The 131,986-nt window shown below is 46.7% G+C and overlaps 2 protein-coding genes and 1 long non-coding RNA gene across 4 annotated transcripts; 2 read left to right on the top strand and 1 right to left on the bottom strand.

The window, feature by feature from the left end:
- Positions 1-27,503: 27,503 nt before the first annotated feature.
- Positions 27,504-81,087, bottom strand: LOC119384083 (uncharacterized). Of its 2 annotated transcripts, none has more exons than XM_037652367.2 (5): positions 80,818-81,087; positions 80,412-80,643; positions 64,928-65,055; positions 58,284-58,363; positions 27,504-29,135 (listed from the first exon to the last, which is right to left on the bottom strand). In XM_037652367.2, exons 1-5 carry the CDS (start codon positions 80,998-81,000, stop codon positions 28,949-28,951), a joined length of 810 nt encoding a protein of 269 aa, XP_037508295.1. In that variant the 5' UTR covers positions 81,001-81,087; the 3' UTR covers positions 27,504-28,948. The 2 variants fall into 2 exon arrangements, with proteins under 2 accessions (XP_037508295.1, XP_037508296.1); XM_037652368.2 differs by having other exon boundaries at positions 27,504-29,132.
- Positions 81,088-93,679: 12,592 nt separating this feature from the next.
- Positions 93,680-99,560, top strand: LOC119384084 (uncharacterized). The gene is made up of 3 exons (XR_005181848.2): positions 93,680-93,703; positions 96,734-96,914; positions 98,870-99,560. It is a non-coding gene; the product is annotated as an uncharacterized LOC119384084 (long non-coding RNA).
- Positions 99,561-111,033: 11,473 nt separating this feature from the next.
- On the top strand, positions 111,034-129,496 carry LOC119384082 (60S ribosomal protein L27a). Its single transcript, XM_037652366.2, has 5 exons — positions 111,034-111,129; positions 111,394-111,457; positions 111,518-111,593; positions 124,296-124,470; positions 129,337-129,496. The coding sequence occupies exons 1-5, from the start codon at positions 111,127-111,129 to the stop codon at positions 129,463-129,465; spliced, it is 447 nt and encodes a 148-aa protein (XP_037508294.1). The 5' UTR covers positions 111,034-111,126; the 3' UTR covers positions 129,466-129,496.
- Positions 129,497-131,986: the final 2,490 nt, after the last annotated feature.

The raw sequence follows: 131,986 nt of genomic DNA, 5'->3' as shown, positions 1-131,986 counted from the left end.
CACTACCCTGAAAGCACTACGCAGCTTTATTGGCCTATGCTCGTATTTTCGACGCTTCGTTCGCAATTTCGCTAATGTCATCGCACCCCTGAATGCACTTCTCCACGGCGACAATGAACTGTCTACCTGGTCGGAAGCCTGTGATCACGCGTTTACGACTCTCCCCCGCCTGCTTACATCTCCGCCAATCTTGCGCCACTTCGATCCCAGCGCACGGACAGAAATTCACAATTCATGATGCCAGTGGTGTTGGCCTTGGTGCTGTGCTCGCACAACGCAAGGACGCCAACACCGAATACATGGTCGCCTATGCTAGTCGTGCGCTCACGAAACCTGAGACCAATTACTCCGTCACTGAAAAAGAGTGCTTGGCTATCATATGGGCTCTTCAGAAATTTCGCCCTAGAAATTACGGTCGTCCCTTTGACGTCGTTACGGACCACCACGCTCTTTGCTGGTTGTCGAACGTGAAGGACCCGTCAGGCCGCCTCGCTCGTTGGGCTCTCCGAATCCAGGACTACGACATCCGCGTCGTCTATCGCTCTGGCCGCCGACACTCTGATGCTGACGCCCTTTCTCGTTTTTCCCTCATCTCAGACGACAGCATTTCTACACGCGATCAAGATATGTCGCCGCTTGACATCCTGGACATGGCCTCAGAACAACGAAACGACCCGTGGATCGCCACCATTTTGAACTTTTTGTCAAGCCCTCCGACAGCGTCGGCACCTCGCGCACTGCGACGCCATGCAGGCACAGCATTTCGCTATCCGCGACGGACTTTTATACCGCCGCAACTACCACAACGACGGCCGCATATATGGTTACTAGTCGTACCCCGTAATCTTCGTCAAGAATTGTGCTCCGCTTTTCAAAATGACCCAAGTGTGTGTGTGGTCACGGTGGAGTGTCTACGACGTACATGCGGCTCAGTCGACGATATTATTGGCGGGTCATGTACAACTCCGTCTGCAAGTACGTCCGCTCTTGCATCCCCTGCCAACGATGCAAACCAGCCTCGCACCTCTCCGCAGCACAGCCACTTGCATGCCCCACCCTCCCGTTTGACCGCGTCGGCAGGGGCGTAGCCAAGGGGGGGTTGGGGGGGTTCAAACCCTCTCCCCCGAAATTTTTAAATGCGAAGCATTTCTTAGCGAACCCCTGGCACTTTGAGCGTTTCTATCTACGTATCTATCTATCTATCTATCTATCTATCTATCTAGCCGCCTACGTCTGGGTGCTCTCATGATCGCCTCCTTAACTTGGTGTAGACCAAAATTTGCACAGGAAGGTAAGAGGATTTGACGAATATGATTGCCGGGTCATGATATGAATAACGTTAAAAAATTGTCGCGTACGTCGTCAAACTCTTTCCACTAGACACGTGTGGCACATACCCGTTTACCACGGGCTGCGGTGTACGGGTATGCGCCACGGGTGATTGACAGTTTATATCTACCCAGCAACGGCGAGAACAGACAGTGCTAACTTAAATGTTAGAGCGTTAACGAAAACCAACATCGGCAGCATTGACTCAACGAATGGAAAGAATGAAAATTAGGATCCCAGCAGGAATCGAACCCAAGCATTCTGCGTGGCAATCAGGTATTCTACCACTGAGCCACGCCAGGTCTGTAAACTGGTTTGAAAAAGCAGCCTACGCAGGCGTAATATCAGTGCAACGCCAATTGTGGTTGTGGTGCTGGCTATGTAATTTTGCAAGAAAGCAATAAACGCTACATGACACTCCTACGATGTGTACTCCTACGATGCAGGTGTCATATCAGATTAGTGTCTGTAGTTCCAGTGTTGGCTCCGCTTTTATAGCAGTCTAATAAACATTACGTTTGTATTCCTATGATTCAGCAAGCTATATTGAAGCATTGCTCGACACCGGAGAAATACATTAACGAAGGTTACATATGATATCCACATCACCGCACCGTAAAGTGCACTTCGTCCACCAGAACGACGCTGTGTCCTCTTCATTTCTTACGAGGCTGGGGCGATGGCCTCATGCTGACCGAGGATGATGCCAGATTGATTGACAACCGCTTTGTAGACTAGGCTACTTAGGCCATATGCGCCCAGGTAGTCTACGAATACAACAAACACCATCCACTGATGTTGGTCTACGTAGCACTATCCAGGCCTACCAGCCTCGACGGCCTATACCTCACCAACGCGAAGGGTGGCTTCAGGTTCCGACATGTCGCCGGTTCTGTCGACAGACAATTTGTCGACAAAATGACCGAGGCATCCACGAATTCCAACAGCTTTACTATACCACATACTTCACTACACATGGACTCCTCGTCATCACGATTACGACCGAATCCTATAACAACTCATTACCAGCTGCTGGTGCTCACTGATCACGGTGATGATGCCCTTGTTCAAGAACTGTCAAGAACTTCCTGCACACATGTACACGGGTTCGTGAAACGTGTGTGCGTTCTCGGGACACGTATAAGCACTACCACGGCCGGTCTAGAGGCGCGCGCTCGCTCCTTCCCTTACGGCCTGTGCAGCTGCCGGGAGTACAATGGAACTTTTTCTATACAGTCACGACGGCGCGCTCCGCGTGAGGGCGTCGCGAGCCAACCGCCCAAAGCGCGTTTCGCCGCATGCGCTTCGTGTTGTAAACCAGCTGTGCCCGGCCAATTTCTCGTGCTAATTACTTCTATCGGTTGTAGCAAGCGGTGAAGGAAGTACAGGTGCGTGTGGGGACAGTCTGCCTTTCTCGGCACTTGGCAATAGAAGACGCACACGCAGCGCTACTAGCAACAACAATATTTTTTAAGACCCGACCACCTTATATTCGATGGAGGCGAAAATGCCTGAGGCCCGTGTGCTATAGATTGCTGTGGCTGGAAAATGAATTTTCAGGCTAAATTAAGCGCATCCGGGATTCTTCTGTCGCCGCTGGCGTTGGAAACTTTACAGACGAGACGTACACTGCCCTGCTTTTCACCACAAAGTCCACGGTGGAGACAGTCCGATTTCTTCTGAGAAAAGGAGTAAACTATATATATATATATATATATATATATATATATATATATATATATATATATATATATATATATATATATATATATATACCTGCTCACGAAGAAATTTAACAGTGATCCTATAGAGGCATTGTTTGGAAAATTGAGGGCAATGTGCGGGGGCAATGACGTGCTACACGCAAGAGCCGCCACAGCTGCTTTGACCCACATTGTCAAGGAAAAGGCGCTACCTTCAAAAGACATGGGCATTCGCGACGAAAACATTGAAGAAGCGGCGGTGTCTATTCCGGAAGTTGTTATTGAGGAACTTGAAGCTCTGCGAGAACCTCCTCGCAAACCACCAAACTCTGTTGCCTATTCAGGCTTGGTGTATGTAGGTGGTTACATTGCCAAACTCATCACTGATGTCGGTTGCAAAACATGCGCCATGCTAGTGACGACAAACAAAACGAGCAGTCCTTTGTATCATCTTCTCCGTCAGCAAGAAGCCTATGATCTACACTACCCAAAGCCGGAATTACTATCAATGCTGGACACAATTGTGACGTTCTTCGAGAAAGCAGTCAAATATCTTCCTCGAACGAAAATCCTCGAGACTTTGCAATTGACTGTTGAGCCATACCTTGAAGATTCGCCACTTCTGGACTGTCCTGAAGGTGTGGACAAGAGTCACGCGAGAGTGCTGGCTCATATTATTTCTGAAAAGTTTCTCCGGATTCTTCTTATTGAACTACACAAAAAGTTAACAGATCAGAATGACAGGCCTTCCGGTTTTATTCACAAGCCCTCGCGGAAGCATATCAGGCTGTGACAGACTTGACTCCTTTAAACTGTGATCGTCACTACAGTGTTTTACCAGCAGTGATTTTTTTTTTCAGTTCTCCATGCGCATATTGTTGTAGTACCAAGGAAAACATTCTTTTTCCCATTGAAAGGATTCTCTGAAAGTTTTTTTATGTTTCCTCTTCGTCTGCAGCGTGGCCGTCCCCACTGTGCAGTGACTTTCACTTTTTTGAAGTATTTGTTTCAATATTAAAGCACGAATTAAGATGCCTCCAACAAAAAATGTGCAATTTTGTTATTTTCAAGTACAGCGACGGCCGGCACGTACATTTGAAATAAACATTTCCCAAACCATGATTAAACCGTTTCCTCAACCAAATGCAATGTTCATCTTCTTACTTATTCTCGAAGTTACAGAAACCTAAAAAAACAAGGCTGTGTTATAACCGCGTCGATGCTTTGCCGAGCAACAGAAGCGGGCTTATGAGCGGCCTGCGCCACCACTTCTGTAAAGCGGAATTTACCAGAGTCATCACATGTACTTGCTACCATGTTTCTATCGCATTGGTACCATGAATACCATATAGAGTAACTTCAGAAAGCGCCATGCTAAGTCGGAAGCCGAGCACTCCCTGCGCGCAGTAGCCTCTGCAACGGCCGGGAGTGACAGTTGGCTCGGAGCGCCCCCACGAAATTGCGGCCATAGGTAGCAACAGCCCCCCGTGCGCAGGCCGTAAAGGAAGGAGCGAGCGCGCGCCTCCAGACCGGCCGTGGCACTACATATCAGCTATCAGCTTACTGCTTCTGGTGTAGGTAATACCCACGTTGCCATTCGCAGCGTTACCCAACCGTAAACAACTGCTTATATAAGACATATGCGGCTCTTCAACATATATATGTGTGCGTATAAAATTTATACAAATCTCTAGCGCCATTTTGTAACTTGTCGTTCAGTAAAAAAAGTTACGCCACAGTCACCTACCCGCCGCATGCTTCGCATAACATCGACTCCCACGGGGATCTGCCGAATTTTCAATTTTGCTTGCGTATATATATACACACACATCAAACGCGCGCACGAACATACATAAAGTATGGTTGAACCCCCCCCCCCCCCCCGAAAAAAATTTCTGGCTACGCCCCTGCGCGTCGGCATCGATTTATACGGGCCTCTTCCATGCACTGGTGCTGGAAACCGATGGATTGTCGTTGCCATAGATCATTTGACAAGGTATGCTGAAACCGCCGCCTTGCCTGCTTCAACAGCAAAAGACGTCGCCTCGTTATTCTACACAGCTTCATTCTTCTGACCTCTTCATCCTCTGACCTCTATCTAGATCGCCAAGATGGCTACCTCTCCATGCCGGGGTTGATTGTGAGGAAGAAGATCGGCAAGCACGGAGGCCCATCGCCATCGGCTGGCGTGCACACACCGACAATTCGCACTCTGGCTACGCCCTGCGTGCTGCTACGATCGTCGCTCGCGTAGAATCCTGAATAAATCCCCCGTAACAAAATAAATAAATATAAAGAGATGACCAGATGGGTCAAGTAAGCCTGTTTTATCCCGCAGACGTGTGTCAGCTGCTGTCAGCTGAAAATCACGTTTGTTTTCGGGCGTTCGCTCGTAACATATGAAACGAGGCATACACGATGTTGCACCATTTCCTTTGGTTTGTCCTGTTTTTTTATATGCGAAGTATTTCTTGCTCGGGGGCATAGGCGTGCGCAGGGTTCCGCATCAGGGGGCGGGGGGGCGAAGGTTCATCGCAGCGTCCCCCCCACCCTACTAAGTCAATGTATGGTGCTGATTTTGCGCCCCCCCCCCCCCCCTCTTAGGTGGTAGGGCGCTGAGCGCCCCCCTCTTAGGTTATTAGGGGGGGCGGCCGCCCCCCCCCCCCCCCCTGTGCGCACGCCTATGCTCGGGGGTATGTAAGGCGGCGTGGTAATCCGCACGCCGCTTCGTGGTCCGCACTCACACTACGCATGCGCGACTCTCCTCCTTCCCTCTCTCCAACAGCTGCGCGTTACTCTCTCCACTTCTCTACCAGCACCTGCTTGCGCTTCTCCTGCGTTCTCGCTTCTGCTCTCACGGCGCATACGCTACTCTCCTCCTCTATAGTCTCCTCTCCTTCATGTGGTAGGGCGCTGAGCGCGTTCAGTTCAGCGCATGCCTCGGTTGGCTCCTCTGAAATGCGGGTTCGACATGCCGAAATTCTCTCCTGCGCAGCGCCGCGATGAGGGCCAGCGCATGCGCGTCCCCTCCCCCTCTCTCCTCTCCTACGCTGCCTCTCTCTCGCGCGCCTGTCGACGTTCCCCGCACGCCCTGTGAGAATTAACGGCCAGGCTAGAGGGAAGACACGACGCGCGTAGTGTTCCTCTTCACGTTCCACGACGCGAGGTCGGTAGCATGCCCAGCGAACGCCAACGGAACGCGATCGTGCAAATGCTCCGGCTTCGCATCGCCTCATGGTCCCCTTTAGCGGGAGATGGTGTAATTTTTTTTAAAGGCTAAAGGCTTAGATACGCCTTCAAACACGAAAATTGACCATCGGCGTCGCTGCCTTCGGCGTCCCGCGTCAACGGCGTCAACACGAGTGGCGCAAAAAATCATCACGTGATGATGACAGCACCATATGACATCACAGATCGGCTAAATTTCTTACGTCGTCATCATGTCACTATGGCGTCATACAACGTGACGTCACATGATGACATCATGTGACGTCACGTTATTGTATGAAACATGTTAATGCATGAAACAGAGTTTCATACAATAACCTAGAGAGGAAACTGGCGCTGCGATCGTTCAATCCCCATGGAATGATGGAAAGTACGGGCTTCGGATTAGATTGCGTTAGCTAGCGAACTGTCTACGAATATTTTTCTACGGTTTCAGTTTCGTTCTTCGCGAGGCGTGGGTAGTGGGGTGCGTTGCAAAGCACTCAAGCAGTGCCTTTGTTGTTCGAAGAGGCTGAAGACCGCTAGATCTCTTGGTTTCCTGCGACGTTTCAGCTTTACGGGTTGTATTTGACAGTTTTAGCAAAGCGCCGTGCATTCACCGCTGCGCATAGATGTAGCGTCCCATGCCAGTGCAGGAAATTGCATAGAGTTAACGTTTTTTGATAAGCGCTCCTTGTCAAAACTTTTCAAATCGACAGCAAAACGACGGCAAAGCTAAGTAGACGCACCGCCACGCTCCTCTGACTCGACTTCACAACAAAACGAGAGATGCGTTGGGGACAGACCACTTGGACAGACGCACCTGGCATCGCAACAGACGATACGTTAAGTGTTTCTCACTGTTATTTCCATAAATAGATAATGCATACTTTCGAGGGAAAAAAGCGTGTTTGTTTTAAGTGTTGTAAAAAAATAATTCAATATATCGTGATGCCAAATCTGGAACACACTTGTAGAGCAATGCATACCCGGCCTGGTGGTTGAATTGGTCCAGCTTTCACTTTCATCTCACGGTCACGCAAACCTTTTGCATTAAGTTTTACGTACAAAAGAATGAAGCAAGTTTTAATTGCAAAAATTGGGCACATCCCACGTACCGTGGGAATCGGATGTTATGCGAAGCATGCGCGTGATAGTGACTGGCGTAATTTTTCACGTTGAGCGAAACGTTACGGAATGACGCTAGACAAATGGTATACGCACACTCATTTGTTGAAGAGTACATGTATTATATAAGCAGTTGTTTACTGTTGCGTAACGATGCCAACATGGGTGTTACCAACCCCAGACGCGGTAAGCTGACAAAGAAGGAACAGAGGTGCACAGGACAGCCATTACTCGCAACTAAGCTTCATTCAGGAAAGCTTCCCTAGATATACACACAGCCGAGCGGCACGCGCAGGCGCACTGCAGGTACGTTACAGACACAGTTCCAGTTGTTATGATTATACTTATTAATTGTCCGTTATGACGGACACGCAGGCACGTTTCACGAACCCGTGTGTATGTGTAGAAGGGGTCCTGGACAGTTCTTGAACAAGCTCATCATCACCGTGATGTGAGCACCAGCAGCTGGACCAGACTTGTTAATCGGATCCGTTTGGGATCGCGGCTACGATGGGTCTAAGTGTAGTGAAGTGCGAGGTATATATAGCACAGCTGGTGGAAATCCTGGATGCCTCTTACGACGAAATGATCTATGATGCCTCCTGTCCTGGACGTGGCAGCGAGGTTTCTTGATGCCCTGTCCACATTCAAGCCGTCTTTCACGCACTATAAAGACCAGGCGTTCTTGGGTCTTGATAAATCAATGTTGAAGTCACTGGTAGTGATGAGCGGCCTGGTTATCTCAGCACATGTATTGTAGCAAGCATTGGCCCCAGTTTTTGCGTAATCAACGTGGTCCACGTTGCGGACCACGTGAACAAGTGCATGGTAGTTGAGCATCTTCCAGGGGTGTTATGTCTTCAGCTTCCTCACTTTGCTTGCGTCCGCCGCGGTGGTGTAGCGGTTACGGTTCTCAGCTGCTGACACGAAGGTCGTGGGTTCGATCCCAGCCGTGGCGGTCACATTTCTATGGAGGCAGAATGCTAGATGCCCGTGTACTGTGCGATCTCGGTGCACGTTAAAGAATACCAGGTGGCCAAATTTCTGGAGCCCTTTCGTGGTTTTGGGACACAAAACCTAACAATTATTATCACTTTCCTTGCGTATCAATGTGTGCGTTCGCGGTTACGGTGTTGGCAGAGACTTTGTATCACCTGTGGCACATACCCGCATAACATGAAATCTGGTATGCGGGTATGTACCACACGTGACTGAGAGAAAGGGTTTCATGTGGTACGCCACAGGTATTTGGCGCTATTCATGTCATGACCAGTGAATGGGGTTCGTCATACACTGATCCCCTGCTGTGCCAATTTTGGTACATTAGAAGTTATGGAGACGACCAGGGGAGCGCCCAGACGTAGGCGGCTAGATAGATAGATAGACAGATAGATACATAGATAGAAACGCCCAAAGTGCCTGAGGTTCGCTAAGAAATGCTTCGCATTTAATAACTTCATATCACTTTGTTTTACACCCGGCAAACAAGCGGAAGCATGATACACGCACCAAGATTCACGTATTCTCGCTAAATAATTTATTATTGACGTTTTATGTGGACAACTTTCGGTTTCGGTTTCAGGGCGCAGTGTCGTAGAAGTGTAGGGGGCTTCGTCACGTAACCACACAAGGCTTTGACGCACTTAGCCAGGGCGCGATCGAAACTCGGCGAGTGATGCAGCAACCGATGTTTTGCCGGTACTACGGTCCCTAGAATACACTATATTCTGGGGACCGTACCGGTAGGTACGTTGCAGCGGTGGCGGAGGTCCGGAGGTCACTCGTCACTACAGCAGATCTGGTATTACAGCAGTACAGCAGACCGTACTATCATGCTTCCTATTAGAGCACTGCACGGGCCCGGGCCCGACCCGGCTCGCGGGCCGGGCCGGGCCGGGTAAGGGATTGTTGGATCGGGCCCAGGCCGGGCTCGGGCCCGTGATCTTCGGGCTCGGGTCGGGCTCGGGCCTGAGCCAGGCCCGTATTAGGCCCGGGTCTCATACGTATGTATAATTGCGTGTGTACGTTGTTTGGCTTTGTTTTTGTTGTTTTGTGGGGTTTAACTCTCCGAAGTGACCCAGGCTATATGAGATGCTGTCGTTGAGGGCTCCGGGTAATTTAAACCACCTGGAGTGCATTGGCGTGCACAGAAATTGCACAGTACAAGACGTCTACAATTTTGCTTCATCGGTATGCTACACGTAATTTCAAGAAACGCCTAATATAAGTTTCCTCCATTATAGTGAGTGAAAGGCGTTCTTGGGTACCGTGTAAGGAAACGATAAAGTGCCTAGATTAGTGTATATAAGATGTGTTCACTTCGGCGCTCTAATAAACAGTTGTTTTGGAAGCCCTTAGTCCGGTCTTGCTTTAAGGCATGGCGGTCACAGGAAGACGACGAGACAGCCACCTTCAGGGAACAGCGAGGACGGTGGCTCGCTTGCTAACGGGTGTGCCTCGCTTTGACAGATCTATGGCACTGCAGTCGCGGTGACTCGAGGAAGAAGGGCGGGACAAAGAACCTTCTTGCTTTGAACACGAAAACGTAGTGTACGTTGGGTGCAATTTCCTGTCGAGGAGTCAACACGACAGCTTTAATTTATGTAACGCTGCCCAGCCTGGTGTATTCCTCCCAGAAGCAGCTAGAGCACTTTTTTTTTTTCATTGCATTGTGCAATAGATGAAGTTCACAGGACACTTGCTACTTTTACTCAACAGCCCTAGCTCGTATGCGGTTGATGTAGACTAAAAATGTCTGCCATGTTTATTTTTCCCATTTTATGGAGGTATTTTGTAGTCGTTCTTTGAAATGTAAAAATAAGATTGCGTGGTTAGCACTGCGTGCGTACATAGAACAGCCAGCCATGACTCCAATTATATTTTATATTGCCCTGCAATTATTTCGCAAGAGCGTTACGGGCGTAATTAACCGAAAGTATACACAGTACCAGTGAAAGTCGTGACACTGAAAGAAGTTCCTTAAGCAATCTCTAGATAATATCTGGTGTGCGGCAGGTATCTTCACAATCACCGAAGGTTGGACAGTGTCTCCTTTATGCTCAAGGCATAAGTAGCTGAAACGGGCCGGGCCGGGCCGGGCCCAAACCTTTCGGGCCCGGGCCGGGTACGGGCCACATTTAAGAACACCGGGCCGGGCTCGGGCGGGCCGGAGCAGGGAGTTTTCGGGCCGGGCCGGGCCCGGGCCGGAAAAATCGGCCCGTGCAGTGCTCTACTTCCTATAGAGCTACGTCATAGCGATGGGTGTCGATCAGGAGAATATATAGGCATTTAGGTACACTTTGGAAGTGAATTAAAATATATTCTAAACGTTTGCGGTGTCCGACCCTTCGTGTGGAGTGTCCTTGCCACGACCTCCTCTAAGGAGGTCGTGGTCCTTGCATACAGAGGAAACCCACAACAGGCTTGTTATAGCCTCGAAATTTGACGGCACCACCCCTTTAAGGGCTCGTTTTTGTTTGTTAAACACAATACATCATTCCCATGGTGGCTCAAGTCCACTTGTCGAAACGTCGGCTCGAGCACCCACCCCCTGTTTACGAATTTTCTCATCGCAAGCTTCCATCTTCTACTTCCTGCCGTTTTTCTAGGTACTATAGTAAGATGAAACTATGACATCACATTACATGGTCGCTTTGCATTGCCTCCGTGATCGGCCCACAAATCACGAAGGCAGTGCAAAACCAGGTGAGGTGAAGAAAGCTTGCAATGCCTTCGATCCTGGGTGCAGTGCAAAACCAGTCACGCGAGCTATTTTTTTATTTTTGGTACCGCAGCCACGCCGACGGACACATTTCGCATGAAAAAGCTTAAAACGGCACAGCGCGGTGGTGGTGGTAGAAAACATTTTTATTAGTGAAAATTAACCAAAGAGCTGCAGTGTGAGACACTGCATTCTTGAGTGGCCAGACCCTATTCCGGGACGCCAATGGAGCTGGCCGCTGCCCGAGCGCGCGTCACCAAGGAGCGTTGAGCACCGAAGCTGGAGCAGCCGAGCAGGTACTCCTCCCAAGCCTCTCTAGTTGGGATGGGGAAGGGGGATGAGAAGGCGAGTGGGTTGAAGGGGCACGAAGCTACGACGTCATAGGTGTCGGCGAGGACCTGACAGGTCGAGAAGGTGCCATTGATTTCCGGCAAAAAAGTGCCTGGCGACCGCCGGACTGAGATAGGTGTTCGTCTGGAGGCGGCATAGGAGGCAGCCTTGTAAAACAAATCGAACTCGCGAAATAAAAGAAAGGATATGAAGGGAGCAAACGCGTTAGCATGAGCTAGCCATTTTCGTTTACGAGAACATTGATCACTCGTTCAAAATTACAGTCGACGGTGTCATAAATAAAATCCACCGCGAAAAACCATGGCTCACATTTGGTACCGTTTCGACTATTTTTGAAGTTTAAACCAATCAAAGGAGGTTTGTACATTGCATCGCAAAAGAAACTACTCCAATGTAGTCCGCATGCACGTTGGTACCCCAGCTTAATTGTTTCGCCCATGAAAAAGGTATGATGAAACAGATCATTAGTAAACTTATGGTAATCACCTACAAATTGGTGTCAGTTTAGCATTTGTAGATGTGTCGCATATTTTTTTTTTTCATTCACACGTTTCATAGTTTTCTTACAGAAAACCAAAGGGGTGAGGGCTAAAGGCGCGAGCATGCGCCTGACTGAGGCCCATGACCCCTGTACAATCAGTGCTCGGCGAAGCAACATATTAAAAAAAGCTATGTAGACAGTAAACACATGGTCGAGTAACATAAACAACATGATCAACATGATTAACATTAGTACAATAAATAACATAGGTGACAGAACTAGCATAAGGAACAATACAACATATTATTCCACCTGCAGTCATTGGCACTGACAACACAACAATGTGCACCACAATTAACGATATTTGCAGATTTTTCTTTATACACTGCTAAAAAGGACGATTCTTTTATTATATCTAACAGTTCTTTGTTTGAATTTAAGAGCCTAGGAATTTTGTATCTCAAGCATTGCGTCCCGTAATTTGTTCTGGTCTTAATAGTTTATCGTTTATCACACGTAGGTTGCGGTCTGTGGTCGTTTGAAGATAGCTGGACTCAAAATTTGTCCAGTTTTCTTTAATTTGCATGAACATATAAAGTGAGAGCTTTTCTGTGTAAGAAGACTTGGTGGAACTAGTTTATACTTAATTTTATATGGAGATGTGGTATCATTGAAAGGGGTGCGTTCAAGAGCACGAACGGCTCTCTTTTGCAAAACTTCTAGTTTACTTAAATTCGTTTTCGTAGTAGATCCCCAGATCAATAAGCAATATTGCAGATGTGACTGAGCTAGAGCATGATATATAATTGGCTTCAGTCTGTTTGGAATTAAAGATCCTACTTTCCACAGTGCACCTATTGTTCGAGATAGTTTCTTTTGAAGGTGAGATATGTGGTGATTCCACGATAAATGTTCTTGAAAAAATACTCCCAAAAATTTAATACTGCTCGTCTTTTCAAGCAATGAGTCTTGAAAATGTAGTTTGAAAGTAGTATTTATACGCGAGTTTCGAGCTCTGAAAATGACATATTTAGTTTTTTTCGTGTTCAGCTGTAACTCATTTGCATCTAACCACAGGGAAAGCTCTCTCAGCCATATATTTGCTTTTATTCCGGCATCTTCCAAACTTCTACTGCAAAAAAAAATACGTTTGTATCATCAGCGAAAAGTATCATTTCCTCAGTGTGGGGTATATTGCAGATATCATTCACATACAAAAGAAATAAAAGGGTACCCGGCCAGTATCGAGCCCTGTGGAACTCCCGTAGTAATTAGATTGTGGTCTGAAGAGTAGCTGTTTACTGTTACATACTGTTTGCGATTTTCTAGATAGCTCTTTAATAACAGATGAGCCTGGCCCCTCAACCCATAATAAGGTAACTTAGCTAGTAATATGCTGTGACTGACAGAGTCAAACGCCTTCTTTAAATTGTAATTGTTTACTTTGAAAAAAAGTTATACTTCTTCCTCGGAAATCAGATATTTTTTTCATTGGTATTTTTTTGAAGAAACACCCACCATCGTGTAGCGTACGAATGATAACCATGCGTACGATCGTTTGTAAGTGGAGCGAAATCAACGTTCCGCGGCGCGAATGGCTAGAGACGCCGCTCGGTATCCACCTCGTGCGCTTTGACCTATACAGGTGGCGCCACCAACGGCGAACGGTGGCGAAAACTGGATGCACGCGGCTCATAGAAGCCTGGACAAAGCGCCCGTTACTCGCCATTTTTCCATTAATATTTCATTCTGGCTTGATATTTGCACCGCCGACGCTGCTCCACTAGACAACCATATGCCGTTTGTTACCTCGATTGTTCTATATTATTTGTTTTATAATGAGAGGCCCGTTTTCTTGTTTTTTTCATGAGTGCGCGCGATGCACTGCGAACGTTTCTTCGTTCATTCAGCGATCGGTCTCGAAGAGTGGTAAGTTGGGCTAGTTGGTAACGGAAACACGAAGGGCGAGAAAAGGACAAACAAGCGCAGACTATCAACTGAAGTTTTATTGCAAGAACGAGGCAATATAAAGGGCAGGAAAAAGCGAGAGAGGGCAAAAAAAGGAGACAAAAGGCACGAGGGACCAAATCAACAAAAACATTGGCCACATCAGGCAAGGCACGCCCGTCATACAAAACCAAGATAACTTAACTCTTTATCATGTATGGTGACAGATGGAACACTGACGCAGGACTCAGAATTCTTTTGAATATGCGCAGCCTCAATTAGTTCCCGCGCTCTTTGGTTCTTATGCCGGAACAACACAGAGGTATCACCAAAGAGCGGAGTGCAGCCGCATTTCTTACAGTGATAGTCTGCGCTTGTTTGTCCTTTTCTCGCCCTTCCTGTTTCCGTCCGTTTTTTGCGCAGTTACATTAAGTATGGATCGGTCTCGTGCGGAACGCGGCTTGGTTCCACGGCGATCGACTTTTCGGTGCACGGTGCTGGTTGGGTGGTTGAGTACCGGATAGTTATTTTAAATGCGAAGCATTTCTTAGCGAACCTCAGGCACTTTGGCCGTTTCTATCTATCTATCTATCTATCTATCTATCTATCTATCTATCTATCTATCTATCTATCTATCTATCTATCTATCTATCTATCTATCTATCTATCTATCTATCTATCTATCTATCTATCTATCTATCTATCTATCTATCTATCTATCTATCTATCTATCTATCTATCTATCTATCTATCTATCTATCTATCTATCCGCCTACGTTCCCATTCCCCCATGGGTGGAAACTAAGCCGGATGAGCATGATCTATAAAGGAAAGGGGGACAAAGCTGGTATAAACAACTACCGCCCTATAACAGTGACATCAGTAGTTTACAGGCTGGTGATGCAGATCGTAAAGGAAAGACTACAGACATGGGTGGAGAATGAGGGGGTGCTGGGGGAACTACAAAATGGGTTCTGTAAACGAAGGAGGTTGGAAGATAATCTGTTCTCATTGACGCAGTGTATTGAAATAGCGGAAAAAGAACACAGGCCCTGTGGCTGGCATTTCTAGATATCAAGGGAGCTTACGATAGTGTGATTCAAGAAGACTTGTGGGGAATACTGGACACACTAGATGTGGAAGATGGAATAACTAATCTTTTAAAGGACATCTATAAAAGTAACAGGGTAGTTATAAAATGGGAAAAACAGGTATCCGAACCTATAGAGATACAACGCGGGCTTCGACAGGGGTGTCCCTTGTCACCTCTGTTATTTATGCTGTATCTACAAGGATTAGAAGCTAAATTAGAGGGGAGTAGACTCGGCTTCAGCCTCTCTTTTGCCAAGCAAGGAAAACACGTTGAACAGTCATTACCGGCATTGATATATGCAGATGATATAGTATTATTGGCCGACAACAAGGAAGATCTGCAGGGATTGATAGACATCTGCGGTAATGAAGGAGATAGGTTCAATTTGAAGTTCAGCAGGGAAAAATCGGCAATCATGATTCTTAATGATAATAAAGGCAGTGAGCATAAGATACAGGAAGTCACGCTGAAGATAGTGGATAAATACAAATATCTGGGCGTATGGATAAACAACGGGGCTGAGTACCTAAGGGAGCACGAAAGATACGTAATGACTAAGGGCAACAGGAATGCAGCTGTAATGAAAAATAGGGCACTGTGGAACTCATAGGCGGAGAGTTTTCATTTTACCGGAGGGGGGGGGGGGGCGACTTGCTCTTCCACATGTCTCTCTCACTCTCCCCAAATATATATATATATATATATATATATATATATATATATATATATATATATATATATATATATAGGGAGAGTGAGGGAAAGAGAGTGAGAGAGGAGTCCAACTTCCAAATTAAAGAATTTAATTAACTTTATAGTCTCTTAGGTGCCCGCGATATCATAATGAAGATATGTAAGTGGAAGACCCTAGATTTATTTTTCAGTTTACACAAAGACATCGATCCACCTCGTAACTCTTGGCTCGAAGCGAAAAAGGTCGCGTAGGTGACCTTTTTCGTTGACTGCGTCGCGTAAAATCGATTCACGCAATGCGTGGGGTTAGGCTTTACTTTGTTAAAACATGCGCCACACAGGAGATAGTAGGCTAACGCTATCACGGGAAGCTTTAATTATATGCCAGTGAGTTCAATTCAAGATGGCCGAAAGTAATTCTGAGATGGTAGCAAATACCATTTGCTACCACTACACCTTGTGCGAAGCTGCGGTTATGAATCTGGACGAGTAATGGAGTTGCTCACTGGTGGCCGAACTTTTAGTAAAACCCTTTACTGATAAATCAAAACTGCGTACTATCTTTTCTCGGCACTTTTATAAGCAGGCATGTCGAAGGGTACCAATATGTAGGCAACCAAGAAATTACCCGTTTTTTTATTGGCGAGTAAGTTTGTGCGAAAGCGTTCACTGACTGACTGTGTCGGGATTGCTTTGTATTCTCAGTATCATTTTTGTGTTCTCAAAACCATTCACTACGGGGTTCAAGACAATTAGAGCGCAGCTCTTAGGCGTCCGTTCCTGCGTTGAGCGGCATATCGCCGTTGGCGTCGGCAGCGTAACCCATAGCGCAAACGAGGACGAAAGAGAGCGAACGCGGAGTCTGTCGATATCACGAGATACTGGCCTCTAACCTCGCTTTCTTCATCTGTCGCTCGTGCGCATGCAGGGCTCACGTGCACTGCGGCTGGCCTCGCTTGTCGTAACGGGGCTGTGGGCGTTTCACTTGGTTCGCGACAGCTGCAGTGCACAGAGTATATAGTGTGCGTAGCACTCGAGCGCTGGCAGTTTCTGTGGCAATATGTAACGAATGTTACATTGCTATAACTGCGGATAGTCAAAACTTCAAACACAGCTGGCGTTGCCCGAACACGAGTTTGCACTCAGCGAATTAGGCAGTATCGTAATCGCCGGTGAATTTTTTTAATTTGTTATAGCTTAGGTCGTCCCTTCAGTTGTTCATCAGCACAACATTTTCTGCACGTAAAAATCCGTCTGAGGGGCATTTCTCCATTGAATGTTTGACTTGTCACTGGCCCATGTGCCGAACTTTAAATGGCTGAAATGAAAAAAAAAAAAAACAGCCTCCTGTGAAATAGCTGCCAGACAGGACGACCCGGGGAGCCAAGCCAAGCTCTTACAAAATACCCTGTGCCGGCGCCAGTGGGGGCTCTGCCCCCCTATGAGGCAGTCCGGGGGTGGGGGGGGGGGGCAAGCCCCCAGCCCCCCCCGTACTCTCCGCCTATGGAACTACAATAGGTATGACGTTGTGAGAGGGATTTGGAAAGGGGTAATGGTCCCAGGTTTGACGTTCGGCAATGCGGTCTTGTGCATGAGATCAGAGGTTCAAGCAAGATTGGAAATTAAACAACGTGGCATAGGTAGGCTTGCTTTGGGAGCACACGGGAATACCCCAAATCAGGGGGTACAGGGTGACATGGGATGGACATCGTTCGAGGGCAGGGAAACTAGCAGCAAGATAGAATTTGAGGAGCGATTGAGAAAAATGGGAGAGGAGCGTTGGGCTAGCAAAGTTTTCAGCTACTTTTACATGAAGAATGTTGATACTAAATGGAGGAAGCGAACTCGAAAATTGTCAAGCAAGTATTTAGACAACAGCAGAATACCAAGCCAAAAGGAAACATCGGTTAAGAAGAAGGTGAAGGAAACAGAGAGGGACATGTGGACAATGGGGATGCTTACGAAATCATCACTGGAGACCTACCGAACTATCAAGCAGGAAATTGCAAAAGAAAAGGTCTACGATAATTCTCGGGGTAGTTCTCTGCTGTTTGAGGCCAGGACGAGAGTATTGCGGACCAAGACGTACCGAGCCAAATACGAAGGCACAAACACGTTATGTAGTGCGTGTGGAGAGGAGGAGGAAACGGCTGAACATTTGATAGTGTTCTGTAAAGGGCTTCACCCTACAGTCCAAGATAATGGCGCGGAATTTTTCAAAGCATTGGGGTTTAGGGACAGTGAAGGCAAAATAGACTTTAAACGAGTAGAAATAACCAGGAGGAGGCTAACCGATTGGTGGATACAATCAAGGCACGAGTGAAATGCAATCCTTCAATACATCATGATAGTGCTTAACTTTATGGCTAGGTGGCGCGAGCCGCCGCCCGATCTAAAGGGCACAGCCGTATACATCCATCCATCCATCCATCCATCCATCCGTGGGCTTTCCGCGCTCGGGAAGCGCGCGGAAAGCGAGGGGCGTCTGCTACGCGCTGTAGTTTTTTGCGCCGCGGTTCCACACAGGGCACTTGAAGTCTACTTAACTTTTATAATGCAGTGCGGAATGGAGCTTATCCATCTTTAAGCGTTGTGTTAGTGCTGGGGCAGCAACAGAATGCAAAAAATCATGTGTCAAGCGGCATCAGCGTGGCCTAGTTCCGGTCACAGAGTTCGAGAACGTTGGTGCGTGTGTAAAAACGCGCAAAACGGACACGCACAAGCAAAGAACGAAAAAAAAAAACCTTATTCGCACGAGTAATCGGGCAATAGCCTCACGCATGCACGAATTAAGAGTAATAAAAAAAGTAGATTGCACGCGCAGTCAGCTGAAATACTTGCGCGCAGTGACCATGGGCGTCCGGAGGGGGGTGCAAGGGGGGGCAGCTGCCCCCCCTTGGAATTTTGGATATTAATTTTCTATGCAGTAGCAGTAAGCTACACAGCTTGATTAGCACACTCCAGTCCCGCATATCCGCGTGAAACATCATTCAGGATTACCAGCCAACTTTGCACGTTGCATACTGCTATGGACTAATCTTGCTGGTCATGTCATGGCAATGAAACAAAAGCTACCTATGCTGTATGCCCCCCCTCCCCCTCCCTCTGCTGATGCACCCCCCTGGAAAAAGTTCTGCGGACGCCCTTGGCAGTGACCGCTTCACACTACGAGCTTTTTACTCATGGTTGACATTGGAGCGAAGGCTACGGAGGCGGGGCTTCCGCACATTCGTGTTGCTCCGCAAGTAGTACGGCAGCTTGCGGCTGATTTCGGTTTTGCTCGCTCGCATCGTTAACGCGTTTAGAAAACATATTCACGAAAAATGTGAAGGGAATGTGAACGGGAGAGACATTTCGATTGTTCAGAGTACATTTTGGTGTCATATTACGAGTACATTTTTTTTGGAGAACTAAACGGTGCGTTTGCGGCCGCACACTGACCCACTACGTCACGGACGCCATGTTTACTTTGGAAAACGGGCATGCTGAAAAGGTGGTGCTGTCTAAGAAATGGAAAGAAAAGGAAGGCATTCTTGCGAGGTGAACAATAACTGTATTTTACCTACGACTTCCCGCAACTGTTTCAGTCTCATAATAAATAAAGCAACATTTATTTCAGCAAGAAAAACGAGAAAATTATCAGTAAACGTAAGTACTATTTCTTGGTGCGGTAGCAGGCATGCACTTCGGTTCTGTAGCTTCCACAGTGCTGTCAAGGAAAGTTGTCGCCGAGTATAGCCGTATGCACACCGCTTTGTTTGACAATTCATTAGCCTCCACTAGCTCTTTATTATGGACGGAGCACACCGGAAAGACGCAAGGGAAGCAAAAAAAAAAAAAAAAAAAGAGTAGAGACGGCCATACGACCGCAATGCTGTTGGCTTATCTTTGCTTCTGAGGTAGCGTACAACAAGGCTCACCGTACGCAAACATTTGAAAGAAAAGCAATGCCAGGTAGACTAACCTTATTCCACAAGTTTTTGCATAACAGGCGTAATATAGAAAATGCTTTACAAATATCCAGGTATCATGAAACAAAGTTACAAATGCGCCTATTCTTGCTGTATACAAGCTGCCTGAACCGAAAATACGGTAAGAAATTGACAAATAGAAGTGTAATATCTCAATCACTTCAGAAAATTTTTCATATGCAGAGATCCCTTATGTGCCTAGCCTGAAAAAATGCAACATGCGATAATATACATATATGCACTGGATCGCTGAACGTTAGTATGGAACGGTCGCGCGAGATGCATGCATTGCTTCAAGCCTTCACCATACGAAATGAAAACAGTTTCGAACAACTCATTCTCAACTTCAGATGTTTTCACGGTTCTCGGAGGTTAGCGTTCGCCCGGTTCAGAGACTTTACAAAAAGATGTGGACGAGTAAAATACAATTGTTTCCGCGGCAGTTGAGTGCGCGCCAACAGGGCACCCGACCGCAATTTCCCGCTTTTTCCTGATGACCTCAATATAGGTCCGAAGTATTGCTGTGTCGTGGCCTGCCACAACAGTGCAGACAACACCAAGGCACGCGATTCACGTGTGAAACTGTATCGGTTCTCGGGCATGTCGCACGAGAAATAAAGGCGGCAAGCGTGGATCACCGCAGTAAGGAGAATCAAGTATATCCTAGCTGACAGCGCTGTCTCAGTTCGTCGCTTCCGTTCGTTTCGACTACCTGAATCGGTACGTAAGCGGCGCATGTACGCAACGACTACAGTAATGATTACTCGCTGTCTTCTCGCATTGCGAAAGTCCAATTACGGTTGCAGGTGAAACAACTTTTTGTTTTGATTCCCCGTGTTAGTGAGACTTACCCGTCGTTATTGAACGTTCACACTCGCGTTATACTGCGGTTAGCGTTGCGCGGTTGGTTGAATTCAACTGAACTCGGCATATTGTCAAAAATTCGGCCCCTCCAATTTACGCGTCGGAACGGACGTCAGTGCATTTTCAGCGAACTTTGACATCACTCTGCTGGTTTGCTTTGTTTTTGTGACTTTATTATGGTGTTATATATTTAAGCCGCTAAATATAACTGGTACTTAATTCATACTTTGCAATTGCCACCTTGCAGTAGCCATCTTCTGACTTTGTGCGATTTTCTAGCCGCGTTCGCGCAGCTGGTTTTATACGCCTGTACAGTCGATATCATTATAAAAAGAAAGTGCAAGCATAAAACGAGAGCCGAAAAAACGAGGCGAACAGTTCAACTTGCTTCACAGTGGTTAAAGGCCAACTCCGGCGATTTTTCGAGGTCCATGGACCTCAATAAAATTCGCTGGGTACGTTCCTTTTCACGTTCCCGTTATATATGCCAAATTACAAGCTGGAGAGATGCGCAGATTCATTGCAAATGAATTTTATTGATTGCCCCGACTCTCCCCGCCTCTCTTCCCAAAATTATTGGCAACATTGGGTGCGTGATGTCATTTTTGTTAAGCGGAAGTGACGGAACCGAGGGGCCCCTAGAGCGTCTGCTATCCGCAAGGCAACAATCGCGAGTGTTTGGCGAGCGCTTCGTTGGCTGGGCGTGTGAATTTCACTTCCTTGTGGTAATGCTTGCGACGAGTGGCAAGTGGTGTCGCGTTGTGGGTGTTGTGGGCTGCACGCGATTCCCCGTTGGCAGTCACGAAACACTCGCTCCTAACGATTACCCTGCGTCTCTATATTAGTGTTTTAGCTAGCAATGCCGCTTACCGCGCGGAAAGTACGGTAATACCGTACCGGCTAAAGAATGCACGTGCGTGAACACCACGGAAACACTTCCCGTAGCATAACAACGTAACCTAATGGTGCGAAAGGTGGCTCATACTTGGCTTATATTACATTCCTTCGGCCGTACCAACGCGATGTTGAACGCCGCTATTGCCAAACTTATGCACTCTTCCCATAGCAATATTAAGAAGCTTTAGTTAGTCCGCGAACTTCTCAGCGATAGCATTTTACCCGATCACGGCCCCACAAACTTGAGCTCCCTGGACAGGTGGTGCCATCTGGCGGTGGAATGTGCAACCAGGCAAGCAAAGAGCTAAACAGGTGAGTTCCACTTCATCGAAGAGGAATGGCCATTACAGTTGGCCTCCAAATGCGTCGGAATCGCAGCTGTCATTTTCCGACAGCTCAGCTTGTGCACGTGACACGGTCAGTCACACAAGATTTCCGACGGAGTCACCTTTCAAATGAGCGTCTGCTCTTCGCCGCTTTCGCAGCTTTCATACTACGCGTTGGCGGGACCGGCATGCTTTGCATGATTTCCGATTTTGTAACCACTTATACGTCACGCGAAGACAGTATGCTCGGTTGGGTTTCGGTGTTGCGTTTTTTTGCTTATTTAAAATTATTCTCCAATTTGCCGAGTGTTTCTGCTATCGGACCCGTGACAGGAGCGTCTCAGGAATATAAAAGCACCATTACTTTGACATGGCCAAAAATTTTTTTTTTTCGCACGCCGCAAACGTTTGTTCACGAAGGTATACGGCTGCTACTGCAAGCAGGCCATATCAAAACAACAACATATGATTCATAGTCCACAACGCAGAACATCGATAGCGTGCACGACTTCAGAGTGCATATGGATCATTACGTATCTAACATGACAGAATGAGACTTACCTCGAGGTACACGTCCTATACGGTGTTATCGCGACTTGGGAAATGCATTTCTCGTTGAGTCGGGCGTCGTTGTCGTCTGCTCTACACCGTAAACGTGATTGACGAGCCTTTCTCCTTTTATCAAGTTCGCTTTTCGGAAGTGCCTGTCCAGCTGGAAGCTCTTTTCGAAGCCGCACTGCAGGCGGTACATTGTGAGGCCCGCAAGTGCACCGCGAGAGCCCTGCACGTGCACGTAAGCGAGCGGAAGCGCATTGGAGACAAAGTAAAACGCGCGTTGTTTGCCCCCAGTTTCTATTTTAGATGCGAAGTATCTCTTGCTCGGGGGTATGTAAGGCGGCGTGGTAATCCGCACGTAGCGTCGTGGTCCGCACTCACACTATGCATGCGCGACTCTCCTCCTTCCCTCTCTCCAACAGCTGCGCGTTACTCTCTCTACTTCTCTACCAGCACCTGCTTGCGCTTCTCCTGCGTTCTCGCTCCTGCTCTCACGGCGCATACGCTACTCTCCTCCTCTCCTTCATGTGGTAGAGCGCGGCGCGCGTTCAGTCCAGCGCTTGCCTAGGTTGGCTCCTCTGAAATGCGGGCTCGACATGCCGAAATTCTCTCCTGCGCAGCGCCGCGATGAGGGCCAGCGCATGCGCGTCCCCCCCCCCCCTCTCTCCCCTCTCCTACGCTGTCTCTCTCTCTCGCGCCTGTCGACGTTCCCCGCACGCCCTGTGAGAATTAACGGCCAGGCTAGAGGGAAGACACGACGCGCGTAGTGTTCCTCTTCGCGTTCCACGACGCGAGGTCGGTAGCAAGCCCAGCGAACGGCAACGGAACGCGATCGTGCAAGTGCTCCGACTTCGCATCGCCTCATGGTCCCCTTTAGCGGGAAATGGTGTAATTTTTTTTCGGCCAGAGATGGCGCTGCCTGTCAAGAGTAGCAGCGCTACTAAGCGATGCTTGGGGAGCCTACAGCGCGTTATAATCAAAACGCTTACTACTTATCAGATGACGCGCGAGTGCCGCTTACCGGCTTTACTTAGGGACGATCTGCCGACGCTTGCTCTCGCGCCGCTCCACAAAGACCCGAGCTTCGTGCGCGCGCGTTCCTGGTCCCGTTTCGATAAAACGGGCGTCTAATGTCCCCACTAGCGGAAGAGCGTTCTCGTTTCACTTAGAAAAGTTAATAATGTGAGAAAATGCGTCTGCGGTATAGTTCGGTGCGAAGTCGCCGTCACCTTCGGACTGCCGAGAAAGCGTCGGCTCTGCGGCGCGGGTGCCGTTTATCGTAATAGAAAATGAATCTTTAGGCGTTAGTAGTTGACAGTGGTGTTCGCAAAGCTTCATCAAGCTAACACACCACTATTAAGGCCGCCTGACCAGACGTTCAGCGGCCGCAAAAGTAGCGATACAGCCCAACATGCCCAATGTTTACATGCAGCCTGGTGCACTTGCGTTCCAGGGAGCTGCACAAAAGCGTCTACGGTAAATGATAGAGGGCAATAAACTTCCTAAATCAGGCCCAAATTAAGAAGTCGAGGCCCAAAGATTGCCTCCTGCCAAGGACACTAATTATTACTGTCCTGGCACATTGACAGCATAATGTCACGTGGTCGTGACGTCGACGAAGGCAGCAGTCAGCATGTCAGAGATGGAACTCTTTATTTGGCCGGGAAACTGAAAGTCAAACTACAGCAATACACTGATAGCAGCGAACAGAGCGTCGACCGTCGGTCAACTGAGAAGCGGTGAAGCGCGTCGGCATTTATACATGTGACGTCGAATATTCCAGCGGTATCGCTGGTTGTCGCGCAAGGTCTGGAATAAGCTCGAGTGTTCGTGTCTTGCGCGAAATCTTAACAAAACGATCTACAATAATCGCGAAGCTTCTCGAACAATGATGTGCGGTTTGCGCTGAGCGGTGCTGAGTCTTTGCTGGTCAAACCCGAATACATCAAAATAAAACATGAGGCGGGCCTGGCAATAAGGTCAACTGCAACCAAAACTTTGTTGTCCATTTTCTCAAAAGTGTTTTGTGCCTGCCACTTCGCTTGTGGAAAGCATAGCACGACTATGGCTAGGCCGATTTTTATGCTGTTTGTTTTGTTATAATCTATAGACTGTGTGGTACTTCAACACAGCCTTGGAAATTTTGTTTAGGCTTTGATTCTTTTCTTATTTCGTAATTACTGCGTGGCACGATTAGCTGAGACACAGGCATTTGCACGTAATGTTCAGCTGTGAAATTATTATCGCTGTGAAAAAAAAAAAATCTAAAAGTGTCTATAAGTACAAACGGTATGTAAGCAAAGATACAAAGTAGTTCCAGCCTCCTAGCGTGTTTCATCATTATGCCAGGCTTTCCACGAGCAAGGAACATGTGATTTTTTATAAAATAAAAACTAGTAAAGATATCTTTATGAAAATTGCAATTTGCCTTTTTAAGTAGGGTTGCCACCTGCCCGGTTTTGGACCGGCCGGGCCGGTTAAAGGCCAACTCCGGCGATTTTTCGAGGTCCATGGACCTCAATAAAATTCGCTGGGTACGTTCCTTTTCACGTTCCCGTTATATATGCCAAATTACAAGCTGGAGAGATGCGCAGATTCATTGCAAATGAATTTTATTGATTGCCCCGACTCTCCCCGCCTCTCTTCCCAAAATTATTGGCAACATTGGGTGCGTGATGTCATTTTTGTTAAGCGGAAGTGACGGAACCGAGGGGCCCCTAGAGCGTCTGCTATCCGCAAGGCAACAATCGCGAGTCCGATTTTCCATGCGATCCGGCGGCCGACGCGGCGGTGGGGGAGAGGGAATGGTGGCTGTACGATGCTATGAAAGGTCACCATACCGGTTTCCCCTCCGCCGTGTCGGACGTCGAATCGCATGAAAAATCGTACCGTCTGTCTCGCCCTTAAGACCGGCCGTCATTGGCCGGTTTTTTGCTCATCGTATCCCGAGTATTTTTTTTTACTCTTCTCCGTGTTGACCGCACGTGTTGACTGAGGAATTCCACCTGCGCGGTCGGGGACTGACCGCGCAGGTGGAAAGAATAGACGGGGGAAGAGAAAAGACGGGGGAATCGTGACACCTGCGTCGCCGCAACGACACCGCGTGTCGATCCCCTACATCGCCGGTGCCAGAGCACGGCCACCTGGATCGCACGGCCACCTGGACCTGGACCGCCGCGCGCCCCGATCCAGGTGGCCGTGGCCAGAGAAAGGCAGGGTCGACGTCGCCCACAAGCCGTCCACCACCATCGGCAGCTTCATACCTCGGCCCAAAGATCGCACACCTACGGAAAAAGCTCAGGGCGTCGTGTACCGGATCGCGTGAGCCGACTGCCCCGCTTCCATATTGGGGAAACCAAGAACTTCCACGAAAGAATGCGGCAGCACAAGAATAACCTCCGTCAACTGAACCGAGAACGGAGCGCAGTAGCAGAACACTGCGAGCGGTTTGACCAATATCCGTACCGACGACGTGGTGATTTTGGCAAAAGAAAGGAACCCTCGCCGGCGGCTCCTCCTCGAATCCTGGCACATTCAGCAGACAATAGGAAACACCAACCGCTCTACGGGGACATTGCCCTCCCTCTCCTGCCCCCGATCGTTGGAACATGGCGAAAATCAGTATCAGTATAGTTAGTTACGTGCTTCCTTTGCTTGCATCATGAGCACAGATTTTCCGCCTTTGAAAAAGCGAAAAATACGTCAATGCACGTTCCGGAAAGAGTGGAGATCTCAACCAGAGTACAAGAGCTGGCTCCTGCCCACTGTGTGCTGCTTTTGTTTGTGCATTGGGTTTATTTGGCGCAATGAAAGCAATGTTACAATAAATGTCACTGCATGCCGAAGAATTGACATAGCGTCTATTGTTCAACATTATTTTTGATCTCCTGTTAACCCTCACCCCCCCCCCCCCCCCCCCCGTCGAAGGGCCGGTTTTTTTTCCGGTAAAAGGTGGCAACCCTATTTTTAAGATAATTTGTGGTGTGTGTGCCAAATTTCATCAACCTAAGCTAAGAAACTAAAAAGTTACAAACGATTCCCACGTCCCCCCTTAAAGTCCCTAGATTTTTCCAAGAGAAAAAAAAAAAAATCTAGGGACTAGCCTTCCTGCCTGGGAGGTGATAAGAGGCCGACGAATAAACTTTTATTTTTCTGAAATGAGGGGTGTGAATTAAAACGATGACAAAAAAACTAAGGAGACGTTTTCTGAAATGAGGGGTGTGAATTAAAACGATGACAAAAAAACTAAGGAGACGTTTTCTTGTGCATGTCTTAATTTGCAACTCATGTTACAGTGCGAAAAAGTGGAGATGACGACGACAGAGACAGTGTAAACAGCGCTCCTAATTTGCAACAAGAGCTTGATTTGGGCGAGTAGGTTCATGCTGAATATCGTAGATGCAGCGCGACAACAGTAGGAAGGAAAGAGCCCTCACTTTCGACTGAATTTATTGAAGGTACTTCGGCCGCTTTTATACAAGGTGCAAAGATTGGTGCGCATGGGCGACAACACGTGTGTGATTAAACATAACACTGTCAACCAAGAAACGAATACTCTCTATCAGATAGGTGAAGTGATGGTGTGCTGATGCATCGATCCGCAGTCTTCCTGATAACAAACGCTAAATAGGAAGAGAGATTACAGAAGCGTTGTTTATTAGGAAGGCTGAGGATCGATGCATCAGCACACCATCACTTCACCTATCTGATAGAGAGTATTCGTTTCTTGGTTGACAGTTTAATCACGCACGTGTTGTCGCCCATGCGCATCGATCTTTGTAGCGAAGTACCTTCAGAAGATTCAGTTGAAAGTCTGCGCTCTTTCCTTCCTGCTGTCGCGCTGCACCTGCGATATTCTTAATCTGCACTCCTACCATAGAGCTCCACAAGAAGTTCTCTCAAGATTTATTTCTCTCTCTATTTATCTATAATTACAAGCGGTGCCTCAAGGGGTTCATTTGTTGGTCTAACATTCGTATGAGACATAGCCGTATGCAGCAACAAACGAATTCGGACAAGAAAGGGAAAATAGACAACCACCCGATTGTAGCACGAAGCCACAAGGAAATGTGGCTGAGAAATCTGTATGGATTTCCTTGTGGCTTCGTGCTACAATCGGGTGGTTGTCTATTTTCCCTTTCTTAACCCTTCCGCCACCTTGCGGGTTTCCGCAGAACTGATTTGCAATTTGCGAATTCGGACACTCTAAGTACCTCGTACTTGTTTCGCAAGCACCGCCGTTCGCCCCAATGGCACAGAAAACTGCTCTAGTGCAGCTCGTACAGAAAAGCCGGCCACAGAACAGAGAAACTTTGTTTTTAATACGTACTTATCTCAAGTCTCACAAATAAAAACGGCGAAAAAAAAAGGCTGAGATGTCGTTTCGAGAGTGGCGACTCCTCACGGCGCGGCCGCGAAGCTCGCACCATGTCACAGGCTTGGCTGCGGTTTCTGCCCTGAAGGGCACATTACAAGCCTTGCCCAAGTTGCGGTTGATCTCGTAATCCTCTGCACGAAAGTGCAGCGAGCACACACGCACATTTCTTGGTTGTTCAGCACACTGTAGCAGAGGCACGGCACGACTCGGCCACTTCGGCGTAGGGGTTTATATGCGGCACCCACTGGAAAGTCGCGTTGGTTTCTTTGCTGCAGATGCTGTTGCTCAAGCGGCGCACACCATTCAGGCACCCGGCAACATAACAGGGACGCGGCATTTTGTCGAACTTTCCGTTATTGCGACTTTCATGAGAGCGCAAAGCACACGCAACAGTACGCGATAACGAAACTGCCACTGAGACGCGACCGCGCGAGCGGAGAGCAGCGCGGCGAAAACGGAACTTTTGAACCACCCGCGCTGTTCTCCTTGGTAACGCCAAGTTCTTTTTTCCATGAATGAAACAGAAACACACAAGCCGCATTTTATTAAGTCTTTTATTGTACGGAATGTTATTTTTTATTATAAGTAGTTTGAGTACTAGCGATTAATTGTACTCGGGACTGTTGACGTCATCGGGCTCATCCCGAAATGTCTCACCCATTTTTCTGCCTCGCAGGCCGCAACAAGTAAATAAGTGTTTTCTTGCCGAATTCGTATTTTCGGGCATTCGGCAGTTCGGACTGCTTCGTGATCCCCCATGAAGTACGAGAGATCGGTCGGCAGCCGTGCTACGAAGCAACTTCAGTGGCGTGTGTTCTATGCAAGCTACACACTCAAGCAAGCTGCATTTTCTCAGCATGTATCTTGGAGGAGGCCTATTTCCCACATTCAACTCGCTGAGGCATCGCACCATGTTCATACAGCAAAACTGTGCAAAGGATTAGTGGAGAAGCTCCTTTTCTGAGGGTTATTTTATAAAACACGCACAAAACAAGCCAGAAGTAACTTAAATTGTTGCCCAATAGCGACACAGGCAGCTCAGCACTTGTGTCTGACTTGGCTCTACAAAGTAGACCGTCCTCGTGGCAATAAGTATTGCGAGACTCTCGTGCAGCTAGGATAGCAATTGTCAGAGCAGCCACTTACGAACCTTCTCGGCGGGAAAAAAAGCTTTCTTTTCGTAGACCTGCACGCTGCACCCACGGCGGATGCAGTTCGTTTCCCTAAATGTACGAGAAGGAAACGAACTGCTCAGCCCACATCAAAAGAACGCGCCTCTGAGATTTTCTCACAGGATGCCAAGCTCTAGGACACACTCGGCAAGAGTTGATCGTCATCCCTCGCAGAGCCCATGGCACGAAGTCTGTCATCGAGGTAGTCCGTCTGCAGTGATAGGCGCCGAAGACGGCGCCTTGCACGATCTAGCGGAAGGCTGGAGACGCTGCTCACGCTGGAGTTTCTGGTCCTCTGGCTCTGTGTATGCCTCGAACTGCTGCAAAAGTCCAAGGGAAAGACTCGAGGCACACGCGCATGTTTGACTGCCCCGTTAAGTGATACGACACAGTATGAGCTCGCTCTTTCCACTGTGGCTTTTAGTTTTCTCACGAAAGAGTTACATTCAATTGTACACAGGCACGAAGAGGGAATGGCAGCAACTGCCTTTATGTGTGCCTTGCTCACTCAAGGAGAAGGGAAAGGACAGCTGCCTCCATTTGACAAGGTCCAGGCTGGGCACAGCCTTTCAGGCACACCTCTAAACCATGCCACTGCTAATGACACGCTCACTAGGTGGCTGACATATTTATTTCTAGCCAATGCGATAGGGGGTGGCGACCACACTCTTCTGAAGGCCTACGACAGTGTAATGACGATGGCAATGCACTTTGTTTCGGTTGGACGCGAACGCCGCTTTCGCAGTTTTGCACTGCGGTGCACACTTGCGGCTCTTCCTCATGAGAACAGCTTCGTGCCCATGGAGCTCGCTCATAGAATTGTCCGAATGAACGGTGTCGCGGCCACCATGCTCCGGGTACCCCCCCTAATCATCTAGACGAGAGTGTCAATTCTGCCCCATGACTCGTTATTTATTAATGTGCTACGCATGTTTCTTCAGAATAATGGTGACCAAGGATGTTGCGTTCAGAGATCCGTTCACCCTAAGCTGGAGACTAATGGCAGGCCTCTGTCTTGGTTTTTCATCTGAGCATACTAAGAGAGAACGCTGCGCATCCTTTGGTGGCCACGTATAACTGAATTAATGAGAGCTTGATGCCATCAAACGACGCATCTTCTCGCTTGGACGAGAAGCAAGTCAGAATTAAAGAGCCTTTACTGGAGGTGGCAAATAAACATGGCGGCCTAGCTGTGTTTCCTGTTAGGCACTTCCAGCACATGCAACGATGGCCTTTGCAGTGATGCTACCGAGGACTTCTGATTTGGAGCAATTTTTGGAGCAGCAAATTTTCCGTTTTGGAGCACTTTGGAGCAGCAAAATTTTCATCTTGGAGCACTTTGGAGCGGATAATTTTGCATCTGGGAGCACTTTGGAGCAGCGAATTTTATATCCTGGCGTGCAATACAGAAGCATATTGCATTAACATTCAAGCACCTGAGTATTATTATGGGGCTCTTATGAAGGCTAGAAATATTTCGATTCATTGCAAATCTCATGGAAAAAATCATCTCAGGAGCATAGGCGTGCGCACAGGGGGGGCAGGGGGGGGGCGGCCGCCCCACCCACCTAATCACCTAAGAGGGGGGGGGGGGGCGCAAAATCTGCCCCGTACATTGACCCTTGCGATAGCAATTATATGGACACTCTCGGCGGATTTTTGCCGTCGCCGTAATTTTCCGTATAAAGTCTAAATTAATAACATCACCGCGCGCATTCTAGCCGCGGGTAAAAGCTCGCGAGCGCTGGCGACGAACGCGGCTGAAGCGGAGATTAAACTAGCCGGCCGTCTGTCTCCGCTGCACGGACAGCGCATGAGATAACATCTTCCCGCGTGCGGGCCTGCCGTCGATTGCTCATCAGAGAGGAAACGCCCCGCCCGTCTTTCGTAAGGAGCATGAAGGGACGCCAGGGGAGCGGAAGGGGGGGGGGGGGCGCATCGTTCGAAGGGCGCAGTCGCTTGCGCGCGCGCTATCTCGAGGCATCAGGAGACGGTTCGTAAACTTGCTGTGCTCTCAACGCTTACTTCGCGTTTAGAAAACTCAGAGCAAGAAAACGCTTCGGTTCCTGGAGGGGCCATATTCCCTTAAACTAGCGTTTTGTTGAGTTACGCGAAATCGGATCCAAAAGAGTTAGCTGCTAGTCTTACTTCGTTTCACAATACAATTTTTTGGTATCGCATTCATTTCTTCGGTCTTAAGCGAAACTGAGTTTTTTTAACCGTTAGCTATTGACCCCCGAAAGCGAGGGACGGACGTGTAACATGGCGTAGCCGCTTCACTGTGGGCCGTCAGCGACGGGCCCGCTACTGACAGCTGTGCATTTGCCGCTGCTCCGACTAGGAGATATGATTTTACTAATGAGATGACATTTTTTAAAAAAGCAAGCAAAACATTCGAATTGGAACCCTAGCACGTGAGCTCGAAACGGCAGGGCCTTTTAGGGGGTATTTACCGCAGAGTGATTACAAACTCGGACGTGCTGGCGGAAGGAATTACGAAAAAGCTGTTCTGGATGAAGATCCATGGATAAAGTATATCTGAGGAAAAGTGTCAACGCGTTTCCACCGTTCGCGTGCTCCCATAAACGCGAAGCAAAGGAAAATTCGATATTGTCCCATATGTCTACTGCGAGCGATCCCAGATTTCATTCCGCGATGTCCGGAAACAGAAGTGACAGACATTTTAGCGGCACTCATGTAGTTATTACTGAACATTGCTTTCCTTACGTGCCGTGCGACGCTTGAAACGAGCTATCAGCAGCGTTTCTGGAACAGATGACGTCCGCCGATGAATCGCCGTCGCACTTTCTCGCTACCGATAGGCCTAGACGTCACAAGCCTCTGCGGAGAGCGCGTTTTGCTGTCGAGCCGACTTGCAGAACAGAAGCTGCGTCGGCACCGTGCATGGCATCGTGGCTTACTCGGAACGCACGCGCGAGCGCTATTTATTCAGCGGAATAATTCTTGGTCCACGATTGCGACTTTATTGGCAGCCCCAAGATCGAGCTGCACATGTTCTGACGCGCCGGCGGTGCGATTGCCGGTGAAAGACGCCCCCAAACCCGAGACTTTGGCGCAGTTTGGCGCAAATTTCGTCGATATTATCAGGATGGCGCAGTAAATACAATTTGGCGCACTTTGGCGCAGTTGGCGCAGGAGTGGAATCACTGCCTTTGAGATCGGCACACGCTACTAGAGACACGGTCGCTGGCGTTCCGATTTGGACACCTCGTAGTGCCACCGAATCTCCGCACGTTAAAGAACCCCAGGTGGTCGAAATTTCCGGAGCCCTCCACTACGGCGTCTCTCATAATCACATCGTGGTTTTGCAACGTTAAACCCCAGATATTATTATTATGCCACCTAATATAGCATGCATCACGGGCCTCTGAGCTTCGGAACTGTCCGAATTAACCCATGTGCGACAACATACATCCAAATTAACGAGTGTCGTGCCATAGACTTATGTACAGTCGTGAGCACGCTTAGCATAAATACGGGAGCGCGTGCTGCACGGTGCTATCAGTGACGCCTACCTACACCAACACGAGGATCGGAACATGCACAGCGTGTTAGCGGCGTGGTTATTGGGGGCGAAGCACCTTAGGGTCTCGGCGTGTCGGTGTGCATCGTCATCTGCTTTCGTGACGGTCCATTTGCTTGAGCGCAAGAGCGGGGCGCCACCGCCACAGCGCACGTGAAGCGAGAGCGAACGGCGCGCGTTGACTATGGAAACGCTCTTTCTGAGATGAACGCTGAACTACCAGCTCGCAAGAAACGAGAACGCGCCCTCGCCAGCGAGAGACAACGCCGACGCAGGCGGCGTCTGCTACCGAGCTTCTTGATTGAAAAAAAAACCGACTGCTCGCGCTGCACAATCGTTCACCGGCCGCCCCGTGCTGGATCTTGACCTGCAATGTAGTGCCGGTGGGAGATTTCTCTTGTGCGTAATTGAACAATACACCGGAGATTTCTCTAGTGCGTAATTGAACAATAAAGATTCGCAGCGCGCACGTTAACTGAAAGCGGACTGCGGGTCTCTGTGTCTAATCTTTCTTCTGTCCCTCATTGCTCATTGGCAGTGATTTTGCTGAGGGAAACACCGGCACACACTGCATGCTTCGCCCCTCCACAGGTTTCACGTTAGTGGAGCTGAAACACCCTTCCCTACATGCTTCGCCCCTCCCCAATTTTCGCGCACATCGTGTCATCGGCGAGTACTTTCGAGAGCGGTGCGTCGAGATGACGTAGTGAGCGCGATGCAGAAATTGTCTCAACGCTTACGCACTGCGCACGTGCCGAGACTCGCGTAGGTGTAAGTACGCGTCGCTGGTGGCACCGTGTGGCGCGCGCTTCCGTGTTTACGCTAAGCGTGCTCACGACTGTACATTTTTGACAGATTGTCTGACTTATCGCAGCACCGCACCGTGGCAGAGCTTTGTTCCATACAACCTAGAGCAGCGCATACTATATACTGTAAAGTAGATTGCGCTATCAGTATGCGTGCATAGCTACCTACTATTCAAGATAACGTTTATGTTTGCACTCAGTTGCAGCTGATTGTACTGACACTGTACTTAATCACACGGTTTGGCGGATGGCTATAAAAACGATAGCCACCACAAAAAAAGAGGTTCTTGTTCTGGCAGCTTCCGTCTGGCATGCGTCTCGGATGCTACGTGCTCCACCCCTCAGACACGATGTAGAACTATCTAAAAGCGGTTACCCACTCACTGTTTTACTGTCCGCTTGCTCCCACCAGCGTGATGCAATGGTGCTCGTGTGTGCAAAATCTGGTCGTTTAGCTATGTTGTGACAGTACTATAGAGCACGCTGCAGCATGGCTATAGTCTGCATACTTGCTTATGTAAACAAATGTACTGCAGTCGGTGGCCTGGGCTTTATATCACCTGCACTCTCTGGGGAAAATGTGCAAATATCGCTCCACCACATCCCACAACAAGTATGCTCTGCACTTCCTTGAACATGGGTAAACCACCTAAAAGGGCACGATCAAACCAGTGGTCAGGGCTATCCTCGTTCTTAATTTTACAAAACCAGGATGTACTGCTCTGGGCAGCACTCTCGGCAAGTGGCTCAAGTGGTGACTGGTCAAATGCGAACAGTGATTAACAGCCATCGAATCTGTCAACATCGCAGATGCGACCGTTTGACAGCTCTGAAGGCATGGTTGCACAACCCGTGGTGGTCATAAATCATAACAAGACTCAAACTTGGGCTAGTTGGTTGTACTTCGTCATGGATTGGCAGCACAACCACACACAGATAGAGAAAAGAAGGAACACGAAAACACAGCGCTGACTCACAACTAATTTTTTTTATTCCAGAAACAACACTTATGAGATACAACCCCCACAAGTTTCCCGCATGCGCAAACTGAAGGAAAGCAATAATCAGTGCGTACCAACAAAAAACCAAACAAACACAAAATGAGCGATCTAGATCAAAGCCTCATGTACTTGTCTAAAATTTTGTACTCGCAATCATGCAACGTCATGAATGATTTACTGACACATGAACCAGATTGCTTCCCGACGTAGTACGCCTCATATCACTCTGACAAATTGGTTCTGATGTTTCTTCAAAATGATTACCTCATTGAATTTCGGTGTGCACCCAAACACGCGAAGCCAAACGAGCCTGGTGTTCAGTGAGTGGTGCTCGTGTTCTCTCAACCTAATGTCCGATCTAACGGTCAACGTCCGTTTTTTGGACTGCCTAGGGACCGCGAAATCGTCCAAAAATTTGGGCAGTCTGAAAAAACGACTTCCACACTTTTTTATTTTGCTCAAGTGGTCAAATCGCCACAGCCACGTCCGAAACAGCTTCAGTGCCTGCCAGTACACTTATCAGGCATTTTGGTGTGCGCCCATGCTCTCGTGATCACATTCAGTACAATTCAATGAAAAACAGCGCTTATACGACGAGGACAGAGAAGGAACGACACACGATGCACTGACTAACAACAACTTATTGCAGCAAGGCAATACATGGAAAAGCACAGCCTGCAAGCACATGCGCAGTTCACATCGTCACGTCAACTTGAGTGAAAAAAGTTAATAAACATTCAGAACAAAATTCTTCACAGCTGTGAATATCTTCAGCAAAAAGATAAAAGTGACAGGTACACGTGACCTTAAAGGGGCCCTGCAACACCTTTCTTAGTTATATTGGAATAGTCTCATTATAGACGTATGACTCTTCACGAGTCATATGCCGCAAAAATTTTTCGAATCCGTCAAGTCTAAGTGGTGTTACCAAATTATAGAGATCACATTCCGCAGCTTTCTCCCTCAACTCAATGCCGCGAGCGCGCGGAAAGCTAGGCAGCGAGTCGAGGGAGGCAGCGCAGAGGAGCGAGGCTCCGCCCAAGAGCGCCGGCGGAGTTTTTTTCTTCATTTTTTTCTCTCTGACGTCTGGGCGTAACCACGTGGTCTGTGCCGCCACTTCCGGTAGGCTTGCGTCGTTCTCGTCGAGCGGAGCCAATCGCATTGTGTATCGCGCGTGCTTGAAAACTGCGCGTCGGTTTGGTAATGTTGGGTGTGCACCTCGAACGCCGTAGTGTTTTCATCGCTCTGCCAACCATGGAAGCAAACCTGCGCGCTCGTTTGGAACGAATGACAGCTGAGATCGGTTTCGGCCCATACTCCGATACACCGCCTCGTAAGACGGCACTGGCAGACGACCCCGAAGCACCGCCATTACCGGACGCCAGCATTGTTATCGGGGACACGCTACGACACGCTGCGCCCGTGCCTCGGTCGTTCGTGAGAACGTGCCGACGATGCAGTTCTCAGCTGACGAGGCAACACTCAAACGGCTGCCACTCTCAACGGCAACCGGCGATGGTCAAAAGCACAGAAATATTCACGTTTTCGGCACTGCGCATGGCGAAGAAAACGGAACCACGTAACTACGAGCAGACGAGCTGTCGGTGAGACCGGAAGTGCTAATATTAATGTTTGTTCGGTGTTTTTAACGCGATAACAGAATATAAACATACATATTATCTACTTATTGAACTCAAAATTAACAACGAAAGTAATAATGAGGGTGTTATCGTGATTATAACATCAGCCAATGGTGGAACTGCCGACAATCGCGTCATATTTTGCGGACTAATACATCATTTGTCGAGAGAAGAGTGAGCGATTTTCAGCTGACTTGGAGAATTTATTGTAAATTCCAGGCCGTGCGCATCGCTGTAATATTTGGCTCGCGTGTTCTCGGGAGCCTCGACTACCGATCGGCAGCGCTTTTTGAGCATGCTCGAAAAGTGTTGCAGGGCCCCTTTAAGGTCCACTGTCTAGGAAACTAATTTCTTTCCTGCTAAGGGATAACGATGCCGCGCTAACACACGAGTCCCCATTCCTAACAACTGCGTGAGCTTCCACCACCAGCAGCACGAAATTTTGGCGACCTTGAGCATTATAGTGACGACGTTTTCACGAACAGTGACGCAAAGAAGCAGCGATGATATATGATGGCCAGCTGACGCAAACGGTACATCCCAGCCAGACCTGCACGGTTTGAATTCTCCGGCAGTGTGGATCACAGCAAGCCACTTGAACTTTGATGATGAACTGCTTGATCTTATCGTAGTGGAGACAAACCACCTCTCAGCTACTGAATTCGAGTAAGTTGGGCCAACATTCTCTGTGCAGTGCCGTGTTTTTACCACACGGATGGTAGCCTCATCTAGTTTGAATGGAACTATCAAGGAATAGTGCATTTTGTAGTGCACAGCAACTAAAATCGAACCCTTACTTTCTGGAGTTGCAGAAATTCATTCCAGAATACACCTCAAATGAGGGACGAATAAAGCATCCGCTGTAAAATGTTTTCGCACGTATGTTCATACCGCTGAAACGGCTACATAAGGGAAGACGAAAGCACACGAGAAAGATTACACGAAACACAGGCACTTGTGTTTCGTGTAACCTTTCTCGTATGCTTTCGTCTTCCCTTGTGGAGCCGTTTCAGCAGTATGAATCCGTACCAACTTGCCCAAATGTCAGTCCTTCTACGCACTTATGTTACTCAAGCATTTCACGTCATAAAAAAATTGAACCATTATTTTGGTTTAATGGGCACTTAAGGTGTTGACTATGTGCCAACCGCCAATTGCAAACTTGCGTCTCGAGATGAGCGCCGCCGATGTCGGCAGAGCACGGAAAAAAAACATGGTTGATCCCTCCGTCATAGGAATCGGCATAACATGAAAGTAAAGCGTGCCCTTACAGAAGTAACTGAATGTTTGCTGTACATTGATATAAGAGAGTTTGCACAATGTATATTGATGTCTGGCAGCTATAGCACCATTTAACGTGGATGTGCCCACTTTGATGATTGGTGGTACATCTCCATCCCGACGACTAACGTCCCTTCTAAATGAATAAACAAACCCTTGTGGAAGCTGTAGTAGTTAACAGTGAAAGCGTAATCAGAGAACTAGTTGTGATAGCCAGAAGAGCGTCGCATATTGAACGCAGAACTTGGTCGCCATGACGCGGCATGTTAAAATGTCATTGAACACCATGGCCGGACTAGAGGGAAACGCAAAGCGCGTCGCGCCGCCCCGGTAGCCCGGCCGCGATTTCTCTAGGGGCGAGCGCGTGAGCGGGGAACGCGGTGTTACAGCCAGGTGAGGCAGGCGCGCGTCGCAGAACTATGAGCGAGTTCGACGCTTTTACGACGCTTGGCTAAGCTCGCCACCTCGCGGTGTGTTAAGGCATTGACGAAATTGAACTTTTATTCAAAACGCGCCGAATGGGACGAACGTGTAAGGCGTTACAGGTACTAATCGCGGAGGCCACAGCAAGGAAGAATTTACCTCTCCCAGAGGGCAACTCCACCCCGCCGACCGGGAGATTGGTAGATATAAAAGGCGCGTTTGTAAAGCCTCAGGAGTCTGTGACTGTGGCGCAGTGGATAGCGTGCCCGGCTTGTGTTGTTGCGGACCGAGCGGTCGTGGGTTCGATGCTTGTTGACGGAACTTTTTTCTTTGCCATCTGATCGTGTATATTTTTTCGACGTCATTTCCGTGACGGAAATATGTCACTGAAGTCTTGGTGGACCCCGGCATAAAACACTTTCGTGTTAAAAAAAAAAAAATTACGGCGCTCTCTCTCGTGGAGCGTTTCCAAACGACGACGCGGAACACAAAGGCTGTGGCGGAAGAGCGGACGACTCGTCCGGCCAGGCCCGTAGCCAGAAATTTTTTTCAAGAGAGGGGGGGGGGGCACTTGCTGAAAACCTTTACTATTTGAGAAAAACACCCCTTTTCATTATTTATTTTTGGTAAAAACACCTACTTCACCAAAATTTCGGGGGGGTGGGGGGGAGGCTTCTGGCTACGGGCCTGCGTCCGGTTCTCCCCGATGTGTTACTGCGCGAAAATCTCCACTGATACGCCGCATGTGCTGCCACGTGAAGCCGATTGTTCCTAGTTGTGTGCGGCCCGCGGCCTACAAAGGTCATGCCGTCACTGCCGAGGCGCTTGCTGTATCCTATGCACGCGTTTACCGTGAAACAGTAGCGCACCCAGGAATTCTCTCAGGGGGGGGTTGAAATTCTGAGAAGCCTACAGGAGTGTGGGATGGGGGGGGGGGGGTGCGGGCACATTGCATAATACGCCATTTCGTTGCTTAGGCTGGAGGATTGCAACGACAAAGAAAATATGAGATACCAAATAGTAATAACAATACTACTACTACTGCTAATAATAATAATAATAATAATAATAATAATAATAATAATAATAATAATAATAATAATAATAATATCAAATGTGATGATGATGATGATGATCTTTCAGCATTTTACAGCAAGATCTTGAAAAACTTGAGAGGGCCAAGAAACTGTTCAGTGAAGCAGAGCACGGAGAAAATAAATGGCAAATTGAATAAACCAACGCGTAATATAGTTCCAACAAAGATGCCTGGCAAATACTTATTTTTGCTAGTTTTTCAGCTCCAGGTAGTGATAAGGGTGCTGACGTGCCGGCCTGCTGGCGGTCGCGCATTGCTGTTAAAAAAATTATTACTATGTTAGCGCAAACAAATGGGACGCAAGAAAGGCACACGAGGACACCCAGCGCCGTGTGCCTTTCTTGTGTCTCATTTATTGTGTCTTGTGCCTGATTACCACAGTAATCAGGAAATGTCATACAAACAAGCCCCATTGGCAACTTTAGCAGTTAAAAACTCTGCAACTGAGAATTTTGTGCACAATGTGAGCAGAACATCCTATATTATACTTCCTTCAGGCCTCGCCAAACTACAAATCTGGAAGTACATCGTAAATATTTACTATAAGCTTTGTGACATTGATTATAAACATTATATACGTACAGCTCAATGCAGCACACGTACAGTACAATTCTCAGCTCACGGATAAACTGCACTGTAGCCACGCTTACCGATTTGCCATGTCATTCGGGTGCACAGGTTCGGCGACTGAAGTATCCTCAGTGATAAGTGACTGATCGATTGACGCATCTGAAGGCGATAAGTGCTGAGTCATCGCTTCCTTTTTGGCCGCAATCGGGCATTCCGGTGCTGTCGCTGCATCTCTTGAATCTGAACACGGAATCTTTTTCGGGAAGTAGTTGAGGATCGTGTTCGACTGGCGCTTCAGCGAAATCCCTGTGATGTGGTAGCTCATTCGACGCAGATTCGCGCAGCAGACACAGAAGCAAGTACTAGCGAGCGAACTGAACGTGTGCATGGGGGCACATCAAACTTCGTAGCTTCCATCCGATGTAGAACATACAAAAAAGAAGTGGTGAAAAGAGAGAGAACGAGAGTTGTCTGAAAAAAAGAGAAAGAAAACGTGGCACCCCAATATAACTCTCGCACTTTCCAAAGCCCTTTTTTCTTGTCACGCGTCCTTGAAAACAATTCCGTCGTCTTACTCCTCCCATCTTCGCAACGTATGGATTTTCGCATAGCATTCGTGCTTGCTTGGTGTCCCTGCGTGCGCGCGGTACTGCGGCATGGCTGTCGACGCACACACTAGTTGCGCCAAGGCTTGCTCATAAATGCAGGAACCACAGTGTATGTGCTTAAACGAATATCGCCATGTGCTCGAGCTGTACGGCCTCCCGGGTTTGCTGTCGCTTTGACGAACGAGCCGCGTACGAGGTCGCCTTTCTTCTCGCCGCTCCAATACAGCTCGTCCGTCCTCTGTCAACAAAGTTAAAAAAAAAAGTGCGCGGCCACCCCGCTGGCGACACCATTTGCCTGTAGAAAACGCAAGCCCCGAAAAAAACAAAAAACACTATTTTCGAAGCGCCGCCGACGCCCTCTTATCTTTGGAACTTTGAGTGAACATTTTTCCCTACTTTTCGGAATACATACGGTTCCTTCTTGAGCGGTCGAGCAGGGGCGTAGCCAGGGGGGGGGCTTATGGGGCTTCAGCCCCCCCCCCGAAATTTTTCGTGCTCTCATACACCACCAGCCAGCGGCGTCACCCGGCTGGTGGGATTTATTGGGCTTCAGCCTGATTATCATTTATTTAATTATTTATCTTTTTCTGACCCTCAAAATGTTAGCAGAAGCAAGTTTGATATCGGGCTCTAGACAGATGGCTCAAAAGTGGATGATGGCACAAAACATCAACTGTTAGCTTCTCCTTGCATTTCTCCGCCATGCTATATGTTGAAGTCTATGAACGATTTTAAGCAGAAACGAAGGTTTACGTGGCTTGGCTGGACAGGTACCGATGGCTTAGCTACTCAGCGCTTCAAGAGGGTGCGTTTTGCCGAGTGTGTGTCCTTTTTAGCAGAAGTGAGATTGGCAAGGGCCAACATGCGCGCACTAAGGCCCTCGTATCCAAGCCATTTCAAAAGTGGAAGCACGCGCTCGAAGTCTTCGGTGCACACGAAGTCACTAAATATCACACTGACCCTAGTTTTCTTCAAACCTTCTCAGGATGTGTGCCCAGTGTTGTTGATCAACTGGACCATGGCAGGCAAATTCAAATAAGAGAGACCCGAAGGAAGTTACAGCCTATTGTTGAGACAGTTCTCTTTTGCGGGCGGCAAGGTGTGGCTCTCCGTGGACATAGTGACAGTGGTCCCATGGATTCAAGCACAGCCTCCTCTACAGATACAGGCAACTTCAGAGCGCTGCTTCGCATGCGCGCGGATTGTGGCGACACAGATCTAAAAAAGCATTTGGAAAGTTGCCCAAATAAGGCCTCATATTTTAGTCCAGATGTACAAAACCACATTATAGAAATCTCTGCTGCAATCATCAAGGGCCTAGTCGCAAAAGTAAACGCTGCAGGCTGCTTCTCCATACTTGCTGATGAAACGACGGATGTTGCTGGTATCGAGCAGCTTACTGTTTGTGCAAGGTACCTTAATAAGGATGCGAACGGAATCGAAGAAGTGTTCTTATAGGCTTTGTGCCAATTCACGACCAAATGGCCGGGCCCTCGCCGACACCATCATAAGGCTCCTTATAGAAATGGGAATTAACATGCAGCATCTCTGTGGTCAAGGCTACGATGATGCAAGTTCGATGGCCGGCAAAACGAATGGCGTTCATGCTGTTCGTGAGAAATATCCAGCCGCACTCTATGTACTCACTGCGCATTGTGTGTGCGGCATGCGGCATGCGTTGTGTGTGCGGCATTGTGTGTGCGGCACACACATCTAGTTGTGTGTGTGGCATGCTCCATCACAGACATCCGAAACTGTTTTGGGACTCTGAAGGCGACGTCAGTCTTTTCCCGTAAATCTTCTAGCCGCTCACACGTTTTGCGTAAAATGATGAGTTTGAGCTGTCCTGGAGTCTGCAAGGCAGCGCCTTTTGGGACTATGCGAAACGCGCTGGGCCGAGAAGCACGATGCTGTGCTTTCATTTGTGAGCCTCTTTGAGCCGTTGATTGCAACACTAGAGGAGATTATGTTTAACGGAAATGGCGAAAGTCCAGTGCAGGCAAAGAGTCTAATGCTGGCACTCTTGTCACCAGCATTCCTTGTAAGCCTGTATGTGGCGGAGCACGTGTTAGCACTGACTTTGCCACTGTCAAAGAAGCTGCAGACTAGGAGTATCGACATGAGCGCTGCCATTGACGACATAGAAGCGGTACAGCAGACAAATGAAAATGACCGCGACAACGCGAATGCTTCTTTCTCAAAAATATTTGCACAAGTGCAGGCATTATCAGAAAAACTGAATGTGGAGATCACCAGCCGTCGAGCCGGTGTCCGGAAGCAAAACCTTGTGAGCAATGCATTCGAAAGCGCGGAAGAATATTTTCGCAGAACCCTATTCATTCCGTTCATGGACCACGTACTAGCCCAGTTAAAGCAACGGTTCGAAAAACACAGGGCACTTCTAAATGACTTTTCAATAATTGTACCATCCGCAATACCACCAATGCAAGATGATCGGGAGAAAGGAGCAGAAAATCTCCTGACCGTTTTTGCGCATGACGTCGAAACGAGGGCTGGTTTTGGAGAACTGCGACTATGGTGGACAAAGTGGGCGAACAAAGCAGCAAACCAGCGCCCCCGTACTGGAACCGATGCCCTCTCTCATTGCGACAGCAGGTTCTATCCGACTGTGTACAAGCTACTCCAGATTCTAGTCACCCTTCCAGTGACCACTGCCAGCTCAGAGAGAACGTTTTCAAGCATGAGGTTACTTAAGAACTACTTACGCTCCACGATGTCTGAGGAACGCATGGTTGGCCAGGCACTTCTGTAAGCCCACAGAAATGTCGACATCAGCGTGTCTGAAGTCACTGACCGTTTCGCTAAGCTTCCTCGCCGTGTCAACTTTGTCTTTTGATACCGAGCAGGACAAAAATCAGCGCAAACGAAAGGAAAAGACACTGCTGTTTCATAGTTCAGGTCAATGAGCCCGTAATTTTGACGCAATATTATTGTTCACCACCTTTTAAAGCCGTGAGGATTTTGTACCTTTTAGCAGTTAACACTGTGACCTAATATAAACATAAGAATACGGGCATCAGGTGGACATTACCAGCCAATCGACAGCTTCACCTTGTTCACTGAGAGGTCGGCATACGCGGCGTTACCAAACAAATTCAACTATTGGGAAGCCGTACTAGCAGCATTGTTTGTTACTTTCATTTGTCGTTTTTGTTCTTCATTGCTTTTTGAACTAGAAGCGGCAACCCTCCTTTTATATTGAGTGCACAATAGTGGTTCGCACTTTTAAAACAGTTTTGAAATAGTTTCTTTCGTTATTTCTGCACTCTTCCTTTATAGTTCTGTCTACATGGTGCGTCCGAGACAGCAGCTTGGCCCGAGGACATATCAGTTGGGCATTATGTATAGTGATCATTGCTTAGTTCCGTTTATTGATTGCATATTTAAATGTACATTTGTGTAGTTTTGCGTAAGCATACTGCGCACTGTTTCCGGTGACTTATGTTTTGCCCGTATTCGAGGTGTACTTTCCCATTCTTGCTTTTCCCTGGCCGCATCATTTGTGCAAAAAGATGAGCATTTTGCGTAAACAATCTACATTAAAATATTTGATCTCGTCCTGGTTACATTGTGGACTTCATTTTTTTTGTTATCAGGCGCTTCTTCAGTTCAAAACTGATGCAGTTCCGAAGTTTACGTGATATTTGCCGTACCTGTTACACACACAAAAAAAATATTGAAACGGTTGAAGACAGCTATTCCTGGAAAGATTTTGCGGGCATGCCAACATAATCTTTTTACGAAAGAAACACATTTCTTACTCGTTCTTAACAGAGGACAGCATTCAAGAAGTGATTTGCAACATCTAATACAAATTGTCACTGGTAATACATGTTAATGGTAATTCCAGTGACAATGTATGTACATGGTAATCCATGTACATACCCACGCCTTTTTTGGAAAATTATGAAACCGGACGAAAAAACCACAGTCTCTCTTTGTGACACTTCTGGATCCCCCGTTGCCGATTGCGACGTTCCATCCGTCAACTCTGCATTTTGTCCCGTCTTTACTAACGAACCTAACAACGAACTTCCTGATTTTCCGCATTTTGCTTTTCCGCCAATGCCAAAGATTGAATTCAATTCAGAGGGAATTGTAAAAGTTATTAACCAATTAAAGAACTCTTCGTCATGCGGTATAGATGGCATAAACGCCAATATTCTGAAAAATACAAAACATGTATGCAGTTCCATACTGTCAATCATTTTTCAGCAGTCACTCGACACAGGTGAAGTCCCATTAGACTGGAGAGTTGGGAAGGTCTTTCCGTTCTTCAAGAAAGGTGACCGCTCATTTGCAGGTTACTACCGACCAATCTCGCTCACTAGTGTTTGTTCAAAGATCATGGAACACGTCATCTTTTCTCATGTTGCTACATTTTTATCATCCGTAAACTTCTTTCACCAAAACCAACATGGCTTTCGTAAAGATCAGTCATGAGAGACCCAACTAACATTATTCCTGCACGACATTCACCTTCATATGGACCGTAACATCCCAATTGACACACTGTTCTTAGATTTTGAAAAAGCCTTCGATAAGGTACCCCACTCCCGTCTCCTTCTAAAAACCTCGCGTCTAAACCTTCATCGGCATGTTTTTAACTGGATTAAAGCATTCCTAACAAACCGTAAACAATTCGTGCATGTTAATGATCACTCCTCCGACCTCTCGCATGTCTTGTCCAGCGTGCCCCAGGGTATCGTCCTAGGGCCTCTTTTATTCCTAATATACATTAACGATATTCCGCTTTCCGTTGAATCTAACATCCGTCTTTTTGCTGATGATTGTGTCCTCTACCGCCCTATAAATAACCCCACCGATGTCTCCTCTCTACAGCATGACCTCTCACGCATTCAGCAGTGGTGTACCACCTGGTTGATGTCACTTAATGCGAAAAAAACATTACTAATTTCTTTCCATCGTCGCCGAAACCACACGCCGGCTACTTACACAATCAACAACTGTCGTATAGCTGCTACTGACTCGATTAAATACCTGGGTGTCCATCTTTCGAGTGACCTACCTTGGGGCGACCATATAAATCACATAATTCACTCCGCTAACCGCGCTCTCGGGTACACACGCCGTAACATTTCCATGGCACCACCTTCCGTTAAACTACTCGCTTATAAAACCATTGTCAGATCAAAACTTGAGTATGCATCTGCTGTCTTTGACCCCCACCAAACTAATCATATCAAAATTCTTGAGTCAGTAGAGAACCGAGCAACCAGATTCATTGTTTCAGATTATTCCCGCGACTCGAGCATCTCCGCCCTCAAATCCCAGCTAAAACTTTCTACCCTCACTCTTCGTCGTCGTATTGCACGTCTCTGCCTTTTTCACAGATTCTTTTATTCAACCCCGGGGAAAAACCACTTCATCCAGCCGGTCCATCGAGGTCATCGCACAAGTCATCCAAACGCTTTGATTCCGCCACGTGCCCACACCACCTCATTTCAGCAGTCCTTCTTTTTGCGCGCCGCCCGAGACTGGAATGCCACCCAGGAAGTAGACTCAAGCACATCCACCTTCATCGATACCGCAATTTTCATGTCACCCACCCCTCATGTAAAGTCCCATACGGGACCTTTGAGAATTTAATAAATAAATAAATAAATGTTATTCATATACTTAGTCGTTCTAAAAATTCTATGAGGACGTCGCGCTGCAACGTGAGCCCCCCCCGAACAAAATTCCTGGCTACGCCACTGCGGTCGAGGGAGGGATGAACAGGGCTTCTTTTCTTGTTTGGTGGGTATGAAAGGGTGAGGTAGGCGGCGGCAGTGCTCTTCGGTCAAAGAACAGAGGAGTGCGAGGGATTGACCGGTGGGAATGAGTTGAAGAGTAAAAAGTGGTGGGGAGCACCTTTGCCGTGTGGATGTGTCGAGGTGCACTGTTAGATGAGAGACAGGGAAAGGGGGATACTTGGAGTGCCGGACTGTGAGGCTGTACGCGTACATCTTTTTTTCCTTTTCTTTTTCTTGCGCTTTGCTCGGGGAAAAGCGAAGTCCTGCCAGCATTCATTTCCGGTAATTGGCTTCAGCTGTGATGGATTGGGGACGTCTTTTCCGTCTCTCTCAGTTCCGCTGATGCAGCTCGCGTCGCAGCCAGTACAATCAGTTTTGTTGAAGATGGCTTGGGTACGCTCTTCCGGTGGCCGGTTTTTGGGAGAAGGCATAGAACGCGCTATTGTGTTCGTAATGCTGCAAACATTTTCACGAACCGCGGGTCCCCATCGTCGGCTATGGGCCACGCGCTCGGAGGAGTGGGGTGTCAACAAGACCGGTTTTTTTTCTTCTTTTTTCGGCAGCCTAGTACGCCGGCGGCTTTCGAACATGTGGTTTCGCTTTGAAGTCGCGCGCGCCACCGTTAGCGGTTTCGAACTGGCTTCGGTCAGGTCTTTATCCCTCCCGTTTCGGACTGCACGTGTGTATGGCACAAAGGCGGCAAAGCGCAAGAGCCGACGGGCCATTCGCGTTCTTACTGTCACGTTACTCAGCCGGCCGCGGAAACGGGCGATGGTTTTGCTGGCGCCACGGATAGCGGAGATATGTATTTCTGTCGTGATGTTGATTGGGAGACACCTGTTACTGGATTTCTCAGCTTGCGTCGTTGTGTTTTTGGAAGCGAAATGCTTCCTGAATAAAAGATTTTGGGTAGCCGTTCCTGGCGCGTTTCCTGAATATATCGCGTTTTTCTTGTTTTTCTTTCTAAAGTTGTGTGCTGCAGTGCGTTCCGGCTCTTCTTTACTACTGATGTATTGCGGATTTTTGTGGGGTTCTAAAGTGAACTGAAAATATCGACTTGTGTAGGTGTGCTTGCACAGTTTCATTTGCAAGTTACAAGGGCATCTAAAGACGACAGGGAGTCTTCTGTTTCAAGGGTGAACTGAATACTCGTTGGATAAATTTAGATGAGAGAATAATTGTGACTTATGACCTCTTGACGCTCGAATGACAGTCGTTGAGACGTATCTGTGAAAGATTTTTGACTGCGGCTGCAATGAATTAAGAGCTTGTTCCTCGATGTGTTTCATTGTTATATTTGCTATGGCGACAGACATGGGCACAGGGTTCCAAATAGTGAAACGTTTATGAGAAAGTTTGCATATTTAGCAAAATTAATGCATTGTGATAAGGCAGAAAAAGAAGATTCGCACCATATGTCTCTGGAAGGGCCCAAGTGCTTCAAATGCTTTTCTCCTTTTTTTTTCGTTTTGGAGGATCGATAGTTACCTTGGTTCGGTTCTGCCAATTAGAATTACGTTAGAGCTCGTCTGCACGTAAAAAGTGGCGCTAATTGGTAACACCGTGAATATAAAGGGCATTTTAGCGGTGACACGTGGCTATATACTTTAGAGCTTGCCGTTGAATGAGTGCCTTCATTTTCATTTTGTGTTTTGTCACGGCCGCTAGATGAAAAAGCTTCATCCAGAGGGCGTGGTTTTGTAGAGCCCATCTATATGATGAAAAAAGAATGTTTGTCGGGAAGGAGAGCGTACATTATTGACTATTTAAAGGAAAACAAAGGTGCTCCGTGACGGACACAATTCGTGTTCACTATAATATCAAGGATTTAAGAAAAAGTAACGAGAATGCCACCGGCATCGCAACAGGAAATGTTCATCACGCTTAAGCGAGTTTCGTTTCCATGGCGAGTAAGGCATTGAATGTACATGAAAGCGCTTGTTATTTCTATAAAATGAGTTTTATGACGTAGAATTTGAAAGAAGTTGCACATTCAAGACAAAACCAGCATATATTCATTGCGCAATTTCGTCGTCGCGCCATTAGTGCCAATAAATCAAGCCATGTGACACCGACAATTTAATGGTATTTAGGCACTTGATATCTTAATCTCTAATTACATTAGAAGCGTCCCAGTGAACCAGGTATAATTTGCATGTGCGCAGGTAAGTGCATTAGATTTGCCCGTGTGAACCGGATAATAACGTTACAAACGGTAAACAACACTGCGAACTCTTGTTCTGGACAAACATGTATGTAGCACTGCGTACACAGCTGGATGAGCTGCTATACGTAATATTTTTCATGTCACATGCACTGTGCACCGACGTCTGTGGTCAAGTCACGCGGCGCATTGTCATTGTACACAGCCCCTTTTAGACTTCCCCCGAGAATCAAACAAATAAAAAAAAACAATAGCTTGTTTTGAAGATTCCGAAATATCTCCTTGCTCTATATTGCAATAATCAGAGGGGGCAAGAAAAGAAGAGGGGTCAAACTGACGACCCGTGAAAGCATCTTTTCTTTCGTCCAAAGCCGCTTCACTGGAAGTGAACGCAGAGCCACAGAGCACGCGGTTTGCGCTCTTTCAATTTAGGAGTAGATGGGTGAATACCACGTATTTCTGGAGTAAATGAGAGAAAATCGACCTCAGACCACCTCTTGAATTGAAATAACAACGTCTGAAAGGCCCGTGAACGTGTACGCTGGATTCTCGGCGACAATGACCGTGAAGCAGTTACAGGGGGGGGGGGGTCAGGTCGGCCTCAGGGGGGGGTTACAACCCCCAAAACCCCCCCCCCGTCGGTGCGCCACTGCCGTGAAAGCGTTCGTTACGGTATCACGGCATGCCCACTCCGTTCCTGACCGCACATGGGCGCGGCGATGGCGAGCTGCTCTCGTTCGTGAAGGCAACGCGTCTGTGCGGCGCACTCAGCGGTCTCGCACGAAGAGGCAGCATGAACGGCATCCCGGCGCATTTGGGTTATCGCCCATTAAATGCGTGCAGCACGCATACAACTGCGCTAGAGCAAATTCACTACCGAGCAGTTAGCTGAAGTTGCTTTTTGTAAAGGCATGTCAGCGCTTAAGCCGTACTGGCATGTTTGCCGCCTGCCGCCATCACGCCTCCGTGCATTTCCAGTGCTTATCCGTAAAGACATTGCCGCACTAGGCCGTGACAGTGTCCCCTTCAGATTTTCAATATGCGTCACCCCATCACACTTTGGCATTGCGGTAAAGCTGCCTTTCTGACTCTGCTACAGCCACAAACGAATCAACTCGCGAAAGCGCTGGTTCAAATCTGCGTGATGATAGACGCAGCAGAGGTGGGGGGGGGGGGGCTCAGTTACTGTCGTTTCGGACCTGCAGTTTGGGCAGAAAGTCCGAAAAATCGGACGCCGAAGAGTTTTGCCGTCCGAATTTTCAAGCATGTCCGAAAAATCGGCAGTTGACCACTCCTATATTGCATGGCAAGTGTTGTTTTCCATGCCTCACTTTACAAGCGTTGTCATCATCTTTTCCAGAGATTTTATCTTGCAAACTCTAGCCAGCTTGTTGGGGGCGGACAAGGCAACATTGATGCCTGCATTCTCCATGCAACGTGATAAATGTTATTGCACTTGGCAAGTGCAAGTTTCCGGCTTTCTACAATTGCATATGTTTTCGTTGAAGCTTGTGGACCCTTTTTGTTTAGTCAACTTGGGCAAGCAAGTGTCGTACTTCGAGACTGAAAAGCCAAGTTCCTGTAACGTACTCGAGGAGCGGGTGTTGTGGGGCTGGTTGGTAGGACATATTATGTAAACTTAAACTGCGCTTGGGACGAGACACCAGAGTAGAAGCAGCTGCGTTCGTCCTGTCTCGTCCCAATCGCAGTTTAAGTTTACATAATATTCCTGTAACCTGTTTAGCGTAGACATAAAAGACTTGTTTTAATCTATTCCACACGACAAACTTTCGGGATGTGTGAAATGGTGCACTGCAGAAGATAATGATGAGACCATGCTCATTGAAAAGAGTACCTTTGTTAGTTGGAATGGGCAGTCTTTCGTGCATAGGTTGGGAATCTGCATAGGTTCCAGAGTGGTGCCTATTCTAAGCAGCATTTTTCTTGCGAAACTCGACCGAAACTTGCACCTTAGTAGGATTTATTTGGGGATTACCAAAATATTTCGGTATGTTGATGACTTCTTGGTTATTATGAAAAGAGGTGATTTGTGCCGGCAAATGACTGATGTCTTGAAATTGCTCCGGGAATGTGGTTCGGGATTACGTTTTACTAGCGAAGCGCCAGAAAAAGGTGAACTTGAGTTTTTGCATATCAAGTTGGTTTATGACGCAGCATGTTTGTTGGATATACAGTGGAACTCCAGTTACACGAATCTGATGGGATCATGCAAAATTTTCGATAATCTGGGCATCGTATAATGAAAGAAACTAAGAATAGAGGCAGTGACACTCAGCACTGCCCAAAAAAACGGGTTACAAACCCCCTCAATAGGCCTACGGCACAACTCTGCACTTCTCCAAAGAGAGTAGATTGAGTTATTTTTTAATATGGCAGCTAAGTATATAATTGAAGGAGGTGTGAGCCAATCTTTATTCTCAACTTTAAAAAAAATCAAATTCAACGCGCATCTTTTTTCCGATAAGTCAAGTCCGAAAATTCCCTGCGTGTAAAACGGAAACTGCGTTGGCAGCAGCCTCCCGTCAGATGCGGTGTCATCATAATGGCGATGACACTGCATGACCACAGTGGCCAGAATAGCGTATACCAGGGGCGCAGCCAGGGGGGGGGGTCAACCCCCCCCCCCCCTTAAATTTTTCATTTCACGGACTACATGCAGCAGCACAGTAAAAAAGTGTGTGCTTCGGTTCCATAGCCTTCGCGGTGCTGCCACAGAAAGTTGTCGCCAGCTATAGGTGTTTTTGTGTGTGTTCAGGCTACGTCGCGTATTGATCGCACACAACCCGATGCAAAGGTCTACCCATGAAACACAAAACCTCTATGAAACGTCTATAAAACGTTTAAAACCTCTATAAAACGTTTCATAGAGGTTTCGTGGGTAGCGGCCCTGTAGCCTGCCGGATGTCACTTGCCCGCCTGTGCGTTTAGAGCAGTATATATTGTTTTCCATTCAAGTTGTAAGTAGTGCCTGTGCTGTGTGTTTTCGCGTCTTTGTTATGTGTCTTTGCACTGCACCATGATTATTAGCAAGCCAGTGATGCTAATGAGGACTCCTTATTTCTGGAGCACTTTGGAGCAGCAAAAGCTTCCATCTCGGAGCACTTTGGAGCAGGTAATTTTGCATAATCGTGAAGTACACTGGAGAAGCAAGCTGCATGTACGTTCAAGCACCTGCCTAATTATTATGGGACTCTTATGAAGAGCTAGAAATATTTCAATTCGTTGTAAATCTCTTGGAGAAAACCATCTCAGGAGCACTCCGTATCTCACTTGATAACGCAAAAATAAGGGCGTCATGCAGTCAAGTGTTCTGGAATAACCTCTTCAGCAGTGGCGGGGGGGGGGGCACACCGAGCCTGTGCCCCCCCCCCCCCCCCCCCATTTTTTTTTGCCATGGCATAGAGAGCACAAAATGACACTCAATCCACATCTGCCTGCCCAACTCCCATTTCAGATCAAGGAGGTGCCCCCACAAAAAAAAATTTCTGGCTACGCCCCTGCTCTTCAGCTATTATTTTCAACACTAGCAAATAAACAGAGTACTAGATCAATCAAGTTACACTTTATGAAATAACACTCTAAATACATATATGTAATTATCAGCAGAAGTGGCAGAAGTGGCAGGCTCTCTTTGTACTACCCAGTTAACACCAGCGCTGCGATGAGGGTGCTGGTGGCGGTGTTTTTCGCAGCGCTGCCTGGGTTGAGTCCGACGTCTATGTCGACCTCGGCGATGACCGGGCGAGGCTACCACGGACTTGCAGCATCCTCCTCACAACGGGTCCCGGAGCGGAGAGAAATTCACAGCTCTCGTTATGAGTGTTGAATGCGCAAACACACGCAATATTAAGCTCAATCGTTGTTTCGCACTCGCTAGTTGCACCTGGTCCCACCTATGTTGGCTGAATGGCTCGGACCCACAGGGTAGTCCCCAGGGTCATAGTTTCCTAAAATTAACTAGAGGGGACTCTGGTGCTGCGATCGTTCAGCCACCATGGAAATGATGGGTAGTACACGGATTTGCCTAGTCTTCGTACTTGCGGGCTTCGAACACACTTGTGGCTTTGTTTATTGGTCTGTTTGGTTTTCTTTCGGATAAAAGAATGGATCGTTGTGAACTTCCTAACCAGATTTGAATTGGTGAGCCTAAAAAGGATAAAGTAGTGAAGTGGAACTGCTGACTTTTGCTGAACTTCGTTTTGCGCCGAAGCGAATGCAGGTGACGCGGAGCCAAACGGAGCCGAAACAACGAAGTTTAGACAAATCCGTGCACTACCCGTCATTCCCATGCTGGCTGAAGTGCCACGCGTTGCAGCTCCCGTAGAGACACTAGCGCCAGAGTTCCTTCTAGTCGAGTAAGTATTGTAGGAAACTCTATGCCCGGGCTACCCGGGGTGCCACGTCGTCTCCTAAGCCGCAGACTCATGTGGAAGAAGGGACTGAGGAGGCAGCTAGGCCTAACCCATCCGCTTCCACTGATGGCCACGATGACGACCGGGAAACAGTCAAGAAGTGGATCGTCAAGTTGCTGCTGAGCAACGGCGACCGCGGGACCGGAGCAAAAGCGTCAACGGCGAGCATGATGCAACACGGACGACTAGGGAGTTGACTTCGACGCCACGCCGACCGTACGAAAAGTAAGGCGGCTCCATTTTGGACGCCACCGAGAAGCCAGTGTAGCGAGACTGTTAGTGCAGCCAGAAACTCAGTTTAGCAGATGAGCATTGTGGTAGTTAGTTTATATGTATTTTTGAGTGTGTGAATTTTCTGATGTTTGGCCGTGTTGTTCAAGGTAAAGAGTGATTGTCGTGCCACCTCAGGCTCCAGTCTTCTCTCTCAATTTCCACCCCTCGCAAGCGCTCCCAAGATAACATGACAAAAGAACAATTCGATTTACCCGAGTCCGATACAGTCGGGTTCCACTGTAATAGTTCATGAATGAACATCATGAATCTCGTGATAATGATAGTGGACTGAGGCATAGGTTGGCAAAAAATGTGGAGCTGACTCAGACTCACTCATGAAATATATTTTGCCCTTAGAGCTCACTGGAACTCAGACTCAGCAAAGTTTTCCTCAAGCAGACTCACTCGGACTCAGAGTCACTAAAGTTTTTCTCAGCCGGACTCACTCGGACTCAAACTCACCAAAATACTACTCACTCGAACTCACTCAGACGCAGACTCACGGCTCTATCTGAGTCTGAGTGAGTCGACTTATGAGTCCGTTGGCACATAATTAGCTTTTTGAACCATGGTGTCAACGCCAATATCTCGCATAAATGGTGCTCTACTTGGCGCCTTTTAATCTCGTACGTTGAAACATAAGTTATGAGTGGTTGCAATCCAGTAAGGACATTTTTATTGAAGGAGATTACTCAAACAAGATATTTTTATCAAGAACTACCTGTGGAAGAGCTTGCGAAAAGTGTCACCTGCCCCCCCTCCCCGCCTTTCTGTAACTCACGCCGCTGATCAATAAATATTGAGCTTGCGTATGAACATTAGTATGTTGAAGTATGTGTGAGTCGACGGAAGTATAAACGCGAGCCAACATAAGGCTGACATTAATGCTGAAGGTAGCAGAGAGGTACTCTGTCAGGGGTACGCCATATATCTGTCTTCCTTGGTCTCCTATCCGGTGGCGGGAGCGTGCTCGATGGTGCAGTGCTGTACACCGAAGTGGCTGCGATGTCCATACGGACGGGAAGCCCTTGCAGTAGAGCGTCGGCATATGAGGATCTCTGCGGTCGCTGCGGTGGCGCTTCTGTCTGGGCATAGTGCTGAGGTCCCCGAATGGATTGGGGATCCCGAACAGCCATTCAGACTTCTTCGCGCACCCCGTCCGCCAGTGACGACACAGCAGAAGCGCTATGGTTGAGCTGCTGCCTCTGGAGCTCCTCTCGCACTACAGATCGCACCAGTTCACGTAAGAACTCCACACTGTTTCCGAATATCGCCGGCACTGAGTCTATGGGGGCAATCCCCGTTGTACATCCTCGCTCGTTGCTGAAACGTTCTTTCCATTGTGGCCGCCTCAGAGCGGAACTCGGCGACGGTAGACGGTGGACTCCGAACCAAACCGGCAAACAGTTTCTGTTTCACACCTCGCATTAGATGACGAAGCCTTTTGTCCTCGCTCATGTTCGGATCTGCTCGGCGGAAGAGATGGGACATGTCCTCTACATACATGGCCACACTTTCATTACTCCGCTGGTTTCTTGCTTGTAGAGCGGCTTGGGCTCTCTCCCTGCGACCAGTACTCGGGTGGGTGGCAAGCAGCTCCCGTCAAAAGTCATCCCAGGACAAGATGGCAGCCTTGTGGGTTTCAAACCACGTTCATGCTGAGTCTTCCAGCGCAAAGTAAACGCACCGTAGCTTGCGATTCACATCCCAGCCACTGACCTTCGCAACACGCTCAAAGTGTTCGAGCCAGTCCTCTGCGTCTTCGTAGGCGTCGCCGTGGAAAGGTTTGGGAGTCATCGGCTGATCCACTATAATTTGTGCTGGCGTGACCTGAGAAGTCATTTCGGTAGCGTCTTCGCTGAGAGCTGCTGCTGTTCTTGTGCAACACAAAGGTGAAAACTCTGGGACCTCACTGCGTAGGCGACGACTGCTGCGCTGGTGAACAGGAGTCAGCTCGACGGGTCCAAGTGTTCTTGGCTCCGGGCTGCTTCCTCCAACTTCAGAAGAGCTTGGGTTCATACCCCGCACCTCCACCAGAGTTGTCACGCAATGTTCAAGAAGCACACTTTAATTATTAGCTTAAACTGGGCGAACTTGTGCCCTATAAACAAACAAGTCAGAGAAAAATGGTTATGTATATCCTGCAGGAACGCCTTTCTCTTCTTTACCAGAATTCGGCACCTCTTCTTCTTTTCTTGTCCCGTGCAGTTCGCACGTGCCTAGGCTGTCAGCGGTGATCCTGGCGTGCTACATCGACTCTTTGCTTCCTCTGTTTCGCATGCACGCCGTAGACAACGTGGAGGGCATAGCAACTGCTGGGGCGAGTAATTTGAATGTATCTTGCGTCAGTTCAGTCAAGCCCGACTATATCGAACTCGTTTATATCAAATTATCCCGTATATCGAACAATTTCTAAACACGGTAAATTTACATTGAGAATATATAGCAAAAGTTACCGTTACATCGAACGAAAATAGCAACGACAACCGATATATCAAACTCCATGTGCCTCAAAAGTGCCCCAGCAAGTTGGCTTGCCCTCGCGGTGGCGGGAAAAACTGCCGGCGCCACCCTAGAAAAAGTGGTTTAGACCCGGTTGTGCACGGGCGAACACCCCCCTGCAAGAAATGATCCTGGCCCGCTCGTAGCGCTTACAGCCAATAAGAGGCTGTCGTGCTTTCTCCGAGGCGCGGAGCAGGCGCGGAGGCGGTAGAAGTGAGCGCCATTTTTTTCTTTCTTTATGCTTGTGTGCCTGCTGCTGCCTGTTTTCCTCGAGTCCTCATTCAGCGTGGTCCGTGCTGGTGGTGTTGCCTGTTGCTGCTCTGTGAACTTTATTGGCGCGCTGTCGTCATGGCTTGTGCAAAGAGGCAGAATTTGCCGTTCGCCGCGAAACTCGAAATCGTAAATCGGGTCGAGCGCGGTGAAAAGAAGTCCGTGTTTCCGCCGAAGTTTGGAGCGAGCTGGCAGAGTTCCCGGGAGCTATCGACGGATCGACATTCGACGAGTTCGTCAGTGTGGACGATGATGTCGCCATCATGGGTGAGCTACAAGATGAGGACTACGTTGCAGACGTCGTGTCGACCACGAGCCAAAGCGACAGCAATAAGGAAATTGACGATGGCCCATTGCCTACATCCTTCGAAGTGATTAGTGCACTTGCGTTGGTCCGGCGCTATTGCGTGAATGTGGAAGGTTGCGGCCTCAGTTGCTCCGACTCATTGGACAACGTGGAGGCGTGCGTGCTGTCGCAGGCAGCGAAGTCGTTGACACAGAAGAAAATCCAGGACTATTTTGTTCCAAAGTAGGGCACGCAAGTAAGCCACCATATTAATAAAGTACTTTTCTTATTGTTATGTGCCTTTGTGTCAAAATGCTATAGCGGGCCTATATCGAATTATGCCATATATCGAACTAATAAACGTTTTTTGGAGAGTTCAATATACCCGGGTTCGACTGTATAGATAGAACCATAGGTCGGCAAAAAACGACGGAGCTCACTCAGACTCACTCAAGAAATATATTTTGCGCTTGGGGCTCATTCGGACTCAGACTCACTGAAATTTTCCTCAAGCAGACTCACTCGGACTCAGACTCACTGAAATTTTTCACCACCGGACTCACTCGGACTCAAACTCACCAAAATATTACTCACCCGGCTCACTCAGACTCAGACTTACGGCTTGACCTGAGTCTGAGTGAGTCTGAGTGAGCCAACTCATGAGTGAGTTTGCCGACCTATAGACTGAGGACACATTCGCTTTGGCCACACAAGGAGCTAAAGAAAAACTCCTTCATCCGGTGACGAGTAAAGCTTCGACATTCCTGTAAAAGCTTGACCTGCATGCATCTTGGTAATTCGGTAACTGAAATAACAAAAATGATACATTGCTCTTCCGACGTGTTGTCCCTTTCGGGTTTTTCTGCTGGTGCTGATTATTCGAAAAACATCTGCCAGTTCAAATATGCGCTATTCGATTCGACTAACGAATTGAATAGATCTTGAATTCGAGTATCGAACTGAAAATTTCGAATAACGAATCGCATAGTGTGCTATCCGATTCGCTATTCGAAATTGTCGAATATTCGCACACCCCTACTTGTCCACCCCAACAAGCTGGCTAGAGTTTGCAAGAAAATTGAACATAAAATATCCAGAAAAGAAGACAACGTTTGTAATATCAGACATAGAAAACAACACATGCTATGTAATATGGGAGTGGTATACTGTTCAATTCTTCTAAGGTGCGGGGCGAGTTACATGGAACAAACGGGCAGGTGCCTGAACATTAAGTTGAAAGAACACGAGCACTCACTTAACACTAAGAGGTATGGTCATTTGGCTTTGCATATTAACAGATGTGGGTGCGCACCGAAATTCAATGAGGTAATCATTTGAAGAAGCATGAGAACCAGTTTGTCAGAGAGTTAAATGATGAGGCATACTACATCAGGAAGCAATCTGGTTCATTAGTCAGTAAACCATCGGTGATGTTGCGTGATTGCGAGTGCAAATTTTTAGACGAGTACATGTGACTTTGATCTAGATCGGCTTTTTTTTTGTTCGTATGGTTTTTTTGTTGGTACACAGTGATTGTTGCCTTCCTTCAGTCTGCGCATGCTGGAAACATACGGGGTCTGTCTCCTATAATTGTTGTTTCTGAAATAAAAAAAATTTAGCTGTGAGTCAGCGCTGTGTTTCCTTGTTTTCTCTGTGTGGTTGCACTGCCGGTCCATGATGAAGGCCATAAATCAGCAGCAACTGGTGGCTTTGTTCCCTGCACTGCTTAGAATGTTGTGTTTTGTGCAGCTTCTCTGAGATACGTCTTAGGAAGGTTAATTTTGCTTTCTAGTTTATTTAAAATCATTTTATCAATTTCTTGGCATCTCTGCTATTGAACGTGCAACAAGAGCACCATTGGGACATAAAATTGCCATTTCCTTGACAGTGCAAAAAAATATTGCTGTAGTTAAGAATGACTGTTAAAACCAAATAATTAGCAGTACTTGTGCTCTTGTCGCAGAAAGCATATATACATTGCTTAATGGCATCAAACTCTCATCAATTTTGGAATATCTGGCTATTCAATTCAGGTGACCCTAGGAGTGGGCACAGTATCGTACTAAATGTGCAATGCAAAATAAGAACAGTGCTGTTTTCCAAGCGAAACCAACAGCAGAACAGTCATCAGCGGGAACTGTGTGAGAATCACAGGAGTGACCATGCCTGTTTTTGCATTTATTCTTTCACCTACCAGTTACCATCATGCGTGACACTGTGTTGGCTGTACGTTTTCTGAATTGTGTAGTCACCATCCATGATTATGTTATCCGTGATAGCTAAGCACTTTTGTCCTATGCAGCTTCGTTTTGACTCAGCAAATTACACATGCAACGTCACCAACACTGTGCAAACTGTCACTGATAAAAAGCAATACTAGTGTATTCCAAAAGGACTTCTTTTTGGGCGAGTTGGTGCTTACATTGCTTAGGTATGTTCGACTGCAGCACAAAATACCTGTTGTGAAATAAGCGGGGGGGGGGGGGGGGGGGGGGGGAGAAGAAAAGCTTATTTCACGAAAGGTATTATGAGCCACAGTCGAACATACCTAAGCAATACTAGTGTAACCCACACCCTGGCATCAAACGCACTTTCTACATCATGATGGCTGGGCAATCAATTGCCAGCAATTTTGTCACTAGGTGATACAACTATTTTGCACTACGTCACGAGCTTCGTATCACCGAGGTTTTATTGCAGTGTGAAAAACTTGCTCTAACGTACAGCACAGCCTTGTTGTAAATTGAAGCCCTATAAGCAGCCTGCACAGCAATACACCAGTGGAACAGCCTACCTAGACGAAGTGTTGCCTGCGAGGATGCAGTTGCTCCCCACGCTGCTCAATTCGGTCAACACGGACATGTGGCGGACGGTCTGAAAAATGCATTATTACAGGGCCAGTGGATTAGGTTTAATCATCCTTAAGGGCTATACTAGTTTAACATAGCTTAGAAATGGGCTACCACTGCTGTCAACAAGGGCATCACAAAAGGCTAACACAAGCAGCTGAAAACATCTACAAACCATCACTATTGAATTGCAAACACATTAAGCAATTTGACTGACTGACTGAAGTTAACATCTGAAAACAGCAGAGTGACTAAGCAAATCTTTACAGTGCAGACAAAAAAAAAACAGATCACTAACCCAACTGACCACCCTGCTAAGACTATGGAGACACCAATCGTAGAGTGCTTTAGGGAACGAATGGCTCCAACAAAAATACCAGTCTATTATTTTTCCCAATCAGGAGTTGTTTTATTGCCCAGCCAAATCTTGATATACAATGTAGGAGAGGTCTCACTGACCACTATGTCACTTCACCTGTTGAAACTGAAAACCTGAAACTGGCTAGAGACCAATGACTGCGGGCAGCGAGTGAGTGGCCAGTAGTGACTACAGACCTGCACAGGCAGATTTTTCCAGCTCAGGCCCGAGCTCAAAAGTCCCATGCGTTAGCCTGGACTGGCTGGGTTCGGCCAGTGAGCATACACAAAACATTGCACAATTCTCTGCACTGGTGGCACCTTCTTCTGGTGATACCGCGAAAATAATGACAAACGACTGCCGGAAAGGGCACAGGCACTAGCTAGAGAGTCACAACGCGGCTACATTTTCTGCTCGACCGCATTTCTTCATCTCTTGTATTCTGAGGAACCCAGCAGGCATGTGGCGTTGTAGGGCGCACAAACGGCTATTCAAACATATTGCAAATCCTTGTGGCTTCGTGCTACAAACGGGTGGTTGTCTATTTTCCCTTTCTTAGCTATTCAAACAGTAATGGCCTCACCAGCCTTGCAACGTTTGGCCTTAAAATTCATAGAGGCAGACGCCATTGAGCATGCAGCTGTCTGCCGGAATGCTGTCTCCCCCCTGTATTGGTGCTTGGATGGAGGCACGGAACGCCACGTCTTCCTGGAGGGGGCTTATGCCGAGCGAGCGGACATGTTGCTGCGGATAGTTTCCCAGCAAAAGGACGTTGGAATTCGGAGACCCCTTTCTGGCTCGGTGTTTTCAGTGCGAGATGGTACCTCTGGAGGGATTCTCACCAAACCGCTGCATTCTTCTACCCAAGCACAGACATGATGGTTTGCACGTGCTGGAGTGGACTGTCTCCCTGTCCTCCGAATTCGACACCTCTCCTTTGTCGTGCGGTACTATTTGTCAGCGTGGGACAGCACCGCTGTAGACGCTCTCATCAAACCAGTTGGGGCCTTCCAGCCGTCACTGCTTCTTACGAGTGTTCCCGGCAGCGGCTGCAGAGGTCATCGAGCTTTCACTCCAACCCTCCTTCGGACTCAACCTCCTTGCCGACATTCCAGCAGTGGAGTCATCGGGGCGTGGTGCGTGATTATCATTGTATGGTGCACGGGTGTTCCCCAATTGGACTTCTCGCCCTACAAGTGTATTGTGTGACTCTTTACCTCTTTTCTAGAGGCCGGATGCCAGGACGGCATGCCAGTCACAGGATTTGCGGGAGTTGCGGACACCTATTTCAAAGCCCTCAGTGTTACAGACTTGGGGCTTTAAAAGCCGGAGACTCCTGTAGCAAACGAGTTCATTCGAGCGAGTTGATTCACTCGTATTCGCTCTCACTTGTAGAAATGTAAATAAACTTACGTTCCTTCTTGAAAGAACGTGCCTCCTCACTGGAAAAAAACATCGGCTATGGGGATGGACGGCGGGAGCCAGCTACTGTACGAGACCCGCCGAACCCCACTCCTTACAGCCTGAACCACTGAAAGCCTTCCTTTCACTACTCTGCTGCTTTTGTCTAGCTGCATCAACAAAGGCAGGCAACAAAGGCATCGAGCATGGTCCATGTTCAAAGTAAATATTCACCTCCACATGTGTGACAGCTATGGCACCGGAGGTGAACATGTGGATTCGCAGTCATTGAATCGGAAGGGGCTGAAGTTACCACCCTTCCATTTTACGATCAGCCTACAGAAAGCGGATGCCTCCTTGCAAGATCGCTATGAGAAATATGCACTTCTTGAATTTGCCTGAACAGTACATTTAGAATGTGCACATTTGTTAGCACAAGATGACCAATTTGTGAGACTGTCTGAACATCACTACATTGTCAAAGCGAAAGTCTTAATTAGTGTGTTCAAGCAGAAGTATGCATTCTTTGAATTTGTTCCAAACCGTTTAGACTGTGACAATGGCAAAGAGATTTTGGAATCCCGCATCAGCAAGATGCACTGATTTTTAATCTGATTGCTTGGCTTCTGGTGCGATGCCCGTAGCACAGTGCAGTTTTAATATAATATAAGTGCAGTTTAAATATAAGTTTTAATATAAATGTTGTATGTAATACAACATTTTTTCTTCGTTCTTGTATGAAAATGCTTAAAACCTACTATACAGTTATAACTGGCTCTGTCAGATACGCTTTACCAGCAGTCATCTATGAGAAGAAAAGAAGTGCACCCCTCACACGATAACTACACTTACAGTTCATGGATTCAAAACACTTTTGCAGAAGGAGTATGGTAGATTAAAGTTGCTACATCAGTGAGTCAGTACAGTTTTATGATTTAATGTGGTTTTTGTGTGAATAAAACCTTCAGTCGTGAGTCAATACAGTTGTGTTGCACCATTCATTTTCAGGTGTCCTTGTTGTTTGTTTGCACTGTTATTGAACTTGCAGGAGGAGACTTGCAAGGCAATGGAATCCAACAGGATTACTGAGAAAGGTGTTGCAGAGCCCCTTTAACAAAATTTCTTTGGTTCTGCTCTTGCATTACAATGAAAACAAACGAGGCATCGCAAGTCGGCACATGTTTGCTGGTGGTAGAAGGGTTATACAGTACACGCTTTTGTGCAAGAACAAAGGACTGTCCGAGGACTCTGTCTTCAAGTGCATTCCGGCATTCTTGGAAAATGCAGCCGGATGTGGTGAAATTCCCTGCTTGCTTATTCTTGGTCAAAAGGTGCAGTCAGCAATGTAATAAGTGGATTGTTGAAGCCATATAAGATACGTTGAGCCAATGTCTTGGCACACTAGGCTATTCTGAGGTTGTTCTTGAGGATATTTTGAAGTCGCAGCAACACTACACATGACCTGAAGTTGTCTGCATTGCGTGCCTCAAGCCATTCTATGCAGAATTTCATTTCCTTCACTAGATGCACTCTTTCGCTTTCATGTTCTGCACGATGATGCTTCTTCAAAGGCGGGCACTGATACACGTACTGTATTTACACAACTGTAGGTCAACCCCCATGAAACGCAGATCAGAAGAAAAAAAAGAAGAATGCACAAGTGCATTTCATAAAGGAAATTTATTTATGTACCCGCATTCACTACACGTCTTCAGTCGTCATCGTCAAGTCAGCCCTCTTCATGAACTCTAATGCCCAGGCCCCTCTGGCCTTGGCATTCCAGTTTCCGAGGCAAAGACGTCGGTTTCTTGCGTGTCGTGACATTAAGAGACCAGTTGCGCAGTCAGTTCACATGGCACCCCGCAAGCTACAGAAGGTGTCCATAATTATGCCTGTGGCAACCCTGGCATCACAAGTGAAAATTTGGTCACACTGCAATTTGCTGCTGCCACACCACCCGTTGAAAACCTTGCTACTACTTGCCACTCACTGTTTGTTTTTTCGGCATGCAGAATGCAGTGGCAGCCCTCTTGAACACTGCTGTGAACAAGCGCTGAAAGTTTTTTCGGCCCGGGGCAGTCATGACGATAAAGCATGAGCTTTGCGGCAATACGCGGAGATCAGTTTTAGAAAATTTTCCTCAAATAGTTGCTGAAAGTGAGGATTATACGCGAGAAAATACGGTATACGGTACAGGTAGAGCCAGAACACAAGCATAATGTTGCACCAATGCCACAGCGCCCCCGATTTCTCGTTGGTCCCTTTGTAACTGGCAGTACTAGTTTCGGCTTCGATTGTAAGTGAACCCCTCCAACTGCTGACTTGAAAGTTAGACAAAATGGGTTGACGTACAATCGTGTAAATACTGTACTTGTTGCTTCTTTACATTGTGACTGGGCTTCAATGGCTAAAAGCGTTACACCCATTATCACTCAGTGCAGGCATTTATTGGAACCTGTAGTGTCGAGAGTCATCACAGTGCTTTGGCATGCTTACAAGCGCCATCTCTGATGCTTGGCAGAAACAGCAGACGGCCTCGAAGATGCCCTACGGTTGCTATGCGCCGGATGGTATGTGGAGAGAGCGACGCTTAAAGGGGCACCGACATAAAATTTCAAGCTCGAGGTGTGTCCTTCCTTCGATTGCTCGGTATGCATAGGTATTTTGGACCAAATTTGAATAGCACCGTCACCATTTTATTTTGAGGACAAACAGCCTACGAAACCTCAACGGGGCGTTCAGCACCCTGCGACATCGACATTACCGTGACCGTTCAGTGTGACATGTACCATCCTGAGTGACGATGCACTAGAAGCGATGACGTCGATGATTCAAGTGTTGCTATCATGGCGACACCTGGAAACGCTCTCACTCCCAGCACAGCCGGCCAGGCTCAGTGACTCTCCCCACTGTCGCGCTGCTTTGAATAATTTGTCGTGTGCTCATCAGCCAGCATGTCAGGGAATCGTTGTGCGCTGCCTTCGTGTTGTTCAAAGTGCAGACACAGTGTGTCGTTTCATTATGTGTACACTACACGACAACACAACCACAAGCTACCAAATTGGAGTGGGGTATAGATAAATATGTATCATCGATGACACGCAGGTAGCGTTAACAGAGAATTTTACTTCTTTGCATAAGGGCAATACCGGATTACTGCAGCCGTAAGAGGCTGGACTGGTGGGGCCATCTGGCAGCGCAATGAAGAACCTGACAAGCACAGAATTGTTATGTAGAAACCTAACATGTTCTACTTCTCTGCTGGTGTGCATTTCGTAAGCCCCCTTGCGTATACCGTAACGCCGCGCATGCTAAAATTCTCTTTGCTAAAGCGTGCGTCTCCAGGCGCCTCCTCGTCACTGTTTGGAATGGCATGCATTTCTGAATCACTGTTTTGCAAAGGTTCGAAGCGAAAAGGATTTGCAAAGTTGCGATTCACGCCAATTCCCAGTTCCAGAATGCTGTTTTCATTATTTGTCGACACTGCTGACACGACGACGGTGGTACTGGTGACGACATGACTGCACGTGTGCGCCGAGCAGACGAAATGTCAGCTGAATCTCATGTCACTTCTTTCTGTGGCCACTTGATCAGTGGGGGTTCAGTCTGGAGGTGACCGCGAGGAAGCACTGCTGGCGCTACAAATTGGCAGGCTTGCCACCCGTTTTGAATTGTGCTAGATGCTGGTCATATTAACCTATAAAACAGGTAGTTATTCGTCCCTCAGTTGCATTTTGAGTCGCAAATCATTACTAGGTGGTCGATAACTACTCGTGGATACAAAAATTTTGAGATGCGCAAATTTGATGTCAGTGCTCCTTTAAGCGCTCAGGTCTCAGGTGACATGAGCTTAAGTATCCAAGAGGCGCGTGATCTACTCAAGGGCATTGGACGCTCAACTAGCATCGCGGTACGACGCATATAGGGCGTCGCCCAGTCATGTAGCGTTAGAGCTTATAATAAATTAGTTTTATGATTCAACTCTGCAGCACATCACTATAGAACATGGTGTCAGAAGTTTGAGCAGCGATCCCTCACGTCGCCAAGTGAGTGCTCATCAACACCTTCAGCCATGAGTGAATCAGGAACTCAAAGCGATCAGCACATCCAACTCCAACCACCTCAAGTCTTCAGCTTCATCACCGAGCCTGGAAGCGAAGGTGGGAGCGTTTCCGAACCGCCAGTGGTCTTCATCACCAATCAGACAATGATCAAATCAACTCACTAATCTACATCATGGGTGACAAAGCCGAAGACATCCTCACGGCACTTTGCTTGACAATCGCCAACATGATGAAGTATGCCAAAGTCACCGAAGCCTTCGAAGTCACTTCGTCGTCGAGAAAAACATCATCTATGAAAGAGCGCTCTTCAATCGCCGCATACAAGACGAAGGTGAACCAATGACAGACCATCACGGCTCTGCATTCCTTAGCCGAGCGGCGCGACTACGGCGACTTAAAGGACAAATTAATCCGTGACAGGATTGTTGTCGACGTGCGTGACCAGAAGTTGTTGAGGAAACTTGAGCTTGAACAAGACTTCACACTGGAGAAAGCAGTACTTTGCGCCAAGCATTTCGAAGAATTCCACAAGCAGCCACCGCATATTCGTGCTACCGGCTCCACAAAAGCAACAGCTGCCATTGATCTGCATACCGCTAGCGAACCACGATGTGTCAACAGCAAGCGCAAACCAGTTGGACGATTGCAGACTCAGCGTTCCTGCAACTGGTGTGGTAAAGAAGAAACTCCCTGGTGAAAAGAATGTCCCCACCTAGGTGCCTCGATTTGGCCCAGTAGTATTGCAGGAGAATGCTCGTTGGCTCACCTGCAGGTGTGTCTCCTCGCCCTGTGCGCTCTGCAGCTGCTGCTGCAGAGCCAGCAGCCTCTGCTCTGCTTCAGCCACTGACTGCTGGAGCTTCTCCAGCTCAGCATGCACCTGTCTTTCCTCAGCCACTGCACACAACAGTCATCCTGGCACTCGAATCATTTGGCCAAGCAGCAGCTCGACAAAAGGATGACAGCATGCTGTTACAATTGTTAAACTGCACTGAAATTAGGGAAGACATATGGGATGAAGAAGATGCAAATTGGATTTACTGAAAAGAGAGGAAGGAATAAGGAAAAATAATAAGAAGTGGGGGCCCTCGTGTAGCAGAAGAGCCTTCATTATCCCTTCCCGTCTCTTCCATAGATCCAGTTAACAGTCTGCACTTGTGTCTTCTTTGTCTTTACATCTGCCCTAGCTTTGTGTACCCTGTAACTTCAGCACAGCCTAACAATCATGCAGAACCAGCTAGCCCAATACTTTGCCTTGCTGACAATTACAACGAATGTTTAGCAGGACCACATACGTGTTCTGTTCTTTAGCACTGTTATTGTTATTATCATTATTACTGACAGGATCTCCCCGGAGCCAAAAAACAAATACTGAGGTTAGGTGATGGGGATAGTGTATTATCACAAGCAGTACAATGCAAGCACATACGTTATGGACTCTTTCTGAAACTGAACGCTCATTTCCAAACACCAAGTTGAATAACAGTTCCACACAGATTACCAACTGAAAAGCCGGCAGATCCCATGCATTGTGGGGATCGATGTAATGCGAAGCAGCCAGCAAGGAGCTGCATACATCGTCTTGTATGTCACTAAGAAAAATGCATGTCATAGTTTTCATGTTAACTCGTGTTATTTATGTTCGTCACACAGTCACGTCGCAAGATACCAATTTTGGTGTATATCAAGCTAGTGAAACGGCCGCCAGCGCACCATGAGCGTGGCACATAAGTCATGCTGTACATGACATGTGTGTCATGATTTTCATGTTAAATCCTGTTATTTATGTTCGTCACACAGTCACGTCGCGTAATACGAATTGCGGGGTAGATCAAGCTAGCGAAACGGCCGCCAGCGCCCCATGAGCGTGCCACGTAAGTCATGCTGTACATGACAAGCGTGTCATGATTTTCATGTTAACTCCTGTTATTTATGTTCATCACACAGTCACGTCGCGCAATACCAATTTCGGGATAGATCAAGCTAGCGAAACGGCCGCCAGCGCCCCATGAGCGTGGCACGTAAGTCATGCTGTACATGACAAGCGTGTCATGATTTTCATGTTAACTCCTGTCATTTATGTTCGTCACACAGTCACGTCACGCAATACCAATTTCGGGATAGATCAAGCTAGCGAAACGGCCGCCAGCGCACCATGAGCGTGGCATGTAAATCATGCTGTACATGACATGCGTGTCATGATTTTCATGTTATGACTTGTCATTTGTGTTCGTCATACAGTCATGTTACACCATACCAATTTTGGTGTACATTCGATTAACCAAGTGACCAGGAGAGCACAAAGTCGTAGGCGGCTAGATAGATAGATTGATAGATAGATAGATAGATACGCTCAAAGTCGCAGAAGTTCGCTAAGAAATGCTTCGCATTTAAAAAGGTCGGCTACATTTCAATGAGAAAGACAACCATTAGTCTGTGGGCAGCTTGACTCCAGAATCATGCCAACCAGCACTGCAGGGAAGAGACCATGTAAACTCAGAATGAAATGCATGATGTGTACTAGTATTGTCTCAATCAGTCACTGTTTTATTTACTCTTTCAGGCAATAATAATATAACAATTTCTGGGTTTTACGGGCCAAAATTACGATATGATTATGAGGCCCACCGTAGTGGAGGCCTGTGGAAATTTGGCCAGCTGGGTTCCTTAATGTACCCTGACATCGCACCGTACGTTGGCCTCCATCGAAATGTGACTGGTGCAGCCGAGCACCGCAACCCCTGTACCACCACAAAAGCTGTTTCTGTCAGGCAAAGAATGCCTCTTACGGTTACTGGAAAATCTCCATAACGCTCTCTTTTTTTTGTCCCCATTGGTATGGTAATTTGATGACTGCAGGACAGCTTTCTTTAATAGGCAAGCTACTGTTCAAGCCCCAGAGTTACCACTGGGCCAGTTTTCCAACACAACAGCTGGTTTTCTTTCCTCGTGGAGCCAACTGCCACTTTTTAACATGAGTGAAATGGACAATAATGTGCATTTTGCGGTCCCCAAATGCTGTGCTGTGAAAAAGTGGGCAATCAACTTTACCTACTAATCTAAAAAACTATATGTATGCAAAATTTTATAATGCCTTTAACCCTTCGCAGTCCCAAACCTTTTCTTATCTCCCGTCCATTCTGATCTGTAATTAAAAAACTCAAAGCTCAAGTGTAGTGAGAAAACGCACACGTGAATCCACCGCAAAAGAACTCGTCCAGCATTGCCTGACCACGGACCGCTTCGGCCGTGTTGCGTTGTTGGGAAGGGGCCGACAATGGACCGCAAGGGGTTAAATAAATCTGCGCAAAGTTTATTTTGTTTGGTTATTTGTACATTCTCCCACAGCACTTATTGCAAGAAATAGAAGCTTGGATTCAAGGGTGCTGATGCCACACTTCCATATTTTAGAATCGTAATCGTGTGTCCCTCATTTGCATCACGCATGCCTCACATCAGTCTCATTATTTTATTAAATACGCATTTTTATGCGTTAATGTATTCCTCAGGGGTCGAGCAATGCTTCAACATAGCTTGCTGAATCATAGGAATACAAATTTAATGTTTATTAGACTGCTGTAAAAGCTAAGCCAACGTTGGAACCAGAGACGTTAGTCTATGTCACCTGTATCGTAGGAGTACATTGCAATGTTTATTGCTATCTTGTAAAATTAGATAGCCAGCACCACAACCACAATTGACATTTCACCGACATTATGTCTGCATAGGCTGTTTTTCCAAACGAGTTTATAGACCTGGTGTGGCTGTGTGGTAGAACACCTGATAGCCATGCAGAATGCTTGCGTTCAATTCCTGATGGGATCCTAATTTTCATTCTTTCCATTCGTTGGGTCAACACTGCCGATGTCAGTTTTCCTTAATGCTCTCGAATTTAAGTTACCAATGTGTGTTCTCACCGTTACTGGGTAGATGTCAACTGTCTATCACCTGTTATGCATGCGCACTTCTCTCCCGCAACTGTGCTGCCTACGTAGGCTCATTACATACGCCCAACTTTATAGAGGTGTCTTGTGGAATGGCCGGCAGCTGCATCCGCCGAGCTGTTGCGGACACCCAACTAAAACAGTCAATCAATGAGTTGAGACCATTATGTGCGTCTTTGTACAGGCTCCCGTTATATGAGCGATGAAATAAATTATCAAGGGCGATTGTTTGGTGACTGCACATTGTGTCTGCACTGCTGAAGGCACAATATGTTGCTTTGGGATGCGAATTCGTGTAAGCCCTAATAGCATTTGCAGTGATATTCAATGTGCAGCGTGCGTCCACTCGCGGAAACGTGAAAAAAAAAAAGTCAATCCGTGTGGAGAACACTTCGGTGTACTAAATAAATATAATGGATTTTCTTTATGATTTTCTAGATGATAGTTTAAGGTGCAAATTCAGCACAGCCCTTCCAGCGCGTACGCGGCATTTGGTTAAATTGGACATGCCTCGTCGGGAAGGTGAACAGCTCTAGATATTACAATGCCGACAGCACGCGTTGCCAGGGCCACCTCGTTTCTCGGAGCTGTTTTTGGGGTTTGCCTGCATCTGCGGTGACATTTTGCATTACAATAAAACAGAATGAGCGTACGTGACTCTGTGGGTGCTATGTGGTGATTCTATATCATATGATATGTTTGATCTCAACGCAAACGGCGTCCGCGCGTTTGGTGTCGTTCGGGTGTTCGTACGCGCATGTGTTTATCCGAGTCTTTAAGGACAGATTATGTTTGTAAAACGCGCGGTAAATAACCTCTCACGGCGTGCCCATGACTCCCGATTAAATGCTTAGGCACCGGATATGCCGCGCAAAGCCGAGCTTACTCAGGGAGCAATTTGTGATTTTTCACGAGTGCCTTCATTTACGCATAGCCTGCCACTATTACAAAACGAGGTTCCCGCCTTCGTTTTCGTTAAAATTTGTTTTTGACAAGAAATTGTTAAAAGCAAAACACTCATGTCATAGGTGTAAAAGTTACGGTGCGTTGCATAAAGAGCGGCTCTAAATCCAATTCACTCACTTTGATATTCACATTCATCAGGGCTCACGCACATTCATTCTTATTCCCACTCGCAGTCGTTAATACTCGCATTCAGCGGCACTCACTCAAGTTCATACTCATGCCCACTCACACTTATCGGCACTCACTGAAATCATGCTCACGTGCTACATACTCACCCTTGTACTTCTTCGGGTGGCTTACCGAACAATCCGCGAAACAACTTCGTGCAGTCCCAGTATGCTAGGGGCAACCGTGCTTCACCGCCTCTGTCGTTCCCCAAGTTCCCTTCTCCAAATGAGAGGAGGGAGTGACCGTCTTTGTAAAGAACGGTGGATAAAGTCTCGCTTCAAAGCAGTAGCACCCACTCAAATTCTGACAAGTCAGGGTAGCTCATTTATAACAGCCTTACTGCGTAAGGTCGATTCCACGAAAGATCGAAAAAGGGTGTATATTTGATGTTTCCGATTTTCCTGATAATTTTGTATGTTGTGCACATATGATTTCACAGCACGAAATCGCAGTTCGTTTTCAAATAAAAATATTTTTCAACACAGCAAAATTCGACAAGTGTCGCCGGTTGACGACGACCATTTTACGAAGAATGCGTTTTCGTAACTTCGGAACCATGCTGGCAGCTACTCAAGCTATATATTACAAATATCTTTCTTTTTGGCGGAAGTAGAAGTAAAGAGGAAATAGCTCTTATCATTTGATGGAATTCTGAGTAAATTATGTATTTTTAAAAATTCACGAAAAACGCTGCGTTTTTGAAAATCAGTCAAATTTGGGACGCTATGGCTACTTCTGTGAACATCTTAGCTTGTTCATATTTGCAGTATGAATAGGCCTTTATGTGAATAATGAACCTCTGCATTTGTATTTCTCTAATAATTTTCGAAGTAGTAAATTTTCATGCTCGAAACACCAAAAAGAGAAAAGTGCTCCTCCATTCAAAAATCTATAATAAAAAAAACCCAATCTCAATTTTGTTCAAAGTCCCCCAAAATGTTCTCAAAGGACTGCAGAATGATATTATGAAAAAATATGTTGCATCATTTTTATTACAACAAAAGCAGAAAATGTCAAACATTGTGTTTCCAGAGCGTGGTGGCTACTGCGCAAAGGACATCTCTAGTAACAAGAAAATACAGTAACACGTCTTTTTTCTTTTCTGAGCTTCGCTAAACAACAGTAATGATCTATGGTCGGAAATTGGGAACTGTTTTGTAAAGAAAAAGACCGTTCCAATTAAATGCATTCGCGTGGTTTGCGACTTCACGCCAGTGTTAGACATCCCTCAGTCCACAGTATGCACTTTCAGTTGTAGCCTCCTTTTCTTTCATCTATTTCAGTTGAGTATAATTCATATCTTGAGTGCTAAAGAACGCATTCCCTCCATGCGTCTCTTACGATGATGTGATGTGCCAGAATTGAGAGATTGGTATAAAAGCCAAGGTCTCTTCATGAATGGAAATGAATTTCTGGAGAGCGGTCGCCAAGAGGTGTGGTTTTTGTTGGCCCAAATGTGTACGTTGTCAAACCTTATGTGATCAATGCAGAGTTTAAAAAGAATCGATTACGTGAAGATTGGTGGCAGCAGTTCTGGCCACGGACAAAACACGTTTTGTTTGCATTGCATCTGCTTTGTTTTGCATATCCTTCTTTCTCTTGAAGGAGTGCTGGCAGATCTGGTTTCCCTCTTGAATTGAGCGCGCATCCTGCTTCATGACCCTCCGCAAAAGAGTCTCGATCCGATATCTTCTACGTAACGAAAATTCTGCTGCAGCGGAATTTTCTTTTTGTGCACCATGAGGCAGTCCGTACAAAATCTCGGCCATGGCTATAACGCCTACCCATAGCCACCTTCAGAGCGTAGGATAGTGATCGCATCAAAGTGAAGCACAATTTGGATGCTTAACTTCTATCTCAGGTGGTGTTTGGCTGACTGGCACAGCCGTACTCGTTGCTGTCGTCTGCTCAGGCGGGCGTCCATCGCGCCGCCCTTTGCACCTGTCCGCCTAACGCATGCTACTCCGTTTACACGAGTGCTTGTAGCGCGGGCCACACGATCCGCACGGTGCGGATCCAGAGACCGGGCGGGAGAGCGACGAGCGGTGAAAAATGTATCGTGTAACCAACGCAATCGACACCCCAGCTTTTTCTCGTGCATAGCGACAAAGCCTGGCAAACAATGTGTGGCTGCTGTGCTTAGGTTGCACTGCGGTACTCGCCGTTCACCACTGCCGCCATTTGCGATTTCTCACATTCTTACAATGCATGATCGACTCAGCTACACATATTTCGCGTTTAGCTTCGTTACTTTTATATAAGCGCATTTACTAAAAAAAAAAATTATCCAGAGGAATGAAAATGTCCGTGCTGCCCGTCGACGAGGAATGTAAGTGGTGTCGCAAATGCATTTAATTGGAACGATCTTTTTTTTTCTTTACAAAACAGTTCCCACTTTCCAACAATAGATCATTACTGCTGTTTAGCGAAGCTCAGAGAAGAAAAAAGACGTGTTACTGTATTTTCTTGTTACTAGAGATGTCCTTTACGCAGTGGCCACCACGCTCTGGAAACACAATGTTTGACATTTTCTGCTTTTGTTCTAATAAAAATGATGCAACATGTTTTTTCATAATATCATTCTGCAGTCCTTTGAGAACATTTTGGGGGACTTTGAACAAAATTGAGATTGGGTTTTTTTTATTATAGATTTTTGAATGGAGGAGCACTTTTCTCTTTTTGGTGTTTCGAGCATGAAAATTTACTACTTTGAAAATTATTAGAGAAATACAAATGCAGAGGTTCATTATTCACATAAAGGCCTATTCATACTGCAAATATGAACAAGCTAAGATGTTCACAGAAGTAGCCATAGCGTCCCAAATTTGACTGATTTTCAAAAACGCAGCGTTTTTCGTGAATTTTTAAAAATACATAATTTACTCAGAATTCCATGAAATGATAAGAGCTATTTCCTCTTTACTTCTACTTCCGCCAAAAAGAAAGATATTTGTAATATATAGCTTGAGTAGCTGCCAGCATGGTTCCGAAGTTACGAAAACGCATTCTTCGTAAAATGGTCGTCGTCAACCGGCGACACTTGTCGAATTTTGCTGTGTTGAAAAAAATTTTTATTTGAAAACGAACTGCGATTTCGTGCTGTGCAATCATATGTGCACAACATACAAAATTATCAGGAAAATCGGAAACATCAAATATACACCCTTTTTCGATCTTTCGTGGAATCGACCGTAAGGAAAATGATGTGGTCAGGCACCACGTGGTTTGTTACTATGGCAACGGCGTCATCAATACATTCGACTGAACAGGCAACAATGGTGTGAGAGCTTCCCCTACGTAGGAGCTTTCAGCTCATTTCATTGGCCGTGCGCTTTATCGTCACAGGCGAGTGAAATGTGGTCATATGACCCAACGAAAATCAGGTTGAGGGTAGGCATTTTTTTTTCTTGTATTTTGAATTTTCTACACTGAATGACTTTGGACTGCGTGCCCCTGTCGCTGCCGTTCTTGCTGCACTAATCTGTCCATACTTCAGTCTACGCAACCAACGAGTAAAAAATGGGTGCTTTAATAGTGTTGGAAGGCCCCTTCAACGCAATCACGTTAATATTTCTGTAAGTATATTATGTTAAGGAGAGGGGGCATGGAATCTATTAGCGACACCTCTGTCTATCTTTACAATAGCAAGTCAAAAATTTTTTTATCTATTGCTAGGTCAGTGACGCTGCCACTGCATGTGCGCCCTGTGTGTAGGGTTGCCACCTGTCCGGTTTTAGACCGACCCGGCCGGTTGCTTAGATAGCGGGCCAGTTGCCGGTCCACACCTAAGACCGGCTGACACTGGCCGGTCTTTTGTCATAATATTGCGCTTATTTATTTTCTGGGGCATTTTATAAGCGTCAGTTTAACAACTACGACGGTAAATATTTATACGTCAATCACCAAAACTTTTATGTTATTAGTCAACCCCCTTTTAAGATCCCTTCAAGTGTAATGATCATCGGAATAGAGCATATTATTACACGTATATGTATCTATGAACATCCTATATTTTTGTGGCATATGCACTGCATACATTTTAATGTTCGTTAGTGTCTACAGTGTCACTGGCCTGGTATACAGACACAAAGAAGCGTTATTTATGGACTAAGTATGTGCAGTCCCTTTTCAGTGCAGCACATTTAGAGCAATAACCATAACCTCACTTTAACAGTCGTTAGTAGAGACCTGATTTTAGGCAAATGCCTCTTTTGCTCCTTGCTTTCCAATCGCCTCACTTTGATATATGAGCATGCATTAGAGGTTAAGGGGGGGTTTTATAGTGTTTTTATAGTGCGTATAAATGCCTATTTTTGGCGTTCGTGCCTATAAATGCCTATATTCAAAATCGGCGCTTATATGAACACTATCCAACCTCAAATTTCGCTTTTGCATGCAGTTTGAGACTGTTATTCATGTTAAAGGGCAACAATGACTGTTCAGAACTCTGTGGGGTTCAACCTTGTCCTCTGCAATTGGCTACTCTGTTGTTGAAAGGTAACGACAACTACACACGAGCCCTCTCAAGGGTTACGTGGGGCAGCGCTACCAGACCACTCGCTCCCATATACCTTGCAGGCGCCTGAAACCAAATTGAGTGTGCGCTTGAACCGCTTAATTATTAGGGCCTCAGATGCTCAGCAAATATCAAACAATACCGTATATTGCCAATTATAAGTCGACGTTTTTTTCGTAAAATGACCTTCCAAAGTTCGGGGTCGACCTATAATCGGAGTCGAGCTATAGTGGAACCGTTAAGTCGACTTATCTGTGGGGCCCGACGAAAGGTCGTCGTCCTCAGATTTCCTGCTATTCAACGCATCGATAACATCAGCCGCAGAGGCAGCGGAGTCACGGCAACAGCTATCTCCCAACACGCGCGCGCCGCTTCCGGAGCCGGACATTTTTGCGATCTGCCACGACGATCGCGAAACTATAGCAAAACCACGTGAGGCGAAACTACGGAGCGCGTTTAAAAATAACCGCCATGCGGCATTAATGCGAACTGCTTGGGAAACACGGTCTCGAAAGCAGCATTTCATACCTTTGATAGAGGGCAAACGATGCTCTATGAATAAAGAGGAATTTATCTTGCGATGCGCCCTGCAGTTTTGTTTTCATACAATAGAAACGATTCATTGACAAACCATAGGCGTTCCACAGAAATGCTGGCAACACTTCGCAGGGAACTAAACCACATGACCAGTCACATGCGCCCACAAGCGTCTTCGCGTCTTTTTGCATTCACGCCTGTTCGCCATTTTTGCATTTCGCTTCGCTTGCGAGCAGTGGTGTGCACGATTTGCGACGCTGCCAAACGGACGCCAAGATGCCACCGCTACTCCGGCAACAGTACAGCGCTGCTTACAAGAGGCAAGCGATCCTCTACGCAGAGTCGGAAAGCAACGTTGAAGCAGGGCGCAAGTTTGATGTGTCGGAAAAGTGCGTGAGGGAATGGACAAAACAAAGGACCAAGATCTTCGCGTGCGCTGCTACACGCCGTTCCTTTCGCGGACCGAAGTCTGGACAGTACCTTGCCATTGAGGAGGTGGTTTGAGATTGGGTTCACGACCAGAGAAGCAAGAGCCTGAGTGTTTGCTACGATGAGATTGAAGCAAAAGCACGTACTACTGTCAATGATGCCTGGTATGGACCGCCAACCAACATGGTCCGCGCGGCGTTTTCGACGTGCGGCATCTCAGTACCACCGGCACCCGTTCCGACGGCGAGCAGCAGCAGTGGCTCACACGGTGGCAATGACCGTGACTGCGTCCTTCTCTCAAGCGACGACAAGTCGTAAGCAATGTTTCACGGGCAAATAAATGTTTCTTTGCATCACTCCCTCTTCTGAAAAACTTACTGGTGAGCTATGGCCCCAGCATGAGGCTGTGTTCGGGGTCAACTTTTTTTTTTCCCCTAGAAGGGGTTGCAAGTTGGAGGGTCGACTTATAATCGAAGTCGACTTATAATCGGCAATATACGGTAACTTAAATGAGCCCGGAGCACGTTAAACGTTGAAATAAAACGCGTGCGTTTCCGAAGCAGCTTCCGAGAAGTTTCCCACGGCAGCTGTCATGCAGGGCATTTATTTTTTGTGAGACAGCGCTCGTCCGTGTCCCTTCTGTTCTTACTGTCTTCGTCGTTCCTCGCGCTGTACACAAACATGCTGCCGTACCAACTAGCCCAACTGTTGCACTTACTTATATACTGTTGCATTTATTTTTTGTTCACTGCACGTTTTGAAATTCATCTTAACTTGAAGTACAGGTGATATTTCGGTGAGCTAATAGTTTTTGTTTTCTAGTTCGAAAAAAATACGCATGTTGTGAGCTTACTCTTATTGGCACATTATGAGCTTACTCCTTCCGCGAGGAACAAAAAAGAAAAGAAGCTTTTTTCTGTCCTCCGCACGGTGAGGCAACCGAAGCCCCGCATACTAGCACATCATGCTCCAAGCATTAAATATGTCTGATAGAGGTGTGTGAATATTCGAGTTTTGAATTCGAATCGAATAACACTTAATCAAATAATTCGATTAGACTTTCAAATAGATAGTATTCGAAGTTTCAAATAATTCGACATGACGAATATCTAAAAGGCGACAAATTGGGGTGGCTAAAACTAATGCTAACGCCTTTACAGTACGCTTTTCGTTAAAACTTTCACCGATGTCCTGGTTAAAAGTGACCACATGTTTATTTGAAAGGAGATTATGCCATTTCCGTAAGCAAAAAGAACACACGAGAGAACTATCAAGCCCTTCATAACTTCACTTCCGAAACGAAGGCACGAACTTCTTGCTTATAGTTCGGTCACGTATGCCGCAAGCGCCTTAAAACGTCCCGAATTTGGCCCGAGACAAAAATTCAGTGATTGGCTTGACATATGAAATCTGTTCACACTGTGCTGTCACCACTGCCTCACCGCACCACTCGTTGAGAAACTGCCATCGTTCCTGCGCGCGGTTAAAACGCTGCTGTGAATGAGCGGTCGAAGATTATGGGCCCAGAGCGCTCTTGATGATGAAGCACAGCATTACCGTTCTTCTTTCTTTGAATTTTCAATCAAATCCTTTGTATTCAATATTCGATTCGATATCCGACATTTTTGGGCACTATTTGGCACTATTCGATTCGAGATGAAATTTCATTATTCGCACACCCCCAAGGTCTGATTAATTATGTGATTAAATATGTCTGAGCGCTTTGTAATGGGTGGACCTTTAAAACACCCACTCGTTGCGCAATTCACATGCCGCGCAATTCACTCGTTCTGTAATTCATGCCTGGCGCAATTCTACGCTTTTGCCATGCAATATTACATGCGCTAAGGAGACTCCTTCCACTACAAGGCATTTATATGGTGTTTTTTCCTAAGCAGTTTCAAGCAATTGCGTGGCTTTGTGGTAGAACACCTGCTTGCCACGCAGATGGCCTGGGTTCGATTCTCACTCGAACCGAAGATTTTTATAATTTATTTTATTTGCATCTTTTTCGATTTTTCGGTCGCGGACGAGATGATTTTTCGCTCACAACCAACAATGCCGACACCGGAAGTTTTGCGAAACGAGCTCTTTAACGCTATCGCATTACAGATGATACAACTCTACGCTTGAAAACACAGACATCAATGCCTAACACCGGCACAGCGCTGCCACCGCTGGACCCTTAGGGCGGGGTGCGAAGTTAGAATGGTCAGGTGTCGCTAATTGGCCTATCGCAGGGCGCGGCATCTGGATCAAAAGTTTCACTACTTTTGAAAGATAGAGGGGCTTTAGTTCAACCAACTTCCAGAAAACAACTGCTAGCAGCGGTAATGGGACGTGCCAGCCACCATACGCTGCCGCGCTGACATGGCGCGGGCGGTTGGCGAATGCGAAACCGTAGAGAGCCGTCAGGGGAAAGGAGAGTAAAGATCAAAAGAAACAAAAATGTGATGATCATGCGGCTTTTGTTTGGTTTGTAACTTACTTCTTAACCACATGGAAGAAATTAACCCCGTGCAATTAGAACCGGCCAATACGAGGCATCCCTCCCGTCTACTCTTTTAGTGGCCTGGATATATTTGCACCTGTGCTGCCCCTCTCAGCCATGCCGAAAAGAAAGTGATTCAGGAGTGTGTTTACTCGACAGTGTACACTAGATTCACCATGCCAGAGAATAAAGAAGAGACCGCTATCTGCGAACTGTGCGAGACAGAGGACAATAGCATGGCTATGTTCAACTGCGGGCGCCTTTGTGGTATCATACAATAATATTTTTTAAGTACGAAGCATTTCTTAGCGAACCCAAGGCACTTTGAGCGTTCCTATCCACGTATCTACGTATCTATCTATCTAGCTGCCTACGTCTGGGTGCTCTTGTGATCGCCTCCTTAATAAGGCATAGACCAAAATTGGCATGGGAAGGTAAGAGTTTTTGACAAATATGACTGTCTGGTCATGGCACAAATAACATTAAAATCCGTTCGCGCATGTCGCCAAACCCTTTCCTCCAGACACGTGTGGCACATACCCGTATACCACAGGCCGTGGTATACGCGTATGCGCACACAGGTGATGGACAGTTTATATCTACCCAGGAACGGCGAGAACAGACATTGGTAATTTAAATGCGAGAGCGTTAAGAAAAACTGACATCGGCAGCATTGACCCGACGAATGCAAAGAATAAAGATTAGGATCCGGGCGGGAATCGAACCCAAGCATTCTGCGTGGCAGTCAGGTATTCTACTACAGAGCCACGCCATGTCTAGAAACTGCTTTGTAAAAAGACCCTATGCTGGCATAATGTCGGTATAACAATTGTGTTGTAGTGCTGGCTATCTAATTTTGTAACAAAACAGTAAACACTACATATGTACTCCTATGATACAGGCGTCATGTCGGCTTAACGTTAATTGTGGTTCCAGTGTTGACTCCGCTTTTACAGCAGTCTAATAAACATCGCACTTGTATTCCTATGATTCAGCAAGCTATATTCAAGCAGAAGGGTACGACGTTGGGCTAGTTGGTGTTGCATAGTTTGAAGTGAACGGGAGCACGTAAAACAAGGACGAAGGGAGGACGAATGACACCAGTGCTGACTGGTGCTGTTCGTTCTCTCTTTGTCCTTGCTTTACGCGCTGTCATTCACTTAAAACTATATTCAAGTGCTGCTCGACCCCGGAGGAATGTGCTAATGAAAGTTACGTATGATATTCATACCATCGCACTGTAGTGTCTACTTTGCTTCGATAACACAGATGTCTGCGCTCTAACATGAGTGCTGATACTGCGTCATGCCATAAGTTACCATTGAAACATCAGTGTAGTCGGCAAGCCCACGATGGGCGCACAACTCCTCCATTTACAAAAACCTGTTGATACACCTCGTAACGCTTGGCTCAAAGCCAAAAAATGCAGCATAACACTCCTGGCTGACTGCTTCGCATGAAGCCGATTCCCACAAGACGTGGGATCTGCTGAATTTTTTTTTCCTTTGCTGTCATAGGTACAGATCGCACACGCCTTTGTTTTTTGCATTTTTGCATTTATGTAACAATTTTTTTGCATTTATGTAACAATTTATTGAGCCTAGAATTATGACGTTGGAGGCCTAAAACGTTTTACCTGCCTATTTTTGGCACCTAAAACGTTGTTTTGCCTGCCTCTTTTTGGCGCCTAAAATGCACTTTTTAAGTGTCTAAAAATCCGGCCTTAGTCATCAGTACAACCGCCCTTCCAACCACAGGTATTTTTATGCTAGGTTAGAGTACTTGGTTAGCTCAGTGCTGTGTTTGTGTGGACATGTACAGTACGGTTCACTCTTAGAGGGAACACGCCAGCGCGTGGCTGACAGCCTGCGCGGCACTGACTAGCGGCGAGATTTGTAAATGCGGCGCATGCGCATACACTTGTAAGGGCGGCGTGCGCCCGGCGTCGTCTGCTACTTTTGCGCCCATGCGCCAGGCAATTCCTGGAAAGCGCCAGAAAGCGGTTCCGTTTTTTCGGGGTGCGATTTATCTAGCCGTCGTCACTCTGCATTCAACAGCCAGAAAAACAAATATCCGCATTTGGTTATTGCTGCGCTCTTTCGCAAGGTTTAACTGGACTGGTTTCTATGCTCGCTAAAGCATCATGCGCAGATGCTCCTAAGATCGACTATTTTTTACAACAAGATTATTCTGTTACAACAACACATGCACACAATGAAATAAAGCGTGCACGGAACTTTACCTGACGGTAAAATTGAAGGAGACATCTCGTTGATTATACTTTTGCGACAGAGGATATACGGGGCAAGAACTAGCCACAATACTTTTGAAGGATGCAAAGCTGGTGTGTTGGTGCACGTCCGTACTCTTTTAAATGAAAATAAAATTCAACTTCTGCAAGAAAAACAGCACCGAGAGCTTGCTCAAGCCAGTTATATGTATTTCACACACAGCTACAGCAACTGGCCACTTTCGATAACAGACAAGGCAATTGAAGCATGATGCAGCAAACATACATACTAAGCTTCCCCTTCCAACAATAAAATAAACGCTTATTCAACAAGCGGAAGGCAGAGTTGGTATCACTTGTTTCTAACTTCGAAAACAAAAGCGATAAGGGTCAGCGCACGCCGAGCGCTGCCGCATGGAAGGAGCAGATGACGCGGGGCACGAACCGCCGCAATGAATCTATACGCATGCGCAGCATTTACAAATCTCGCCAGCAGTTAGCGCTCCGCGGACAGCCGGTCACACGCTCGCGTGTTCCCTCTAAGAGTGGACCGTACTGTACATTGTTTTTGTCGCTCAGGCAAGGCTACATGAAATGGCACTGCATGCCAAAGACTTAAAATGGCATAAATTAATTTAATCTCCTGTAAACCCCCTCTCTGAAGAACCGGCTTTTTTTTTTTTTTTTTTTTCTGGGGAAAGGTGGCACCACTGCCTTTTTATCAAGTTTTCTTGATCTCTCCCGCTTAGCGCTAAAAATGTGTGTGAATCACCAACTCGCCCAACCGCATGTGTTTGTTTACAAGACAACGTAACCAATTTTTACCGATAAAGAATTGTGTTGGCCGTTAAACTCTGTGACGCCCCGGCGGGTTTGAGCGGGAATTTCAAGGCGCTACATGTGCTTTTGCCAAGTGCGGCGAAAGTGGTGCTTTTGACATTGTGCAATAATTTTCTTTTTTCGCGTGCTCACCCTGCATAGCAGCTACGGAGGTCTGAGCCGAGGCGGTCTCCGGCCGACTCATCATGCGTGTCACGATGCGCTGAAGCACCGAGTGGCCGTCGCAGTGCGGCAGGCGAAGCAACTCCTCCACGTCGCGTACAGAGAACGGCTCCTGGTTCACGCCGGACTCGCAGGCGAGCGTGCACAGCGCGTATTCGTAGCCCTGGCTCGACAGGTAGTCCTGGATCAACCACAAGATCACCTGGCAAGAGCAAAAGAAACGCTTGAAGGTAAATGTATGACAGGGTTGGTTGTGGCGATCCAGACTAATCCGTGGACATTTATAGCGCCGCTCACTGTCAGCTGCCGTTGCTTTCGGGCCAATTTTGAGTGGAAAACCCTTCCTGCATTTGAAATATCCGAGTGATGCGCTCACCTGATGGAGAAGCGTGCGCGAAGAGCGCTGGGCGCTTTGCGTAGTGATCGTGAGCGCTTCGACAAACTTGTAGCGCAGGCGCGCGCGAAGATCATTAACGACGCCTTGCTCTTCGAGGAAGCGGCACATCTTGAACCTCATCTCTTTGAAGGTTAGACCATCAAGCTCTTTCCTAGCGTCCATTGTGCTATCTATGCTAATACAGAGCAGAAAGACAACAGCATTGAGAGATTCGAGACATTTAAATAACGAGCTTTACTGACACCGCCATGACACGCAGCGTTGCTAATGCACTAAAAGAGGAGCGCTAAGTTTGACGCAAAGAATGTATCAAGTCAAATTTCAATGCATAATTTTCATGTCATCCAGAATATCAGCAATTCCATTAAAAATTATTTTCTTGCCATTCACAATAGGCGAACATCTTGAATTGGTAAAATAAGCTAGGGTTATTATAGACCAATAGAACCTCTGGAGTGGCAGTCCCGGCCGCCGCCAACGGGAGCAAGTGAAGCCGCCGGCGGCCATGTAGCTAGAGGAAAAACAGGGCGCGACCGCCATAGACGGCAATGGAATACGCGCGGCGCGCGCGTTGGTTTGCAGTCCCACAATCAAAAAATGAGATGGAAACTGCTTTAAAGTTACACCACGAACAGTTGCCTCTTCTCGTTTATGAGACAAATTATGTCATACACCCATTGTCAGCTGCAGACTTTCAGAATAATCTGTTGTCGAAGAGGTGCTTCGTATATCGAGCGCGCGCGTGTTTCCGTAGCCTAAACGGTACACAAGCGGAAGTTCCGGTTTAATATTAAGAAAAGTGGTAAAGGGCGAACACGCTAACTACTGCTACGTCTGAATACAATAAAAGAAATCATTGCTTTTTGTACAACAAGAAAAGCCTTACGATAAACTCCTGTTTATTAATGTTTCGGCTATAGCGTTTGGGTGGCCCTCTCGTGACGGCTGTCGGGGAATCCTTTTGTTGCCGTCAGCTAGGTACCTAGGTGACCTAGGGACAAAATCTCTCTTTAATTTTTGGCGGTGCTTTTTGGAACGGTCGCTCCACCGGCTGATGCACGCTTGAACTACTTGAACGGGCTTGGGCTTTCGTCTCCTGTCTCTACACCGACGACGATGACCGCGAGTCGGGCAGCTTTCGTTTCGACAACGTAGTACGCGAACCGGTGCTCCGTAGCGACTTCGTCGTGGCTGCCTCGAACAACATCTGGACGTCGAAGGCGAGGATGCTGCATTGCGCTGCCTTGCCACAATTGAGTAAGTAGTGATCTCCATTATTGCGAGCTTTGTCTCTGTCAGCTAGAATGCCGAGTCTATCAATTGAATACCAGAAAGCGTGACAATATGCTGTCGTTCTTACGATGTGGATTCGGAGCGTGATAAACATTTCGAACTGGGGCACAAGAGGCTCACCAACGATCGCTGCGCGAGCAGGAAATGTTTGCTGCGCGAGTGAGTACCGATCGTGAGTTTTCATGCACTACAGTTCGACATGGTTAACTTGAACGAACTCGTCCAATTTTCCTCTTGGCCTAAGTGATTACTACTACGGATATTATCTGATCAACTAGTAGGAACAGCTTCCTTGCGCATTACAGAAGCTGGATTAAAGGCTCTCACTCGGTGGCAATTTCGCAAATGTTCAGGTTTGAATATCGCATTTGCCTACATTATGAAGTGGCATCACGCTCCATGTCTCAATGCAAATTGCGGCTGCTTGCGAGAGACGGCAGACGCATTCCATTCTCAAGTTTTGATACGAGTGCCGCAGTTTACCAGACAGCACTGCAACGTGTTTAGTGCGCTCTCAGTTGGTGACGGTTGGTAACAAATTTTGTAGGCATTGTAGATTGAAGTGTATTGATGCAAAAAAAGAAAATGGAACCCTTGAGAAGCATGCATTTTTTCTTGTTTGTGCGGCGTATCTCATGTGCTTGCTTAGCTCTGTTTCACCATGCATATGCACCATGTAATACTGATTGAGATTGAGAGATTGAATTAGCAATAAAAAACAAACATAAGTGAAAAGAATAGGACCATATAGGCAGGATAAAAGCACGGTTATTGAAGGCATGTACAGAAATTAAGAAATGACCAAAGGTTAGCGCAAGCAATAGACGTGGCAGAAGGCCAATGTCGCACAGTCTAGGAGCCTTGGGCTTCCTAGGTGTGCCTTGTGTAACACTGCTTGTCACTCGCACCTGTCAAACTTGCTTATAGAATGAATGGTGGAGCAGTGGCTATGGTGCTCGGCTGCTGACCCGAAGGTCGCGGGTTCAATCCCAGCAGCGGCGGTCGCATTTCGATGGAGGCGAAATGCTAGTGGCCCATGTACTGTGTGATGTCAGTGCACGTTAAAGAACACCAGATGGTTGAAACTTCCAGAGCCCTCCACTACAGCGTCTCTCATAATCATATCGTGGTTTTGGGACGTGAAACCCCAATAGTTATTATCACACTGTTTTGGAAACAGTTATTCGAAAAAATTTCCACTGCCTTACATCTTTGAGAAACCTTCAATAGGGACTTGAAAGTCCTTGAACACCCTTGAGTATGGGCTGTCAAAACCTGTACGAACCTTGTATCCTTTTCACCCTAGAGCTGAACTAATGAACACTCTTTGTAATTCTCATGTATGAGAATGTACTTTGATGTGCAAAAAGACAACCTTTATTTGTGCAGGTGCCCATGCTGCAAGTTCAGTCGTAACCTCGTGGAGTGGGTGGGATCCAACTTCATGGAGAAAGTAGGGGCTGAAGAGCTGTGTTTGAGTATGCTTTGCTGGTGCTCATTCTGTTTTAGCCATTTCAAAAGATGTAAGAAGTGGCAGTAGTGACCTGATATCACTTGGCCCTAGGCTGCTCTTCCGTATCTTAATAAGAACAGCTCTTGCAACACTGGCTCTGCCCAAACTAGGCACCAAGTTCAAGGTATAGTTTTCAGACCATCTGTTTTGGCTTCTCATGTGAGCCACTGTACACACATAGATGAGTCTTTGTTCCTGCTTGGAGGTAGACTCCACACTTCTCTCCTGGCAGTCTAGCTCTCTTCTCTTTCTGTTATGTATTAGTATTCTTTTATTTATGAGAAGAACCTGAACACGAGGCATCGCTGAAGCCGACTTTTCGACAAGTGGACCTGTCTTCTTTAAGGTTGCAACTGCTTTCCTTAGCGTGGTGTGGATATGCTTTTTACCCTCTCCTCCAACCCAAAAAATGAGGACGAAAGGGCAACTGCGAAAGTGGGGGTGGTTATGACGGAGAAAGAGGGGCCGGCAAGTCAAAAGGAAAGAGGAAAAAGGCAGTGAAAAAGAAAGGTGTGGGATGGGGTATTCATGTCCAAGGGTAGAAAGGAAAGTAACGGAATAGAATTACCTTATTAATGTCCTGCAATGTGTGCACAAACGCCTTTAGGGCCTCCTCGTTGGGACTGAAAGGCCTAGCCTGACAGCCGCATCGCGGGCTTGCTGGATGGCCCATTTCTGGTTGCCTAGGCTTGAGCTACGCAAGACAGCGTCCCATCTTCCTGAAGTAGCATCGGGGTTAGCATCGTTATACATAGTGGTGCACTCCCAGAGCACGTGTCTAAGAGTAGCCTTGGTGAGTTTGCAGTGGTTGCATATATCATAAGGGTAGATTTCTGGGTATATGACGTACAGTATGTGCGGATTTGGGTAAGACTCTGATTGTAATAGCCTTAAAGTAAGTGCTTGAGGCCTGCTTAGCTTTGGGCTAGGCGGTGGGAAGATGCAACGCGAGATGTAGAAGTGCTTGGTGATTTCATTATAGGTGGATGGCACGTCTCTGTTTTGCATGGCCTCGAATCGGCCAGTATCTTGCGCGATCAATCAGTGTGCACGCAGTACTGTGAACATATTCATCGTAGTTGACGGGGCAGCCAGGGATCTGCCCAATGTGAACGGGAACCAGCTGAGCGTACGATGACTAAATTCTGTTTTGGAGAATGCGTAAGGCCTGTGGGGCAATTCTGCGATTAGTGAAGGACCTGATTGCAGATCTAAAGTCAATAAAAATCACTTCCACATTGTCGGTGACTATAGTGAGCGAAATCGCAACCTGCTCGGCAACGAGCCGGTCCATGGTGTAAACCGAGGTACAGTTAGTCCATTCACCTTTGTGGTTAATAACAACTGCAATGAATTTGAGACCGCTTCGATACGAGGAGGCATCTATGAAACAGGCTTTGCTGTTGTGTCGGTAATCCCTGAGGATAGTGGCGTCCTGGGCCCTGCGTTTTGGGTAATTGTGTTCCAGATGAACATTTCTGGGCATTTGCATTGCCGTTATAAGCTCTCTCACACTTGGTGGAATTGCTACTTAGTCACTATAGTATGATTGTTCTGTGTAGCCAAGTTTCTTGAGGATACGTCTGCCCGTCTCAGTGGAGGATAGGCGTGTGATCTGAGAGTGCTCCTGTGCCTCTGCAATCAATCAATCAGTCAGTCAGTTTTTATTATGACACAATAGGGATTACGAAGCATAAAATATACTGGCAATTTCTTCTGGGGTGTTGTGGATACCAAGCTGCAGTAGCCGATCCGTACTGGTGCTGCAGGGAATGCCAATGGCACTTGTGACTGCTTTTCTAATGAGTGCATTGTGTTTGTCTCTTTTATTCCTATACCAGTTGTGCATAGCAGCAATGTACAAGAAATGGCAGAAGACGAAGGAGTTTTTTTTTTTTTTTTTCGTTGCAACTTTGGTGAGTGTTTGTTTACTTGCAAGAAAAGGACGAAGGAGTGTGCCAGATGGATGTGGTTGTCTTGCTTTACTCCATTGTGTTTGTTGGGAGCTCTTTTGAGCAGGTGTATGGCGTTGTTGGTTTTGCTAACCAGCTTCTTGACAGTTACATTATTGGTGCCATTTTTTCTCAATTGTCATACACAGACCGTCCCGTCGATAGCTCAGTTGGTAGAGCGGTGGACTGTAGAAGTTTGAACTACTATGTCATACACAGGACTAAATGCTTGACCTTGGGTATTTCTGCACCACAGCTGGTACGCAGGTTAATGCTCTGATGGGATTCCTGCCAATCACTGTGCTTTCAACCCCACCTGACAGTGCGGTAAAGGAACAGTTCAGACTTAGCAGGCGAGCGTCTGAGCCCGGTGGGAAGGAGGTAGGACTCAATGGTATTGGCTGCAAGTTGCAACGCCTGTTCTATGTCCCCCTCACGACTGCTGGTCGCCCAGATGGTGATGTCATCTGCGTATATGGTATGCTCAATGCAGTCTATTTTGTCCAGCTCCCTGGCCAGTCCATTCATAGCCATGTCTAACAGGGATATGGAAATGACTGAACCTTGGGGTGCCGCATGCACCTAGTTCTACCTCCTCGGAGGATAGGTCCCCTGCTTTCAGAATTGATAGGAAGCATTTCACATAGTTATAGAAGTTGGTGCCCAGGTTAAGGTTCGATATCGTTTCAAGTACGAATGAATGTGCAGTTTTGTCAATGGCTTTCTCCAAATCAAGGCAGGAGATGGCTTTCATACCGCAAGTGTTATTGTACAGGATTTGTAGCTTTATTACAATCGTGGTGCCTTGTGTTGAGAGCTTGGCTCTAATGCCGATCATACTGTGCGGAGTGTTACATGCTCCATGGCTTTGCCAAGGCGTGACGTTAGTGAGATAGAGTGTGGGTTGTCTGTACTAGGTGTTTAGCCGCGTTTCGGAAATAATGTGGTATGCGATGTCTTCCGTTCAACAGGCATATTACCATTATTCCAGTTGTCATGGATTGTATCAGTGAAGTACCTCATTGAGGGGTCATCAAAATGGCGCAGGAGTTTGTAATGCCGTCAGGACCTGGGGCAGATCTCCCAAGGTCCTGCAGTGCTGTTCTGATTTCTTCTGTGCTGAATTCAGACTCAAGCTTTGGGTTGAGAGAGCCTTTATAATCCGGGTGTGTCGCTACAGGTCCCGTAGGAAGATACCTGTGGATGAGGTTATCCACGATGGCTTCTTCTGAGGCATCCTTAATGGCCAAGTTTAGGATGCGTCTCAGGCGATGCCTCTAGTTGGACTTGCTACAGTTGCTGCCAAGGAGTTGGTTGAGGAGGTTCCAAAATTTGCCGTCACGCATCTGGTCATCTATGCAGTTGTAAACTTCATCCCATTACTGTTCGTTAAGGACGCTGCGGTGTTCCTGAATGTGTTTATTAATCTCGGATATCCTTTTACAAAGACTTCTATTCAGGCGCTGACTCATCCATCGAGCTACTTAGGATTGTGTAGCTTCAATGAGATGGGCTAGTCTGCTGTCTATTCTCACTGGGAGGTCTGTGATGATGGCCTTCGGCTAGCTGGAAGCATCTTTCTTCATTTGCTCTACCCATGCATCAAGCTCGGGGCAAATAGAAGAAGAGGAGTGGCCTCTGCGAAAAAGATCCCAGTCGGTCCAAGTAAATTCTTTTTCTTTTATGGAGTTTGGGTAAACTGGGAATCGTGTAATTAATAGGTAATGATCACTGCCTAAAGCCGTGGCCGAGATTGTCCACATCGGATCCACCACGTTTTTGATGAACGTTAAATCTTGAGTGCACAATGCGAACAGTGCAGCTTATTCTGCAACTAATGCAGCCACCAACGATAAGGCTGGAACCTTCATTGCAACATGTATAAATGTCGATGCGCCTTACCACTGATCAGATTACTCGATGGCCGACGACTGCCATCGTGAATTGCTGACAGCGTGAATTGCTTGCACCTTCACTTTTCATTTTCCGGGCACATGTTTGCCGAATTAATAGTTCCGTATTTCCCCCATCTTGCACCATTATAATCACGTAGCAGTATGATGGACATAATCACTTCTGGTGCTTTTAACTATAACTTCATTTTGAAGGCGTTTGCAAGTCTTACATCTTGGAAGAGGACAAGGTATTATGTTGGCAGTAGAATGAGGGTTTACTTCTACATGCACTAACATGTCCCTTAAGTTTCTATTACGGCGATACACAACCTTTGGTACTCTGGGAAACTCTTTCACTCATTGCTAGCTAATGTCGGATAATACTTGCGCAGGATATTGTTTACGTTTAGGAGTGCATTTGAGTATTTTGTTATATATGCTAGCGGGTGGTTGGGCTGTGTTTTAGGGGCTCTTATAGCAAGTGCTGATTTTCTATGTAGTTGACACACTTTGTTGTAGACCTTGTTTAGGGCGCTTTGCGGGTAATTTCTTTCAGCTAATGCTTCCTTTATATTGCTGTAGTGGTAAACATAGTCACCGTTGTCACCACAAATCTTTCTTATACGCTTTGCCTATCCTGCAAATATCCCTTGTTTGCAGTGTCGCGGGTGATGACTAGCGTAATCTTGGCTATCTTGGTTTTCTGCAGAGCGCCATCTTTTTCCTCTTTCAATGGATACATTGATGTCTAGGAAGTTAATTTCGCTAGAACAATGATGCATGGTAAATTGAGTACTAGGGTGAAACTTGTTAAAATGGTCAATGAATGTGTTTAGTGTGCTTATGCCATGTTCCCATATAATAAATATGTCATCTATATAATGTAAATAGGTGCAAGGTTTTGCCATAGATTGCAAAAGTTCTGTTTCTAACTGTTCTGGTTCTAAGAGCCTTGAAGAAGACAAGTCCGCATGCTGAAACATCGGCACCGGCAACATTTTGTGTTCACGAATTTTTCATCTCTTCAAGCATCCACCTTCCCCTGAACTTCTGCATATTTTATTTGTGTTTCAGAGACCAAAGTGTGTATGCTCACTTCCCGAGTGTGAAAGGGAAATGCACATTGGCATCAGTTAGAAATAGCATAAAAAGACGTGAAAAGTCAAAGGAAAATAAAAGTATGCAGAGGGAACAAGAGCTGTAAGGGTTCGCCATAAGACCTGTAAATAATTTAAAGTAGTACTGTGTATTCTTTGGGAGAGTGGTAAGCTGTCATCATACCTCTAGAACAGCCAAGAAAACAACGCAGCGCAGAATAGACCAGACGGACCAGCCATAAACTTAGTGCTGAACAATTGATCTGGTTGAGTGTTTTGTCACCCGCAAATCACCCGAAACGTCCGTGTTCTTCACCTTGACTTGGTCAGTGACCGCATCTACATCCTCAAATGTTTCCTTCCTATGCACACAAAACAATCTTAAAGAAAAAAAAGCTTTTGCAGAACAAGATCTCCTTTCTGTATTGCATACGACACCCGTCTTCGTGCAAGGGTCTTATTGTTTGCCTTTTCTACAGTGTGTGCTTTATGCTTATTTCCTGCTCATTCCTGCCTGCAAGGGTTATGAAAGCATGAACTTGACTTCAAGGGACGAGGCAAAAAAGAAACTACAATGGAAAGCACAGGCAAACACAACGGTTAAACATTATTAACCTTGCTGCAAGTAGACTTGGAAAGAAAGGACTGCAGCTGTTTTTTAGTTGACAAACATCATTATGATGGTATTTGTATTCTTCTGTAAATCTCAGCTTGGGGCAGCAGCAACACACAATTGGTGCCAGGGTGATTGTCTCTTCTTTGCTGTGCCATCATGCTGTCAGTTTCTGTAGTGTTTATAGCAAGTACTAAAGTACGATGAATGTTCTGTAAATATGTTGCTGCTACAGATGCTATGCTTCGAATTTGAGGCCTTGAAATGACCCTCCATTTGCAACTTTTACAGCAGAGCTGTGATGCTTGAGGTTTGTTGTGTGCCATAGATATAAAATTATCGACATCACGAACTGGCATGTGCTCTCTTTGTCCTCTTCTGCTTTGCTCCCAGAATATGTGTGCCGATTTGTCCGGCGTGGGATGCAACAACTCCGATGGGTGAGAGAACAAGTAGAGAGAAATTCTCGGCGAGGCGAGATTTGAACCCCCGTACCCACGATTCGAAGGCGAGCTTTATAACCACTCGGCTATCCAGGCACTCTAGCAGAGCATAGCATAGGCTTGTATAGTATAGTGTAGCAAAGGGATGAGAAAGGAATTGAGGCTGAGGAAGATGGAAAGGAGGAGGATAGAAAGCATAGCATAGAAAGAAAGACAAATGGAAACAAAGGGAAGAAACGTTGAAAGAGAATCAAAGAAAAAAAAGAATAATAAGTAGAGTGAGAAGGAGATAGAAAGAAAGAGGATGTGAGAACTAGAGAAAGAAATACATAAAAATAAACAGACAAAAAGGAAAAGGAGAGCAAGCATAGTGATGTACAATATAGTATGGCAAGGGGTGGGAAAGAGACAGGTGAAAGGGTAAAAGCCTAGCCAAGCCAGGACCAGCAGGTGCCCACCAGCTCTGCTGTAACCCAACCTTGCGCGACTTTGTGCAAGCTGCGATTTTTTTTTTTTTTTCATAGAAAGATTACCGTTTTTATGATGTATATGCTGGTCTTTCTTGGAGGGACATGATTTCAGTAATGTTTCTTTGTCACTGTATAATCATACAAGCACTAACGATCTTGTCATGCTTTCTTTAGTTCTTCAGGTGTCAAATGATATTCTCTTATGTATGAGTGCATTTACATTATTATGTCTCACGGTAAACGGAATGATTATTTTATTGAAGAGGTCGATGCTGGGACTATTCGTACATTGTTGAAAATAACGTCGACATCCAGCCTTGAAGGATGCATACACAAGAAGGAATTGCATGAACACGCACGCTGGGAACATAGAACAATGCTCAGCGAAGCACATAGACGTGCATATACGAAGCCGCCCAGGTTGTGTGCAATTACGTTCTCTTGTGTAAGTGTCCTTGAAGGCTGGGCGTTGTTCCTTCGAACAATTTTAGTTAAATTGTGTAAACTATGTTTATTGTAAAAAATAAAGCACTCTTCATAAGTGAAACATTATGTCTCTGTGATATAATTTTGCTTTCGCGCGGTGCAACTACTAATTTAAAATCTAATTTAATTTAATTAAAGTAACCAGTTGATCACTTAACACCAGCATTGTGTTTGTGTTCTCCATAATACATTGAGCAGGGCTGTAACTAAGGGGGTGTTGAGGGGTACCACCACTTGTTAAAGTTAGCCGTTCTACACACAAACACCCCCCCCCCCCCCCAAAAAAAAAAAATTCCTGGGTACGGTCGTGACATTGAGGGCCAATATTTGTGATTCTCGAATAGGCAGCGCAAAGGCAACGAACACGGACACAAAAAAAGACGCAAACACAGGCGCTGTACTGCAACTGGTGATTTATTGTCGAAAGACCCGGCTTATGTATGTGAACCCGCGCATGCGCCCTCACAGCAGTGGATACGATGATGACCGAGGAAACCGCACAAATCAAGGCACAACAAAAAATCAACAGAAAAAAACAACAAAAAACAAAAAAACAAAAAAACACGTGGTTCTGATAAAAAAAAAAAAAAATTGCCACACAGTATGTGGTTACATACAAAGATATCGGCGCGCTTTTTCAGAGAACGCAACCGAGGGGCAACTGATACACTTATCTTTCCATTTGTCAATTTCCATGGCCTCGATTACCTCTCTGGTTTCCTTCTTACGTTCCTTGCGCACAATCTCCGTACCTGTTAAAGTGGGAGCACAGCCACAATCCCTACAATGGAAGGCCAAATGCCCAGAATCTTTTGCTGCAAAGTGGCGGTTGTGTTCCGTTAGCCGTGTGTTTATGCACCTGCCCGTCTGACCAATGTACACCTTGTTACAGGTCAGAGGGATCTTGTAGATCACCTCTTCTGTGCATGCGACGTAGGGGTTGCGGTGCTTGATTTCACACGATTGCGTGTGCGTCTTAGCGTCATTGACCTTTTTGCACAGGCCCGACAATCGCACTGGTGCCGAGAACACAACGTCGACACCGGCTTTCCGGCCTATCTTTCGCAGATTGTGCGAAATGGTGTGCACATAAGGTATCACCACCGTACGCCGGTGGTTCCTGCTTGCGGCAGCACCTGTTTTCTTTTTTCGCAAGCCTTCTGCGACCGAAACCAAGAGGTTCGTCGGGTACCCAGAGCGCCTAAGGCGGCTCACCTGGTTAGTGAAGCTGGCATCACCTTTGTGCGGACAGGATTTCTGGAGGGCGCTAAGGAAGCATGATCTGGCAATTGCTCTCTTTACAAGTTTGGAGTGCGCGGATTGGTAAGGGAGGACGGGTTTGTTGCCCCTTGGTTCGTAAGCCCAACATGTGTGATCAGGCGAAACGTATACACCAAGGTCTAAAAACCTAATATAGCCGTCCGCACAAAGGTGATGCCAGCTTCACTAACCAGGTGAGCCGCCTTAGGCGCTCTGGGTACCCGACGAACCTCTTGGTTTCGGTCGCAGAAGGCTTGCGAAAAAAGAAAACAGGTGCTGCCGCAAGCAGGAACCACCGGCGTACGGTGGTGATACCTTATGTGCACACCATTTCGCACAATCTGCGAAAGATAGGCCGGAAAGCCGGTGTCGACGTTGTGTTCTCGGCACCAGTGCGATTGTCGGGCCTGTGCAAAAAGGTCAATGACGCTAAGACGCACACGCAATCGTGTGAAATCAAGCACCGCAACCCCTACGTCGCATGCACAGAAGAGGTGATCTACAAGATCCCTCTGACCTGTAACAAGGTGTACATTGGTCAGACGGGCAGGTGCATAAACACACGGCTAACGGAACACAACCGCCACTTTGCAGCAAAAGATTCTGGGCATTTGGCCTTCCATTGTAGGGATTGTGGCTGTGCTCCCACTTTAACAGGTACGGAGATTGTGCGCAAGGAACGTAAGAAGGAAACCAGAGAGGTAATCGAGGCCATGGAAATTGACAAATGGAAAGATAAGTGTATCAGTTGCCCCTCGGTTGCGTTCTCTGAAAAAGCGCGCCGATATCTTTGTATGTAACCACATACTGTGTGGCAATTTTTTTTTTTTTTTTATCAGAACCACGTGTTTTTTTGTTTTTTTTGTTTTTTTTTTGTTTTTTTGTTTTTTGTTGTTTTTTTCTGTTGATTTTTTTGTTGTGCCTTGATTTGTGCGGTTTCCTCGGTCATCATCGTATCCACTGCTGTGAGGGCGCATGCGCGGGTTCACATACATAAGCCGGGTCTTTCGACAATAAATCACCAGTTGCAGTACAGCGCCTGTGTTTGCGTCTTTTTTTGTGTCCGTGTTCGTTGCCTTTGCGCTGCCTATTCGAGAATCATGGCTCACCAACTAGCCCATCAGTACATTTTAAGCAATATTTGTGGTTTACAGTAAGTTATGCCTATTTTTGTAGCGTGGTAGCTCGTAATGTTTTTATTGTCATAATCTTTCACAAGCGCGTAAACGGATTTTTTAGTGAGTCGTATTTTTTTCTTTTTGCTTTTGCGGCGACAAGTGGATTAATGAAAAAGAAAAAGAGGTTCGAGATCGAATTTTTGAACTTCGCGCCGAAATGCCAACTGCCATTGAGCATGACGTCGCATATTTCAACGACATTTTCCCTCTTTTTCAACGGCCGGTTTCTGCAGATCAAAATATTTCGAGGCCTGAGCAAGGGTGAAAAAGTTAGACCAAGTTCTCTCTGTTCCACGCCTTGATTTCAGCCAAATGGCCAAGGAGCATTTTACACAGTAATAATTTTGTCCCCATGGAGAAAAAGTCCTCTTTTTTAGGAATTTATGGTTGGCCTCCGCTAACGAACCGATCAAAAGCGTTCAAAAATCCCGATTTCGGTTTCGGTTTCCTGTGCGTAGCGCCACCTGCTTCCTGCGGCAAGTGCATGGCGGCTTCCTGTTTACATTTTTGAACTCCGCATGCTTTCAACTTCCAAGCTTGACGCTGTTGTTCATGACATTGTGAAAAATATATGGATATATATGGGTGGTGATGATATTTAGCATCATCAGGAAAGTCAAGCATCGATATTTGGTCTACGACAATTTGCCTACTGGTCATCAAAGGTAAGCAAAACGCCACAGCATCCTGCACGGTCTTACGCGGCCCGCGTAGAAAGGCGAATATGTTTTGCTTTCACGGCTACCGCTGTCCTCGCATGTGGGAATGGCACGTGAGCTGCGCAAACACGGACCTGAGAGAACCAGACGACGCGTCGTCTTTACTGTTCTCGTTCGACGAATTTCCTCATTTCGCGATCGATTCATACGAACTAGCGCAGCTTCCTGTCGTTCGTTGTCTCTATGTTCACTTTTCGCTGGATTCTGATCGCATTCGTTCGTCCTCATCGTCAGTTGCACAGCGCATAGCATATTGCTCGGTTCGTGCAAGAAGAGCACAGCTTCTGGCTTAATGACCCGCCATCAGATGGGCCCGTGATAGCATAAACTGCCTAAACATGGCGTTGACATGTGTTCTGCACCGCAAGAAGCCATTGAGAATCGTGCCACTGCAGAGACCTCTCGGCGTCCCACCGGCTGCTGTCGCTACTGTACTGGCGTCAACCATTGCTGTATTCTTCTCGGTGCACCCATGACAGAGACCAACTTTTGTTTGCTCAGCACGAGTGCGCAGTTACGACCATGCGGACAGCAGCTGTAGCCGGCGATCTCGAGCGGACATGAACGCGGTGGTTTGAAAAACACAGACGTACATTTAATTTGCTTTATTTTTACCGGTGCATAAATTAGCACGTACGCGTGCACAACTAAAAACGCCGCGAAATAGGGTGGCCTTTACTCATTTATTCACAGTGACACCACAATGGAAACCAATCAGATTGTTTTCACGAATGAAATTGTCCGCCAAGCGAATATTTAGAGCCTTTAGACAACCTGTAATCACAAGGACCAGGCAAAAATGCATTTGTGCAGAACCGTCTATCTGTTCTATTATTTCTTTTATAAGTTATATAGAAAAATAGGGATTTTCTATGGTCTTGGAGATGTTAGCCTGGTTTATTGGCCTGGCACTGAAGGTACTGGGTGATTACCATGGTATATACATTGATCAACATATGCACAAATGTGCAGTTATGTATACAACCTATCATGATAGTCTAGTGGTCATGGTGCTCAACAGCGGACTCAGAGGTTGCAGGGTCGAATTGGCCGTGACGGCCACATTTTGATGAATAAAAAATGTGAGAGACCTGTGTACTTAGATTTAGGTGCACATTAAACAACACTATAATAATTGTTGGGGTTTTACGTCCCAAAACCACAATATGATTATAAGGGATGTCGTAATTAAGAGATCCAGAAATTTTGACCACCTGATGTTCTTTAACGTGCACCTAATCTAAGTACACAGGCCTCTAGCATTTCGCCTTCATTGAAATGTGGCCGCCGCAACCAGGATTCCATCCTGCGACCCTCAGGTCCGCAGTCGAACACCATAACCACTAGGCTGCCGTGGCAGGACGCACGTTAAAGAACACCAGATGATCAACATCTCCGGAGCCCTCATAATCACAGTCTGAGTCTTTATTTCAGACATGCATACAAAAAAATACATGACTGAGGAGGAGGGAAAGAAAGCCGCACAGTCGCGGCTTGACGTTCGCTTTCCCCTGTAAACATCAGTACTGCGGTATGCACGAAAACAGAAATAGCACAGGCTAATGTTATAGCAGAAAAAACACGGTGCACAATAAAATGCGTAATACTACAAATACATTATATCTCCAGATATATTCAAATAAAGTTGCGTACACAAAATATAATTAAGGTGGTGGGTAAATGCACACATTAACGGAATAAGTTTCGAAGAGAGTTAAAGGAATGTTCGCGTATCGAGGTGTGAGAAAATACAAACTTGTTAAGCAAAGAAGGCAGGGCTTGAAAGCCGTAGTTAGTACATGGGTGAGGCACAGACCAGTACTCGTGGTGCCTTGTAAGGTAGTAAAGAATGTTGGTGTGGAGGTTAGCGACTTCACATAAGAACAATATGCCGTGTTCAATCTGTGATTTGTAGAGCTGTAAAAGACGATGATGGTACTATTGAACTCAGTATGAGCTACATCACGCGAGCACATGGCCGAATGCTCTGCAAGGTTGTACAGTGGCGCCGATTATGGCATATGTTCGAGTTATCAGGAGAGAGTTTGGCTGTCCCGGCGAGCGCGCATCCCCTCCACTTGCTTTCATCCTCGCCCTTGTTTTGCCCTGAGGTGATATCAGCTTCGAAAATGATAACTTCGAGGGTGAAAGCAACCAAGGGTGGGGGCGATGCGTGCTCGCACGAGCAGCCAAACTCCCTCCCGATAACTCGAAAGTACGCTGTGATCGGCGCCGCTGTACAAGCTTGCAGAGCACTCGGCCGCGCAATAGTACATGTTGGTTAAAGGGGTACTGACACCTTTTCTCGAAGGCGAACTTACTCTGCTATACAAATCTCCTGTATGCATAGATGGCTCTGAGCAAGTGTGAAGCTCAGCAAATGCCGATAAGGTATTTTAATTTGATATTAAAATTCATTTTTCCATGGCGCACCTACTGACATCGACATTAGCTTGACATCAGGCTACAGTACAAATTCCGGTGACTTCACGCAGCAGTCTGGCTAGTTGTGATGACGTTAGGTACCAAAACTTCCAAGATGGCCACTTGTGCGTCACCAATGGAGCCATGGTGCGGAGCGACCGTGGAAACGTCACTATATATTGTGCAAGCATGTGACAAGAAGCTCATACTGTGTTGTGACGTCAGGGTACAGTACGAACTGAAACTAGCTTTTAAAAACATACTGTAATTACTTTTTCAGGGCGCACTCGCGCTTAGCACCACCTTTTCTAGGCTCTTGAGGGCTTGACCCTTCATTTGACACCAAAAAAACGACAACTGAAAATATTCGTGTCAGTACCCCTTTAAGTGCATGATATGATAGGTGGTAAACAGTGGTTCAGAGTGCATTCTGTAAGGCACGTCAGCAATCGCTCTAAGCGCATTTTTCTGCATTGAAATTAGTTTACTAATATTTGTTTTTGTTGAACTTCCCCATACCAATATGCAGTATTTTAACTGTGATTCAAACAGGGCTCGGTACAACGTAAGCTTTGCCTTTTTCTGGCAATAGATGCTGGAATTTTTTCAAAACGCCAACTACACGTGCAAGCTTACTTTGAAGATGTTCTTTGTGACTATCCCATAGCATGAATTCATTAAAGTAGACTCCAAGCATTCTGTGTTAGTAATTTCTATGGCATTCCCTCCTAAGGTAAGTGTGGCTCTGACAGAAATAGCTTGATTTTTTGCTCTGAAAAATGTTGCTTTAGTTTTATTGGAGTTAATAAGAAGGTAATTATTACATCCAGTCACAATTATCAATCGTTTCGCATCTACAGGTGTGACCTAAAGCCCCTGCATGCGCTTTCCGCCGGCTAGGTTATGTAGTGCCAACTCATCCTCCCCCTCTCCCTTTACATCGGTACCCCACCCAGCGGAAGCCGAAGTGCTGCCATTATGTTTCTGCTGCTTTTCTGGTTGGTACACCCACCCCATGCCCGCCCATGCCCTCGCAACGCAGAAACACCGAGCAAAAACTCACTAGGCGGCACGCAGTTCTGAGACGAACCACAAAACAACACTTGCGAAACTGAGAAGGAAATTGTATTTGCTTTCTCGCGTGTGCACATTCGCGTGCAGAAACAAGATGGAAGGAAAAAGCAGAAAGAAGTGGCTCAAGAACTTCCTTCCGGGAGCTCCGAAACCAGAAATGGGCGGCGGCAACGAAACAATGGATAGTGCTATTTAAAAAAACGGCAGCAAACGCGATGGAAGGTCTTTAGTGTGACCTAGTTGGTTTGGTATCGTGCTTTCACTCCAAGATGGTACATTTGAAATGCAAGACAGCAAAATTAAGCAATTGGGTATTGATTTATTTCTAGAAGCGATCGAAACAGTACCACACAAAAACCATTTAAAAGCAACATTCCATGGAAAGCAACTTCCCAACTTGCTTAAAAAAAAGATTTTAATGTGCTCACATGTTCGCAATCACGACAAGAAGCTTCAGAAAGAAATTCCACGCACTTCCGAAGGCGCAGTGTCATGCTCCTGGTGTGACATATCTGTAATTACTGCTGACGCATGTATAACAGCCAAATCCAAATTCTACTCCTGGATACCGGCTATTTAGATATTAATTGCAATGTAGCTTTGGAGTACTTGGTGACATTAATGCACTGACTGGAAATTGTTAAGAGTAGGCTCAACCATACAATCAGTAGCAAACAACTGCATTTTTCTCAGTTCTGCTGTGGACTTGCCTTTTTTAGAAAGAAAATGCCACATATGATCCATGCCATGTGCAGCATGAGGGTTCTTGCTTTCATGTGATCACACACTTGAATAGATGGGCATTCCTTACACAGCTGAACCCCTTTATAAGAAACACACACCTGGGAATAGTTATTTCTCATATAAGGTGTCTCTTATAAGCAGGGTACAATGTTCTCATTTTCTGATCAACCCCTATTTTGATGTTGGGCACGGTGGTGTCTTTTACAAAGGGGTTCAAGTGTAATCGCCAAAACTGATGATCATCATGTGCATCGTATTTGGGAACTCCAAATTAATTTTGACAATATGGCATCACATGGACCACATGGTTCGTCAACGTGCACCTAAATCGAAGTGCACGGGTGTTGTTGCAACCTCAAGCTTAGCAGCATGACACCTTATCTTCCAAGCTACCAAGGGGCATGACATAATTGAGTGACACTTGTTGGTGGGCTAGTCACTTTGTACTGCTTAAACAAACCACAATACAATCGTGATTTACATAATAAAAAAAAAGGAATCGGGAGGGGAACAAGCAATGAGAGCGCTTCTCTTTCTCTAGCTTGTTCTCCTCCGAACTCTTTCTTTTTTTAAGTGCTAAGTCACCATAGTATTACGATCTGTTTAGACAGTGATGATTGACTAACATGTAAACGCACACATAAACAGTAGAGGAATAAGCAATGATGATCGAGTAAAATGAGGAGACTGTTGATATGCAGGCTGCTAGAAAAATTGCTTTCACTGGTGGATCTGATGATGGTCCTCATTTCTGTGGCTGGCACATGAAGAGTAAGGTTGTGTACTGTTCTATCTACCACAGCTGAACAAGCTTGCACCAGAGCGCGTGCATGGTCATTTTTACATGAAAGTGTCTGTTCACCTTTCCAGCTTGCAGATATTGAACAGCTGATGGTGCGACAAGAATCCCAGTATCTTCCTTGCTGTACATTTTGAAACAATTCTTGAACATACAATTTCCGTCGTGAAGTGGTACATCCTTTGGTCATCCTACTGTGTTGCTCCTGAAATGCCAATAAAGATTACAATGTAGAAAATTTGCTTTGTTTTATTTTTATTTGAAGACATCATTCAAAGTGCATGTCCAGGCTCTAAAATTCATATTGACCGAGCATACTTACTGAACCAAGGTGCCCAAGACCAATTAAGAACTTACAATTTAAAGCCATAACCAGAATAAGCATTCTAAAAAACTTGGAGGATGCTTGAGTTATGCCTTCAAGAGAACGCGATAGCGTAATCGAGGCCCGTGCGCATTGCCTTCAACCGTGCCGCAAGGAAAGGATTGTCTGTGCGGGTAACATTGGCCGTTTCAAACTATGCTAGAATGCCTACTTTGCAAGTACAGTTGCGAAGTGCCCACTACGCCATAATTCTTCCTTTTGCAAATCAGCAAAGTACCCACTGTGTACATATGGAGGTGTGCGTAAGGTGCCACACACACCTGCACAACTGCACACTTTGTAATGGGTGGGAAGTTTTAGACCACCATTGCACCATTCTCATGTTTTGACACCAGGTGCGATTCTATGATTCTGTCACGCAATATTACATGCGTTAAGGAGACTCCAACTACTTGACATTTCTGTAGCATTTTTTACGAAGCAGTTTCAAGCACTGACGTGGCTCCGTGATAGGACACCTGCTTGCCGCACAGAAGGCCTGGGTTCGATCCTCATTTGGACCGAAGATTTTTTTATTATTTATTTAATTGCATCTATCTCGAATTTTCGCACACGGACAACGCTGATTTTTCGGTCACCACCAACGATGCTGACGCCAGAATTTCTGCAATACAAGCTCTTTAATACTATTGCGTTAAAACTATTTCCCAAGGCTGTGAAATAAAACCATGTTTTACGTCAACTTTGACAACAGCAGTATGCGTGGGCACATAGTGCATGTTGACTTTGGGCAGCAGCTTGTTATCCGGAGTTTTTAGCAAATTTTTAACATTAATTTTTATGCATGTGACCGTTCAGTGACAATGCCCATATGTAGTAGCATAATAGGGTTTCATTGGAGAACAATGGATGCCCCACAGCGGTGTGGTTGCAGATGTTGGCAGCCAGCCGCTTTTGTGTTTTGAAGAATGCTGAAGCAAGGAAATACATTTTTTTCCAACAAGATCAGTGCACTGATTGATTGTGCCACTTAAAGGTCCCATTCTTGCACATACATAGGTACCTTTGACCATGTATTGGACATAGCCTTGGACACATTTTAATATGGTTTCAAACTAAGCACGAGTGCCTGAGTTAGCAACACCTTGTGACATCATCACTGGTACGATGCATTTAGTGGCTGCTCAAGCTCACTGTGACAGTTCACCTGTTCTGCGAGTACACACTCTAAGAAAAAATCGAGTATTTGGGGAGTATTTCTGCCACACAACTATAATCGTCATCTGGCTTGCTCACGTTTTCTTTCTTGAAAACCTGGCTTTCGTCACTCTCCTGTTAACTCTTTCAAGCACAGAAGTTGGCTTTGCTTTAAATTTTGAATTTTAATGCTAAAATTATGATAAAAGGTCACAAATAACACATTGAACGCACGAAAAAAAAATTACGACTAGTAACAAAGTTCCCGGGAGGTGGTCACCGCTGATGACCACCGTGCCGGAAGGGTCTGTGGTCCACAAATATGTAACAACTGGTCGTTTTCAGTGTAGCAGCATACTTTGCGCTTTGCACAGAGGAGGTCACTTCTTGTGGAATTCCGAAAAACAGTTTTTTTCCTTTCCAAAGGCAGAGTTGCACGTTGCATGTTTGACACATCCAAACTGTTCGAGATGGGTGTGCCTTTCTGCTACAGTTCGCACACTTTCGTGGTGAACACCTTGTTGGCTGATGGTTGGACGCTGCTGTACGAATGGCGAAGTCCACAAAGGATTTGAATTTCTTTCGTTTGGCCCCTGCGCCAACAGATGACTTACGTTTATCTGTAAGATCTATAAGAGCTTGGACAGTCATCTGTCGGGCTAAATTTCTAAAATCTTTCAAGGTCATCTTTTCGGAACCAGCACGTTCCCGTAAAATGATGCATGCGTTGACAACACTGCAGTCAAGAAGTTAAAAAAATATCTGGTGCCACCACTTGCGTGATTTCCAATCCACCTCATACTTCCATTTCATCACCCTTCCTCCCTCCCGTAGCCCTTTCATGCACGGTGGTCAGCGTAGGTAACCACCCTGAATAAAGTCGCTGTACAGAATGAAACTGATCCGAAGCGCATTTTTACTTGCACAGCCAGCAAGAAGTACTCTTCCGCTGCGTGTTACACCAAAAAAAGTTCGCGTGCAACCTCACGTACCTCTGCGCCCGTATAATCTTTCAGGGTACAGCGCGGGAAACCGCATGCTTGTTGCAAAATTTTTTCTTGTAGGGAAAAAAGGTGCCCTGGATAACTAGCGCCATCTGGAGCATCTTCATAAACGACTAAAAGGGCAAAGCAAACACGTATTCACTCGCTCAACCTCTAGATGTCACTGCTAAAAAATGTTGAAAGGGTGGTCACCGTAGGTGACCACTGTGCCGGAAAGAGTTAAGAATTCTATGCCACACTGATAACGCACGTGCCGTTCGTGACCGGGAAGTGCCGGGACCGCGGTGATAGCGCGAGGTGGATGACGATTATAGTTGCGTGACGGAAATACTCCCCAAATACTTGATTTTCTCTTAGAGTGTAGTCGATGTCAATGACAGACACGTCACAGCGCACACTGGCGCATGCCATGGGCTATCGTCATTCACCTCCCTTGCTTTGTTCTGGGGCTGCTTTCTAGATGGTTCTGGCTGCTTATGCCAGCGGTATTTTAAACACTGCTAAAAATAAATGAACTGGACAACACAGGAAGACCAGACCAGACGTCAACAGAACTGCTTATTCTGCAGTGTCCGCCTCAGCTCAAAACACAAAGAATAGAGATGATGATGGCTATGTACAAGTGAGAACTAATTTCCCCCCTCTTCGAAGCGGCCAGCCTGGCCACAGCTCAAAGATCGGCTGAACGAGTAATAAAAGGCTTGATGTGGGGGACGTGAACAATTTCCGTGCTACGACAGCGGTGGTCAGTGATGGACTGAAGTGGGGTGACGAGATAGTTCACTGGGGAAGTTTGTCGTAGAACGGTGTATGAGCCAATGTACTGTTGAAGAAATTTCTCGCAAAGTCCCGACGTTCGAACCAGGGCCCATAGTAAGACATCATCTTTGGCATGAAAGGCCATGTCACATTGTTTACTATTGCAGCGATGTTTGTGTTCCTCTTGAGTAGCTTCCATGTTTCGACGAGCAATTCTACTTAGGACTACCTGTCCTAAGTAGTATTCCTTTACAACTTCCAGTGTCTCACCACCTATCGCAAAGCGCTGTTCTCTGCCGACATTGTTCCACATTACTTTAGTTTTATGCATATCAATTTTCAGACCTACTCTTCTACTTTCCGTATCCAGTTCAGTAATCGTGAGCTGTAATTCGTCTCCCGCGTTACTCATCAATGCAATGTCATCAGCGAATCGCAGGTTACTGAGATACTCTCCATTAGCTCTTATCCCTAATTCTTCCCAATCTATGGCCCTGAAAACCTCCTGTAAACACGCGGTGAATAGCATTGGAGAGATCGTGTCTCCCTGCCGTACGCCCTTCTTTATTGGGATTCTGTCGCTGTCTTTATGGAGGACTATAGTGGCTGTGGATCCGCTGTAGATTTCTTCCATTACGTTTATATAGGCTTCGTCGATGCTTTGATTCCGCAGTGCCTGCATGACTGCTGATGTCTCCACCAAATCAAATGCCTTCTCGTAATCTATGACGGCTGTGTATAGGGGTTGGTTGTATTCCGCGCATTTCTCTATCCCCTGATTGATAGTATGAATATGGTCTGTTGTTGAGAAGCCTGTACGAAATCCTGCCTGGTCCTTTGGTTGATTGAACTCTAATGTCTTATTAATTCTGTTAGCAATTACTTTTGTAAATAGCTTGTAGACAACGGACAGTAATCTAGGAAGAATGCCAACATGATCTTGATTCATAAGAAAGGGGACGTCAGGGACATGAAAAATTACAGGACCTACACTGATTGATGATCGTTCTCAAATACTTTCTGTTTGTCCGCATGCCTTTGCAGATTGTCGCCCTACAGGAGAATAAAATAAGGACAGCTGGTCGTGTGCTGGCACGTGGTGGAGCAGATCTCAACCACTCCGCACACTTGGTCTCTGTTGCCAACAGCGCACTCAATGGAGCTCGACCCGTCGAGTGCGTTGCGGCCGCCAGCGATGGCATTATACGAGTTGAGGAGGCAAAGCAGTGGCAAGAAGAAGGGTATAACTATAATTGCCCGTAGCTGCCTTGATACACGGTGCGTCGTTTAATTCGTGGTGCGAATGATTTGATGATGCTGTAACCTGAACGCTGACAAAATTTCAAAAACCGTTTCAGGGTACCTTTACAGTCAAGTGTGGCTCTTATCCCATTCGAAATTATCTTCGTGAATATTTTGTACAATGCTGAGGTTGATCTGTCTGTAGTTATTCAAGTCTCCCTTTTTTGTATCAGTAAAATATTGGTGTTTTTCCAACTCTCTGGTACATACATTCCAATTCTTGCATCTTGCCGTATGACCGTGGTATCATTGTGGCGTCACTCTCGGCGCTCCCGTGAAAAAGACGGCGGCCGAATCATCCGCTTGAGCACTGCAGACAAGCGTGATTCAGACTGTACGACAGTACCAATAATCGCGAAGTTGACAACTAAACATCGCCCACCGCACCGTTAGAATAAAACGCTAAGTCGCTTCTTTAGCTGTTTCTTGTTTACAAATACCAGGTCTTCATATGCTCCCGTCGCCCAACAGAATTATACGATTTATCACCGCAGGGCAAGGTATGTAAGAATTTACCTTGAATTAGCGAAAGTGAGCGCATTTCCTACTAGTTGATCAGATAACATCCGTAGTAGTAATCACTTAGGCCAAGAGGAAAATTGGACGAGTTGGTGCAAGTTAACCATGTCGAACTGTAGTGCGTGAGAACTCACGATCGGTACTCACTCGCGCAGCAAACATTTCCTGCTCGCGCAGCGATCGTTGGTGAGCCTCTTGTGCCCCAGTTCGAAATGTTTATCACGCTCCGAATCCACATCGTAAGAACGACAGCATATTGTCACGCTTTCTGGTATTCAATTGATAGACTCGGCATTTCTAGCTGACAGAGACAAAGCTCGCAATAATGGAGATCACTACTTACTCAATTGTGGCAAGGCAGCGCAATGCAGCATCCTCGCCTTCGACGTCCAGATGTTGTTCGAGGCAGCCACGACGAAGTTGCTACGGAGCACCGGTTCGCGTACTACGTTGTCGAAACGAAAGCTGCCCGACTCGCGGTCATCGTCGTCGGTGTAGAGACAGGAGACGAAAGCCCAAGCCCGTTCAAGTAGTTCAAGCGTGCATCAGCCGGTGGAGCGACCGTTCCAAAAAGCACCGCCAAAAACTAAAGAGAGATTTCGTCCCTAGGTCACCTAGGTACCTAGGTGACGGCAACAAAAGGATTCCCCGACAGCCGTCACGAGAGGGCCACCCAAACGCTATAGCCGAAACATTAATAAACAGGAGTTTATCGTAAGGCTTTTCTTGTTGTACAAAAAGCAATGATTTCTTTTATTGTACCCAGACGTAGCACTAGTTAGCGTGTTCGCCCTTTACCAGTTTTTTTATTATAAAACCGCGCAAAACCGGAACTTCCGCTTGTGTACCGTTTAGGCTACGGAAACACGCCGAGCGCGCTGGCGCACTGTAATTACATATGTGTTACTAGGAGCTGGGTTTTTGTGATGTAACGGCGTCAGTGTTCGAGGGGTAACCACAAGCTAACGTGGAACGCACTTATATTCTCTTTACATAAGCACACATCCATCACGCGAACATTTGGCCAGAAGGAGGATTCGCAAGCATTAACCTACGTGGGCGACGTGGGGAGCGACTAAAAAGCCACCAAAACATGCCCGCGTTGCCAGACCACTTTTTGGTGCTGTCCCTAGGAAATTCCAAGCGAGATGTACCTAGCCTAGTCCCGTTGCTCTACGTGCGTGCGAGACGTTGATCATGCGATTTAACCATGGAAATGCAGGTGGCTTGATTTAATGGACGCACGGATAAGGTGCATACTTGCTGCTTTCTTTGAGAAGGGCCACTTTTTGACTAAGGGGCACGCAGTTCGCAAGGCGGGGGAACGGGGGAATCAGTTTTGTTTCAGCTCAATGCAGGGGCGTAGCCAGAAATTTTTTTCGGGGGGGGGTTCAACCATACTTTATGTATGATCGTGCGTGCGTTTGTATGTGTGCGTGCCTATATACGCAAGCAAAACTGAAAAATTTCGGGGGGGGTTTGGACCCCCCCAACCCCCCCCCCCCCTTGGCTACGCCCCTGGCTCAATGATACAGTGTATTAGGTTTCATTTTTGTGTTAACCTTGCTGGCGTATCAAGCGCATTAGTTTACGAAGCTGGTTCTTTTTGGACGACGAAGTTTGAGACATGATCGGAACTTGTTTTGTGGTTCCAGAAAAGCCAGCTTTTCCCAAAAGGTGCCTTAGAAAAACGTTTAGCTCCAATATATTCCGTGATATATAGTCACCGAATAATCAATATTATTGCTTGTTTTAAACAAATGCTTGCGGCGATCGAGCAACCACGCGAACGAGCGTCACGCCGAAGCCGGCCTCCCTACTTGGAGCACAGTATGTGTGTACTAGGCGCAGCGATGCAGATTGCTCAGGGGCGTAGCCAAGGGGGGCGGGGGGGTTGGGGGGGTTCAAACCCCCCCCGAAATTTTTCAATTTTGCTTGCGTATATAGGCACGCACACATACAAACGCACGCACGAACATACATAAAGTATGGTTGAACACCCCCCCCCCCCGAAAAAAATTTCTGGCTACGCCGCTGAGATTGCTTATTTTCTCATCAGATCAGTGGAGTTCCCGGTGCCTACCGAACACATCGTGGTGATGGATCTAGGCCATCCTCAACCGCTATATGTATGTCGCATATGCATGCATGGCTCCCATCGCATGCGTGCGGTATCAAGCTGATATATGAAACATCATTGTGAATAACTTTTTTTGCCTAGCTGTTCTTTATGAAATATTTTTTTTTTCACGTGCTTTTCACATATCCTATCATCAGTGAAAAGGAGTAGCCGGTGCTATACAGAAGCACCAACATCTCCTAAATATCGTATAATAAAAAAAGTATTTGTTTACGCCAGGAAAATCAATGCTCCTCACCACATAATGCTTCGCTGAACCGACCAATGTGTTACGAATGCACACTGTCGGCTAAGTGTATATACAGTAAAGCTCGCATGCATCGGAATCAAAGGACATCGCTAAATAGTTCGATATACTTGTAATTAAAATGCATAAAATGCCTGCCTAAAGCTTAAATATAGTTGGTACATGTCTTGATATATGCTGAGCATGTGCAGCTCAATGAAACGAAGACAAGAGAAGACACATAAACGACATAGCCTAGTCTATGTCGTTTATGTGTCTTCTCATATATATATATATATATATATATATATATATATATATTCATGCGTCTCGGATACTCTTTCCGGCAACTAATTGCAGCCACAGGTAGCAAGCTTCACAGCGTGGCATTTAGTTTTCGTCGCATTACACCCCTGTGTAGCGGTAAAACTTACAAAGCAATTCCTTCATTGTGGAGCGCAAAGAAATCTGTGCTGCGCACGCCGCCCATATTTTGACTCGTACCCTGCTTGTTTACGCCATGCTTGCACTGCCCCTTGGATTCAATGCACTATATATTTACATTATATATACGTGCTACAAGATGACAGATTCACTATAGTCAGCTTTATGTCATTGCAGCTGTGTTATGCCAGAAAGCATGTACTGTGCATCGATGATTCGTTGTGCAGCGAAGCCCACCAGCAGGGAAATCGTAACTGCCACATACGTTACCTGATGCTTTGTCTTCTTTACTTACAAAAAAAGGCGCCGACGCAGCCTCCAGTCACCGTACGAGCACCCAAACGTCTAATAAATGCGAAAGTGCATAGCAAAGGTTTCTTCAATTCTTCTACCCGCCAGGCAAACGAATTAGCAGCAACCCTCTACATTAGAGAACAGACCAAGTCACTTCTTGGAATAGCTTGGAATAGTGTCATGGAGAAACTTAATTATGCCAACAGAAATTATTACAAGATACCAATGAATCACGTGGCCTGAATTCAGCGTGATCGCATAGTGTCAACTTGCTGCACAATTGCGACGAGGCGCCGCTACGGATGTCTACTTCAAACGCCAGCTGCTACATTTCAGGTCAAATAATAAATGGGCTGATGATGGATTTCTTAGCGCTGCTGGTTGTCTCAAGAATCTGTATAAATTCAAGCGAATACTCGCGAGGTAACATAAAGCAGGGCATACACAGACATTTTAACGCAACGTACGCTCTCGAGTGCCTCAAGTTTCACCTCACTTGACGACCGTCGGGCACATCGGATTCGAAGGGGATCGCGAAATAATTCGATATATCCATTATTACAAATGGAAAATACGCCTGTAAGCTTTAATATGACTGATGACTGATTCCTTTAAGTTGCTTCGAAGCCGTAAATGTATTATCAACCACTTTGCGGCAGCGAATCCTTCTCGGCCACGAAGGGCTAGAGCTTCACAGCGTGACGTTTAGTTTTCTTCGCATAACGCCACTGTACAGCTGTGAAGCTTAACAAGGCAAATCCCTCATTCTGGAGCGCACTGAGTTATACCAGGCGCTTACATCGGAACACCACTGATACCTTGAAGCGTTAACTTGTTGGCTAGATGGTTCAACCTAACTTAAGGGAGCAGCGCGAAAGACAGGGACAGAAAAGGCACACATACACCCACACGTAGCGCAGTATGTGTGGTTGTATGTGTGCCTTTTCTGTCCCTGTCTTTCGCGCTTCATCCAAATTGACAGCAGAGTCGATGTCTCAGCAATCTCAGTCATTTCTAAGCGAACACTCGCGAGGTAACACAACAAAGCATGACACAGATAGACAAAATCTTTAAAGAAGACACGCCATCATGTGCCTCTAACAGTTTCAACTCGGCCTCTCGTTGCTCTCGTCTGCTCTCGCCAACTTGACTAGGGAATTTTTGGGTACACCACGGCGCTAGTTTTGCTCGGCAGCACAAGGTAGCCAACATGAAACATGCTTACACCGCTAACATTGGGCGATGTTTAGGTGGCTTTTTAGTCTCGTGCGGCGACGTGTGCCATCAAGGCAAGCGCAGCGCACACAACCTCGAAACGAGGTAGCTCGCCCTCTCTGACTAGACGCATAAAAAAGTAAAGCAGCCGCGTCCTTCGGTGTTTCGGTTTCGGTTTGGTCGGATTTCAAAAGAGTTACATCTTGCTTCTGCCGCAATTTCTTCTTTTCGTAACTATTTGTGTTGAAGCTACGTCAAGGAGGTAGAAAGTAACAGGCTTTTGTAGATGCGCTGGGAAAGCAGGAAAAATTGTAGGTACACTGCCAGGCCATCTGCCCTGGTCGTCTGCCCCGTTCTGTCGAAGCAGCATTTTGCGAAGTGAATAGAGCAGAGGTGGTTGGTTGGTTGTTCCTTGGCAACCTGGCGCAACCCACCGCGGGGGATCGGCCATGAAACGGGCGGCACCTTATTTTAGAGATAAAATTGTTTTACATGGAGCAAAGGTGGTCAGAGCTGGTCACCGTCCTTAGCTCTCTAACCACTTCTTCGACCGGCACGTCCCAGGTAGAACGCTGCGCGCAGTCTTTTGGAAACATGTAACACGGATAATCACGTCATGGAACGGTGCGTTTGCCAATTCCTCGATAAACATGCATCAAATTCGATATCCATGCACCGGATAAATATGCATGCACGCCGTCAGTCTTGACTTGCAAGAAAACACCAGAAAGCTCGGAATTCTAAGGGCGTTCAGACTTCCTACTCGTACCAATAATGCTCGGTACGTCCCGCTAGACTGCACCCCATTATTTTGGTACTTCGTGCATACACTTAAAAATCACGTACAACGTCGTGTCAGCGCACATTTAAAGAGTAAAATTTTCGTCGATACAACTGTACGCATGTATTACATGTATGCGCACCTTTCAAATTGTTTCCAGTTTAACAGCATGCACGGAAAAACAGACAATCGTCAGCGAACGAAGTGAGGACACTTACACGTGAAAAGTGATCCCAGGCGTCTTCTTATTGCGATTTGTGCAGCCATAAGCGACGCACGAAGTCACCATGGCCTCGTAAAATGTTTAACTGCTTTACAAAAGCATGCCACCGTCCCCAAAGACAACTGCGACGGCGGGGCAACGGCGCGCACTCCGTCGTCTGCTTCCGAGTTTTTCCTTTTGCAATAGGTGGTATTCACCCCCGAGCAACCCTGTTCTCCCGCAGCATACCCGCATGGCATGCCGGGAAGGCACTGCTTCCGGGTGTTCTGTGCCGCCATATCTGAGGCCGTGACCCCCATGTGTTCCTCTGCGCGATACGCGAGTTAAGCCGTTTTTTGCGCCCGCCACCCAAAATCACGGGTAATTGCGCCGTATTTGGGTACAGCAATCGCACAAAATCGGAGAGTGACACGCGTGAGAACGCAAGAACGGTTAAATTTTATTCGTTGCCGAACGTTATTCGCGGTCAATGTAGCCGTGCTCTGAAGGTCTCGGCGAAGCGTCGTGACGAATGTTTCAGCCGCCTTCGCCGCGCTCCAAAGGCTCTGTGGTAAGCGCCTGAGAGTGGTTTACCTGCGAATAGAAACTCAGTTGAGTTCATATTCTGACCGCTGTGTATAAAAAAGGAGGAAAGCCGCGAACGAAACACGAAAAAAAAAAAAATCGCGTTGACACAGTAAATGCATTCAGATTCTGCCGCACTGCACTGGCGAAAACATCTGCGAAAAGCATGACACAGTAAAGTACTCAACGTCAGACTGTCCATATTTACACATGCGCGGTACATTGCGAGCTAAAATGAGACGCACACGCTTTTGTTTTTCTCGCTAAAGTGGACTTCTGGCTGCGAGTTTCGTACACTTGCATCAAAACACAGGTGACTTGCAACCTTGGTCTCGTTAAATAATTTAACGCCCTAGAGATACATTTTCATCGCGATCGATCAAAGCTGTAGGTGAGTCAATCACGTCGAAATTTAAGTCTCGTTCGCACTCGACTGCAATCGAAAGTACCCCGCGTAGCGGTGCTTTTACATGCATTACTTCGCAAGCGCACCGCTGCTTCAACCAGGTTCGTAGAGAATCGCACTGCCATCAAATTGTTTGGTACGCTCACCCTTCGCGTTTACAGCTGAAATTTAAGTTCAACGCTAAAGATTATCTTACCTTTGCGCGCACAACGACGCAGTCGCCGTAACTTTTCAGCGAGGGTTCCTGGACAAACCGCACTCCTCCAAAGATTTCTTGGCTTTCAGTTGTTCATGCGTCACAAAACTGGTAGCGTGCACCAAGTACTCCTTGATGTCTGAAAGTTCCAACTTCGGTACGAGTGCAATCTCGAATGAGGCTTAATTCCTTGCTCGTCAGAACAGCTGGTCAGAATGAGTGGGTCAACGCCACCGCTGAGAGCCACTTTGTCCGTGTATCGCATCGGCGTCCAATTTCTCGGCGTACACGCTCAAGCGAGGCGAGTGCTCATCACCCATGGCTGCAGCAGCTTCACAACCGGTAAATGCAATACTTTTTGAGCCAAATAAATTAAAACAAGAGGAATGTGGAGCAAATACAGCTTGTAGGCAGCGGACGGTGAATGCACCGGTCGGGACGGACCAACGTTGGGACGGACGGCCTTCAAAATGGCGGTCACACGGTTGCTAGCACAGCCGGCGCACTTTCCGCTATCGCTTCCGCCAACCTGACGTATACGGCGGCGACCGGCTTCACTTACGGGGGCGCCACCTCCACTCCAGAAGAAATAGTGTATAACCTCCTTGTTATAGATCTATGCTAGCGATATTAGCCACCTCAAGCCACCGTTAGTACGAACAGTAGCCAACGCAGTGCCCATATCCGGCGCTAGCGTCGCGCACGTTTCCTCTTTTGGGACAGCACGGTCGAGATGGTGAGTGCAGTTTTTTTCAAGTCCGTTCGCAAAATCCGTTTAATCTTCGAGTGTCACGTTTTTAATTTGCTTGCAATACAGCGATACGATCGCTCTAATGTCGGAGGAAATGTATAAACCGTATAGTTGTCACGATCGCCGAGTTTACAATAGTAAATCAAAGCTGCCTTCTGAAAGCGTTGAAGTGTCCCTAGACGGACATTTGCCACTTGCGCGGAGTGCCCTTCGACTGATGTTTTTTGGTCCGCTTGTGATCTTGCGCAGTCTACCAACAAAAAGAAGACCAGGAAGTTAAGAGGACACGTGAGCCACGGCCACGGTCGTGTGGGTGAGTTGGTCGAGTTGCGCCGTGACACAAGCGACGATGGTCACCTTTCGTCTTTTGCAGGGAAGCACCGCAAGCATCCCGGTGGTAGGGGTAACGCCGGTGGCCAGCACCACCACCGGATAAACTTCGACAAATAGTAAGTGAGGAAGCTGGCTTGCGTCGTGTTAATTTGCAAGTAGTGCACCGCCGCCGAACACATTCACGTGCTACGCTTGTACGTACAGTCGACCACAAAAGTTTACGGACCACGCGAGCGCGTGCCTAACTAGTTACTGTACAGGGTCGTCCACTCTTAGTAAGAACACGGCGCAGCGTGGCCGCATCGAAGCTAATCGGCGCAAGCGCACCGGGATTGCGTGATCCATTCTAGAGCCCCGTGTGTCAACATGCCAGTAGCGATTGAGCGCACCGCAACGGCGTTGCGGGAAAGCGCGCTTCGCTTAAAGCAACTGATCGATTCCTCGTTTCACTGTCACAATTCTTGCTATTTGCTACACCTGGCGACAACTTTCTGTGGCAGCACAGCCAAGGCTACGGAGCCGAAGCACGCGCTTTCTTACTGCGCTTCTGCTTGTACACTCACAGAATAGATCGAGCAAAAAGGGGGCGTCTTTTTGTCCCACAACAATAATCTATCTAGCATGCGTTTCCTTGCATTATCGCCGCGCGCCCGGCACTTCCTGGTCACGAACGGCACGTGCGCTATCAGCGTGACATAGCATTCTTGGTAGGAAAGTGGACTAGCAAGCCAGATGACGATTATAGATGGCTTGCACGTGACGTCATGGACGCCGCTTCTTAATGTACTGGTACTGCACGATGGTGGTTTTGATGACGTTGAAAACGACGTGGCAGGAGCGTCTCTGCGCGTGCGTAATGAAATAACCTGCATGTGATGTTCTGATAGCATTAATGTGGCATCGCTAGCATCTCGTCTCCAACATGCGGGGTTTCCGTGACGTCGGTGCAAGCTATCTGTAGTTGTGGGACAAGAAGACGCCCTTTTTACTCAATCTATTCTGTTAGTGTCGTCCGCGAACACTAGCTTTTGTAGAATACGTAGCATAAAGATATAGGTATTATGTTCAAGATTGTTTGCATTGCAAGTAAGAAGGCTTACTCAGTGAAGGAGTTTCGTTTTTTGCTGTTTCTAGTTTTCTGGTGTTGATGTCACGTTTTACTGCCCCTGTAAACAACGTTGGCATTGCTCGGTTGCAGCAGGTTCACATCGAAGCTTGTCAACGAATGTCGGCATGCGTTTGTTAGGTGATTTCTATTCATCAACCAGAAAGAACCGAAGACAGTGGTACGTTGTGAATTATTTTGTTGCCTGCATAAACAATCCCCCAAAAAGGAGTTGTGTGGAAGTGATACCATCAGTGCAAATGGGTCTCTCATTGCGATAGCCACCTTGAAGGTGACGCCGGCGACCTGCCAGTCCATCTCCTTGAAAGCAAAACTGCGATTGGAAACTACGTAAAAGAAATGATACATTTTATAAGCTGCATTGCATACCTGGTCAGTATTTTGGTTGGCTACTATTGCTGATGCAATCACACTGAAGATCGCTTACTGTAACACCGTGCCCATCGGCGTCTCTGGTGAAAACTTCTTTGCCGTTTGCGATTAGAGCAATTTACGATCATAAAATTACCAGTTCCAAGCTTTGCCCGGGCAACACAGGCGTGTTCATGTCTCTAATGCTGCTGATAGCTTGCTTTTCACTAAGCAAAAACTGCGTTCTTGGCCACGGCGGGTAAGGAGCTTGTTTCACCAGCGTGGAAGTATAAGCGTCAGACGCCAAGATATTTGCGGCCCGCCGATGCCTTCGCGTTCCCTGATGAAATGACGTGAGCTCCGAGTGGTCATTGCGTCTCCAAAAGTAGGAAAACGACGATGCTGACCCTGCATACACCGACATTTAGGAAATGGTTTGTCTTGCGTAGGATTTCCAATTGCGCAGCTCCTGCTTGGCCGTGCCCTTTTTCCTTTGAAAAATACAACCGACCGCTTCAATAATGCTGCTTCCTGCATTCGTTCACAATGGCGAATATTCCATCGCTTTCAAACACAATTTAAACATTACTATATTGTGCTCGAATTGCTCGCGGACTTGAACCGTTAGCAGATTAGTATTATATAATGTGATTTTAGTAGAGCTCAGAAATGATTTCGGGTAATATTTTTCCTTCATTGGGATGCATGCATAAGTATATCAAAGCTCGCCGTAGCTTTCGCTTAAAGCTATACCTAACCTATCTTGAATAGCTCTACTTCACAAATAACATCATAATCCCTGGATGCACTTGCGAAACCAAAACCGGAAACTCCCACAAGTGGACTACTTGGCGTAGTAACACATGTGCAGAAGGTTGTCACCAGGTATAGTATTTTCGCAAACAGCTGTGCATTGCTGTGGTTTAAGGAATTTAACGTTGTAAAAGATGGCTCTGGGTTGTTTCAACCACGCGGGGTTGTTCAACGTTAATAATGTGCCCTGGTAAGGTAATGGAAAGGGTGCTATACGTAAATTAAATCCCATTACCTTGAATGAATAGGTGCTTCTCACGAAAGCCTGCCAATGGCTTTCTGTGTTAACGGTGGGACAATGTTTTGAATGCAGTATCAGGGGTCCTCTGTCGCTATTATCGTAAAAAAAACACACATGCTTAGATAATCCTGAGCACTAAATATGACATGAAAGGTCGGATTGAGAGGGGATGGTGCAGGATTGGCGCCCCCTTCAGATAAAAAATAGCTGAGGTGTGCATGGCTTCACCATTTCAGAACAATTCGACCATTGTTCTGCTCTATAAGTAGTAAGGTAAGTGGGGCACTTAGCTTGGAAAGCAATTGCAGCCTCGTAATAACGTCGCCAGCAGTAACGAGTGTATCAAGCCCATGATAGCATGCACCACAATAGCATTGGAGTCTTCTTGAGAAGCCATAACGCAAAGCGGTGAGGCGACAGGCTACTTCAGGAGGGGTTGCAAAATTTTTAGCATGGTGTGCAAGGTAGACCTTGTGGGTTCAGCTTAGCGAAGGATTCCGCACTTTGTACAGTGTTGAAAGGCAGAAGCGATGAATGGCAGGATGCTGTAGGAGCCGTCTGGATTCAATTCCACAGGAAAAATTTTTTTCAACGTCCCGATTGATTTTCTGTTCATGTTTGACTAGGCTATCTGTCTAGAGAATTAAGAAGCTGTGAGCATCAAGCATCGAGAAGCTCTTCCACGATAGTGGGGTAAACTGGTGACCATTGCAGAGTGTTATTGTTCGCATAACTTCATTGTGGGGAAGTGAGGGTTGGAGCAGAAAAATATACGTACAGTCGACGTCCGATTTCCCGGACCCTCAAGGGACCGCGAAAACGTCCGGAAAATCGGGCAGTCCGGAAAAACGAATGCACGTAAAAACGCACCTTTTTGATAGGTATTTTTCGCTGACGGAGACGGTCACAGCCGGAATACAAGATTCCCATAGCAATTCAGCCAATGCATCGTTTAGGTGGCTCTGAAAAAAGCCGTTTATAAAAAAAAATACGACGTGGCCGGCACTACCTCATAGGTCAGCACATGGGCGCAAAGAAGTCCTTATTTTCTTTTGCACGGTCCGCTTGCCCGCGATTATGTCTGCCTCAATTTCAGTCAACGTCATGTTGCCGCTGTACACCAATGACAGTGTCATCAGTGCTCGCGTCAACTCCGAGCTCGTTGGCTGTGTAGGAGCTGGCTCTTCGTTCTCGGTGTCGGAGTCATCGGAATCCTCCGTAACTTGATGAATGATTTCGTCATCGGTCAACTCCGCACATAGCTCGAGGTCTTTGTCAGCGTCGGTGAAGCCCTCAAGGGTTATCTCGGCTGGAATCAACACGCCGCCAGCGCGCAGATCGTCGAAGGCAACGTCCGCGGATGGCAGTTCGTCATCGTGAGCCTACGAGGTGGATTTGTGCGCTTCGAAGGCGCGGACGAAGACGAAGGAGCAGTCGGTGCCATTGCTGTAAACTGCGAATCCGCTCGACGAAAAGCGCAGTACGAAACAGCTAGGAACTCGGTGGATGCAGAAGGTCGGGAAACGTGATCACTGAAGGTAGCGCGCAGCAGCAAACGATCGACACGACCGCAGAGCTGGCACAGCTGACAAAACAACACGTGAACGAACACAGTGAGGTTTGGCTTGGCTAAGCTACGGCTGGCAACGGATTGACACGTGCGGTTTCGAGGTTACGGCAGCCGCGGCGCGGTGCGGCGGTACTGCTGGCCACACCTGCGATGCGAGTATGGTGGGTTAAAGGATATGAAAATGAAAACAACCAAAATGGCGGCGTCGGTGGCGACTGTGGGTCGGCGGTTAACAGTAAAAAGTCCGGGAAATCGGATGGCGAAGGCTATAAGCGTCCGGAATTTCGGACTTTTTAATACATTGACTCTACGGGGAACTTGACGGTGCCACAGATGAGTCCGGGAAATCAGGCATGTCCGGAATTTCGGGCGTCCGGGAAATCGGACGTCGACTGTAACGGGTGGCAACAAGCGGCAGCACCAATGTGTCCAAATAAGTCAGGAAGGCAGTGCGAATGGGGGTATACGCATTATCATGCAGCAGCCCAGGGCAGGACAATCAACCTGGGTATATGAAAGTTGTTACTTAGGTGACTGTCTTAAGAGTGTACGATTCGTAAGGTTCTAGTATGCATAAAGACACTAACACACATTAAGAATAATGGTGCATGACTGAAAATCAGCCGGTCTGGCTGAATTTTCATGGACGCGGAATTCAAGCAGGCCCGTGTGCTGCGTAATGCCAGCACACGCTAGAGAACCACGGGTGGCCGAAATAATCCATAGCCATCTTTTACGTCTCTCATATAGGCATAATCGCCTTGCTGTGTTCCACAAACCAAAGCAATCCTGATCAATTTGCAAAGACACGGACAATTACCCGGGATTGTGGCAGTGAAAGGTGGAACCACTCGCATCGCACACGGAAAACTGCCCACAACTGCAGTAAGCGAAGTGTGCTTTCTTGCAACGCTGTTGCAGCGCAGTCAGTCGCTACTGGCATGGTGATAGCTAAGCAAGCACGGCGCTCAGCGCTTAGTAAGAGATTTCGCTGCGCCGTGTTCATACTAAGAGTGGACGACCCTGCACATGCTCCCTACGGGAGCAGAGTTCGGCATAGGTCTACCATCTTGCCCGTCGGTGTTGAGCAGGAAAGCCACCCCTTTCGAATGTAGGAGCCGACGTGGCTCAGCAGCTCCATGTGCTTGTTCGTTCATAACACTTCGCTGGCGCAGTGACTTTTGCTTTGAAAAGAAAAAAAGGAAAACTCGTACAAACAATGAATTTAGATGAAACTAGTGCTGTAACTTGTTCAATGGGCAGTCACTAGCGCAAGTAATATGTTTGTTATAAAAAGCAAATACAGTAACAGCTCGTTAATTCGGATTTCACGGGACCGGAAAAAATGTCTGAATTAACGAATGAACAGGAAAAACATTAAAATGTAGTTGGTGGAGTATACCTTTATTTGCTGAAGTATTTTGTAATCGTCTGCATTTTCGCACGGATTCCGGCTGACATTACAATTTTTCTTAACTCTTCCAAATGGCCAACTGCATGCAAGCTGTCGGAAGTGCTCAGGCAAACATCCTCTAATATCAAAAGTGCCTCCGAGACATTCCGTGAGGTGTGATGAGGTCACGGCTGCATCTCCTCGCATGACTTTTCGTCAGAATCGTGGTCTTTCTGGGCACCCGTGACATCATTAATAATTTCTTGATCGGTCAGGAGACCAGTCGTAGCGACAATCATCAGTCGCGATTACTCCAGCAGGGTCACATCTGTGGGAAGGACAGCATCGAAGGTCGGGCAGTCATTGTCAGTGGACTCGGCTGACACCTCGTCGATGCCATCGTCAGCTACTGCTGCATGCTCAGGCCTCACATGCAAACACGTTCACAAAGGAGGGATGGTGCCGACACGACAACACAATGGCGTCGGAGGCGAAGTGGAGCAAAGAAAGAAGACGCCGACGTTCGGTGACGCTGCGATTGCCCCCACTAGTTGATGAAGATGGCGATGCCACTCAGGTTTCGGCTTCACTCCAGTGGTGCCAGCGCTCCTTTACCACATTTTTGTGTAGCAGCAGCCGTCAGCATTTGTCCGAATTAAGCGGTGTGGAGCCGAATTCTGACAAATTAACGAAGGTTTGGTCCCATCGAATAACATGCACTTTGGCCGGGACCAAGAGAGCCGTCCGAATTAACGGGTGTCGAATTAACGAACTTTTACTGTAGTGAAACTCGGACAAACGAATCTGGACAAATTAAGTTCAGTTAATCGCTCATTTCACATAGTTTTTGACGCAGCGCTTTTAAAAAATTTAGTAGGTGGCTCAAGAAAACAAGTACCAAATTTATCGCTCTGTGTTTTGAAAATAACTCAAGCTAACGAGCATTTTACTAGATGTGGCATAAAATAAACACTAAATGTTTCAAGCCTTTGTGCCGGGCATAAAATAAACACTAAATGTTTCAAGCCTTTGTGCCGCACATTGCTCGTACTGAATTATGCTGTTTTGCTAGACCTGTAAGGAGAATATTCACACATTCACTCGCGCACACTTTTATCGTTCTGTCCTGTTCGATTTTTGTTTATTGCAGACTCTAGTCGCAGTGGGGAGCGCAACACCCTGTCATTGTCCCAACTTCGTAGCATGAGTCACGTTGCTGTGCCGCACAGGCACCACAGAAAATGACTTTCACTAAAAACTTACCATACGAAACACCTTCACACTAAACTGAAAATCATTCCGCACTCTGCCGGATCGTCTCGCCGGATTGCTTGGGACAGCGGTGGCACAGCGGTAGAGCAGCGGTGGTGCAGTATAAAAGCGTGCAGTATGGTTACAACAGCACTATGCTTGCTGTGTTGTACGCATGCATTTTGTTACGAAAGCTTCGATTACAATTAGAACAAGAAGTTTATTTACAGAATTTACAACTGTCTTGAGACGTGATTCTTGGTTCGTGTCTCGAAAGTCTCTGCTTCGTCTTCGAAGTTTCCCCGCACCGGCCACTCTCTCACCCTCGTGGTAATTCTTCTGTTTTGCTTCCATTTCCACTTGTTGAACACCACGTGCGCAGTCCAGATGCCTTTCCAGGAAAGCCCCACAACCCCGTCGCGCGGTTTCTGCCGTGCCTGAGAGGGCGGTGTGGTGTACAGTTACGTTGACAGGAGGGAAGGACTGTGTGCCTGCGGTGGGGGGCTGTGAGAGACACTTTACGACCCTGTAGAAAACGGACTTGTGTCCCAACGCTGAGCTGTTTCGTCTTTGGGGACCCAGCGGGAGGCTACTGTTGGTTGGGGGCCCCGCGTGAGGCTACGGGAAATCCTTAACACATTTACCGTAATAGCATCAATGCATCGAGGTTTCTGGGCGCACAACCCCCAACAGCGAGCTGCTTTCGTTTCTACAAAGCAGTGCGCGCTTGAGCACGGTCCCGCACAACGAGCAGCAGCGATCGGCGGCGTAAAGAAGCGCTACATGACAAGCATGCCCGAGAACGTAGCTGAAGATACTTATTACTATAAATTGTACTGGCGCATTCGTCAGTTGCCACCACCTCGCATTTGTTCTTTCCCTATGCTTACCTGCAAAGGCATCGCCGCAATCGCGCAGAAGTAAATATCGTTTATCAAGCGATTTCCGCACTTCTCAAAAAGACTGAAGACATTCTCGCATCTGCAAATTCAGAGGCGCAGTAAACTTTGATGACGCAAAAGGTTATTGCGGTATGCAGTGTACGCACCAACCGGTAGGTGTAGGATGAACCACTCAGCAAAGGCATTATGCTCTGAGGCACAGTCGGGAATTTAAATTGACGATATATATTGTGTGTTGCTCTGAACAGTTTGCTGCCGGCTTGTTGGGTCAATATCCTTCACTATTTTGTGTCATCACTTCTGTACATAATCCTACTTTTGTTTATTTTGTGGGGTTTCTGCCTATATAGAAATGATTATGTAAACTGTAGGAAGATTAAACAAAATTAAAGCTAAATTTTCTTCCGTGTGTTTCATGAAAAGCCCGTGCCTGCTTCAGAAGCAGACTTTGCCTGCTCCAAAATGCTGGAAGGCATTCCCACCACTGTACTTATAGTCCACTTGAATTTACTCTTATGTAAAGGAGATGTTCAGAGCAAATATCATAATAATCCGGGCGTACCTACGGTATACAGTAACAAAAATTCTGCTACTAAGTAAAATCGCGAAATTGAGTTTCCATTATAATAACACAAATTATTAGGAGCCATTTTAAATATGTTAGCAAAGGTATTCGAGAAACATTGTTATACCAAATGCTCTGTTTTCTTATGAGCGTCCCAGCGAGCTGTTTTACACTATTTTCCATAGGCACTGAACTTAATTGTCATAGCTATTAGGGGTTACCAGCTGCGGTGGTCTAGTTAGTGGTTAAGGTGTTTGACTGCTGACCCGAAGGCCGCGGCAGCCACATTCCGATAGAGGAAGTATGCTAGAGGGCCCCTGTGCTTATATTTAGGTTTTAGAACCTGAGGTGGTCAAAATTTCCAGAGCCTTCCATTTCAGCGTCTCATAATCATATCTTTGTTTTTGGAACGTCAAACGGAACAATTCTTGATAGTTCTTGGGGGGGGGGGGGGCTGCCTGTATTGTGTTGCTATGTTTATTAGCTGTGTTTGATATGCAACCACTTTTCTTTTTACTTAGGTGTATTTGTTTTCCTTGTTTAGGCTTTCGTAAATTCTTTTACTGTTGCTAATCACCAGGTAATCGGAGCTATAAGTGGCATTAGTCTGAACAGCAGCGGTGTCCTGTGGCGCTTTGTGCCACTGTACATCTGAATTGTTTCTGGGCGGCACATGTTCTTGGTGACGTACACCTGTCTGGTGATCCATTATTGTGAAAACCATAATACGTTTACGGGCAAGGTAGAACTCCGCAGTAGTATTCGCACCATCATGCGGAGGCTTCTTATTGATGTTCTTATGATCACATGGCAATTCACTAGCTGGTCAGCAAGCAGAGCAGCGACTCCCATCAATTACAAAAGCAACAAGCAAAAGCCTCTATGATCGAAGTGTGTAAAGTGCTCTCATGTTAAGCAGCTAAAGCAGTGCCAATAAGTTGTTTCGGAATGAAACTAATATATTTGAGCAAGAAGTATAAAACTTTTCATACACTAACGCACATTTCATTTAAATAAAAAACTTTGGTCACAGTTAATCATTTTCAAGCGAACATTTTCGTACATAGGCATTTAGTGCTACATTATATAGATATATAACAAATTTGTGAATGTGTCAAAGTGTCTTAAGATACAATTGGAATGTATCGTATTGCGATACAATTTCAAAGTAACTTTGCCCAGCCCTGCTGTTGGGTAGATATCATTCCAGAAGTACGCGACTGATAACTTATGCTGGTAGACTGCTTTAGAGATGGAAGCATGTACTCACGGCCACCAAAGAGCGTGTTGCGTTGAAAAGTGAAAGGTGGGAAATATTCATGGCCAGTGTTTGGAAAATAGCCAGGATGTCTATTAAAGGGACATAAATTGTGCCGTTTTTATCGCTTCTTGAACTGTGGAATGTACCGATGTTGCTGCGCGAGTGGCAACGCCAGAAACAAAGCTGTTATAATTTTATTTCAATGGAGAAACCACATTGGTTTCGTACTATAGTGACACATAACGGCTATTATTGGGATTGGAATTGATGTCTCATCTGTGGGAGTGACGACATTGGCCGGGCGTTTTGATTGGTTTGATGCAACAAGTCACATGTGATATTCATATGGTCCCAGATGGGCTGCACTATTGTATGCTAAAAATTATAAAGGCACCCTTTATACTTCCTCAGATAAAAAAGGATTTCTGTTTATAAATATAAAATTTTTAAAACAATTGCAAAACGGCAGCCACTACAATGTGCATCGTCCGATATGTCTGTAAGAGGCGCGCGGTGATTGGAACCAGCCTTTGACATCAGTGGGAGAGTGAAATGCGAAAGGGAATGTTTTTTTCTCGTCATCTCCTGAGGTTTTAAAGTTTGAACACTAAGGCAGAGGAAAAAAAATGTTGCAGGGCCCCTTTAAGAGATGGGTGTGTCTTGGGCGTAGTGCTGCTGTCGATCGCCGCTTATGTAGCGGAAATGACGCAAAGAGGCTCTCGGCCACGCGCTCGTGTTGTCCGTAAACTTTTGTGGTTGACCGTATATAAGTAGTTCTTGCTATCTTGCTTTTCGGGTGCTATCGAAATGCCTGAAAATGTCTTGGAGTAGCAAGATGAAAAGCTTGGGAAGTTACGTGAAAACCCACCACTGATAAGCCGGCCGTGTCTGCATCAATCTATGTGCGACTGCGGTGGCAGTTGGTGGGGACATTACAACAGCTGTCTTCAGGTGTCGGCCGACAACCCAGTTTGCCGACATATTTCAGCAGCTACATTCAATGGGTGGACTCTGCAGGCTTCAAGTGAAAGCCTGCTGGAGGTTTTGTATGTGACAGATCTTCTCAAGTACATTATTAGATCCAGGGCAAAGAATCTGTACTCCACTGATAGATCTGGAGGAGGTTCTGCTCACTTCTGATTTGGCCTAATCGGGAATAGCTTGGGGCACACGGTGAGAAGACTTCCTAGGAGAGGTACCTTGACTTTGGGAGTAGTGGCAGATCCACACTGTACAGGTGCCCACAAAATAATTTGGACTGCGAGCTGCTCGTCGGCGGAGCACACCTGCTGAAAAATACAGCCATAATCCGTGCGTGCAAAGCATCCCTAGCAAGCAAGCCTTGCTCCCTAGTGAACCAAGATATGCGTTGCCTTAAAAACCATGCTGTTTGTCGCTCTTAGCACTGCGACAACACATCTGGTAGGGAATCTGGGCTTGTAGGCCACCAAGTGCTCACGCTATATGCAGCGGAATCTCTAAACGCATGTGTAATCCTTGTGGTGCAACCTTAATTAACTCTGTGATGAAATTTTCATTAACTTTTATTGATTGATGAACTTAAATGCACTAAATTAGTCGTAATTCTGCCTGACCAGTCTTACCCTGGAGTCTTGATATTGACTAGTCTGTATTCCTGTTTGCAACACTTAATTACCTTCAGTTATAGGTAATTGCATTAATTTAGTTAGTAATACACTTTAGTGCACTTTAATAAACATGTCGTCTGATGTCTGCATTTTGGTCTTGTTAATTACTCTAATTTCTTTGGTCTTAGGACTCTTGATTTATTCATAGTTACTTGGTGCTTAATTAATTTTTACATGCTTTAATAAAGTGTAGAGGTGAAATCTGCCACGTTCTGACCTTACCTACTGCAAGTGTTAGCAACGGGTGGCCGTATGGTACCATTCCGTGAGTAATGAGCCACTTGGGCCTTTAGATTTGAAAGTTGCCGATGCCAATTAAGGGGACACTAAATTGGTTTTCAATGCTTGAGTTTATTGGTAATTTAAAATTTTTACCCATTATACTTATGTAGATTTCTTTCGCGTTAATAAATTAAACATCGGTGCTATAGGTGGGCAATCTCTGGCCGCAGGAACACCCATTGACGCACTTGGAGCGTAGGTAAAGCAGTATTCACACAGGGGACAAATCCTCTGGGGATAAAGGCAAAGCCTGGTGATGTCAGCTCGCAAGAATTCCCCACAAATGTTCCCCACTCACATGGGCGTGGCGAACAGAGGGGGAGACCAGTGTTACCAGACTAATCTGGTGGCTTGTACCACCCGTTTCACCAGCTGCTGACGACCAGCTGCAGACTGGACACCCACTGCCACTCTCCGCAGGAGCAAGTCCAACAATGTGGCCAGATGAGCCCCAAATTCTGCTATTTCCCCCATCGCTGGGGGATCGCTTGTCATGTCGGGAAAATGTCTCCGGGTGTCCGCCAAGAAGGCACGAGGGGGGGGGGGTCACGTTCACATGATCCGCAACTTCTCCAGAGTCCTCCGCGGATTTCTCCCTCGTGTGGATACCCCTTTAGGAGGACCGCAGAAAGAGAAACGTGGGCATCTTCATCACGAGTAAACTGGTGTGGGGCACGTTCAAGTGTGCGCCTCGTGCTTTAAGGCCTGCTTTCAATTTTAATCTTTTTCTCGCTTCGCATACGCCATATTTTTACCGCGACCGTGTCTGAAGTGTTCGTTGTAAAAGTAAGAGGCTTTGAAAAATGTTCACTATATGTGGACACAATTTCAATGGGTATCATAGGAAAATTGTAAGTGCACCGAAATATGGTTGTTATAACCGATGGATTGTTATATCTGGGATTGTTATGAGTGGGTTTTAGTAACACTCACAAATTATACAGAAAATTTAGTGCTAAACTCGGGGTGCGGGTTATACGCGAATTTCTGTGCGCAAGTTGGCTTCATGGTAATGCAAGGAAGGCGGCTTTGCGTCAACCTATCTAGATGCACTGGGGAGTGAGGTGAGCTTGATAGGGATATCACGCATGCGCAGACCCTGGCACTACTTTCTCACCAACGCGCTCTGTCGATGAGCAGCCACCGCTCCGGCACTCCGACTTATTTGGTGGGCACCTCTCCATTGATATTCCTTCAGTTGCTGTTGTTGGTAACATGCCCGTTCTGGAAAAATTAAACTGAGGCCACAATACATGCAGTCACTGTGCATACCCTACTGTGACATTGTCATCTCATGTAAAGCAGTGTCCCGTATATTTGTCAACTGTCTCTGATCGACCAATGGAATAGGCCATGTGTGTGTTCTAGATAAGCAAATGTTTGGCTGCCCCATAATTTGTGGTCCTTGACACAGCCACCCTGGCTACTTTGGCAAGGTGGGCATGCGCAACTACCATGTCCGCAAGAACCACTACTGGAAGCCGTGCCTGAATGTGGACAAGCTGTGGTCCCTGGTCTCGGAGCAGACACGCCAGAAGCTGAAGAACGACGGAAATGGCAAGGCGCCCGTCATCGACATTGTCAAACACGTGAGTGAGCGGCACAGTGTTCTAGCATCTTGTCGTAAAGAATTGTTTGAAATGAACACAAAGGAGAATAATGTGGTGCACTTTTTATCGGTAACAATTTCTTTTGTCAATAGAGCCACTGTCATTGTAGGAGGATGCGAAGTAAGCCTGCAAGACGGGAATTACATATCGCTTGTGCCACTGCCTGGTATGCCTCTGGACCAGGATGACTTGAGCGCAATAGAGAATAAATTTGATCTCCATAGCTTAAGGGGGACGTGGGTCCTAAATAGCTTTTCTTTATTTTTTAGTCAATATGAACCAAACTTCACTGTCTTTACCAGTTTTCTGTGCTGATTTCAAATCTGAATTAGTTTTTTTAAGGGGGGACGTGGGTCCCGAAATTTTTTTATTTTTGAGTCAATATGAACCAAACTTCACTGTCTTGACCAGTTTTTTATGCTGATTTCAAATCTGTAATTGGTTTTTTAATAGCTGCACTAGTTCAAAAGATCTCAAGGTTCGAAAAAATAATTAGTGTCTGCTTCTTACGGGGCTTTTAGGCAATTTCGATCTACTAAAACCAATATGCAAGTGCATGGGCCCGATGCCCAGATCATGCTGTAGGGGGTGATGCTATTTTTATTCACTTGAGAGCACTGTGAAGGTCAGAAAACAGGTGAACACTCACTGGTGGTTATTTTTTCTGATTCACTCTCATTAGTATCTTTAATTAAAATTTGTAAAAGGGTGCTAGAGTAATGCAAATAGCATCACCCCCCAGATCGTTTCAATACGAGTAAAATGATACGAAATTTGTGATTTTTACTCAGCAACAACATGGAAAAAACCCCGTAAGGCTAAGTGCGTTGAGCAAAAATATCAAACTGAGAAAAACTCATTTGAAGTTTCAGACGACTGTAACTTTCGTGGAAGTGCAGCCACAGCACTAGTGGTTATATTATTTGATAGGTTTCTTCTTCACGAGAACAGCCATACCAAATATGTGACCATGACCTGCCAATGTACTGGCAAAATCTTATAAAGCCACATAGTGCACCCAGTACCAGAGTGAACTCCACCTTTAGCAATTCATAGGCCTGTACCAATTCCTTGCAAGCTAAAGAAATACAAAATTTGTCTATGAATGTGGCTATGCAACAGGCAAATAAAATAGACAGAGAGATTAAGTCGAAAAAAAAAAAAGCCCGTGGGTTATTTATTAAACCAAAAATCAGTTATTATTGTCCAGCAATAGCACTTGGCTCAACAGCAGGCAAGGGCTGTACTCAGGGTCCCCTGCTGGTTTGTGTCATTTTGAAAGTCTGTGCTTGGTGTCACTACTGTATAAGTGCTCCTTTTGCAACTTCCAGTGTCAGTTTTTAACCTTCTCAAGGCTGTGGAGCACAAATCAATTTCCCAAAGTGTAACACGGCGTCTCTGCAATTCCGGTGTTGCTCTGTCAGGTCGTGGTTGAAGCGACTGCCGTTGCACCCTTGTCGACAGTATTGGTGGCCCTAATTTAATGCATTTCACTTCAAATGACATTGATTGTCTTAGCACCACTATCACCAGCTACCTTCTACGAGAAACGCTTCTCGCGCGAGTCGCACCTATGATAATGAAGCACAGGCTTTGAAAGCAGCCTATACCCTCTGCCTTGAAAAAGGTCACTGCTTGAGCCAAACTCGGAACGAAGCACACGTCCAAAGAACGTTTTTATCACGGATAAGTCCACGCGGATAAATTCTGTGCTATTTTCCTTGCCGCCGTTCACCAACATCCAACGGCTTGAACTTCCGCTGCTTCGTTGCGCGCTGCGATGCCAAGCACTCCTCCCGTCGCCGTATTTCCTGCTCACTCGGCAGTCCCGCATAGTATGCCATACGAATGCGGTTTCCAATGCCACTGAAGCGTTGCCTAATGATCCGATGGCTGCAGCTTGACCAAGAGGAACCGGGCGGTTCTCGTAGACTCGATGCTCCGGTAGCGACAAGTAGTTTCGGCATCGCGCCCTTGTACGCTTGGCGCGTCTTCTTTACACGAGAATCTCCGGATGTGCCAGCGCAAAATAAGGTAACTGTGTGTCCGCGGGCCGCACGAACGCGAGCGTGAGTAGAGGAAGATGACACTTGTAACAACACACGAGCACACGACACCGGCAACACGGCAGCCATGAGCGCAGAACAAAAATACAAAAACAAAATGGCCGCCTCGGGTTGCGCCAGCCAATGGGAGGCGCCTCGCGCGCGCGCGCTCTGGCCAATGAGCGTTCTACAACCACCCTTCGAAAAAGCCGCGATAGCGGCCGTTCTGTTGCAGCGACGCCATATTGAAACGCCGCAAAATGTGCACAAAGAAAACAGCTTCAAAACAAGCCAAAGATGGCTGCTGCGCCCGCGGTGCGCGCGGGAAGTTTGAACAAATTTTGCCTGTTGAGATGCATTTTGCGGCTCCCGTGGCGTCTTAAAAATAAGTTTTAACCCATTTCCCGGGCGAAATCTGCGATAATATTTTGAGGGCAGCTGCTTAGGGGTGCAAACATGCCTAAAATGCGTTTTTCTCAAAACTCATTTTCTGTCCATTTTTTAACTATTCTAAGACCCGCGTCCCCCCTTAATAGCTGCACTAGTTAAAAAAACATTGAGGTTTGAAAAAATAATTGGTGCCTGCTTCTTACAGGGCTTTTTGGCGTACCGAAACCAAGATATATAAGTGCATCACCCCCATGCCCAAGTCATGTTGATGCTATTTTTATTCATTTGCGAGCACTGAAGCCCAGAAAATGGATGAACACTCACGGTTGATTATTTTTTCTTATTCACTTCCATTAATATCTTTAATTATAATTTGCAAAATGATGATAGAGTAATGCAAATGGCATCACCCCTAAGATCATTTCAATATGAGTAAAATTATACAGTAAAACCTCGTTTATCCCGATCTCGTTAACTCGGACTCGTGGCGCGGTCCCGGCGAAACTGTATACTTCAGTGGTGTTGAATGCTCGTTAATTCGGAGAGATTTAGCTGCGCACCAGTTAACTAGGACAACTCCGGAGAGGGTGGCTATGCTTTGAGTCGCGCGATCTCGGCGGCTTGGAGGCTCAAGCAGTGCTTGCCGTAACTGGCAGCGGAACCGGAGTTTTGGAGAAACTGAAACCAAACGAAGAGCTCCAGCAGAGTATGATCATGTTGATAGTGAATGAGGGGGAAGTGGCTAGGTGACGCTAGTCACCACGTGGCGGAAGCGCTTGGGCCGCCGGCCCATCTAGTGTCTACGCCTATGCTGCTGGTTTCTTTGCGTTGTGACATCGCGCGTAGCGTGCGAGCTCGTGCACATTGTGTTCTCTGGCTGTGCTTGTGCGCTGCCGCCACCGTCGCACTTCATAGTTAATGGCGACCGTCACCGAAGTGATGCAGCCACTGCAGCCAGCAAATTATCTACGTGCGCAGAGGAGCCTGCGAATACAGATGTAACCGAATCGTGGGATGCGCTATGTGCAAACGGGAGAGTGCCCGACGACGTCGAACTTTTTTGCTGACAACTGCGCCCTATGTACTGACGAAATGTCAGGTGCTGCGCTTGTTGAAATGGTGCAAGTTCGCGGTCACGACAAAGGTGCATCAGAGAAAGAGCCACTGTTTGCCATGCTTACCGCGAAGGAAGTGATGGACGCGTTGACGCCTTGCGTCGTGCTGCCAGCACACAGGATGATCATGCTGCATTGCATGAATTCAGTTCCTTGGAGTGCCGCTTGATGTCATCATATATTAAGAAAACACAAGCCAAAATCACGCAGTTTTTTTTTTTTCTTCTGAATAAATGGGAGGAGGTGAGGTCTTCTGAAGTGTTGTCCGTCTCGTTTTGGTTTTGTTTTGCATGATACTTGCCGGTTATCACGTGAAACTGCATGTAACGAAAACCTGTATATAACGAAATATTGCCGACATTCGTCAATTTCGTTACATCCAGGTTCAACTGTAACTATGTCGTCGACCCTTCAAGTGCCTCTGGTGGCCCTGTTGCCATTTTCCAAAGCGTACTCGATCACTTTCACTTTAAAACCAGCCATGTAGCTTCTGTAGAGACCCATAGCAAAGTGACACAGCCACATAACTACACAGAACACATACAACACTAGTGACTAGCAGGCACATTGCGCTGACCCATTGTACCTGTGGCGATAGGTTGCACCTATCACGATAAAAACCATCGCGTGGCGACTCCTAGGACTCTCAATCAAGCATTGTGTACTTTGTAGCCTCTGGCACAACTGCCACGCACATGGTGCACCTACTCAGTCCTGATAGGCCTAACTGCACTCATAAATTCGATGCACGAGGCAAACGTCAAACTGTGTGACCCAGAACATCGTTAGAGTGAACAGATAACTATGTGCTTCGTCATAAACAATGGAGCACATCGCCTGTGTTCTCCTCGGAACTGTGTATAGGCATTTACGTGTAAGCAACAGACCCTCCGGCCAAGCTCGGAGCAGTGTCTAGGCAATTTGCACATTGTCACTAAATGCCGCCACCAAGCACATTGTGATTGTGAATCAACTTGGAAACTCTGCAGCCAAGCACTGCAGAGGCTCGCAGTGCAACTAAGGCTCGCTCAGGGTCATCCTTGGTGCAGTCGCAATCTTTTATGAATGTTTAGAAACAATAAGCCTTGCACTGATCCGTGACCGATCAAACGAGGAGGCTTATCACAGTTGAGGGCGACAAATGAACTGCTCAGAAATGTTTGCGGCATCTAGCTGTCTGTTTATTTGGGAACAAGGCATGTGCTGCCCTGGTGAGAGCCACATTGCAGCTGCAAGCCAAGTTTCTCAGATGTAGACAACAATGTGTTGACAATTGTGCAACTGTTTCATTGCAGGGCTACTACAAGCTTCTGGGCAAGGGTGTTCTCCCAAAGCAGCCGGTTATCGTCAAGGCGAAGTGGTTCAGCCGGCAGGCCGAGGAGAAAGTGAAGAGTGTTGGTGGTGCTTGCATTCTCACCGCATAAGTGTTCACCAATAAATGCACATAGACACCATGACTGCGCTTCCTTTTGGTGGTTTGTTATTAATGATGACACATACATGTACCGTGTTTACTTGCGTATCTTGCACTCACTGTCCTGTGCAAGGACAGCCAAAGAACATGCAAGGCAGGTTTGGTGGGGACCTGTATTACATACAAATGTCACTGTTTTACGAGTACTAACAGAACTAATTCATAAGACAAGTTGGTGCAGACGTGGGCAAACACAAACACCGGCGTTTTTCTGATCTTTTGTGTCTACCAACTTTTATCGTGAATTCGTACCAGGTAGCACAACTTTCTATTGTTCTTACAGAATGAGGTTGCCATGGGTCCTCGACCCAGTCTTGGCTTGCAACGATTACCTACTCTGTCAGGTGAAGTGCTCCCCTCGGCTTGCACTGTGGCAACCTTTTCGGCAAGGGTGGATAGCTTGCTTTGACGGCAGCCAGTACAACTCATCACAAACAGCCCTACGACAAAAAGCTTGCTTGGACGTGTGTGTGTAGCATAGCTCTGTTGATCCTGGTGTAAGTATACTCGGTCGCTAATTCCAAATGTGATTACAGTGCAAGGGAAGACATGGGAGAAAGAGACCAGTGAAGACAAGCGCTGACTTCCAGCTGAAGTTTTATTGTGAAAACAAGCAAGCGGTAAAAAAACCACAGCATGCGATAACGCCCCCCTCTGAAACGTGAAGCTAACATGCTGGAACCGCCTGGTCAAGAACAAGAGCACATGTGTGGGTGCAAGCAAGCAAGTTCCTTATCAGTTAGTTACTGAAGGCTTGCTAACAAGCCACCTTCAGTGATTGCTGCAGCTTGTATAATGAGTCTTGTATTCTCGTTAGGATGCTTTGCTAGTATACTTGTCCTCTCAAAAAATGGAATACATTGTGCACACTAAGAAAGCCCTCTCTCCCTTTCCTCACTTTGTTTCTGTGTTCCTGCAGTCAGGTGTTCAGTCATGTCTCCCCTACTTAGGACAGATTAAACTAGTTTCGGTTCGTACTGTACCCTGATGTCACAACACGGTACGAGCTTCTCGTCACGTGCTCACATCCCAAGCAACCACAGATATCCCTCAGGAATCCACTATATATCCGTTTCGGCTGTAATAGATATCCACTGGAGATCCGTAAATCTCCGCTGGAGTTCAATCGGAGGTCCGACAGATGTTGAAAAAAACATTTTTGCAGATTCACCAGACATCCAGAATGGGATCCTGTCGTGGACATATTATGGTCCTTATACGTATGCTGTGCCCGAATGTACAGTGCTCACAGATTAAAACACGGCAGACATATTAACACAGCACTAAGCAACTCGAAAGCATATTGAGCGCTTACAAACAGGGACGTAAGGGAGACGACAACACAATGCGCTAACTTCAATTTTATTTCCAGAAACCACCAAACTACATACCTGCCAAGTTTGGAGAAACGGAATCCGGGAGATTTACTCAACGGGGGGGGGGGGGGGGGGGTTATAAAATATGTCGACCGCGGGAGGGGGGGGGGTTATAAAGTATGCCGACCGCGGGGGGGGGGGGGTACTGCGATAGCAATAGACCGATCTCACCGCGAGTTGCACTACGCCACCGCTGCCGCAGTGCATGCCGGTACTTAGAGTACTACGGCGAGCTGCATTATCGAGCTTTGTGGGCCGTATTTGGATGAATCGCGATGGTTGGGTTCACGTGCTGCAAGCTGAGATGTTACAACAGCAACCTGAAGCAAAACGACTCGGATTTTACGTGTTTTCGAAGGATGTCAAGCTCCGACAGGAATGTGTGCGACAGTCAACGAAGTAGAGATAACTGATATTTATTCTCCAACCAAAGTTACGAAGACACGTAAAAACCCGACGTTTCGGAACCAGCTCGGTTCCTTCCTCAGGGGGGACTGCGGCGGCTTGGCAGCGGCCTCTTTAAGGCACTCTCGCGGCGGTTAACGACCCCACGCATTACCGAGGAGCGTAGCCCATGCGCATACACCGGGGGGAGAGTTCCGAGTGAACGGTTGATATTTTGAGTGGTCCTCTGTATATGCCACGACTCCAGTAGTAACCTCCTCCTCCACTTGGTTTCACTTTCGAGGATGGCGGTTCCGTTGAAGTCTATTCTGTGGTCAAACGTCTCTGCGTGCTCGGCGACGGCGCTGCGTTCTTTGTTGAGTTTACGGACGTCGTTGACGTGTTGCCTAATCCGTTCGGGGAAGTTTTTGGTCTCGCCGATGTATGACGAGGGGCAGTCGGCACACGGTATTTTGTAAACGACGCCGGGCGCCCTGTCATTTGTTGGTCGGTCTTTCGGGCGGGGAAGGAAGCGGCCCAGCGTGCATGAAGGCACGTGCGCGATGTGCACGCCTTCTTTTCTAAAAATCCGAGCCAACGCCTCGCTGGCTCCCTGGACGTATGGGACCGACACGCGTTTTGGAGAGCTGTTCGTCAATGCTGGCTGGGAGTCGCGTAACCTCTCTTTCTCCGCGCGGCGGGCGACGGATC

The sequence above is a fragment of the Rhipicephalus sanguineus genome, chromosome 2 (genome assembly GCF_013339695.2).
Source record: "Rhipicephalus sanguineus isolate Rsan-2018 chromosome 2, BIME_Rsan_1.4, whole genome shotgun sequence".
Classification (NCBI taxonomy): Eukaryota; Metazoa; Arthropoda; class Arachnida; order Ixodida; family Ixodidae; genus Rhipicephalus; species Rhipicephalus sanguineus.
The sequence above is the reverse complement of the archived record's forward strand: the minus strand, read 5'-3'. Positions and strand labels throughout refer to the sequence as shown.

Coding starts and splice junctions, on each gene's coding strand:
- LOC119384083 (XM_037652367.2), bottom strand. CDS start 81,000: ATGGACGCTAGGAAAGAGCTTGATGGTCTAACCTTCAAAGAGATGAGG. Junction 80,644..80,817: donor CGCGCACGCTTCTCCATCAG/GTGAGCGCATCA, acceptor TGCTCTTGCCAG/GTGATCTTGTGGTTGATCCA. Junction 58,364..64,927: donor GCGAGGAGACACACCTGCAG/GTGAGCCAACGA, acceptor TGCATTTTTCAG/ACCGTCCGCCACATGTCCGT.
- LOC119384082 (XM_037652366.2), top strand. Junction 111,594..124,295: donor CGGATAAACTTCGACAAATA/GTAAGTGAGGAA, acceptor TCCTTGACACAG/CCACCCTGGCTACTTTGGCA. Junction 124,471..129,336: donor TCATCGACATTGTCAAACAC/GTGAGTGAGCGG, acceptor GTTTCATTGCAG/GGCTACTACAAGCTTCTGGG.